Source organism: Phocoena phocoena, chromosome 6 (genome assembly GCF_963924675.1).
Source record: "Phocoena phocoena chromosome 6, mPhoPho1.1, whole genome shotgun sequence".
NCBI classification, from domain to species: Eukaryota; Metazoa; Chordata; class Mammalia; order Artiodactyla; family Phocoenidae; genus Phocoena; species Phocoena phocoena.
The window spans coordinates 47,194,636-47,338,814 of NC_089224.1; the positions used below are offsets into that span (position 1 = coordinate 47,194,636).

The 144,179-nt window shown below is 37.2% G+C and overlaps 2 protein-coding genes and 1 pseudogene across 12 annotated transcripts in view; 2 read left to right on the forward strand and 1 right to left on the reverse strand.

Annotated features, from left to right (window-relative positions):
• The window catches only part of RPS6 (ribosomal protein S6), a 4,549-nt gene extending 3,301 nt beyond the window's left edge, over positions 1-1,248 (forward strand). The window contains exons 5-6 of the mRNA XM_065878710.1: positions 840-997; positions 1,107-1,248. Coding sequence (XP_065734782.1) covers positions 840-997; positions 1,107-1,202 — 254 coding nt within the window. The 3' untranslated portion in view covers positions 1,203-1,248. The remainder of the gene's footprint in view (positions 1-839; positions 998-1,106) is intronic.
• Positions 1,249-4,893: 3,645 nt separating this feature from the next.
• On the reverse strand, positions 4,894-98,778 carry DENND4C (DENN domain containing 4C). 11 transcript variants are annotated; one of them, XM_065879202.1, is made up of 32 exons: positions 98,474-98,778; positions 88,585-88,837; positions 87,587-87,656; positions 85,508-85,677; positions 82,469-82,707; positions 80,856-80,922; positions 79,756-79,814; positions 78,727-78,871; positions 75,431-75,606; positions 63,316-63,416; positions 62,071-62,289; positions 55,397-55,542; positions 53,515-53,550; positions 53,303-53,433; positions 51,269-51,401; positions 48,909-49,115; positions 44,023-44,151; positions 43,687-43,831; positions 43,264-43,392; positions 38,383-38,505; positions 37,386-37,532; positions 33,630-34,789; positions 27,138-27,315; positions 26,308-26,417; positions 25,827-26,002; positions 18,411-18,593; positions 17,384-17,579; positions 14,746-14,991; positions 13,524-13,641; positions 7,286-7,436; positions 5,487-5,551; positions 4,894-5,030 (listed from the first exon to the last, which is right to left on the reverse strand). In XM_065879202.1, the coding sequence occupies exons 1-32, from the start codon at positions 98,776-98,778 to the stop codon at positions 4,894-4,896; spliced, it is 5,850 nt and encodes a 1,949-aa protein (XP_065735274.1). The 11 variants fall into 11 exon arrangements, with proteins under 11 accessions (XP_065735274.1, XP_065735275.1, XP_065735273.1 ...); XM_065879203.1 differs by having other exon boundaries at positions 33,669-34,789; positions 43,264-43,410; XM_065879201.1 differs by having other exon boundaries at positions 43,264-43,410.
• Positions 98,779-105,486: 6,708 nt separating this feature from the next.
• Positions 105,487-105,746, forward strand: LOC136124854 (cytochrome c oxidase subunit 6B1 pseudogene; annotated as a pseudogene).
• The last annotated feature ends 38,433 nt before the right edge of the window (positions 105,747-144,179 follow it).

A 144,179-nucleotide genomic window follows, 5' to 3' on the forward strand; every position in this document is an offset into this window, starting at 1 on the left:
TGTACTAAGTGCCACTTAACAGACATTTAAGATGGTTCTTTTTTTCTTTATAATTCCAAAGGGTTTTTTATTTTAGCAGAAGCTGGACAACTGAGCATTTAGTCTTAGAATATTTATCTGAAGTGTTTATTGCTCCCAGAAGGTGTCCACAAACTAAAACCACTGCATCTGAAAAGACTCCTGTTTTGAAGCAGATTTATAATCCAGAGGATTTTGGATTATAAATCAGACAGGCTAAATGAAGATATTCTCAGGAATTTCCTGGTGGCCCAGTGGTTAAGACTCTGCTTTCACTGTGATGGCCCAGGTTCAGTCCTGGTTGGGGAACTAAGATCCTGCAAGCCGGGCAGCACCACCAAACAAACAAACAAATTCATTCATTCGTTCATTCATTCATTCATTCTAATGTTAAGTTTCACTCCAGGAGTATGGTGGGATGCAGTTAATGCTTTACTTAGTTTTCATGACAAGTTAAATATGCGGTTAATACTGTTTTAAAATAATGCTCATGTGTCTTAACGGTACAGAGATATAATATCCTCCCAAGACAATGTAATTGTGGAAGGGAAATCAAAGTGAACAGAAAAAAGTATGGGGTATGACTTCCAACTGTTCAGCAAAGTAACCTATTACTATGCTGAATTTACGTATGATCTTGAACTTGACGTCCAAGCTATTGGTATAGGAAAACACTGGTCCCTAGTAAACTGTCTCATACAAATAAGTTTTCATAGGAACTACTGAGTTCGAATCTGTTTCTAATGCTTAAAAAATGTAAATGTGGGTCCTATTGAACAAGGGTATTATTGAGGTGATTGAGTCATTATCTAAATTTTTAGGTAAGAAACCTAGGACCAAAGCACCCAAGATTCAGCGTCTTGTTACTCCACGTGTTCTGCAACACAAACGTCGGCGAATTGCTCTGAAGAAACAGCGTACTAAGAAAAATAAGGAAGAGGCTGCAGAATATGCTAAACTTTTGGCCAAGAGAATGAAGGTAAGTCCTCAGTGTGTGTGTTGGGGGTTGGGGGGATAGGCCTGGCTTTGGATTTGCATTTTTAATCCAGATAAGCATTAACTGCTTTTTTTTTTTTGGTTTTGTTTAGGAGGCCAAAGAAAAACGCCAGGAACAGATTGCCAAGAGACGGAGGCTGTCCTCTCTGAGAGCTTCTACTTCTAAGTCTGAGTCCAGTCAAAAATGAGATGTTCTTAGAGTAACAAATAAATAAGATCAGACATCACATCTCCTTTATTGAGTTTTAATTGATGATAAAATAAACGAAGGTCGAGAAACTTATAGAAGAGGAGGTACTGTATAATCTAGTGGTAGATAAAGTCTGCAAGAGATACCTGAAAGTGATAATCCTTCAGATTCAGACACTGAGACTGAACTGTGATAGTGGAAGAGATGGCCAGGACAGAGTTTCTTTGGTGGGTGGCTCAGGAAAGGACTCTTAGCATGTTCATTGGCTTTTTAGCAAGGCATTGAACAATACAGGGGAAATAAATGACTAGGACTATTAATCTTTGATACACTTTATTTTGAGGAATACAGTTTTTCTTAAAGATCTATACACGATACATGAAAAGTGCCCTTGTGAAGATGGACGTTTGTCATATGTAAAAAGGATAACTTGTTAAAAACATAGTTAATGGATACCATTTTAAAATAGTTGACAAAGTTTTTAAAACCAGTGCAAATTTAATGCATTAACAGAAAACTTTTCAACTCTACTTGTTTTTATTATATTTCACTGCGAAGGAGTTGACTGTACCTCTTTTTAGAAACACTCTTGCATCAGTGAAGGATGCACAGAGAAAGTATACTTTTCTTTTGGCTGCAACATGCAGCTTGTGGGGTGTGGGATCTTAGTTCCCTGACCAAGGATTGAACCCAGGCCCTTGGCAGTGGGAGTGTGGAGTCCTAACCACTGGACTGCCAGGGAAGTCCCAAAAGTATGCTTTTTCCTAATGTACTATGTCTGGTTTCTATAGTACTTGCAGTTAGAACCTTCATTCAAACCATTATAGACTAGAAGGGTCTTAAAAGAAGGCACATTAGGCTTTAAAAGGTGCTCCTTTGCCAGAGTATATATTAACCACAGGTGAGTAAAATTTTCAAGCGGCTCCAACGTGGAGACTGAAGAAGTGCTTCAGTTAAGTGTGTGTAAGAATCACCTGGGGATCTGGCTAAAAAGTGGATTAGGATTCGGTAGTTTGGGGCCCCACAGTCATTAATAAGTTCCCAGGTTAGGCCAATAATGCCAGCCCTGAAGCAAGATTCATAGAGGAGCTCCCCATAGCTTTTTTTTTTTTTTTAATTGGAGTACAGTTGATTTACAATGTTATTACTCTGCTGAACAGCACCCATAGCTCTTAATGAAATATTAAAAAGTTACAAAAGTCTTAATTGGCAATTGACAAAGTTATAAGTTGGATTTACAGCATTTAAAAAAAGATACCAGTGCCAGAAGGACTGACACTACAGCTGAATCCTAGAGGGTAACATGCCAAAAGGCAGGTCTGCTGTAAGCCCAGAATTCTAGCTAGTAGCTGGTTGATTCTAATGCATAAAACATGAGAACCACCCTGCTTTCTTATTTTGAGGAGTAGTCACTGAGGTGGACAGATAGGTAAGGTGGGCCTAGACTATACTAGCTTATGAAATCTGGCAGATTTAAGAGTTTAGCATTGCAAAGACACTGAATCCCATATTACTAGTGTATACCAAAAATGAAAAGGGCAACAACTCAATATCCCAAAGGTATGTCAGACTTGTTTATGATTGTTAAATCATTAACTGTGCAGGTTGCTATAATCAATCTATGAAATGCAGTTAATACCAAATCTAAAAGCAGTGTAAGGTTATGCTAAACAATCTGCCATAATTTGAAAGATCGCTTTCAGAAGTTAATCAGGATTTAAGTCTCATACAGTCATTCTAGATATTTCTAAAATCTATAGATAATGATTTGAAATCTTTTTTTTTTGGTCTGTTTTTGCTACAAGTTTTTACTGCCCTTTCTGTGGTAGGTGCAAGAAAAGGCCTTTAAGCAATTTTAATACAAATCAGTCTCAATTTCTGAATGACAGCCACAGGCTAAGCTTTCCAATATATAATGGCTAAGTTATTTAGATTAATATTAAAAAGCTATTAGAAATTTTATAATTTGATACAATATAGCAAAATATTAAATGTGTAAGGAGATCTTTATCACAGGGTCGTTTTAGTGGGAAGTGCTTTAGTAATTCAAGTTATTGAGAACTACAGAGAAATGGGAAAACAGACAATACTGGAATTCTGAAGATCACAAAAGCTTGAATTGCTGTACACGCTTCAGGAGCCTTAAAAATGTCAGACAAGCACAGCAAACTTGAGAAGTTTTCCTTTTATTCAACCTTGATTTTTTTATATGCAAAGTAATTCCAAACTTTCTGTTGGGGCAATAAGTGTTAAGTATTAAAACTAGTACCAAGTCTTAAGTTGCAAAAATATATTCTCTGAGACAGTGCAAAAGATCCATTTTTAAGGCAATGAGAATTGTACACAGTTTCTGACAAGTTCTTTCACTTATCACTTTAACAAATCGAAAGTAGGATTCTGCATAGGTCTTACTAACCCTGAAATGTTGGAAGATTGGTATAGTAACAATTTTTAAAAGATTATAGCAGGTAGGAAGGAGATGTGTGCTGTTAACTGTACCATTTGCAAATAATTACCAACCGATTTAGTCATCTGCATAATTACTGTAAAAGCGAGCACACACAATCATTGGCTTTTCAAACCATGCATGCAGAGAGGTCAGGCAAATTTACTGTCCCTAAGGGATGTGTTAATGAAAGGCATGATAAATGTCAGTGAGGCATGTGAGGTCATGATTTTCTTAAACCTACTGGCAACAAGTTTAATAAGCTTTAACGTTTTAAGACAATTGATTCAGCCTAAAAAACAGTATTTACAAATGCACAAATAGTAAGTGTACAAATCTAAATTTTATACAAGAATAAAATTCTGTGTGCAGTGCAAGTTATCCCACAGGTTTTTAAAAGTGACCAATAGCAACAATTTATGTGCCTGAACAATTTCAGGCCCAAAGACACACAAGAATTTTAATTTTGTAAATTATGAAGCTGATTAATTTCATTTAAACTATCTGGCTCATTTATTACAATTTTAAAGCTGTTGCAAATTAACATGATACTGGGAAGAGGATGAAAGGAAGTAACTGGATATTCAAGATACAATCCATTAAGGGAGCTAATACATAACATGAAGGGTAAAAATATATATTAATTTTAAAGTCAAAGGCAAGGCAGTTATCAGACTTTAAGGTAATTTTGAGATTAATGACTACATACGAGTTTAGTAGTAGTCATTTATTTAATAGTTGGAGACCCCCTTTCAGAAAACTTTATTGCAACATGCAATCTAAGAATTTTAATAAATATAATATGGCTGAGTAGATACACAGCCACACATATATACACAATACACAAATAGTTGCTCTTATAATTGAGATTTCGTTTGTTTTGGGGTTAGGCAAGTTTACATTAATTTGCCATTCCCCAAACTCAATAGCTTCAGATATAGACAAAACGCCAAGAATGAATATGGTTTCTCATCGAACTGCTACAAACACTGAGAAATGCAAAACCAATTTTCAGCAGATAAAAACAGTTCAGAAATTGTAAATCTTCATCAGTAAACCCTAGGGCATTTTAGTGGCATTTTTACCTTCTGAGATGATTCAGTATGAATTACATTTCATTATCTATTGTCCCAAGAATAACTTCATTTCAGTTTTCACCAATTCGTAATTTGAAACAAACCTTGAATGTCTCCACATTGAATCTATTCCCCCAGTTCTGTGTCCAAAATCTAGTGAATCTTATTTAAATGAGAGGTGCTCCAAAACACTTCCTGCACCACTCCACACTGATACTTGGTGGAGCATCAATTTTCTGCAACTTTTCAAGGATCTCTGTAGATAAACTATTGTATGCAAGTCCATACTCATTGTCAAAAGCCTCTGAAAGATATTTTCAAAAATAACAGTTGGTATTTCTTAATAATAAATAATAAAATAAAAGCTATGCATTTAAAAATGGGAGTCAAATCTTTTTTTTTTTTTTTTGCGGTAACGCGGGCCTCTCACTGTTGTGGCCTCTCCCGTTGTGGAGCACAGGCTCCAGACGCGCAGGCGCAGCGGCCATGGCTCACGGGCCCAGCCGCAACGCGGCAAGTGGGATCTTCCCGGACCGGGGCACGAACCCGTGTTCCCTGCATCGGCAGGTGGACTCTCAACCACTGCGCCACCAGGGAAGCCCCAAATCATTTTTATATGCATATTTAAACTGCATATTTAAAGGCAAAAATCTTTTTAAAGGCAAATGGAGTATCTGCCCATACCAATTAGAATTTTAAAAGTTTCTTTAAGAAATAAGACTTAAACCCCCTTTAAGGAATCCCCAGTTGACGAACTTACCAATATCAATATTCTCTCTTCCAAGAGATACTAATGATAAGAAGAGGATTTCTCTGTATAAACTCCTATAAAACAAATATTTTTTAAAATTAATGGTCAAAGAGCATAAAAATACCCTATGAAGGTTTTTTAAAATGGTGATAGAACACAACACTGTAAATCAACTATACTTGAAAAAAAAAGATTTGGTTCTGTAGTTAACAGTAATGTATCCATCCATGTCAGTGTTCTGGTTTTGACATTACACTACACTTATGTCACCTTTGGGAGAAGCTGGGTAAAGGGTCAGTGGAACTCTTTGTACTATCTTTGCAATTTCCTGCAAACTTATGTTTCAAATTAAAAAGTTAAAAGTTAATGGGCATAAAGCTTCACATTCGAAATAACTAAAAATGGCTTATTTTAACTTGATTGTAATTATTTAGCAATATAATAGGTAACTTTTAATTCTACTTTCTAATTCAGATTTACAAAAGCAGACTTTTGCCACATGACAAAGATGAATTTCTAAGTAAGTTAGGGGTCTAAAACCCTTGGACACAAACAGTATGAAAGATGGTGTGGTCTCTACTACTTAACCCAACAGTAAAGGATAAATCACCTTTATTTGATTTGCGAACATAAAAATGTTACAAATGAAACCCTAAAAATGAGATTCGTGACTCATTTGTTAAAAAAAGGGGAAACTTATGAACTGATTTGAGTATTTACAGAAAAAAAAATTAGAGAGTAATGCTGATTCTGCTCCATGCAGCTTTCTTTAGAAGCTTCAGAAGCCACAGTATGTCATTTCTAATATTCCTTCCCTGTCCTTCAACTACAGATACTTGAAAGTGGCTGCTCTTTAGGCTGTGAAGGAGATAATCTCTACCTCAACTGTTGAGATTATAGAAGGATCTATCCATTTTCATTATGAATTCTTGTCCTATCATTTCTGAGACTATCTTCAAAGATGCCATGACTAGAAACTTGAAGAGCACCTGGAAACACTGTTTATGTTTGATAGAAGGTATTATGTCTCTCTTTCTGAAGCTTCCACCACAAAATTCATTTATGCTGAGACTGGGATGAGTACTGATCCAAGCGTGTTAGCAGACAATAAATAGTAAGAGGATCAGGACAGCTCCATACCGTTTGTTATTCATTGCTTCCATCATCTTCCTAAATTGTTTCTACTCCTAAACCCATATATATATATATATATTTTTTTTTTTACATCTCACAAGATACGTGACAGGACCTGAACGAGCAGTACATATGTATAACATCAATGTTAACACATTTATAGGTTTCCAGTGAATAGTAGTAATGTTTTCACAAAGACTCAGTACGTTTTAGACATAAATGAATTACCTCCTAAAATTTAATCTATTTCCCAGATATTTTTATTATGTTTGTGATCAAGTATAAATGCATTTGGGTAGCACTTTTTTTTTGTTTGTTTTTTGTTTTTTTTTTTGTTTTTGTTTTGGTACGCGGGCCTCTCACTACTGTGGTCTCTCGTTGCGGAGCACAGGCTCTGGACATGCAGGCTCAGCGGCCATGGCTCACGGGCCCAGCCGCTCCGCGGCATGTGGGATCCTCCCGTACCAGGGCACGAACCCGTGTCCCCTGCATCGGCAGGCGGACTCTCAACCACTGCGCCACCAGGGAAGCCCTGGGTAGCACTTTTTAAGACAATCAGATATTCTACAATGAGTATGTGTTTCTTTTACAACTAGAGAGAGTTTTAAAAATCATTTTTAAAATACCATGAAATTATTTCGAATGGTATCAAGTACCAAATACTGGATTATTACCTTTGTCTTTTCATGTCTCCCTTCATTTGTTGTGAAAGCAGGTTGATGGGTTTAAGAACATCATTATGTTGAATACTCTGCCTGATGGTTTCTACTAAAGCGCTTGTTGCTTGTTGTTCCTCTGACAGGAGAGACAATTTCTTTTCAGAATCTAATGATAAGAACACAGTAAAAGAATACATTTAGTCACTCTAATTATTAAAGAAGTTTTTTTTCAGATTTGTATCATTTTTTATTCAACACCACCTCCCCATCACAAGTAAAATTATGTAGTAATGTGACCAGCTAAAAAATATTTTTCTTGCTTTCTTCAGATAGGAGAGGCCTGTCCCTTTGCCCTTTTCCTGAACTTAGGGCTTCCTGCTTGAGGCTGCAATGTGATATCTTGTATGCCAGCAGCCATCCTGTGACCATGAATCTTTCCTGATGGAAAAGCAGACAAAGCATAAGGAGCCTGGGTCCCCGATGACAGAGGAGTTGCCTACCAGTCCTGGAGTATCTAATTCATAAATTCTTCATGTGAGAGAATAATCTTTAGCTGTTTAAAATTCTGTTGTTTTCTATTAAATACAGTAGCGTATAATCCTAATTGATACAAGGGTAATTCTAGAATTATTAAGAACAAGTATTTATACGGATTTCATATATTACAAAAGTGCTTCAGTGGTATACTTGAATCACAGTACCATTAAAAATCAACAATGTGAGCTTGGCCCAGAAAAAGGGAGAACTTTAATACTGTAGGTAATCCCAGCAGCCATACAATTTTATTACACCCACATTAGTTGAGATGGAACTATGTATCCAAAAGTTCCCCAGTCAGCCTCATTTTAAGTGTCTGTCATAAAGCAAGTTACTGTAATTTTCATACAATCCAGCCCCTTAATAAAGGCAACTAGGAATATTTCATTTGTGTTCAAACCATAGAAATAGCAAAGTTCTCTGCAATACAAGAGGAAATACTGGCTGCTATGGGTTTTGATCCTAGTTTTTCTACATGCTAAATAGATTTGATTTTCATGTTATGTTGTGATTTTAGAGCATAACTCAAATATAATATGCAACTTCACTATTGCTCCTTAATTCACAGAGTTGGGCAACCATCACCAATTTTAGAACATTTTTATCTCCTCCAAAAGAAATCCACCTATTAGCAGTCACTCTATCTTCCCAACCCCTCAGCCCTAGGTGACCACTAATCTAATTTTGTCTTTACAGTTTTGCCTATTCTGATTGTTTGATATAAATGGAATCATACTTTCTGTTCTCTTTTGTGGCTGCTTCTTCTATAATATTTTAAAATTCATTCATTTTGTAGTATGTATCAGTATTCACTACTTTTTATTGCCAAATAATATTCCATTATACGGATATACCATACTTTATCCATTTATCAGTGAAAATGAACATTTAGGTTGTTTTCATTATTTGGATATTAAGAAAAATGCTGCTACGAACAGTGTACAAGTTTTTATGTGGATGTGTATCTTCATTTCTCTTGGGTGTATACCTAAGAGTGCAACTGCTGTGTCATATGGTAACTGTTTACCATTTTGAGGAACGGTGAAACTATTTACACCAAAGCAGCTGCACTATTTTTATTCCAATTAGCAGTGAACCAGGAAGAGATCCAACTTTATTTTTTCTGCATGTTGTTCCAGTTGTCCAGCACTACTTGTTGAAGACTATTCTTTACCCACTGAATGGTCCTTGGCACTCTTGTTGAAAGGCATTTAACTGTACATGTGAGGGTTTATTTCTGGAAACTCAACTTTACTCCATTGACCTATGTCTATCCTATGCCAGTTTTCTACTTTCTTGATTACTGTAGCTTTGTAGTAAGTTTTCAAATTCAGAAGTATGAGTCCTACAACTTTGTTCTTCTTTTCCAAGACTGTTCTGGCTATTCTAGGTGCCTTGAAAATCCATATGAATTTTAGGATAAGCTTGTCAATTTCTATAAAAAAGCCACCTGGAATTTTGATATAGATTGTACTGACTCTATAGATCGATTTGGGAGTACTGCCATCTTAACAATATTAACTTTTCTGGCCCATGAACATGGGATTTCTTTCCATTTACTTAGGTGGTCTTTACTTTCTTTCAACAATAATTTTAGTTTTCAGAGTATAATAAGTTTTGTACTTATTTTATCAAATTTATTCCTAAGAATTTTATTCTTTTTAATGCTATTATAAATGGAATTATTTTCTTAATTTTTGTATAGTAATTGTATAGTATAATTTTTATACTTTCAATTATTCATTGGAAGTATATAGAAATACAGTTCATTTCTATGTATTGATCTTATATCCTGCAACTCTGCTGAGCTTATTTAGTAAGTTCCATAAGTTGTGTGTGTGTGTGTGTGTGTGTGTGTGTGTGTATTCCTTAGGATTTTCTAATTTAGGATTTTCTATATGTAAGATGACATAATCTGCAAGTAGAGATAGTTTTACTTTTTCCTTTCCATCTTGGATGCCTTTTATTTTCCTGTCTAATTGTTCTAGCAAGAACCTCCAGTACGATGTTGAAAAGAAATAATGCAAACAGACATCTTTGTCTTATTCCTGTACTTGGGGGAAAGTATTCAGTCTTTTACCATTAAATGATATCAACTGTGGGTTTTCAGAGGCTCATAATTAGGTTGAGGAGGTTCCTTTCTATTCCTAGCTTGGCTTTTTTTTTTTTTTTTGGTTGCTTTGGGTCTTAGTTGCAGCACTCAGGATCTTCCCTGTGGCATGCAGGATCTTTCGTTGTAGAGCACGGGCTCCACTGCTGCAGTGCATGGGCTCTCTAGTGGCGCGTGGGCTGTAGAGCGCACCAGCTCAGTAGTTGTGGCGCGCAGACCTAGTTGCTCCGCAGCATGTGGGATCTTAGTTCCCCAACCAAGGATCGAACCCGTGTCCCCTGCATTGGAAGGCGGATTCTTAACCACTGGACCACCAGGGAAGTCCCTTGTTGAGTGTTTTTAACAAAGGGCAATAGATTTTGTCCAGTGCTTTTAGCTGTGCCTATTCAGACGATCATATGGATTTTGTCCTTTATTTTATTGATATATATATTAATTGATTTTCAAACCAACATGGCATGCCTGGCGTAAACAGCACTCGGTCATGGTGTACAATCGCTTTTCTAATTGCTGGATTTGGTTGGCTAGTATTTTGTTGAGGATCCTTATGTCTATATTCATAAGTGATACAGATTTTTAGTTTTGTTTTCTTATGATGTCTTTGGTTTTTGTATCAGGGTAATGCTGGCCTTCTCACCCAAATCTCCACTCTTTCCAAGAGTGCTTTCAGGCTTGAACTTCTCCACAGTCTGTCCCAAATAAAGTCATTTCCTTTGGGGAGAATTTCAGAGCTCTCTCTTCTTATGGCCTGTCTCTCAGCCACTGCACTGGAGCTGGGGCTGGGAACAGTGGCCCTTCTCTTGGAATGATTCCCCTGCTTTGTGAATGGGGTACTGGAGGGATGCAGTTGCCTCTGATGTTTTAGCTTGCCTCTCCTGGCATAAAACCTCTCCCTTATGAGCAAGACGGTGTGAGAACAATCAGAGACCCAGTATTCGAGGGTTGCTGAAGCTGGCAGTGCATGGGGGCTGAGTGGAGGAAGTGAGCCTCCCTGTCTCCTGGAACTGAATAGGGCTGGGAGGATGAGAACTGCTGGCAACCTGTCTTTCCCAGGGAGATGCTGTAGCCCTGGACTGGGGGCTGGTGGGGAGCAGCAAGTTGTAGCTCAAATGCCACAGAAACTCACCGTTTTTACTGAAATTTAATATATTTTCTTTTTTAAAAAATTTATTTTTGGCTGAGTCGGGTCTTTGTTGCTGCATGTGGGCTTTCTCTAGTTGCAGCGAGCAGGGGCTACTCTTTGTTGTGGTGGACGGGCTTCTCATTGCGGTGGCTTCTCTTGTAGAGCATGGGCTCTAGGCGTGCGGGCTTCAGTATTTGTGGCACACAGGCTCTAGAGCGTAGGCTCCGTAGTTGTGGCGAACAGGCTTAGTTGCTCTGTGGCATGTGGGATCTTCCCGGCAGGGATCGAACCCATGTCCCCTGCATTGGCAGGCGGATTCTCAACCACTGTGCCACCAGGGAAGACCAATATATTTTCTTGAATAAATATTTCTTCATTTGCTCGACAGCTGTAGACATTTTTTTAAATAACTTTCACCAATTATGGTTGTTTCACTGGGAAATGGGACTTCACAGCTCCCCATACTGCTTTTCCAAAAGTCATCACTCAATTCTATTAACGTTATTTATATACCAATTCTTTGTTTAAAGTAGCCAATCAAGTAAAGAAACAAGGCTATTCTTGAGAGTTCTAAATTTTATTCTCACCACAAATTATAGGACATTTAAAAACACTTATCTATTTCAAGATATGCAGGAAAACAACTAAAGAAATGGCAGTTATAATTCTATTATTTTCCAGCATAAATTTCAAAGTTACTCTGCTTCTGCTTAAAAAGCATTCAAATATCAGAACTGGGAAAACAACAACAAAAAGACAAAAATAGCTTATAATATATTTAGCCATAATTTTGTGATTGGCATATTTCAAGGGAAAATGTCAGATTCTTTTATTCTAGCTTAAGTAAAAAAACTGCTAAGTAGTGAAAGATTGTAGTAAAAATACAAAATAAAGAGTGGGGGCTTCCCTGGTGGCGCAGTGGTTACGAATCCGCCTGCCAATGCAGGGGACACGGGTTTGAGCCCTGGCCCAGGAAGATCCTATATGCTGCAGAGCAACTAAGCCCGTGTGCCACAACTACTGAGCCTGCGCTCCAGAGCCCATGAGCCACAACTACTGAGCCTGCATGCTGCAACTACTGAAGCCCACACGCGTAGAGCCTGTGCTCTGCAACAAGAGAAGCCACTGCAATGAGAAGCCCGCGCACCACAACGAAGAGTAGCCAATGCAGCCAAAAAAAACAAAAAAACAAAAAAAAAACCAGAGTGAACGTTTCCCTTCTTCTTCTGAGAAGGTACTGTTAACAGCTTGGGACATACACGGTTTTAGACCTTTTTCTATTCATACATTAAAAACACAAATATTTTTGTTTTCATTTTTCTACAAAAAAGAGAAAAGATCACATACTGTTCTGCAACTTGCCTTTTTTTTCACTTAATATATAATGAAAATCCATCCTTTCGGGAACCTATATACAAATGACTCATTCTTTTTCTTGGTTGCCAACATCTCATAGTGTGGATTTATCACAATTCTCTTGTTAGGTATTTGCGTAAGTTTTTCATTATTATAAATAATCTTACAGTATGCATCACTGTACCAACAGCTTTGTACACTGTATACCTCTAGAACAGAGCATTTTAATGTTTCTTCCATGAACTGCCTATTGATACCATTTACTCACTTACCTACTGGGTTGTCTGTGGTTTCTTACAGACTCATAAGGCTTCTGAATACTGGATAACCCTTTAAACCCCTTATAAAAATACGTTCTAAATACAAAAACTAAAAGTAAGGCAAGAGGATTCCCTGGTGGCACAGTGGTTGGGAGTCTGCCTGCCAACACAGGGGACACGGGGTCGAGCCCTGGTTTGGGAGGATCCCACAGGCCGCAGAGTGACTGGGCCCATGCACCACAACTACTGAGCCTGCGCACCACAGCTGCTAAGGCCCGCGTGCCTGGAGCCTGTGCTCCACAACGGGGGAGGCCGTCATAGTGAGAGGCCCGTGTGCCACGGTGAGGAGTGGCCGCCGCTTGCCATAACTAGGGAGAAGCCCGTGTGCAGCGGTGAAGACTCAATGCAGCCAAAAATAAATAAATAAATAAAATTTATAAAAAATAAAAATAAAGCCAGAATCTTTGAGACTAGTACCCATATAATTGAAATTATGATCTATACCAACACATCCACTATAGAGAATTTACTCTCCAAGTACCTAACCAAATTAGTATTTGACAGATAAACTACAAGAATCACAAAAAAACCCCTGATAAATGGGTGAGTACAACAGCAAAAAAAATTTGAACTAAAATGGAAAAAATCTTGAGGAGATACTAAAAATGAATGAAAGATTTAAAAATAAGGCAAAATTATTTCTGTCATCTCCTTAATTCTATTTTTTCCCCCCAGTAGTCCATTTTTCTTTATTGCTACAGTATTCTACTGTGTGGATGGACTGTACCATAATTTGCTTATGCATTCACCTGTGGATGGATATTTGGGTTGTTTCCAGTTTTATGTCTTTAATTCTATTTTACTTACTAAAATTCCTCCATGAGACATACAGAGGTTCTCCTGGTTCCTGATGAAGGTTGATATTATCCCATAACAGCTGAATATACACGAGTTTGCTATCCTGGGACAGAGATGACAGGGGAAGCTAAAAAAGATCAGTAGAAAGTATTAGTACCCCAAGCATAATAATAATTACCAGTGGCCCTAGCAAAGCTTGATTGTATAAAACAGATGAGTTCTTTCAAAATTCTGGACCTAAAATTCCAAGAAGATTTTAAAAATTTTATTTATATCTGATTACAAATGTTCTTATTATTTTCTGAGGTGCATGTTCCTCATTCTGACTTTCAAGGACTGAATGACAACTTGGTAACTGGCACAGCAGCCACAAGGAAGATTAACCTCCATCAAAACAAATTTTAAGGTAAGAGAAAGTGCAATGGTTTCTACTATCTTGTTGTACTGACTACTACTTAAAATAAATGAGTCAAAATAGAATTTATACTACTCTAAAAGTTTGTTGTGCCCCTGATGTATGTTTGGGGTTGGGGGTATCTCTCAATATTCAGTATCATAAAATGAAGGAGTTCTAGGAGCTCACTGTCTCCCGGGGAGTCAGGGATGCCAGCTCAAGCAAAGCAGGAGTTTCAGAGTCAGAGAGCCAGACTGTGGTCTTGGCCCCCCTCCACTTACGAGGTATGTGACCTAGCAAAAATAACTTCCATAATTTTTAGTTGTATCATCTGAAAAATGTGGCTAATATGAGTCCTTTAAAATAAAGTTGTGAGAATTTCTGCTGGGAATATTATATTTCAGAGTAAAAACTACCTTTTCTAGCTAGCCTTGCAACTAGAAACGACCATGTAACTAAGTTTAGGACAAACAGACACATATGAAAAGATTATGTGCAGCTCTAGAAACTGTCCCTAGAGAAAGAAGACATACTCTTCTCCATCCATTTTTCTTCTAACTGCTGGCTGGAATGTGGATGTGACAGCTTGTAAGTAGAGTCAGCTATCCTAGACCAGGTATAAAACTTGGAAATGGAGATCACACTGCTGAGCAAAAAGATAGAAGGCTCTCAAGTCTCTAACACTATACCATCCCTGGACCACCTATCTAAAATTTTAAGTGAGAGAGAAATAACCTATGACTTAAGCCACTATTGTGGTATACTTCCTGCTACCTGAAGTTAAGCCTCATCCTAACCAACACCAATGTAGTGTAAGTATTGAAGTTGGTTCCCTACCTGTACACCTCCGTTACAATGTTCAGATGTGAGGATAAGTCCTGGTAAGTTACTAGGAAGGTCCAAACGTCTGAAATACCAAACGAGGTTCCAGAAAATGATTGGATGTTGATTGATGAAAGAGGACGTGTGAATCACCTGATCGCCTTCATTTTCTAGCAAAGATTCAAGTTCTTTACGAAGCACTAGAGGACTCAAGTAGGGCACAGAAACAGGGGGAGGATTGGGTCTTTTTCCTAAAGGATCCTTAAAAACACAGAAATACAAAAAGAAGTGAATATGATCTATTTTATTATGTTTCAGAGTATGTCTCAATGAGATTATACTTCTCTGTCCTTTCAAAGTCAATTATTTCAGGGCCATTACTACATGTAGTAGAACACCCTAAAGAAAACATAAAAGAAGAACACCCTAAAGAAAACATAAAGATTAAGAAGTACTTAATCATAAATACCGTTAAGTTAAATGATTACAAACGAAAATTATTAATCAATATAATAGACCCTATTTTAAACATGAGATTTTCTCTATCACATTAACAGCAACGGCCTAGGTAGGTTTGACTTTTTCCTTTTCAATTTTTTATAAGAAATACTTGCATTTCTGATGTTTTACAATGATGATACCAAAAAATATGTGACTATCTTCCACTTAAAACTCTAAACAGATGATGCAATTTTTTGTGTTAATACTTTTTAAAAATAATGAATGAATGAATGAATTAATTAATTTTGGCTGTGTTGGGTCTTCGTTGCTGCACATGAACTTTCTCTAGTTCCGGCACGTGGGGGCTACTCTTCATTGTGGTGTGTGGGCTTCTCATTGCGGTGGCTTCTCTTGTTGTGGAGAATGGGCTCCAGGCACGCAGGCTTCAGTAGTTGTGGCACGTGGGCTCTAGAGCGCAGGCTCAGTAGTTGCGGCGCACGGGCTTAGTTGCTCCGTGACATGTGGGATCTTCTGGGACCAGGGATTGAACCCATGTCCCCTCCACTGGCAGGCAGATTCTTAATCACTGCGCCACCAGGGAAGTCCCTGTGTTAATCTTGACTCTTTTTAAAACTATATCTAACTTGTTTTTACATTTGATTGCAACAAAAACTAAAGAGCAACTTTATAAATCAAATGAAATAATGAATTAAAAAACCCCAACCTAGACTTTGTAAGTTGTGCATATCATAGTCAGAATAAAATGTTTATGACCAGTATTAATAAGTACCTATAGTGCCTAGATTGAGGTCTCCAAATACTGTTTTCCTGTAAAAAGAACCAGGTTTCTTAAAGAAATGGCTGATTCTAGGTCTGGAGAAGGAAATATATAACATGAGCAGGAAACATCGTGCAATATAAGAAAGCAAGGAAGCTTTAAAAAAAATTATAGAAAGGCTACCAGAGTTGTGTCAAAAGGATTAAGGCACCAACTTGTAGAGGCTTCTAGCTGACCAAAGAAGGAATAATATAAGCATCAATAAGGATAACAACAGCAATGGATATGAACATAAATGTTTAAACCAATGAGCTCATAATAATACCCTATCGCCCCAGATAATGGATCACCTTGGAGAATGCTAGGAACCCAACTTGTTACTTTGAAAATTGATAAATAAAAGGAAAAAAAAGTTAAATATTTATTTTGCCTTTCCATCATAAATTGCATCTTTGGAAAACCAGACAAAAGCCATGGGGTTAGTTTCTCTTTACAGATATATTTCATATAATAAAGAAGATGACAGAATTAGACTATCATCATTTTATAGCTCCAAATGGACAACTTGATCTAGGCATTGAGGCATTAACAGCTGCTAACATCACAAAGATAGTTCATGTCTCCTATTGGAGGGACATACCACTACTGATGAAGCACTCTTATAAAAATAAACAAATGAAAAAAAGAACAAAAAAACCCTGAATCTGATCAAGCTTCTAGCTGTAATTACAAATTTACAGGGTTGTAATCAACAAATAAATTGCAAGGGAATAAATTACAAGGGGAAAAAAAAGAGTCTACAGATTTAAAAAGACTAATAAAACCAGATTAACCAATTATGAAGCATGGACCTTATTTGATCCTGATTCCTCAAACTACAAAACACACAACTTGACATTTTTGAGACCACTAGAAATTTGAACAAACCTGCTGTATAGCACAGGGAACTCTACTTCACTTTGCTGTACAGTAGAAACTAACACAACATTGTAAAGCAACTATACTTCAATTAAAAAAAAAAATTGAACAAAGATTGAATAACTTGATATTATTTGTTATTTTTCGGGTCTGATAAGGACATTGTATTTCTAAGAGTCCTTATCTTTTAGAGATAAATACTGAAATATTTATAAATGGAATATATGATGTTTGAAATCTGCTTCAAATGGATCTACGGAAGAACTGAATAAGGATATACATGAAAGAAAAATGGTCATAAGCTGAAAATTACTGAAGCTGGATGATGTGTCAAAGGGACTCATTACACTCTTGTTTATTTGTGTACATATTTGAAATTCTAAAGTTCTTAGTCTGCTTATGAAAAATTCTTATCACTTTTCATGTGATTAAAATAAACCTACTACAGAAGAATTACATGCTGTTTTAATAAATACTTACATGAACACACAGTATAATTATAATGCTGTTACATACCACAATTTCCTGCAGACTGTTTGGAAGACTAACTGTTGAAATGCCATGAAACGGTCTCTGGGAAAAGTCCATATTTTGCAAGGGACCTCCAACACTGTGACTTCTAGTCAAAGATACATTTCGTTTTGATAAACTATTAGGCACAGATGAAATTTTCATAGTTTGGACATCTCCACTGGCTTTCATTATTTCATCACTTAAAAAAATGAAGAAGAAATGCTGTGGTTAGATTGTGTGAAACAATCTAAATCTGTAGAGCTTGACTATTTTCTACAATGAATTTTGAATGTGCTGAATATATCTGAGAAGACTCAGTACTGCCTTATAAGAATTAAATTTTCTTCAGGTATTTTTGTAAAACTGGTCAGAAAAACAGGATGGAGTGGATGATCTGATGAAGGGTAGGAAGAGGATATATGGTATATAACAGGTATTATGGTATTATTTTAAAAAGATTAAGTGCCCATTCAGTTGCCTTGTTCAAAAATTATTTCATCTTTATTAAACAAAATCACTTATACATCACCTTACATGTATAATGCATGTAAGTACGTAAGTAATGTAGATTCATTGCCAAGTATTTAACCTCTACCAGGCCATGATCCACCTAAGGACAGAGGTCAGATTTTATTTACTTTTTAATTTTTAGTGTTTAGCATAATGCTTAGCATACAATAGGCTCTCAAAAAATGTTTGACTCAATATTTAAGAGTAAAAGGTATACTTCACTGTAAAGAGAGTATGTGTCTGGAAACTGACAATGACTACACTGAAGGGGAAAATACTTTTTACTGTTGAAAAATTCATTTTTGTAAAAGACCACTGTAAAACATTAAACACAGTATTAAAAATGATTTATCATCAGATCCATTCATTAGATATTTAAACAATATATGGTAGTAAACATTTAAGGTTAAATTCTTAAAATGCCAGAGCTTATGCCTATGTAAGCCAGGTTGTATTTAAAGATGGAATTTTTACTAGGGTACCCAGTTTTTAATGAAGATTTCTCTGAACCCCATGGTACCTTGATTCAACTGCAGAGCTTGTTTCTTCAGTTATGGTCTGGTTATGTTTTGGGAAATCCATAAAATTGATCAGGTCAGGTTCTGCTGAACTGGATATGGGTTTGTGCTCCAAAGGTTCACTTGCCAGTGTAATGCTTCCACTTTGTAAACTGTCACCAGAGGTACTTGGTTTCAGGAAAAAGCTAAATGTGGATCAGTCCAAAAAAAAACAAAAAAGTCTTTAAAAATCCCAGAATCCTCTAAATTTCATCATATTTAGAATCACTTTATGGTAAAATAGTTATTAATGAGTTATACAAATCCATAGAAATACTGCCTATTTCAAACACACACACACACACACACACACACACACACACAAAACTCACACTCCTGCTCTCATTCTCTCTTCCTCTCTTGTCCCAAACTTTTCAAATGAAAAGGTCTAGAGCAGGTCATTATAGTTCAATATTAGATGCCTTCAGTTTTTGAGAGACTCTAAAGAAAGCTATGAAGGAAGATGGAAAGCAAAATATTTCCTTAATTTTCTTAGTTAAAAAAAAGGAACAGCATTTTAACATGTATTAACATATGACTGTTTATAATACCCTTTCCCCCTTATGAATCTCCATTTTTGTCTCTAGTCATTTCCTCTCCACTCTTTTCATTCAGAATTTTATTTTCATCTTTCTCTCTCTTTCTCCTTCTGGGTGGGGATGGGGTGAGGGTTTCACCTTACAAGGGACATTAAGAGAGCTTTCTAAAGTGAAAGTAATGTTCTGTATCTTGGTAAGGGTTTGTTTTGCACAAATCAAATTTACCTTAAATGAAAAAAACTGTGAATAAATACTGAACTCTAGTTAATTATATGAACGCTCAAGTCTTTGTGGGAAAAGTGATTTAAAGTCTTCATCTTCTTCTTATTCTTTTTTTTTTTTTTTGGCCGCACCGCAGGGCATGTGGGATTTTAGTTTCCCGGCCAGGGATTGAACCTGTACCCCCTGCAGTGGAAGCGTGGAGCTCTAATCACTGGACAGCCGGGAATTCCCCATCTACATCATATTTTAAATGAATAAAAATGTAAGATGGATTGGTGGATGGATGGAGGGATACATAAAGCAAGTAAAGTAAAACATTAATTGTAGAATGTAGGGGTATATATTTGGGTATTACTGTAAAAAAGATCTTTAAACTTGGCTGTCAGTTGGAAATCTTCCATAATGACATCCTAGGGGGGAAAATCAATAATGCTCCTTTATATTCAATTAGAATATAAAATAAGGTACTTACCACAAAAGCTTAAGAAACACAATTAACAAAAAAAGTACAAAACTTATGGAGAGGGCTTCCCTGGTGGCACAGTGGTTAAGAATCCGCCTGCCAATGCAGGGGACATGGATTTGAGCCCTGGTCTGGGAAGATCCCACATGCCGTGGAGCAACTAAGCCCATGCGCCACAACTACTGAGCCTGCACTCTAGAGCCCATGTGCCACAACTACTGAAGCCTGTGTGCCTAGAGCCCCTGCTCCACAACAAGAGAAGCCACTGCAATGAGAAGCCCATACACCGCAACGAAGAGTAGCCCCCGCTCGCCACAACTAGAGAAAGCCCGCGTGCAGCAACGACGACCCAATGCAGCCAAAAATAAATAAAACGAATAAATTTTTAAAAAAAATTTACAAAAAATACATATGGAGAATAATTTAAAACTCTATTAAAAGAATATCTAAAAAATGGAGATATATACCATGCTCATAGATAGCAGAATAATACTGAAGATGTCCATTTCCCCCAAATAAATCTATAAATCTAATTCAATCCCATGAAAACTTCAGCTGGATTTTTTTTCTTAAGGAACTCAAAGTTACTCTAAAATTTTATATGCAAAAATAAGTAACTATAAGAAAAAAATTTCCATGGGAGAACTTACCCTACCACCCAGACATCATAAATACAGAGTAATAAAAATAATACAGGGGCTTCCCTGGTGGCACAGTGGTTGAGAGTCCGCCTGCCGATGCAGGGGACACGGGTTCGTGCCCCGGTCCGGGAGGATCCCTACATGCCGCGGAGCGGCTGGGCCCGTGAGCCATGGCCGCTGAGCCTGCGCGTCCGGAGCCTGTTGCTCCGCAACGGGAGAGGCCACAACAGTGAGAGGCCCGCGTTACCGCAAAAAAAAAAAAAAAATACAGTACTGACAGAAAGAACAGAGAACCAGAATGAGGTATACATAGGAACTTGATATATGATAAAGGTGACGCTGTATATCAATGAAGGAAGGATGTAAAACTGGCTCATTATATGGAGAAAAATAAAGCTGGATCTCTACAATAATACACAAAGGTGGACTTTAGATAGATTTAAAACCTAAATATCACAAGTAAAATATAAAGCTAACAGAAGAACGTTCAGGAAAAAAATTTCATGTACTACAGGTGGGAAATAACTTTTAAAACAAGACTCCCAATGCACAAATCATAAGGTGGAAAATTAATGGATAACATCAGAATTAATAATTTCTCTTCGGAGAATTAATATAAAGAATATTCAAGACGGGAATTCCCTGCTGGCCCAGTGGTTAGGACTCTTGCACTCTCACTGCCGAGGGCCCAATCCCTGTTTGGGGAACTAAGATCCCACAAGCTGTGATGCATGGCCAAAAAGAAAATAAGAAAGACAAGAATGAACAAAGCTCCAAGTCAATAGAAGGAAAGAAATAATAAAGATCAGAGTGGGAATAAATGAAATAGAGACTAAAAAGACAAAAGATCAGTGAAAGTAAGAGCTGGTTCTTTGAAAAGATAAACAAAATTGACAAATCTTTAGCTAGACTCACTAAAAAAAAGAGAGAAGGCTCTGATAAATAAAATCAGCAACAAAAGAAAAAAAATAACAATGGGTGCTACAGGAATACAAAGGATTATAAGAATATGAAAACAGCTATATGCCAACAAATTGGACAACCTAGAAGAAATGGACAAATTCTTGGAGTCATACGACTTTCCAAGACTGAATCATGAAGAGAAAATCCAAATTGATCGATCACTAGTACAGAGACTGAAGCAGTAATCGAAAAGCTTCTAAAAAACAAGACCAGGACCAGACAGCTTTATAGGTAAATTCTACCAAATATTTATAGATTTAATACCTGTCCTTTTCAAACTATACCAAAAAATACAAGACGAGGGAACACTTCCTAACTCATTTTATGGGACCAACATCACCCAGATACCAAAACCAGATAAAGACCACACGAAGTAAGAAACTATAGGCCAATATCTCCAATGTACATAGATGCAAAAATCCTCAACAAAATACTAACAAACCAAATCCAACAATACATTAAAAGCATCATATACTGTGATGAAGTGGGATTTGTCCCTGGGATGCAAGGATGGTTCAACATCTGCAAATCAAGCAATGTGATACATACGTTAAATGAAGGATAAAAATGATATGATCATCTCAGTAGGTGCAGAAAAAGCAGATGACAAGATTCAACACCCATTTATGATAAAAACTCTCCACAAAGTGGGTACAGAAGGAACATACCTCAACATAATAAAGGTCATATATGACAAGCCCACAGCTAACATCATACTCAAAGGTGAAGCTGAAACATTGTATATAAGTCCCAGCCACAGAAATTAGCCAAGAGAAATAAAAGGCAACCAAATTGGAGAGGAAGAAGTAAAACTCACTGTTTGCTGATGACATGATTTTATATAGAGAAAAGCCTAAAGAATCTACCAAAAAACTATTAGGAGTAATAAATGAATATAGTGAAGTTGCACAGTACAAACCCAACAAAAACCTGTTGCATTTCTATATACTAACAATGAGCTAGGAGAAAGGGGAATTAAGAAAACAATCCCATTTACAATCACCACAAAAAGAATAAAATAAATGGAATAAATTTAAGCAAGGAGTTGAAAGACCTCTATACTGAAAACTATAAGACATTGTTGAAAGACACTGTAGACACAAATAAATGGAAAGATATTCTGTGCTCATGGATTGGAGGAATTAACATTGTTAAAATGTTTATATTTTTTAATTACCTAATTTTTAAAATATTACATAAAGCAATCTACAGATTCAGGGCAATACCTATCAAAATCCCAAGAACATTTTTCACATAAATGGAACAAAAAATTATTATATTTATTTGGAACCACAAAAGACCTTGAAGAGCCAAAGCAATCTTGAGAAAAAAGAACAACGCTAGAGATATCACACTCTCTGACTTCAAACTATATTACAAAGCCATAGTAATCAAAACAAGCTGGTTTGGCAGAAAAACAGATATAAAAATCAATGTAACAGGGACTTCCCTGGTGGCACAGTGGTTAAGAATCTGCCTGTCAATGCAGGGGACAAGGGTTTGAGCTCTGGTCTGGGAAGATCCCACATGCCACAGAACAACTAAGCCTGTGCGCCACAACTACTGAGCCTGTGCTCTAGACCCTGCAAGCCACAACTGCCATAACTATGGAGCCCCAGTGCTGCAACTACTGAAGCCCGCGCGGTTAGAACCTGTGCTCCACAACAAAAGAAGCCACTGCAATAAGAAGCCCTTGCACTGCATCAAAGAGTAGCCCCCGCTCACAGCAATTAGAGAAAGCCTGCGTGCAGCAATGAAGACCAAACACAGCCAAAAAAAAAAATCAATGGAACAGAACTGATAGCCCAGAAATGAACCCCGGCATACATGGACAATTAATTTACAACAAAGGAGCAAAGAACATTCAGTGGAGAAAGAATAGTGTCTTTAATAAATGGTGTTGGGAAAACTGGACAGCCACATGCAAAAATATGAAACTAGACCACTATCTCACACCACACACAAAAATCAACTCAAAATGGATTAAAGACTTCAAGACCACAAAAATCCTAAAAGAAAACATAAACAGTATAATCTTTAACATGAGTCTTAGCAATGTCTTTTTAAATATGTCTCCTCAGGCAAAGGCAACAAAGCAAAAATAAACAAATGGGACTGCATCAAACTAAAAAGCTTCTGCACAGCAAAGGAAACCATCAGCAAAACAAACCAACAACCTACTGAATGGGAGAAAATATTTGCAAATGATATATCTGATAAGGAGGTAATACTCAAATTATATAAAGACAATTCAATATCAAAAAAAACAAACAACCCAATTAAAAAATGGGCAGAGGAGCTGAACAGACATTTTTCCAAAGAAGACATCCAGATGGCTAACAGGCACATGAAAGATGCTGAACAAAAAACCACATTAACATCATCATCAAGAAATGCAAATCAAAACCAAAGTATGATATCACTTCATTTCTGTTAGAATGGGTGTTATCAAAAAGTCAAGAAATAACAAGTGTTGGTGAGGATGTGGAGAAAGGGGACCCTCATACACTGCTGGTGGGAAATGTAAACTGGTGCAGCTGCTATGGAAAACACTATGGAGATTCCTTGAAAAAATTAGGAATGAAACTACCACATGGTCCAGCCCAGTTCTGGGTATTTATCCTAAGAGTATGAAAACATTAATTCAAAAAGGTACATGCACGCCTATGTTCATTGCAGCATTATTTACAACAGCCAAGACATGGAAACAACCTAGATGCCCATCAACAGATGAATGGATAAAAAAGCTGTGGTATATATACACAATGGAATACTACTTAGCCATAAAAAAGATGAAAATTTGCCATTTGCAACAACATGGATGGACCTTGAGGGTATCATGCTAAGTGAAATACTTCAGATGAAGAAAGACAAATACCATGATTTCATTCATAGCTGGAATATAAAAAACAAAAACCCAAAATAAATGAACCCAACCAAAGAAAAACAAATATGAGAACAGAGTAGTACTTATCAGAGGGTGAAGGAGGGGTAGGGAGGACGGAATGGGTAAAGAGCATCAACTATATGGTGACAGATGGAAACTAAATTATTGATGTTGAGCACGCTGTAGTGTATATAGAAGTAGAAATAAAACGTACACATGAAACTTATAAAACATTATAAACCAATGTTACCTCATTAAAAAAATAAATCTTTAAAAAATTGACAATGGATATAAACAAGCAATTCATAGAAAATGCTGGGATAACTAATAAGCATATGAAGAGATATCCAAACTCACTAATATTCAAAGACATTCAAACAAAAATGAGATACTACTTTATATCATTAGAGCACAAAATCAGAAAAGTGATCATACCAAATGCTGGTAAGGATGTACAGAAATGAGAGTTTTGGGGCACTACAAGTAGGAGTGTAGCCATCTGGGAAGCAATCTTCCGGTGTTTATTGAAATCATGTATGGAAAAAACCCAACCATCTCACTCCTAAGACTATTATTCTGAAAGAAATTACTTCATAAGTCCAGAAGGGGACATATATTTTGCAGTGTACTGCAACAGTACAGTGATGTTTACAGTAACAGAGAACTGGAAGCAACTGAAATATCCAACACTATGACAGTGGATAAGTAAAATGAGGTATTAACTTCCTATAGGAGAAAAGGAATAAATTAGATATACATATAGCAACTCAGATTTTAAACTGAGTAATAAAAAGAAATAGAGATTTTCAGCATCATTCTAATCATGTACGTTAAAAATACATAATCATGCAAAACAACATTATTTATAAGGTTATATATTCAAGGATTTATCACACACAGCAGAGTCAATGTTTTTGTTGGGTAAAATAATAAGAGTGGGAATGGTGAGGGGAGGAAGATAGTCAAAGAAGGCCCTTGCACAAACCAATGATGACAGTGCATCAGGAATTAGAGTATGCTTTCACTCAGCTCCACACTGAAGCTAACAGGAAACACAGAGAGGAGACACCTCTGTGTTTGGAAATTTTTAAAAAGCGGATAAAGGTAGTTTGTTCCATAAAGCAAATAGAATATTAAGTATAAGTACTTTAAGTCAGCGTACAGTTACCAAACTCTCAATTACTTAATGACCGATCATAGATCAGCCTCTCCTTTCCAATGCGTAGAATTCGGTCATTTCACAGTACAGAGCACCAACATAAAGGGGCAACAAGTTAAGAGAAGAGTTAAAGCCCCTTCCACCTTTTTTTGGGGGGTGGGGCAGGGGCAGCTCCAGAACACATAATCAAGGTCATCGAGGCAGAAATATTAAAATAATGACTAACGTTAGAGTTTGGAATTATCTATAATAATTATATAATCTATGTAATAATTATATAATTTATAAAGTTTAGCTCCGAGAATTAACTACTACTGATAATCATTTGTTAAATAAAATGGAAAAGCAGTCTCCTACATTATTAGTATTTTCTACTCAAATACTGAAAGGCAGGAGGGCGAGGAAAGGAACACCTGGAGCATACCATGACTATTTCACTTTTCCCCCAGGAGTCATGCCTCTTGGGGGACGCTTACCTCTTTAAGGGAGCTTTTATAATACTAACCTTGCAGAGCCTCTCAAGTCTTTAAATTCTATGTTGAGAAGAGGCAAGAAGTTGCTTTTACAGAAGGGACAGGTTGTATTCAAGTTTGAATCATCTGCCGTCCATCCAGCCATAATTTCTTCATCATAAACTAAAGCTCCACAAGCTCTGCACTGTGAACAACTTGACATCAAAACCTAAGAGCAGAAAAGTACACATACTTGAGAACGTCCACAGTGAAAATCAGTCTTAATAGGCCATCCTCTTGAGGCAAACACAGAATTGTATTTATTTTGTTGATCACACTTGGAATAACAGTTCAATTACTTTAGAGGTAAAACTACCAGTTTATTGCCTTGTTTACATAAGACATCAAGCAAATTCAACAAAATGACTTATTTTATTATTTTGTCCAAAAAGGTACAGAATTCTGTTAAATGCCATTCTGAAATAAAAATATGTTTACAGCCACTTTATCATGGACAGAATATAGAACGTTTACCTCCATTGCACAATTCTGATAGATGCTGGACATGCTGGTGTTTTGAGAAGAACCATGATCTGACTTTTCAAAGTCCTGCCCTTTTATGCCTCTTGGAAATGGAAGTTCACCTAGAGAGAAGTAAACATCATAACACATTATGTATGAAAATGTCCTTATTCTTTGGAAATGCATACTTAGGGGGAAATAACATGAAGTCTGCAATTTATCTTCAAACGGTTTAGTATCAAAATGTACTTATGTATATACACAGAGGAAAGGTTAACAACAGTTAACTAAATCTAGGTAGAGAACATATGATTGTTCACTATATGATTCTTTCAACTTTTTAGGATATTTGATATTTTTCATAATAGAAAGTTGGAGAAAATTAATAAAATTACAATTTTAAAAAATAACACAGAACTAGGAAATTTCAGTGATATAGCACAGAAATTCTCCAACTCTAGTAAATATCTGATTCACCTGGAGAGCTGTCAAAAATATACATTCTTAAGGTCCCATCCCACAGATTAAGTCTCAAAAGTTTTAACCTAGGGCTTGGATACTTGTATATACTTTTAAACAAATTCCCCAAGTGATTCTGAGACACCCTAAAGTTTGAGAACTAATGATAGAATCCATAAATGTACATAACTAAAAATAAACTCAGTGGGTGACTACAGTACTTGTAGATCATATAAAATAACAGTGATAATATGGTGTGACTATATCAGATCCTCTCAACAAGTGGGGCTTACTGTGTGTGTGGTGCACGGAGGAAGAAGTATGGGCATAAATTAAAAATTAATTTACTATAAATTAGAAGAAAGGACGATCCTTCCCCTTACCTGGTGAGTAATGCAGTTTACCTACATCTCCACTGCTGCTGCTACTGCCAAGGCTTGTGTTGCTCTGGGTAAGTTCACTAGGGACCAGCCCTGAGATACTCGTGTTAGGCGATATATTCTCTCCTAAAATGTGGTCTTCGAGGCCAGCTGGGAAGCTGTAATCTCTCTTTGTTTCCTCCTTTAATTGAAAAGAATAAAATCCCACATACATAAGTAATACCTTCCCCATTGAGAATATATTCACTCTACCCTTTTCAGAATTAAACTCATCTATAATTCTTAAATAAATCATCATCATCATATGTTTCAAAACCATGAACTCTTTCTGTTATTTGGAATTTCTCTTCCATACTCTAAGACATTCAAGCAATGACCTACGCTTTAAGATTATGCTGTGCTCCTAGTGTATATTAGGAGTGTGGGGTTTATTGCAATATTCAAAATTATAAAATGAAGGAACTCTAGACGCTCACTATGCCCAGTGTAATCAGAGACCCCAGTCCAAGTAGAGTAGGGGCTTCCAAGAGTCAGCCAGATTGTGGTCTTGGCCCCCCGTCACATATTAGGTATGTGACCTTGCAGAAATTACTTAACTTCCATAACTTTTAATTATATTATCTGAAAAATGTGGATAATATAAGTACATTAAAATAAGGTTGTGGTGAGAATTTTGGCTGGCAATATGACTATTCTGAATAACAACCATCATTATTAGAGGAATAAAACATGAACAGTTCTGAACACTGTAGTTCTTAACCACTGTAAGTGATTGTTGATGCTTTAGATAGAAAACATTTCAATAAGCAGTTTCCTTTTTAATTTTTGCTTTAAAGGAGAAAGACTTGTGTCTTCCTTGTTATAAAACCATATTAAATGATTTTTAAAAATTAAACAGATATGCAAAACAGGAAATAAAACACTTATAATATCAACATCCACAGAGTGCAGTAAAAATCTTGATGTATATCCTTCTAGTCAAAAATATGCATCCATAATACGTTTTTACAAAATAGGATATTTTTAACCCATTCTTCTCATGTAGTTTATCATTAAATCTTCTACATTATTTAAATCCCTGCAACCTAATCTGATTTACTGATGTATTATTAAGATATTAGTAAATCCTCTACTGCTTAAACATTCAGAATCCTGTAAATTTTATGAGTTACACTGCTGAATTCACTTGAGCTATTTTTACACATATCCCTAAATATTTTCTTAAATTCTGGATAAAAGTTATGAATATTTTACAGACTTTTTATTCATTCCTTCACTTGAAAATATTTATTAGGTATATCCTATTTGCCTTTGCAGTCAATGGTACTAGGGCGATAGTAATGAAAAGAAAGATTAAGATCTGCAACCACCTGGAATTTACAGTCATATATTCCAAGTCCAAATTACTTTGTAAAAAGCTTTATATTTAACACTGCTAGATAAAATTTCAAAAGTGAAATGGCTCACACTGTTTTTTTTGTTTGTTTGTTTTAAATATAATTCCAGGTTAAGATGCTTTTGAAGTTAGCTGATTTTGTCTTTCCTTAACTGACCTTCTAAGTTCTTTAAATACAAAATTTGCCCACTCCTATTTTCACAAAAAGATATTATGATTAATTCTCTTTATGATGATTTTTAAAAGGATTAGCAGTTTTTCAAAGGCTATATAACAAAAGACAAGAAGGGCATTATATAATGATAAAGGGATCAATACAAAAAGAGGATCTTGAAGTCATTAACATATATGCACCCAATTCAGGAGCACCTAAATAAATAAAGCAAAGACACAAAGGGAGAAATTGACACTAATACAATAACAGTAAGAGACTTTAACACCCCACTGACATCAATGGACAGATCATCCAGACAGAAAATCAATAAGGCAACAGAGGTCCTAAAGGACACAATAGACGAGTTGGACTTAACTGATCTCTAAAGGACATTACATCCAAAACCAGCAGAATACACATTCTATTCTGTAGAATGCACATTTTTCAAGTGCACGGGGAACATTCACCAGGAAAGACCACATACTAAGTCACAAACAAGCCTCAAAAAATCTAAGAGGATAGAAATTACACCATGCATCTTTTCTGACCACAACAGTATGAAACTAGAAATCAACTAGAGAAAGAAAAATGGGAAAAGAACAAACACATGGAGACTAAACAACATGCTACTAAAAAACCAGTGGGCCAATGCTAAAATCAAAGAAATCAGAAAACACCTTGGGACAAATGAAAAGTAAAACATATCTTTATAAAACCTATGGGATCCTGCAAAAGCAGTTCTAAGAGGGAAATTCACAGTAAGACAGGCCTTCTTTCAAGAAACAAGGAAAATCTCAAACAACTTAGCCTACCACCTAAAAGAATTAGAAAAAGAAGAACAAAGCCCAAAGTCAGCAGAAGGAAGGAAATAATAAAGATCAGAGAGGAAATAAAATAGAGATTAAAAAAATAATAGAAAAGATCAATGAAACTAAGAGCCAGTATTTTGAAAAGATAAACAAAATGGACAAACCTCTAGCCAGGCTCACCAAGAAGAAGAGAGGACCCAAATAAACAAAATAAGAAATGAAAAGAGTAGAGTAGAAATAACAAATAATACAGAAATACAAAAACTTGTAAGAGAATACTAAGAACATTTATATCCTAACACACTGGGAAACATAGAAGAAATAGACAAATTTCTAGAAACATACAGCCAGCCAAGACCGAGTCAAGAAGAAATAGACAATTTGAAGAGACCAATTACTAGAAGTGAAATAGAATTGCCAATAACAAAACTACCTGCAAACAAAAGTCTAGGACCAGACAGCTTCACTGGGGAATTCTACCAAACATGTAAAGAAGAGCTAAAACCTATCCTTCTAATACTATTCCAAATTATTAAAGAGGATGAAACACTCCCAAACTCATTCTACGAGGCCACTATTACCCTGGTACCAAAACCAGACAAAGATACTACAAAAAGTGAAAGTTACAGACCAATATTCTTGATGAATATAGATGCAAAAATCCTCATCAAAATATTAGCAAACCAAATCAAACAACATATAAAAAGGATCATACTCCATGATCAAGCTGGACTTATTCTGGGGACACAAGGATGGTTCAACATATGCAAATCCATTAATGTGGCACACGGCACTAACAAAAAGAAAGACAAAAACCACATGATCATTTCAATAGATGCTGAAAAAGTATTTGACAAAATTCAACATCCATTCATCATAAGAACTCTCATCAAAGTGGGTACAGAAGGAACATATCTCAACATAATAAAGGCCATTTATGACAAACCCACAGCCAACATAATAATGGTGAAAAGATGAAAGCTTTCCTGTTAAATTAAGGAACAACACAAGGATGCCTATTCACACCCCTTCCTTCTATTTAACATAGTATTGGAAGTACTAGCCAAAGTTATCAAACAAGGGAAAAAAGGGTATCCAAATTGAAAGGGACTGCAGATGACATGACACTCCATACAGAGAACCCTAAAGTCCCCCCCAAAAACTTTTAGAATAAATGAATTCAGAAAGGCTGAAGGATACAAGATTAATATACAGCAATCTGCTGCATTTCTATACACTAATAATGAAATATCAGAAAGTTAAAATCCCACTTAAAAAAAATCCCATTTAAAACTGCATCAAAAGAAGAAAAAAACCTAGGAATAAACTTAATCAAGGAGGTTAAAGACCTACACACTGAAAACTATAAAACATTGATAAAAAAAAGTGAAAATGATTAAAAGAAATGGAAAGATATTCCCATGCTCTTGGAAGAATCAGTATTATTTAAATGGCCACACAGGGGCTTCCCTGGTGGTGCAGTGGTTGAGAGTCCGCCTGCCGATGCAGGGGACATGGGTTCGTGCCCCGGTCCAGGAATATCCCACATGCCACAGAGCGGCTGGGCCCATGAGCCATGGCCGCTGCGCCTGCGCGTCTGGAGCCTGTGCTCCACAATGGGAGAGACCACAACAGTGAGAGGCCCGCGTACCGCAAAAAAAAAAAAAAGCCACACTACCCAAAGAAATCTACAGATTGCATCCCCTATCATTTTTCACAGAAATAGAATAATCCTAAAATTTATATGGAACCACAGAAGGCCCCAAATTACCAGAGCAATCCTGAGAAAAAAAGAACAAAGCAGGAGGTATAAACGTCCCAGACCTCAGACTATACTGCAAAGCTACAGTAATCAAAACAGTGTGGTACTGGCACAAAAAAACAGATACATGGATCAATGGAACGGAACAGAGAGCCCAGAAATAAACCCACACACCTACAATCAATTAATTTATGACAAAGGAGGCAAGACTATACAATGGAGAAAAGACAGTTCTATCAACAAGTGGTGCTAGGAAAACTGGATAGCTACAGGCAAAACAATGGGATTAGAAAATTCCCTCATACCATATACAAAAATAAACTCAAAATGGATTAAAGGGGCTTCCCTGGTGGCGCAGTGGTTGAGAGTCCGCCTGCCGATGCAGGGGACACAGGTTCATGCCCCGGTCTGGGAAGATCCCACATGCTGTGGAGCGGCTGGGCCTGTGAGCCATGGCCGCTGAGCCTGTGCATCTGGAGCCTGTGCTCCGCAACGGGAGAGGCCACAACAGTGAGGCCCACATACCGCAAAAAAAAAAAAAAAAAATGGATTAAAGACCTAAATATACAACCTGAAACCATAAAACTCCTAGAAGAGAACATAGGCAGGACACTCTTTGACATAAATCATAGCAGTATTTTTTGGATCTGTCCCCTAAAATTAACAAATGGGACCTAATTAAATTTAAAAGCTTTTGCACAGCAAAAGAAGCCATCAACAAATCAAAAAGACAACCTATGGAATAAGAGAAAATATCTGCAAATGATGCCACTTACTCAAAATATACAAACAGCTGATACAGCTTAATATAAAAAAAAAAAACAAGCAATCCAATCAAAACACGGGCAGAAGACTTGAATAGATATTTTCCCAAAGACATACAGATGGCTAACAGGCACACGAAAAGATGCTCATCATGACTAATTATTCAAGAATTGCAAATCAAAACCCCAAAGAGGTATCACCTCACACCTGTCAAAATGTCTATATCAAAATGTCTACAAATAACAAATGTTGGAGAGGATGTGGAGAAAAGGGAGTCCTCATACATTTTTTATGGAAATGTAAATTGGTGCAGCCACTATGGAAGACAGTATGGAGGTTCCTTAAAAAACTAAAAATAGAATTACCATAAGATACATCAATTGCACTCCTGAGTATATATCCAGAAAAAAAGGAAACACTAATTCAAAAAGAGACATGTACCACAATGTTCATAGCAGCACTATGTACAACAGCCAAGACATGGAAGCAACCCAAGTGCCCATCAACAGACGACTGGATCATAAAGATGTGATACACACATACACACACACTGGAATATTACTCAGCCGTTAAAAAGAATGAACTATTGCCATCTGTAGCAACATGGAGAGACCTGGAGAATATTAATGCTTAGTGAAGTAAGTCAGACAGAGAAAGATAAATACTGTATGATATCATTCATATGTGGAATCTAAAAAGTCATACAAATGAATGTATGTACAAAACAGAAACAGACTCAAAGAAATAGAAAACAAACTTATGGTTACCAAAGAGGAAGGGGAGAGGGACAAATTAGGGGTACGGGTTTAACAGATACAAACTACTATACATAAAATAGATAAGCAACAAGAATCTACTTTCTAGCACAGGGGATTATACCCAATATCTTGTAGTAACCTAAAACGGAATATAATGCGCAAAAACTGAATTACTATGCTGTACACCTGAAACTAATACAGTATTGTAGATCAACTGAACTTCAATAAAAAGTTAGCAGTTTGGGGGACTTCCCTGGTGGTCCAGTGGGTAAGACTCTGTGCTCCCAATGCAGGGGGCCCAGGTTCGATCCCTGGTTGGGGAACTAGATTCCACATGCATGCTGCAACTCAGAAGTCTGCATGCTGCAACTAAAGATCCCGCATACTGCAACTAAACATGCCGCAACAAAGATCCCACGTGCTGCAACTAAGACCCCGTGCAGCCAAAATAAATAAATAAATAGTTAGCAGTTTTTGTTGTGCAGTATTGAAATCCACTGATTAAGTTGTAGAGTGACTTCACATATCTTAAAGAGATAACACAGGTGAAAGCTATTTAAAAAGTGAAGTGCTATGCAAATATAACATTAAATCAAACATTAATCATTAGTTCTTTCAAATCAATAGATTTAATGTGTTAGTTTAGACTGGGCTGTGGAATTATAAACTTAAAGTATAAACTTCATTATTAATTTCCTTACATGTATGTTGAAGTCATTTCAAGAAAGAAGTAGGATATGCATGTTTTAAAATATTAAAGTTACCAGAAATATCTAAATAATAATATATATATTTAAAAATACTCCAAACATTCCAACATCAGACAGATGACACACATAAAACACTCTTACCTCATCATCTGAATAGCTGTAGGCAGATGATACAGCTACCCACACCTTACTGGCTACTGTAGCTGCTTGTTTCATACCAGATTTTAGCACATCCATCTTGGGTCCTGAGAGTATATTGTCCAGCTTTAGCCCTGACAAAGAATTTACCACAGAACCCAATGAGCCATGTGGTGAAGAACGGACCAGTGCTGATAAAGAAGCTGAACGTTCTTTATGACCTCGAGAGGGAGTTTGTTGCCGGAAACGCCCAGTAAAAGTTTTAGATCTGGACACTGCAGGGGAGCTCTTTTCACTTTCAGGACTGTCCTGTGCTGCAGGACCATGATCTAAAGGTAGGCTTGATCTCCTCTCTAAAGGGTGAATAAATGCACTGGTAGTGCCAGGCTCTCTGTTTCCCTCTCCATGTAGTTCCATACTAGAAGACTTGCTACCCAAGGGACTCTTTAGATTCATATAGCTTTCAATTTCATCAGCCAGATTACGTGCAATAACTGGAGAAAACAACTTATCTTCTGAATCAGTTTTTTCTCCTATACATTCAGTGGCTAAAAGTGACAAAGGATCTAGTCCAGTTTCAACATCTTCCCTCTCAATAGCTTTAGCAACACCACATAAACTACTTCTCTTATTTACTAGATCTTTGGATCCTGCTTTCAAGTCTCTGGACTGATTACTGTCATTTTGTAGGCTGTCACATGTATCCTTTGTCACAGGAGTTTTAGCTACATTTTCATCAACCACAGGTTCTATGAACTCTTGGCTTTCCTCAAGCATCTCTAACACCGATGAAGATCTGTGCTCAGAATCCCAAGTGCTTTCAGACACACGAGTCCTAGTGTCAGCTGGATGACAGCTAATACTCTCAAAGCTATGGGTTCTTGCAATATGAAGTGGAGAAGTCTTAGGACTCGTCAGTGCTGCTGTGAGAATCCTGGCATCTGCTCCCATCATGATAGCCACTTCACTTGAAATTAAATCCAAACTGCTCTTCTTAAGCAACATTCCTGCTCGACTTTCAGAACTAAAACTACAGCTTCTCTCCGGAAAATGCTTTTGCCTTTTTTCTCCTCTATCACCATTCTTCTTGAGATTAGTAACTTCACCAAGGACTGCATCTTCAACTGGATCTTGAGTAGAAAACAGTGTATTTGGTGTACTACCTAAAAAGAGAAAGTGCAGTATTAAAAATAAATCTCTATTTTCTGATGTAACTTTTATAAAATTGTTTTTTTCTAATTTTTGAAAGTGACACATACTCAAAGTAAAAGATTCAGAAAGGTAAGACGGTATACAGAAAAAGGCCAAAAATTACTCCATTCAACCCTGCCTCTCAGAGATAACATTTTAATGTATAATCTGCCTTTCATCCTCTATGCATATACACACATTTTTAAAAAGGATCGTGCAATATATACTGTATATACCTGTACTGTTCACTAAAGATATCACATTTATCAATAAATATACATCTATAAACATGTTTTATATTTTAAGAGTTTTATATTCAGTTTAAGAAATATATTCCACATTAAATAGCAGACCTAAAAAGAAATAAGCTCTTCTATCTTGGGTTTCATATATCTAATTCAACAAGTATTTGCCAGGAATCTACCCTGCAGAAAGCAAATTCATAATCATAGAGAAATTATATATTTGCTATAGCCAAAGCCTTACTTCTCCAAAGTAAAAGGATCTAGAATGGAGCACTTAGAATCAGCAGATTCCAAGAAGCCTGCTAAAATCTGAATAGCCAAAATTTGTTCAGATATGTTTATTCCTTCAACAAATATCTGAATTCCTACTAGCACCCACTATGTGAGGTGCTAAGAATACAATGGAGAATAAAACTGACATAATCCCAGCCCTCATAGAGGTCAATCTTGTTTGAGCAAGTGAAACAAAATTATGCCAGTGTCTGCAGGAACCTCCCCCACCTTTGGGGGATGCAGGCAGTCATTAACTCTTTGCTACCATGCAATTTTTTCCACACCAAGACCAAAAGCTATTTCTAGTTGCATCATTAGCAGAACTTAAGTCTACCCATTCATATTTAGGATTCTCATTTTTTTTGTTTTTTGTTTGTTTTGTTTTTGTGGTACGCGGGCCTCTCACTGCCGTGGCCCCTCCCATTGCGGAGCACAGGCTCCGGACGTGCAGGGTCCGCGGCACGTGGGATCTTCCCAGACCGGTGCATGAACCTGCGTCCCCTGAATCGGCAGGCGGACTCTCAACCACTGTGCCACCAGGGAAGCCCTCTCATTTGTTTTTTAAAAAGTATAATGACCTGGGAGTTTGGAAGGGAAAGTTGTCATTATGATAAGATCTTTTTTTTAATCTTCCAAATTGATTTCAAGGTTCTTTTTAATATTCCAAATTGGTATCTATTAATAATCATAATCTTTCCAATTAAACAGAATAATAAGCATTTAGAGATATTTTAAAGCATTTAAGGGAATTAAATTAGCCTATTTTATAACTCCGAAGTTTGTACCTGCTTTGAAAACTTTTAACAATATTTGAGAAAAGATCTTTGCAAATTTACTGGTTCTCATACCATTTCTAGGAAATTTAGTGTCACATTTTGTTCAATTTTAAAATAAAATTGACTGTTAGATATATTGGAAAAAGCCTCATTACCACCTCCTCTTTTCTTAATAGAACAAATCTTCCTACATCAAAATGTAACATGGAAATGAGATCAATAAAAAGAGAAGAAAATGCACCAGTCCCCAGACCATGTCCATTTCAATATTCTGAGAAGATTCTAAACCTCTGATAAAGAAAACTGCCCTCCTTTTTTTTTTTTTAACCTGCTATCAATAGGTTGGGAAAATGGGATAAAGAATATATATATCAATTATTTTTTTCAAAACATCTGTAGCTCCACCTCATTAGCAAAACACTATCCCCTCACTCCCTGTAAAATAACCGAACTTGGTATCACAATTAAAAAAAAAAAAAAAAAACTTTAGGAATAAGGAGTATTTCCACATTGACTTAAAAAGCTGAGCGAATTAATTTCTATAAAGTCATACAATAGATACACTTACAGATAGACTGCTGACTTTAGGGACGTGAACTGTAGCTACTACTAACAAAAGGCAAATGACACAGGCCAATTTCATTGTCTTTTAAAATCATACACTTAAGACGTATGCCTTAAGGGTACTTAGGAGGACTACACATAATTGAAGGCAGTAAACACAAATTCATGGGAGTCACACACAACAGAGTTATTCATTACAAATACTTAACTATAAATAGAAAGTGGCTCAGGGTACCTAGAATAATTGGGCAAAAATTAAAGACCCGCTGGTATTTTTGTGCAGAACGTTAAGTGATGTGAATCTTTTTCTTCCATTTCCCTTCAGGCTTAGGAATTACCCTGCCACACACAAGCCCTTTGGAATTTGACCACATAACTGCCTCTCTGTTAGGATGAGTATAGCAGGCCCATCCTACAGTCCTCTCTCATTATCAACCATAGGAAAGGAGGACGGAACTCAGAACAAGCACTATAAGAAAAGGTATTCCAAATAACAACTAAACACACTTAATACCCTTCCTTTTAAAAACGAATTATCTTTAAATAACTATTTTAATTTCTTCTTTAGCACATTTATAGGATTCAGCTTACTTCTGGCTCTTTAGCATGTTCATTACAATTAAGTTAGCAATTTATAATGTCATTAAAGACACACATGTACCTATAGAAGTGTATTTTAAATATGTGATAACCAATATGTAAAGACTCACCAGTGCTACTTTTCCTGCCATTGACATCAAATATACCAGATGGAACTTTCACAATACTGCCGCCCCATGCAGGAGGCTCAGGAGGACTCGGGGGCTCTGCACTAGGTTGTGAATGTTTGGCCACAACAGCAGAGACATCGCATACCTCTGGGAAAAAATATCTGGATGTTATCATTTCTATTTTTGCCAGTATTGAACAGAAAAAAGTATTTTTTAAATATATTTTATGTATTTTTTCTCTAAGTGGGGGTGAATACTTTTTCTCTATTTTATTACTGATTTATTTTATGCCATAAATGTTGCCAGTACTGACTGAAATAAATGCTTTATTTTAACATTCATAATCCTAACTTGAGCATTCCTGAGTGAATAAATTAAGGCTTTGGCCTTCTGTCACACTCCTCATCACTTGTCAAGTAGGAGAGGGGCTTGCTTCTGCATAATTCTAGAGCATAAAGTGACATCATTAAAGAAACTGTACTTTTTTGTAAGAAGATAGGAAGACCATCGTATTATCAAAAAGCCAAAATATTTCTCCATATTTCCTTAAAATGACTACTACAAATCATTTCTCATTTCTATCTCAATGAGTCCCCTAAAAAAGGGAAAACTACACAGACTATATTGGAACCTATAAATGAAAATTATCGACTTAGATATTTGAAGGACTTCTAGTGAAAGAGCATTTTAAAATAAAAGTTTGATGACTCAGAGTTTAGTCCTGGTTCTGTCACAAAGTAGTTATTTAACACTGGCAAATGAATACCTTGATGGGCTGCAGTTTCCTACAAACTTGAGGGCTGACCTACAGAGTCTCTAAAGATCTCTTAAATTCTAAAATTCAGAGACTACCAAAAATCTATCATATATAAGAGTACATAGTATCTTATAAGCCCAGACTTTACATTTCTGGAAATTATCACCAAAATTATCAAATAAGACTTTTAATTAATATAGGTATTTTTCTAAGTAAAGCTAGTAAACATCAGTACTTAACCTTCTGTTTGCACTTTTGTTTTGGTTATCAAGTCTCCTGATACTTGTTCTTCAGGCACATGAATTTCTGCACCATCCTTTATAAGTTCATCCTTAGACCCATAGCCTTGGTCAGACTGACCACCTGTTAAAAAGAATGTAGGCTGACATATAAATGTTTTCATATATTTATAGTCCAGCTATAAAATGTCAAAAGGAAATTCCACCAACTTACACAATTAAACTTGTAAAAAAAAGAAGAGAAGAAAGCTCATGAAGAACACAAAACATTTTACAACAATGGTAAGAATCAAAGAACAGTAGAAACAGGAACATCAAAGACTAAAAACCATTACACACTTGGAAGCAGTGAATCTTAATTTAATTTCCTTACCTATAAATTAGTAGATTTGGATAAGATGTTTCGAAAGTTTCTTTTAGAGTGCATCTACAGAATGCTACCTTTTGCGTAAGAAAGAAGTGGAAATAAAACAAACATATATCTGCTTACTTTTGCAAAAAGAAATGCAGGAATAATAAACCAGAAAACAAAACTGGTTACCTACAAGGGATGGGGGAAAATAGGATGGAAGGGATTGAGAGAGAGGAAACTTCTCTAAATATGGTTATCATATTGTTTTTATTTTTGGAAATGTATTAACTTCTACAAGTTCAAAAACTTAAATCAGCAAAACTGAGGGCCAGGGTGTAACTAAAACTGAATGCACACGGAAACAAACAAAACCAATTGTTTATGAATAGCATGATCACACTGAAAGGATGGGGGAGGACTAATGTAATGTGTAACTTTTAACTTTTAACTGTGTAACTTTTAACACATTATTCTGAGTATATACCCTAGTCATGGGGGGTAACAGTCAAATCCTAAACTCCTTAGGTTTATTTCTCACAGGGGAATGGATATAGCAATTCTGAAATTATATTATGTGCACTGTAGGACTGAGCAAATGAGTAAATGTGATGATGTTGGGAGCCAAGATTCTTACGGTGGAAGAAGAGAGATCTTTAAAAAGTGAAATGAAGGAAGGCAAAGAAAAACCTGTGGGGCTGATTTGGAATTAGAAGTATTTCTAAAATACATACACATTTTTCTACCTCTGCTGAAAAAGTCTAGAACGACAACACCCTGGAGGGAGTAAGCATTTCTACAGCCCAGACATTCGTTTCTAAAATCTATTGCCCATTAAAAGGAACCTGGGATCCTTGAAGAAAAGGCCGATTCCAGAGCTCAGTCAGGGAAGGTACAAGAATGAGCCAGGAACGTTTTGTTATGCAAGAAAGCAAGTGCTCAAAAACATGAGAGGACATTTCTAAAGAACATTCAAAAGAATATTATCTTATAAATGTGAGGGGACAATAGAGTTGGCAAAACCACCACCTTACAGCCATCACAGTAAAACGATTGGTTCAGGCAGGAATCATCAATGGATGATAAATTTAAAAAAGAAAGTGTGATGAAAAAGAAGATATTGTTGCATAGTCTCAGTGTCTCTTCACAAATAGCTTATTATCTGCAAGGGGGATAATGGTAACTAATAGAAACCAAACACTGACATCAAGTGATAAAATTTAACGTTACCAATGAGGGGCAGACAGACATTGTGTGCCTCTGGGTTCTGATTATCTCAGAAGGATTTAACATAATTTTTGTAGAAGAGCCATGGATGCATAACCTAATCAAATTTGGCAGCATTCCACAAAATAACTGGACGTATTCTTCAAAAAGGTCAAGGTTATGAAAGACAAAGAAAAGGTGGGGAACTGTGCCTGGTTAAAGGAGACTAAAGAGGAGTTAAAGTACCACAAAGGACATTATAGCTGACAACACTGGAATACAGACTATACATTAAAGAAGTAAAACAATGTTTTCCTGAATTTGGAAACTATACTGTGGTTATGTAAGAGCAAATACCACTGAAGTATTAAGAGGTAAAAGGGCAAGATGTATGCAATCTGCTCTCACATAATTTAGGGGAAAAAAGTACATGTGTACAGAAAGAAACTGATAAAGCAAATGTGTCAAACTAAAAGTGAATGAAACTAAATAAAAGTTATTCAAGAGTTCTTCGTACTATTCTTGAAACATTTAATAAGTTTAAAATTAAAACTGAAATAAAGGCAAGTTACCAGTGGATCATTATAAAGGATGTCAATGAAAAACACATAAAACAAAAAATATAGTGCCTTCCACTGTCTACCACTTTTTTTTTTTTTTTTTTTGCGGTAGGAGGGCCTCTCACTGTTGTGGCCTCTCCCACTGCGGAGCACAGGCTCCGGACGCGCAGGCTCAGCGGCCATGGCTCACGGGCCCAGCCGCTCCACAGCATGTGGGATCCTCCCGGACCGGGGCACGAACCCGCGTCCCCTGCATCGGCAGGCGGACTCCCAACCACTGCGCCACCAGGGAAGCCCACTTTTTATTTTTATTTTTTTTTGTGTGGTATGCGGGGCTCTCACTGCTGCGGCCTCTCCTGCTGCGGAGCACAGGCTCCGGACGCGCAGGCCCAGCGGCCATGGCTCACGGGCCCAGCCACTCCGTGGCATGTGGGATCCTCCCGGACCGCGGCACGAACCCATGTCCCCTGCATCGGCAGGCGGACTCCCAACCACTGCACCACCAGGGAAGCCCCACTTTTTATTTTTTCACTTTCTACCACTTTTTAAACTGCCTTTCAAACTTTGGGTTCACCATATAACAAAAGAATTAAGCTTTAAAAAAACCTGCTATTTAGATAACCAACAGGGACCTGCTATATAGCACAGGGAACTATATACTCAATATGTTGTAATAACCTATAAGGGAAAAGAATCTGAAAAAGAATATATATGTGTGTATGTGTGTATGTGTATATAACTGAATCACTGTACACCTGAAATTAACACAATACTGTAACTCTGTACTTCGATTAAAAAATTTTTTAATTAAAAAAAATACTGCTATTTAGAATGACTGACTTCTTTCAGTCTTTTTTTTTTTTTATTGCCCCCCCCCCCAGAAAGTCTGGTAAAGCATTACGGTGCCATGAAATGGACACTAGACTGGGAACTGAGTAAACTGATTAAACCCAGACATGCCCTCAACAAGCTAAGTGACTCAGTATCAGGTACTAAGTGGAAAGATTCTGTGAGATAATCCTTAATGAAAAGAGTAACTTAAGCATCTGGGCTGGAAGTCTCCAAAAATATCAGATGATATCACCAGAAACTCTACAGAGACACATAATCACTGTAAATTCAGTATCAGAGCTTCAGTCATTTGAAATGTAGCTTAAAAGAAATATATGAAAAAGGGATCTGAAGTTTCTTCCCCAACTGGGGAATATGGAATCTTTATGCAGTTTCCCAGAATTACTAGTAAATCGTTTTTTTTGCCTTTAAAGGAGACAAGTTTAAAAATCCAGAGAGATAAGGAGAGTGTTTATCTATTATTATTATTAGTGAAATGGTTTCATACCACAAATTATTTTCTTGATTTTCCATAAATGAAATCCATTTATTCTATAAGCACTAGGGAAAAAATACAGGAGGAAATAAAATAAGGTGGTTTTCAAATGAAAGTCTCATGAAAATTCCCACATGTTGAAAGAAATTTAATTTATAAACAGGATTGCAACTTACAGCTTTATGTTGACTTTCACCAATTTATACATGCTTCTGTAATTATGGGGATAGTTTTTAGCACAAGAATCAGCAGTTCAGTTTTAGCAAGCAAAAACCACCTTAACAGCTGGAATACTGAAATCTTTAACGCTCATAAAACTATTTGACTCAATGATGCTACAAACCACCCTCAAAATAAGAATTGTAGCAAGGCATAGCATATTTTCAATTAAGATAAATATGCTTTGCAAATTGATCATAAAGCGTTAGTTGGGTATTTTCAGTAGTATGTATATGATTACACGTATCTGAAGGAGAAAAAGCCAAGAAAACTAAAATTGCTTTCCACTTGCAACAGTACTTAAAATATAACAAAAGGCCTCTCCCCCACCCTTGCATGTCAGCAAAATTTAACCTAATAAATGGGAAATTACCTGAAGTGGTTAACATTCAAGGGTAGAATTAATGCACACGTGTATCCATAGCTTCACGTCACACAAGTCTGTCTGCACCCCACACCATGACAGCCAAGGACAAATGCAGCACCAAGAAACAGCACAGAGCAAAAAGCAGAGCAACAAAGAGCAGAGAAAAGGAAACTTCAGTCATTGAGACAAGTTCATCAGATGAAGCACAGGAATTAGACTCAGAATTCTCTTTAAAGAAAAGCTTGAGATATTAACAATAACAAAAAAGAAAAACACGAGAAGGATGTGCAACACACATATATCTGCTCAACGTGCTACTTTAATTAAGCTTATTTCTAACTTCAGAGGACAGAGATTATGCCCATAGCTTTGTATGTAAAAGCAGCTTCAGTAGTTTCTCAGATTTTAAAAAGTGTCATTTAAAGTAATGACTATGCAAAGAATACGTTTTTCTCGTGGTGTGTGACTTATTTTCTTCCCTCTTTAATATTCATAATCTCTAATCTTTAATAAATATTATCCACTTAATGAAAAGAAGATTTGCAATTGTGTCACTAACAGTCAAGTTCCTCAGCTCACAATTCCTAACAATGATATCATATACTTTCACAAATTAATGATGAACGAACACAAAGAAGTACCATGTAAGAGCCTTTTGCACAGCACTCCCAAGTTTATTTTATACTATAGGAAATAAGAGAAGTGATCTGCAATCAGAGGTGTACTTTCTCCCCTTGTATTTTTTAGGTATTCATATTGCACAAACTTGAGAGAGGAAGGTAAAAGTTTTTTTAAAAAATGGAAGACTTAACATGAGAGTAAGTGAAGGGTTAGTAAAATCCAGATTTTAGTACCTGTGCTAGAGTGATTATCAGTGGAATCAAGACTGATTAAATCTCTGACGAAGACTGTGTGCTCCCCACTGTTAGCATCATTAGAACTATCCACACTACCGTGGCTCACCGTGTCCCCATCACTTCCACCTGTGGCATTTTGAGGAGCTAAAGATAAGGACAACAGCAGTTCAATAACTCATGCACTGGTAATCTCTGAAACTAAACATGAGTGACTCACAGTTCATTTAAAGTTGCAGAATACTTTCTAAATTTGTGAGAGAAGAAAATAATTTTGGACTAGGCAACCTCTATCTTTAGTAGTATATGAAAATATCAAAACTAGAATTTCATTTACGTTTACTGCCTCATGTAAGTAAAAATTCATATGTCTATAAAGCTTATGGTTCAGCAAGAAAGTATCTTTCCAACCACATTTATTACCTGATATTGAGGAGACCTGTGACTTTTGCACGGTATTTTTAAGTGGCTGCCTAAATTGTGCCAAGCCACGTACCACATTCCGTACCTTCATCCATAAGAAGATACCACTGCGGGTACTGCTAGGCCACGGGCTCTCCAAAACTACCTAAAGGTAAAATAAAGGTTAAAATAATCTTTATTAGGAATATTTGAATTTTTAAAAAATACATACACATATAATATATACAAAAAGAATTCTACCCCAAAACGTCTAAAAAAAGTTTCTGAAATAAAAGGCATAATAAATTTATCAATCTTAATAAGCAGCATATATTGCCTAATGTCAATCCTACTTACCTTATTATAATAGCCGTAAGTAATAGCATTTGGCTTTATTTTAGCAGTTTTCATTTCAAATAAAACTCTCACTGCTAAGACAGGATGACCCCAAAGTCCACAAAGCTGCATTACTACTCGATAGCACACCTAACAAAAAATAACATCAAAGCATTAATAGTTAGCATATTAGTCTGTGACTTGTAGAGATTTTTAAATGACTTTACTCAATTCTTCTTTTCAAAGTTATTAAGCAATAGTTATTACTATTTTCTCCTTTGTTCTGGTTTGAGAGTCTTGGTAAACTATTTTTTAAAACTATTCATCAATGGAAGTACCAGCATTATTAACTTTTCCACATAAGACCTATGGGCACGTGTGCCGTTTGTTTCAGTAACTAAGTTTACACAAAGAAAACAACTATTATTTTCCATAATATGAGAAGGAATTCGTTTTTAAAATCAAGCATGATTAAAATAGCTCTCTCCCAAATCATGTTCTATATTTTATGCCAAAGGAATTAAAAGCAGCATCTCCAGAATGCCTACATAACAAAAAGAATTCTATGAACCCGTGTCTTAAAAAAGTATGAGAAGAAAGTTAAAAACACTATAATATTATTAGCAAAGGCTTTTCTGAGAATATGTGTTTACTGAAGAGGGCTAAATTTGATCAGAAGACGACGACTCAATGGGGAACTCCTAAAAGTTAGAATATCACATTTGGAAGACAACAGTAGAAACCATGAAGAATGAAACAGGAATCTCATGGATCCCTGGCAAAGAGGTGAGCCAGTTTACAAAAGCAGTGAACAAGGCAGCCAAGACTACTAGAGCTTAATCTGAGAATAAGAAAAGATACATAAAAAAGATACTCTTCTTGGGACTTGTAAAATGTCCTCTGTTTATAACAGAGCTGTTTAACAACTGTGAGTACCATAAAGCCAAGTTGCACTCTCTACTAAAGGGGAAAGTAATTTGAGAAAGGATATTTTATTCAAGAGATGAAGTAGGGAAAGAGATGTGAAGAGGCAGAGGATCATAAAGATGAGTACTCTAAAGCTAGAAATGGAAAGTTTAATTTAGGAGCAGAGGAGTTCAGAAACTGTTAGAGTAACTTCATAAATGACTAGGTTAAAGAAGTGTTAGGAAACTACATAAATTAGGAACAAATGGGAGAACTAGGTAAGATGTATGACGTGATTAAGAAGAATGTGTCACAAGAGTTCTTCAAATATCTGAAGAGTTGTCACTTGAAAGAAGCAGTAAACAGCTTCTGCAGTCCCAAAAAAGCCACAGGGAGGTGGAACTGAACTCAGCATAAAACACAAACTTTCTAACAAAGCCAACTCAAGCATAGGCAAGGTCCCATATATTACAGACTTCCAACATCTCAGGTTTAGGTTGAAGTTTTACTAAAATATCTTAAGGTCCTATTCAACTCTAAGATTCTATGAGCCATGAAGAAGTAAATCACTTTCTATGTCAAACTGGGATTAATCTGAAATTTTCCAAAACCATTCTCGACAATTAATTTATTCTGAAGTCTACAAACTATTCCTCCAAACTTCCAGGCTTACCGGTATAAGAGCCAGGCATCAAACTAAAGAAACAGTAATAATGCCAAGGATATAATTTTTTAATTGCAGTATTTTGTTGCCTACAACATGATACCTTTTGGATATCTATGTTAGATAAAAGATGGCCACAGACTCTTTGCTACTCCTCCCATGAGAAGTCTATGTCCCTTCCCCTTAATTGAGGGGGAAAGCCTCTGAGATTACATGACCAATAGAATTTGCCTGAAGTGACAACTGTACCAGTTTCCTGGCTTAAGCCTTAAGAAAGGTCACTTTCCACTTCCTCTTGAAACAAATGCTCTTGGAGTGCTAAGCTATCATGAGAAAAGCCCAAGTACCACATGGAGAGGTCTGAGACTACATGGAGGAAGAGGGGTCCACCTGAGCCCAGCCTTCCAGATAACCTTGCCAAGGTACCTGGCTGCATGTGAGTTAAGCTGTCTTGGACCTTCCAGACCAGACCAGCTAGCAACTGATTACAACCAAGTGATTCTAAGTAATACAATGTGGAGCAGAAAAATTACCGCAAATTCTTCCTGGATTTTCAGCAAATAAAATAATAAGATTTAATAGAATGGTTATTTTAAGCCACTAAGTTCTGGGGTGGTTTGTTACTCAGCAATGTACAACAATATCTATATGAATAGACTGATGAGACAAGGTAAGATAAGCTTGACACAAACATTTCATTTCCATTAAAAATTTAATAAATAGTATTAAAAGCAAAACACACTATGCATTTTAACTTTAATTTAGCCTACATGGCATATGCTATTTCTGGGTCTCTACTAGTTGTATTTAAAAATCTACGTTATTACAACTTCTGCCAACATAACATGTAGAACACAAAGCTGTCAAAACATTAAGCATATGAATGAGACAGTGGGTTCTAATGGAGTATGAACCTAAAAATCAAAACCACTTCCTTGCTAGGTGGCCTTATGTGTGTGTCATTTCATCTAAGTTTCAAATTTCTTTCTTTGTAAAATATAGCTAATATATAACTGCCTCATAGAGTTGCTGGGAATACCAAAGGAAATAATGTACATAAAAATACTGTGAAAATTTTAATGTGCTATTCTGTGTGTAATCAATAAACAAATAAAATGCATCAAATATGCCAAGCAAATATGCATCCGTAAGTTTTAAAATAAAGAAACATTTCTTTCTTCCAGTTGTAGAGATGTAATTACTTCAGGTGACTACAAATCTGTCAATATAACTTGTTAGAAGTAGGAATACAACAAATTAACCTCCAAATTTTTAAGCCTCCTATCAGAGTGTTTATTGGGAAAAAAGTCTAAAAAACTTTTTTAGCTTACTAGTCATAATTGCTCATGTTAGAAAACAGGAGAATGTAATTACTTGTAACAAAGACTACCTTAGAATCTTAATATCTATAGAGGAGATTACTTTTCAGGCAATTTGTCTTATGAACTTATCAAAGAAACTTAATCAAGTATTGTGCTTTGAGTTTAGAGTGCAGTAACAAAATTAATACTAGCTCTCTCATAGAGCGTATTTTAAAGCACATTAAAAATATTCTGTGCTTGCACAAAGTTAAAGCATATCTTAAAATATATCTTAGATATATTATCTTAGATATATCTCTATCAGAATAAGTTTTTTAAAACATTAAAATGTATGAGGTACAAAACACTAATTCTGATCAAGCACTTTTAATTTCCAAATAGTTTTTTTTGCGGTACGCAGGCCTCTCACTGCTGCGGTCTCTCCCGTTGCGGAGCACAGGCTCCAGACGCGCAGGCTCAGCGGCCATGGCTCACGGGCCCACCCGCTCTGTGGCATGTGGATCTTCCCGGACCGGGGCACGAACCCATGTCCCCTGCATCGGCAGGCGGACTCCCAAACACTGCGCCACCAGGGAAGCCCTCCAAATAGTTTTATTAACATCAGATGAGAGAAAATGTAATCAAATGTGAGAATGGATATTTTACTTGTTTTATAACTTTATCTTTTCATTTGAAAAGTTTTTTAAAACAGATAATACTTAGAGAAAAATGAGTTTTAGTGTGCTCACAAGCATTATCAAATCTTAATAACGTACATGCTTTCTCAGTTTCAGATCTTTTTTATTTTATAAGAGGAGAAAATTACAGTTATTGCTGAAGCCTATAATGTGCCCCTCCTCAATCGCATTTCTCTTCTAACCTGGTGCTCTCTCCTTCTCCCCAAACACCCATTACTCTGAATTTTTATTCCAACTTCATTTTAAATTCTAATCCGGTTCTAAATAATCATTTTAGTTATTTTAACACCAAAAGTAACTTTTAAAGGGAAAAACAGCAACGAGAAGAGCTAAATAAGTAACTCAGTTTCTTCAACCGTTAGTTGGATAATACCACTACTTATCTCTGAGGATGGTTCTCAGGCTTAAGAGATGTAGCACACTGTTCACTGAGCGCTTACCATCAGCCAGGTACTCGTCTAGGCACACTATGTACATTAACTGATTTAACTGTCAAATTAACCATTTGAGGATAGGAACTAAATATCATATACCTCAGTGGGGCAATTTTATCCCCCTGGTGACATCTGGCAACGTCTGCAGACATTTTTGATTGCACGGAGCTACTGGCACCTAGTGCACAGAGGCCAGGGATGCTGCTAAACATCCTACCACGTACAGGACGGGACCCCACAGTAAAAAATGATGTGGGCCAAAATGTCAACAGTGCCAAGGTTGAGAAACTCAGACCTCCATTTTCAGACACATAATCTGAAACACAGATTGGTTATGTAACTCACCTAGGACACAGGTCCTAAGTGGAGAGCCACTTACTAAAGGCCTATTTGCTTCCTAATAAAGTTATCTTGAGAATAAAATTAAGTCAATATTTTTTTCTATTTATCAAGGGCAAACAGTCTGGTCTAAGGAAGTCAGTCTCTGCTGCATTTTTTATTTTTTTTTTTGCGGTATGCGGGCCTCTCACTGTTGTGGCCTCTCCCGTTGCGGAGCACAGGCTCCGGACGCGCAGGCTCAGCGGCCATGGCTCACGGGCCCAGCCGCTCCGCGGCATGTGGGATCCTCCCGGACCGGGGCATGAATCCGTGTCCCCTGCATCAGCAGGCGGACTGTCAACCACTGTGCCACCAGGGAAGCCCTCTGCTGCATTTTAAAGCAATAATTTTAAAATAAATGTATTTTAAAATAATAAGTATTAGCTCTATGAAACAGGATAACAATTTTACCTTTCCTACTTAATGAAAATATTCGAGGATACTGGAAAGCAACTGAGACCTAAATTTTCTTAAAAATACAAATAAAATTTATCTTAGTAACAGTAACTCAATTTGTTATACTTGCCTCATCTAGAGGATCCACATCTGTTTTCCTCATCTTAATAAGTACATCATATGCCTGCTGAAGTGCTCTGACCTTAGGATGAGAAACTCTAACATAGGCTGGGAGACAAATAAACCATAAACTGTAACAGTGACTGAAGAGACACTTGGCCCATTGTGGTGGATTTGTGTAACATCTCTTCGCCAACTTTTGAGCTGTTTTTATCTCCTAGAAAGAGAATAAATAAAACATCATGACATTCACTAAAATTCATTAGTATGACAGGAAAAGTGAGAAGTAAAAGGAAGAGAGGAATTTAATGTAAAATTTGACTCTAAAATCAAGCATTTCATAGTTTTGCTTTTGTGAATGGCTTCCTACTTAGTGCCCCATGGTTCTTTCTATAGAAGCACTTTATACTGTATTTTAACTATTTGGCAAGCAGGTGTCTCCTAATAGACTAGAAACTCCGTAAAAGCAGAGATCATTCATATTATTATAATACAATGGGTAACTAAGTGCCCCTCACACAGAAGGCACTCATATGTTTGATGAATGAAAGGGATTTCATTTATAGCTTATAGTTCTATAGAATCATTCTTGAAAAGTCAGAGTCTTCTCACTCTTCCCCCTGATAAAAAGTTTAAGATGCCCTAGGCTATTCCCCACCAAGATTTCCACTCTATCTTCTGTGTTAATTCCATCACTGACTGATTCGTTAAAAAGACCTATTCCTTTGCAGGCAACATAGTCTGAGAAAGATCACAGACCTTCCTACCTAACAGTTTTATGGCATGTTTTCTAGTTCTGATTTTCATTCTGATTTAGGTGGAAGAGAGAAAAAGGTATCAAAGTCACCTGCTGAGCATTATCAAACTCTACCTATTCCCAGAAACTATAGAGCCCTCCACACATGTCAGACTGCCACTGTCTGCTTTGCACTAAAGATCTCTCTGCTGGATGTGTCCTAAATAAACATACTATTATGAGCTCTATTTCCAAGAGACTTGCCTGGAAAAAAAATTCTGGTGAAAATGAGATTTAAAGATGTAGTAGCAAAATTGTCACATTAAAAAAACTTGCCTTTATTAAGCTGATAATGGTTAAAAAAAAAAAAATTCCCCTCAGACAACACTGAGAGAATTGTGTACTATATGGGATTAAGGATCACCTCAGGTTACCCCTAGGATTTGAGGGAATGTGCATGAATTGGTAAAACCTGAACTAAGAATTTCATTCTGAAATTTTCCATGTTTTGTAGACCCCCAAAATATCAGTATATGTATAAAGGATGTTCAATTTTAACTCACACCTAACCATAGTTTAACTCTTTATACCTAAATCAGATATAGTATTAAAACAAGATGTCTAGGTTGTCCTAAGTTAACTCCCCTTAGAATGTAATATTCAGTAGAAAATATATTTACATTAACCATGAGGAAAAATCAAAATCACAATGAGATACCACTTCATATACGTTAGGATGGCTATAATCAAAAAGACAGAAGATAACAAGAATTAACAAGGATGTGGTAAAATTCCGACTGCTGGTGGGAATTTTAAATGGTGTACCCACTTTGGAAAACAGTCTGATAAGTTCTCAGAAGGTTAAACACAGAGTTACTATATGACACAGCAATTCTACTTTAGGCATATAACCCAAAGAAATGAAAACACATAACCACACAAACACTTGTACACAAATGTCTACAGCAGTACTATGCATAACAGCCGAAAAGTAGGAACCACCCACATGTACATAAATGGATAAATAAAATATTCTACACAATGGAATATCATTCAGCAATAAAAATACATGAAATACTGATACATTCTACAACACAGATGAACCTTAAAAACATTAGGCTAAGTGAAAGAAGCCAGTCACAAAATGCCACATGTGTACAATTCCATTTTTATGAAATGCGCAGAACAGGCAAAACTATAGATACAGAAAATAGATTAGTGATTGCCTGGGGCTGTGGAAGATGGAGGAACTGGGGGGTTAAGAGCTAAAGGGTACGGGCTTTCTTTTTAGGGTTATGAAAATGTTCTATAATTGATTGTGATGGTGGCTGCACAACCCTGTGAAGATCCTAAAAGCCAGTGAGTATACTTAAACAAGTGAATTGTATGGTATATGAATGTTTCAATAAAGTTTTTTTAAGTGTATTTAGTTCCCAAGGTTCTCTTAGAACATAAACATAAGCATTCAAAAACTTCAGCCTCAATATTATAAGTAGGGTTGCAAGAAATCGATTTTAATTCATTAACAACCATAGTGGGTCTTCAAATGACTGCTGTGGGTGACAAGTCTAAACTATGAGCTGCATATCACATATACATAGTTTACATTTTAAATTAGATAAAGAATATCTGACCTGTTTAGTTCTCTTAGCCATGAGAGCTGGACTGTTTGTAATGCTACTCCCAGTAGGGTGTCTACTAAAACAAAGTTTCAACTCCTGTGGTCTGTCAAAAAGCTTAAGGTCCAGTCTTGGAAAGTATTTGTAACTAAAATAAAAAGCAAAAATAGAACTGCTGATTTAAAGTACATTAAATCTTAATATTATGCCAGAATTTAGGTGAATATTACTAAACCTCAAAAGTACCCAATATTATTTTCCAAAATTCCTGTATAGAAATTTTTTTTTTCAAAAATATAAGATGATGCAATTATAAGATACATAGACTATCTACATGGAGACTTTGGCTCCTCTGCATCCTATTATTTTCAATCAATCCCTAGAACACAGAAAACCCTGATATCTTGACAGAAGAATTAGTAACCCTTTCAACAGGACCCATGTGTTCAATGATAATTTATATTAAAAGATAACTTTTAGTATACTTTGTAATTTTGTTTTTCTTTATAAAAGTACTTGCATTCACATTTACAAGGAAAAAATCCCGAATATTTTCATGTTAGGGATGTGCCAAAATTTAACCAATTCTTTACTGTTGGACATTTTTAGGTTATTTCTCAATTTCTGCAATTAAGTATCTTTGTATATTTATCTATGTGAATACTTTTACTTAATTTCTTAGAATAATGCCCAATAACAGAGTTTTCTATGGTAAATATTTATCAATAAAAATTATTATAATCACCATCAAATTACTTCCAGAGAGGTTATACTTACATACACTCTAACTAGAAGGATAGCCTATTCTCAGGCTGATAGATTAAAAATGCTTCTACTACTCATTTGGTTTGCATTTCTTTAAATACTAGAAAAGCTTAACATACTTTCATATTATCAACTATTGGGATTTCTTCTCAGAAATTGCCTAGTTATTTCCTTTGGCCAATCTTCTTCTGAAATATATTGCCTTTCCTATTTGATTTACTTATTTGTCAATATCTGCATTCCAATGTATAATGATCAAAGCCAAATTTAAAAAGAGTTCTATAATTAACATGCAATCAAAATAGTACTTAATTAAACCACTCAATCTCAGGTATACATTTTTCATTCTTACGGAGTCCTGGTGAGATTATATATTAATTCTATATTTTTGGAAAACACTTATTTTATATTCCCTTTGCCCCAGAAATTCTTTTATGAATACAGCCAAAGAAAATAACTGTGTATACACACAAAGGTAGAGATAGCAAAGAACTATAAATAAATCCACAGGAGACTAGTTTAACAAATCACAATAAATGCATGCAATGTGGTTATTTAAAATGAATGGCACAAAAATATGTATTGGCATGGAAAAATGTTCAGACCATTAAAGGCAAACACATGTCACAAAGAATATGCGCAAGATGAACTAATACTTGTTTTAAGTATAGTAAATGCAAATTTATGTACAAAAAGACAAAAAAGATATACATATAATTGTTAACAGACATTAAGTATTGGTGCTAAAACGATGTGCTAGTTTTTTTGTTTGATTTTCTAAACCTATTAAATGGTATTCAAATGATCATAATAATAAACAATCAAACATTTTAATTTCTTAAAAGACTCCCATTCAAATCCTATAAGTTTATTTTAATAAAGAATGATTCCTGGCCCTCTACTTTTAAGTTTTCTCTGATATATTACTAATGCATAAGAATTTCACAGTCCTTATATTGACAACAAAATCCCCCAAAGGGAGGGGGGAACCTCACAAAAGTAAATTTTTTCTTCTTCAGAAATGAAATTTTTAAAGATTAAAATATGGTAAATGTTTAGGTTAACAGTGATAAACATCTGGTTTCCCTTCCAACGGGGCTGTCCAATTCTTAAATTACAATACCTGGTGATATCTCCATAAAATGTTCATCCCCATTAGTTCACTAAATACATTTTGAAAATGACCTTCACAAATGATTACTAGACAACATATCTACTAATAATCACAAAAGATCAAATTATTAAAGCTGTGCCCAAACAAATGTTTAAAAAAATTCCTGTTACCTGTACTTTGGTGACAGATCCTTCCCATCATCAGGCGGTGGCTCGGGTGGCATTATGAACACAGTATGCTCACTTTTCTGTGAGTCATCTAGCTCTATCAATTTGGTGTCTTCTGCTGAATCAAAATCAACCTAAAAATAATTATTTTCTCCAATTAATTTGCATATAAGCAAGACGTGATTCTCAAAAGTTAAAACTTTAAGAAAAAATACCTTATCTGTTTTCTCTGTGCCTTTATCAGGAAACAACTAGAAAAAAAGAAAAAAATTCTTAGTGAAAATGTCTCCTCTGAATTTAATAGAGATTATCTTAAATTATTATTTAAAAAACTATCCTTTTACTAGGCTACTAGGCTCCATAGTACTAGGCTAAAATATAAAAATATAATATTTCTCTTACGGCTATTAAGAGAGAAGCAATTTATTTTGACTGGTTTCTTCATAAATCCCTCTTTAGAAGCAAAAGATGGGGAGGGGGTGGGATGAATCGGGAGATTGGGATTGACATATATATATATACTAATATGTGTAAAACAGATAACTAATAAGAACCGGCTGTATAAAAAATTAATTAATTTTTTAAAAAAAGAAGCAGCAACAGATGGGCAATCACAAGGAGAACCTGGCTTCTCAAATCAAAAATTTCATTATTACTAAACCCTTGCATTACTGATTGATATTATCTAAGCTTCTCTCTAACTGAATGATAATGGACTATCAATATTTAAGTAAACAAAAACGTTGAAAAGTTTTAATCATATCCCTGGAGTTTTAGATCACATGGATATAATGGGAGAAAATTATTCAAGTCTTCTAAGATACAGGAATCATTAGGAGCCTATAAAAATTACATCATAATATTCTACCTTTTTTGGATAAAATCTCCAACTTTATATAATATAGAGTTTGCATAAACAATCAGCCCCAAGACCCACTTAGCAAAAATAAGAGCTCTATTAAAAAATGAGAAAAAATATGTGAGTTTTAACTGTCAAAAATCAACTTAAACTTCCTTACGATGGGTGAGTAAAGCTTTAAAATTTAACATATTTCCGGGGCTTCTCTGGTGGCGCAGTGGTTAAGAGTCCGCCTGCTGATGCAGGGGACACGGGTTCACGCCCCGGTCTGGGAAGATCCCACATGCTGTGGAGCGGCTAGGCCCGTGAGCCATGGCCGCTGGGCCTGCGCGTCCGGAGCCTGTGCTCTGCAGCAGGAGAGGCCGCAGCAGTGAGAGGCCTGCATACCACACAAAAAAAAATAAAAATAAAAAGTGGGCTTCCCTGGTGGTGCAGTGGTTGAGAGTCCGCCTGCCGATGCAGGGGACGCGGGTTCGTGCCCCGGTCTGGGAGGATCCCACATGCTGCGGAGCAGCTGGGCCCGTGAGCCATGGCCACTGAGCCTGCACGTCCAGAGCCTGTGCTCCGCAGTGGGAGAGGCCACAACAGTGAGAAGCCCGCGAACCAGGAAAAAAAAAAAATTTTAACGTATTTCCAAATAGCTTCCATTAGGACAAAAGAAATATATTAGCAAAAGTATTTGGAAAAACATTAAAACAAAAGAACACAGGACTTAACACAGGACTTCCATTACCCATAGAGCTAAACTTTCTTTTTGTTTTGTTCGTTTTTTGTTTTTGATTTTTTTTTTGGCTACACTGCACGGCTTGTGGAATCATAGTTCCCTGAACAGGGATTGAACCCAGGCCTTCAGCAGTGAAGGCATGGAGTCTTAACCACTGGACTGCCAGGGAATTCCTAAAACTAAACTTTTTTAATGAACTACTAAATCTTATCTTATTCACGTAAAAAAAAAAAATTTAGGAGCTTCAATGAAATGTTCTTAGTACTTAATACAAAACCAAAGTGAGATTCAAAGAGAAAAATTAGCTATGTATGGCAGTACTAGATGCCACAAAGGAAAATAATTCTTACATTAAGCCCAGAATCGGACACTCGCATGTGTACACACACACACACACACACACCACCTATAATGCCTTCCTCAGGTCATTTGGGCTAATAATAACAATGATGATTATAAAGGTAAACAAACTTAAATTTTTTCCTTAATACTGACATATAGGACAAACTTTTACCTTTTCTATGCAGTCATCAAAAAAAGCCAATCCAGTATCCTTATCACTTACAAAACTACATTCTTCAATGAAACGAATAAAAATCTGTGTTTTGGTTAAAAGGGTGTAGAATTTTGTATAGGCACGATCTCGACTTTTTAAAAATCCTGAAGAAAATAAAATTAGAATTAAATTCAGATTTTAAAGTGGAACTAGATGTTATATTAATTATTTTAAACTTGTATATATCCATATTATTTTCTCTTTATATTATATATATATATACACAAAGGGAAAGAGAAAGAAATATATATATTACAGGAAATAGATATCTTCTATAATATATATATTAAGGGACCACAGTCCCTTCTGCCTGATTCAACCTCAAAAATCCTTAACTTATACCATTAACCTTTTCACTGAAATCTGCATCTCCTATAAGGAGCCTCTAGCCCTATAGCTCTCAAGTAGAAACTTCTGATACTCTGCATACTCACAAGCAGGACGGGTCAAGTCCTTCCTCTGCAATGCCACCACACAATTATTTCTGTATCATCTTGTAAAAATCTCTGCTCATCTGGCTATTATTCCACCCATTCCCCTACTAACTGTAGGCACCTAGTGACTACAGGGACACCCTCTCCTTCATTCACTGAAGATCAGGGCACCTAATTCAAAGTCTTCTCTCCAACTCCTACCATCATCATTCTTCAACACCCATAAAGACCAACCATCCAACATTTTAATGAGTTTTTAATTCCTTAACTTTCAATGACCTGTGGTCTATTCCACCTCAATCACCAACTTCTACACATAGTTACACACTCCCTGGACTTTTATTGGTAGACGTGTAAACAGCTCTGCCTCCCAAATCTCTAATTTACATATTACTCCCTGACTATTACCTCTGTCTAGGTGGTATGCTTAAGTTCTTCCTACCAAGCCTTTTGTGTGGGGGATGGGGTAAGGAAGAAGATCGTTCTATGTACACCCTCCTATCTTCACGTCTCTCTCTCTCAAATATTGATTCCATGTCTGTGTACATCATTTCAATTACTTTCTTGTCAACACTCTCAATTTTTACGCCTTTTTGTCAAACTCATCTAGTATGACCTAGCCCTGGAGCAATGTACTTGCCTGCTTTCTCTGAATCTGCGCCAGTGTGGCTGAGCACAAGCTGTGGTTGGGAGGAGGCGCCGTTACATAACCAGGTGGATCAGAACCGCTTATACCTTCATCCCTGACCAGCAACCCCACTACATTTCTGGAGTCTGAATTGCCCTTTACCCGTGTTTTCACAGTTATTTCCAATGTTTAAATACTCTCCCTCTATGTTCTCTCCCTCATCCCTGAATAATAATACTTTATATTGCAGAGAAAATGAAAATAATTAAATGAGAACTACCTTCATTATCTCACTATAAAATCTATGACTCTTTCTGCAGCTATCATTTATTCCTTACTTTGTTTTACAATGAGTGTGACCCTCCTCCTATCTAAGGCCAAGCCCACCACATAAGCCTGGGATTCCAGGCCTTTCAGTGTTCTCTGGACAATACTCCCTCTCTATTAGCTAGTAACCAGTATACTCAAGTCTCTCTCATTTTAAAAAACCTTTCCTTAGACAATTTTCCAAAGAGGACATTCAGAGGGCCAACAGGCACATGAAAAGATGTGCAACATCATTAATCATCAGAGAAATACAAATCAAAACCACAATGAGACATAACCTCACACCTGTCAAAATGGCTATCATCGAAAAGAACACAAATAACAAATGTTGGTGAGGGTGTGGAGAAAAGGGAACCCTCGTGCACTGTTGGTGGAAATGTAAATTGTTGCTGCCACTATGGAAAACAGTATGGAGGATTCTCAAAAAACTATGAGAAACCACATGATCCAGCAATTCCACTCCAGGGTATGTATATGGAAAAAACAAGAACACTAATTCAAAAAGATATATGCACCTCAATGTTCATAGCAGCACTATTTACAATAGCCAAGACCTAACTGGTCGACAGATGAATGGATAAATAAGTTGTGCTATATATATATATACACAATGGAATATTATTCATCCATAAAGAAGAATGAAATTCTGCCATTTGCAACAACATGGATGAGTATAATGCTTAGTGAAGTAAGTCAGACACAGAAAAATACTCTATGTTATCACTTTTATATGAAATCTAGAAGGTGAACCAAATTAGTAAATATAATAAAAAAGAAACAGACTCACAGATATAGAAAATAAACTAGTGGTTACAAGTGGGGAGAGGGAAGGGGGGAAGGGTTAGATAGGGGTAGGGGATTAAGAGGTACAAACTATTATGCATAAAATAAGTAAGCTACGAGGACATACAACACAGGGAACATAGCCAATATTTTATAATAACTATAAATGGAGTATAACCTTTAAAAATTGTGAATCACTATGCTGTACACCTGTAACATATAAATACTGCACATCAGTTACACTTTAACAAATAAATAAAATAAAAAATCTTTTCCTTAACAAATAATTAGATCCTTCCCTTTTCCGCTGTTTCCCTTCTCAATAAAGGGCACAAGCATCCACTCTGTGGTTAAAGACAAGAATCTCAAAGTTGTTCTCGACATCTCCCTCTATCTTACATCCCATATTCAATTGCCAAGTTCTATTCAGTCTACCTCCTAAAAATCACTCTTCTATTCATACTACCAACTAATCCAGGTCACTTCCACTGATCACTTGGACCAATGCACTAACCAACTAATAAGTAGATCCATACTTTGGATGCCCCCAATTCAATCTGCAGAGAAGCCAAAGAGATTTTTTTTTTAACATTAAACATGATCTTTTAAAAATGCAAACCTGATCCTATTACCTACTTAAATATCCCTCACTAACTTGCAATTACTCTTGGAATAAAGACGGAAACCCTTCATTAGTCCTAAAAGATCCAACATGATCTGGCTCACACCCACCATTTCAAGCATTGTTTTTGAGCCACTTTCCCCTCCAGCCTTTCTTTCTATGATGCTTCAGGACATTCCACATGCTGTGGTCCTTACTACATCCCCTTGAGGTATTAATTAGTTGAGAAAGACTTCAATAAAATAGAAATAAATTATTCTTGACAAGTGGTAAGAAAAAGTCTTTTCTTCTTCTTCTAATGGATCTAGGCAATGATCAGCAAAGGCTGCTAATACAATTAATGAAAGGCTGGTGGGGAAACTATCAATATAATGAATGGATGAGCCTGACAAAACTTGAACCCATGGATCAATCTTGGGAGCACTAAAAATGGGACACAGCCAGACTTGCAGTAAGTAGTGAGCATCATGTGTTTTAGCACCACTTGCCAAGAAAACTGAACCTGAATATAATCAAGCTCTAGCTCAGTACTGCTTAATTCACTAACCACTACACACATGTGGCGATTCAGCAATTAAAATGTGGCTGGTCTTTAATGAACCACATACCCAAAGCCACATCACTATTAAGCTGTGGAGCTGGAATTTGAACAATCTGACTTCTGAGTCCATGCCATTATTAATGATTTATACCCAGAGGTGAAGGTTCAGGAAAAAAAAATGTGGCTGGTCCAAACTGAGATGTGCTATAAGTATAAAACACACACCAATTTCAAAGTCTTAGTATGGAAAAAGAATGTAAAATATTTCATTAAAATTTTTACAGTTTGATTACATGTTGAAGTGATACATTTTGGATGTATTAAGTTAGAGAAAACGTATTATTAAAATTAACTTCCGGGGCTTCCCTGGTGGCGCAGTGGTTGGGGGTCTGCCTGCCGGTGCGGGGGACGCGGGTTCGTGCCCTGGTCCGGGGGGATCCCGCATGCCGCGGAGCGGCTGGGCCCGTGAGCCATGGCCGCTGAGCCTGTGCGTCCGGGGCCTGTGCTTGCAGCGGGAGAGGCCGCGGCAGTGAGAGGCCCACGTACGGCAAAAAAAAAAAAAAAAAAAAAAAAAAAATTAACTTCCCCTACTGCTTTTTAAAAAACTGTGTCTACTAGAAAATCTTAAATTATATATGTGGCTCCCATTATATTTCTTTTGAACAATGTGGCTCTTATTCCAACCAGTTTACAGGAAATATAGATGAAAAAAATGTTAAATAACACCATGGGGATACAATCAGATAAAAACACATGTAACTTCAGGAAATTCTAAACACAGTTTATGGGTGAAATGATGTCCTACTTGGAATTTAGAAAGAAAGGGAGGGGTGGAGGAGGAGAGGAGAAAAGGACAAAGGAAGAGTAAAATAAACATAGATGAAACTAAAACAACAGAATGTAGATTGCTACTACTGCTGAAGTTGGAAGGTAGCTACGTTATTCTCCCTACTTTTATACATGTTTGTTAAAGTATCCCTAAAAAAAAGTTAACCCAAAACCCACAGCTAAATCCTATTCTTTTTTCAGGCCCAAGCTTAACTGTTACTTCTTCAGGGAACCTTTCCCCTGACCTAGCTCTCTTACTGTAACCAATACTTTCCTTTACAACCCACTCAGTAAAATGTGTTATTTTATTGTCAAATGTATATATCCCTTGTTAGATCAAATGCTACCCTGTTAACAAAAACCTTAGGCCTCAGACACTAGTTAAATATCTTTCTAAATTCCATTAGTAATGCCTCTCTTCTACTTAGAATGACAGAGAATGAATTAGTGACCCACTACTGTCCATTAGAAAAACTCCATATTCTTAGTCTGGCATTTAAGACTACTCATAATCCGAGCTCTAATCTTATTTTCTGCTTTATCTTCCACAACACCTCTAAAGCTCCTCACTTGGTCAAACTGTACCATTAAAACTTTTTTCCCGAACATGCCATTATGGGCTGAACTGTGTCACCCCAAAATTCTTATGTTGAAGTCCTAACTCCCGGGATTTCAAAGTGTGACTGTATTTGCAGATATGGCCTTTAAAGAAGTAATTAAGTCAAACTTAAGTAAATAAACTAGGGTGGGCTCTAATCTAATATGGGTGGTGTCCTTAAGAGACAAGAACATTTAGATACAGATTCACACAGAAGGAAGTCTATGTGAAGATACAGGGAGAAGACAGCCATCTACGAGTCAAGGAGAGAGGCCTCAGAGGAATCCAATCCTAGCTACACACTGATCTCAGATCTCTAGCCTCCAGAATCTTGAAAAACAAAAACAAAAACAATTTTCTGTTGTTTAAGCCAGGGGTCCCCAATCCCCGGGACATGGACCAGTATCGGTCCACAGCCTGTTAGGAATGGGGCCACACGGCAGGAGGTGAGCGGCAAGCGAGTGACCGAAGCTTCATCTGCCGCTCCCCATCACTCCCCAACGTTGGCATTACCACCTGAACCATCCCCCCCACCCCACCCCGTCCATGGAAAAACTGTCTTCCACGAAACTGGTCTCTGGTGCCAAAAAGGTGGGGGAGCGCAGGTTTAAGCCGGCCAATCAATGGCATTTTGTTATGGCAGCCCTGGCAAACTAATACACATGCCTTGTGCTTTTGCTCTTGAGCTTCCTTCCACTTCATTATTACCACTAGCAATAATACTGTTATCATGAGTATTGTAAAGTACTTTTTCTAGTTGCTTCACATACATTTTCTCATCTAATCTTCACCATTGTGCATGAATTAGGTATCATCCTCATTTTATTAATGACAAAACAGAACCCCAGGAAGGCTTCATAAATAGCAAAGTGGAAATTCTAATTCAGATGTGACTTTTAATGTCTAGTGTTTTTTAGAAAGTCTTTCTTGCTCATCTCCATTTATAAATTCTACCCATTCTTTAAAGTCATGCTCTTCTTCCATGAAGTCTTCCAAAACACTCATCTGGAAGAATGTTCCCTTTTTCTGAATTTTTATGTCCTCTCACTGAATGATTATGTAAAATCTGTTTTCTTGAGTACTTGCTCTATTTTTAAAAACACGTTAGATCATTTTCCACTGGGTATCCCATGGAGCTGGATGTTATACTTCTTTATATCCCTACATAATAACTAATGGGGTTTGGTAAATGGTGACTAAATATTTGAGAGATAAGTTGTCCCAAAGCAGAAATGAGAAAAGACAAAAGGACTATTAGGAAAATACAGATTAAAAATAATAACTGCAGGGTCAAATTACAGCTATGTAAAATAATTATCATATGAATACTGATGTATCCGTAAGGTTGCCACTACATATATAAGAGCTGCTGAATAACAACAAAAATTTTCATAATTCCTGAAAATAACAAATACTAAAACAAATGAGTATGGTGTTTTCCCCTGGAACAAGGCTGTATTTTTCAAAAATTTAAAAAAACTGGTGGCTTTATTCCAAAAACTCTTTATTAGAGAATACTGTAAAGCCCAGAGTGTATAAAGTCAAGAATCATGCAAAGTGGAGAAAACACCTAAAAACAAACCACCAGCTTTATTCTACTAAGATAACTGATTACAGTACTATAAATGTCAGCAACATCTTTGACATTTCATAATTAAACACCTCCAGTTTCAGATTTCTCAGGAAAAAAATGGGGTATAAAAATTAAAATAAATTCTATTTATAGAGCTAGATTACAAATACACAGAAGACCATCATATTTTAATATGAATTTCTAAGAATTTATATAGTAGCACTATATTTGGTAGCACTACCAAACAGAAATTTTTTTCATTTCAATAAAAAGTATTTATATTTTCAATGCCACTCACCCTGTCGGTCAAACAATGAATCAGCAGCTGTGGCTTTATTTGAAGGAGCCTCTGTGATTGGTCTGAGATATGTTCTGTATCCTTTTAAAATGGATGCCATAAAGCGCAAAAATGCCTCCTGAATTTCCATCTCAAGTTGTGTCATCTTCTTTTGCCAGGAGAAATCTGCTTCAATTGGAGTCATCTCAATCGCTGAACCTTCCTGAGTTTTTCGGTGAACTGACAAATGAAGAGGAGAAAATGGCATTAATACATAATGTTATATATATAATAATTCGACAGGGGAATTGTCAAAATAAAGCCCATGACTTCCTGAAATTCCTCTTTATTAATGTAAAGGGATCACTGGCAGGGGCTAACAGGGAGGGCACAGAAAACATGTTCAAAAAACCATAAACCATGGGACTTCCCTGGTGGCACAGTGGTTAAGAATCCACCTGCCAATGCAGGGGACACAGGTTCGAGCCCTGGTCTGGGAAGATGCCCCACACCGTGGAGCAACTAAGCCCGTGTTCCACAACTACTGAGCCTGTGCCCTATAGCCTGCATGCCACAACTACTGAAGCCCACGCGCCTAGAGCCCGTGCTCTGCAACAAGAAAAGCCACCGCGATGAGAAGCCCGCACACCACAATGAAGAGTAGCCCCTGCTCGCTGCAACTAGAAAGCCCACGCACAGCAGTGAAGACCCAACACAGCCAAAAATAAAAACAAAACAAAACAAAACAAAATAGGGGTTTCCCTGGTGGTGCAGTGGTTGAGAGTACAGCTGCCAATGCAGGGGACATGGGTTCGTGCCCTGGTCTGCGAGGATCCCGCATGCCGCGGAGCGGCTGGGCCCGTGAGCCATGGCCGCTGAGCCTGCGCGTCCGGAGCCTGGGCTCCGCAACGGGAGAGGCCACAACAGTGAGAGGCCCGCGTACCGCAAAAAAACAAAACAAAACAAAACAAAAAAACATGAACCACAACAGTAGTATCTTACTATTGGAGTTCTGTTTTGTAAAGAGACTCCCTTTAAGCAGAGCAAAATTATGTCTAAATCTAAGAATTTTCTTATATACATTCTTTCATTAGAAATATCCCTTCCTGGGAATTCCCTGGCAGTGCAGGGGTTAGGACTCTGCACTCTCACTGCAGAGGGCCTGGGTTCAACCCCTGGTTGGGGAACTAAGATCCCACAAGACACGCAGCATGGCAAAAAACAAACAAACAAACAAAAAATCCCTTCCTTTTTCCTCACATTTACCCGAAGATAGCTGGGGATACAATTTCTTCAAGGTGCTAATCAGATTTTTGCATGGCTTTTTGGGAAGCTGCTTCCAGTTCATGTTCTTCTTTTCATCTGATCTATTAAATAACAACATGATTAATAAAGTCCGTTATAATCTGTTTTTACTTAAACAAAATTCTTATGTCAAACTAAAAAAGAAAATGCAAAGGGTATTTTTACTGAAGTTACAATTTGAGAATCTGAACAAGTGGTTTTCAAGAAGTTCTCTCTTCATTTTAACCAACCTCAGTCAAATTTGGTCATCTCATTCTAACCCTCCAACATAGATTTTCATTAACTGGAGTTATGAATACAACACAAGTCTTGTTTCAAAGTTACATTTTAGAATTATAATATTTTAAGTGTCAAACTTAATTGACTTGAGACTTCAAACTACCTATTAGAAGCAAATCTCGACAAATATCAGAGTCAGTAGCATACAGAGCATGTTCTCACCACAATTCAAACGAGTCACCATTTAAGAAAAAGAAATTACTTTGGAAGTTCAAAAGAACACTTTTAAATAATGCATGAGTCAAATAAAATATTTTTACAGAATTAGAAACGTTTAAAACGCTACAAAGATGAAAGCACTATGTACCAACCATGGGCTGGAGCTAATGTCAGGCCAATATCACTTATGAACATCAATGCTAGCATCTTAAATTCTTAGAGAATTTAATCCACTAGCACATTAAAAAAAAAAAGAGAGAAAGATGTTTACTTTAGGAATGCAGGGTTGTTTACTACTAACTGATTTTATAATGTAATTTACCACACTAAGATTAAAGGAGAAAAACTTAATACTCATCTAAATAGTTGTACAAAAGCATTATAAAGTTCACCACCTATTTATGATTTAAAAAAAGAAATTACTTTTAATCTAGAAGTGGAAGGAAGGTTCCTTAATTTATTATTAAGCAATCAAAACCCTAAAGTGGGGCTAGCAAACCTTTTCTATAAAGAATCAGATAGTAAGTATTTTTTGCTTTCAGGACCACAGGACCTCTGTTACAACTACTCAAATATGCCACTGTAGCATGAAAGCAGCCTCAGACCACATGTAATTGAATGAGCATGGCTATGATACAATAAAATTTTATTTACAAAAACAGGCCTTGGGCCAGATGTCAATTCTTGCTTTAAAGCATAAAGATACTTAATGATGAACTGCTCAAACCATTCCCTTTGAAATTAGGAACAAGACAAGATACCAGTTATGAATATTTCTATTCAATATTACACTAGGATCCTAGCCAGAGAATTAAGACAAGAAATTCTTAAATATATAAGTTGTAGAGGATATGATTGTTTATAGCCAGAAAATTGAAGAGAATCTACAAGCAAATGAAAATAAGAGAATTCAAGTAAGCTGCTGGACAGCAGACCACTACATAAAAAATCAATAGCATAGTTATACTCCAGCAACTAACAAATAAAAAATGTAATTAAAATACCATTTACAGTAGCAATAAAAACCATAAGGTACTTAGGAATAAGTAAGTTTAACAAAAGGTGTGCCCGATCTTTACAGAGAAAACTGAAACAGTTATTGAAAAACCTTTAAAAACACCTATGAAGTAAAATACAACATTCACGGGTACTGAGACTTTATGTCAAAATGATCTTATTTGCCCCCAAATTAATCTATGAATTCAATAGAATTCTAACAGAAAATCACAACAAAATTTTGCATGGAATTTAAAAAACTAATTAAAATTTATATGAAAAAGCAAAAGACCAAATACAGTCAAAACAATTTTAAAGAATAAGCAGTAAAGAGACTTGCTATTTCACATCATTTTTTTTAAACAATGTTATTGAGATATAACTCACATACCATACAATTTATTCATCTGAAGTGTGCAATCTGATGGTTTTCAGTATATTCAGAGTTGTTTTAACAACCACCACAATTAATTTTAGAGTATTTTCATCACCTCAAAAAGAAACCCCACACCCTCTTAGTCACTAACCCACAATTCCCCCATCCTCCCATCCCAAAGTAACCACTAATCTATTTTCTGTGTCTACAGGTTTGCCTTGGGCATTTCAAATAAATGGGATCATATAAGGTCTTTTAGCATGAGGTTTTCAAGGTTCATCCATGTTGTAGACAACTTAATTTTCAAGTCATTAAGATAATCTGATGCTGGCAAGAGACTAAAACAAACCAAAGGAACAGAAAATAAGCCTGGATACATACCCACACAAATATAAAATCTGATATGTGATGGTATTGACTCTGAAGACAGGTGGGAAAGAGATGAACTGACCATTCAATAAACAGTGCTATGTGACAACTGTTTACTCATGTTAAAAAAAAAATAAAATGGTATCTCTATGTCTCATCATACACTAATAATACCAAGTTTAGCTAAATTAAAGGTCTAAATGAGAAAGTCAAAACCTCACAACTTTAAGAATATCCAGGATAATATTTCATGACCTCAAGGCAGAGGATTTCACGTACAAGAACCAAAAATGGCAATCCATAAAGAGAAACTGAGAGCTGTGATCAATTAATATAAGTTTCTGTTCATCAAAAGACACAACAGAATGAAAATACAAATCACAGTGTGGCACAAGCTATTTGCAATGCATATAACAGACTAAGAATTACTTCCAGATTATATAAAGGCCTTATACAAATCAAAAGAAAAAGACAAACAACCCAACAGGAAAATGTACCCAAAAAGGAGGGAAAAACCAAAGGGCAAAAAGAAATTAAAACACCTCATTTGCTACTAATTAGGGAAATGTGAATTAAAGCCACAGTGACATCCCATTACCATCAAGTTGGCAAAAATTTGAAAGTTTGATCATAACAAGTACTGACAATGATATGGAACAAAGAGAACTTTCGTTTGCTGATGAAGAGGGGAAAGAGTAATATGGCATTAGCTATGCCTACCAACCAACATTAGCTCTTCTAGGTATATGTTTCAGAGGAATTTTAACCATGTACTCAAAGAAATATGCATAGTAATGATCAGAGCAGTTTTGTTCATAATTGCAAAATCTAACTACAATCTAAATACCCATCAACACTGATAAACACTGAAGACAAAGTAGAGCTACGTGTATCAACATGGATGAACCGCATAGAGAATGATGAGTAAAAAAGCAATTCACAGAAAACTATACAAACATAAATTTTTAAAGCATGAAAAACAAAATGTCATTTATACTAACACATATATAATATGTATTAGTGGGTGGAATCTGGAATCTGGGAGGAAGATTCATGCAAGTTATTTACATTATTCTCTATAATTCTTCGGTATCTAGAACATTTCATAATTCTGTAAGTACAATTAAGCAGAGTTCAAAATTATTTTACAAAACAGTGTTTTGAACAATAGAAATTATATAGAACTTATTTAAACCTGGGCAAAATTAAGAATCTCTATAATAGAGCTTCCCTGGTGGCGCAGTGGTTGAGAGTCCGCCTGCCGATGCAGGGGACACGGGTTCGTGTCCCGGTCCGGGAAGATCCCACATGCCACAGAGCGGCTGGGCCCGTGAACCATGGCCGCTGAGCCTGCGCATCCGGAGCCTGGGCTCCGCAACGGGAGAGGCCACAACAATGAGAGACCCGCGTACAGAAAAAAAAAAAAAAAAAAGAATCTCTATAATATTCTTTTATTCAGAACAGTAAATAAAATGAGGTAAATATTTGAGTTAAAACTTCAAAATCATTTCCACAGGCACCACACTATATACAACCTTGAAATAACTTTTTCAGGGATAGTTACTGAAAAACAATGAAATGTGTATGACAAGAAATATTTAGTGCTTCCAAGCAGTTCATTATTTCCAGGCTATAAGTAAATCTAAATACACATAGTAGAGATCAATCAAGATGGTAGACCAAGAGGACATGGAGCTCACTTCCCCCCATGAACACATCAAAAAATACATCTACATGTGTAACAATTCTCATGAAAAACTAACTGAAAACTGGCAGATGGACTCCTGTACCACCAAGGCTGTAAGAAAGATACACATGGAAGGGAAGAAAAGTGATTGGGTTGGGACCTGTGCCCAGGGGAGGGGACTCAGAGGAAATGGGAGATTACACAGGTGGACACCCTCTCAGGGGAGTGAGTGGTGAGAGCCATAGATAGGGTACCCCAGTCCTGGAGTCCTACACAGGGTAGACAAGCCCCCTTGGCTGGCTGGAGGACCACTGGGACTAACAAGAGGCAAAAAGAAAAACATAAAAAAAGAAAAACAAATTTAAAAAAATGGAAACAGTTTAAGAGATCTACAGAATAACATTAAACATACCAACATTCACATTATAGGGATACCAAAAGACAGAAAAGGGGATCAAAAATGTATCTGAGAAAATTATGGCTGAAAACTAACCAAACCTGAGGAAGGAAACAGATATCCAGGTAAAGGAAGCACAGAGGGTCAAAACAAGATGAACCCAAACAGGCCCACACCAAGACATATCACAATTAAAATGACAAAAGTTAAAAGTAAACAGTGAGTTCTGAAGGCAGCAAGAGAAAAGCAAAGTGTCATATACAAGGGAACCCCCATAAGGCTATCAGCTGATTTCTCTGCAGAAATTTTGTAGGCCAGAAGGGAGTGGCATGATATATTCAAAGTGCAGAACAGGAAAAGTCTGCAACCCAGGATACTCTACCCAGCAAGATTATCACTTAGACTACAGGGAGAGATAAAGATCTTCTCAGACAAGCAAAAACTAAAAGAGTTCATCAATACTAAATCTACCCTAAAAGAACTGTGAAAGGGTCTTCTCTAAATGGACAAAAAAGTAAGAATCTATAGGAAAGGGAAAATCCCACTAGGAAAAGCAAATGTATAGTAAGGACTGAAGATCAACCACTTAAGCCAATATGAAGATTAAAAGACAAAAAACTGTAAAAGCAACTATAACTACAATAAACAGTTAAGAGACAAACATGAAGATACAAAATATGACATCAAAAACACAAAATGTGGGGAGAGGGAGTAAAAAAAAAATGTAGATATTTTAGAATGTGTTTGTACTAAATTACTAACAGTTTAAAACAAAAAGTAGACATAGTTATAGGTCAACAATATATAAACCCGACAGTAAACACAAAGCAAAAACCTACGATAGTTACACAGAAACTAAAAAGGAACAGAAGCATAGTACTAAAGAAAATCATCAAACCACAAGGGAAGAAACAAAAAGAAATAACAGAGAAAAACCTCAAAACAACTGGAAAACAAGTAATAAAATGACAATAATTACATACCTGTCAATAATTACTTTAAATGTCAATGATCTAAATGCTCCAATCAAAAGACATACGGTGGGACCTCCCTGGTGGTCCAGTGGTTAAGAATCCACCTCCCAGAAAATATTTGCAAACAAAGCAACTGACAAAGGATTAATCTCCAAAATATACAAGCAGCTCAAGCACCTCAATATCAAAATAACAAACAACCCAATCCAAAAATGGGCAGGAGACCTAAATAGACATTTCTTCAAAGAAGATATACAGATTGCCAACAAACACATGAAAGGATGCTCAACATCACTAATCATTAGAGAAATGCAAATCAAGACTACAATGAGTTATCACCTCACACCAGTCAGAATGGCCATCAACACAAAATCTACAAAAAATAAATGCTGGAGAGGGTGTGGAAAAAAAGGAACCCCCTTGCACTGTTGGTGGGAATGTAAACTGATAGAGCCACTATGGAGAACAGTATGGAGGTTCCTTAAAAACCTAAAAACAGAACTACCATATGATCCAGCAATCCCACTACTGGGCATATACCCTGAAAAAACCATAATTCAAAAAGAGACATGTACCGCAATGTTCACTGCAGCACTATTTACAATAGGCAGGACATGGAAGCAACCTAGGTATCCACTGACAGATGAATGGATAAAGAAGATGTAGCACATACATACAATGGAATATTACTCAGCCATAAAAGGAAATGAAATTGAGTTATATGCAGTGAGGTGGATGGACCTAGAGTCTGTCATACAGAGTGAAGTAAGTCAGAAAGAGAAAACCAAATACCATATGCTAACACATGTATATAGAATCTAAAAAAAAAAAAAAAAAGGTTGTGATGAACCTAGGGACAGGGCAGGAATAAAGATGCAGAACAGAGAATGGACTTGAGGACACAGTGGGGGGAAGGGTAAGGTGGGACGAAGTGAGAGTGGCACTGACATATACACACTACCAAATGTAAAATAGATAGCTAGTGGGAAGCAGCTACATAGCACAGGGAGATCAGCTCAGTGCTTTGTGACCACCTAGAGGGGTGGGATAGGGAGGGTGAGAGGGAGATGCAAGAGGGAGGGGATATGAGGATATATGTATACATATAGCTGATTCACTTTGTTATACAGCAGAAACTAACACAACATTGTAAAGCAATTATACTCCAATAAAGATGTTAAAAAAATAAAATAAAATCATGGTAAAATATACATAACATAAAATTTACCATTAAAAAAAAAAAGAATTCCATGCCAATGCAGGGGACGTGGGTTCGACCCCTGGTCAGGGAACTAAGATCCTGCATGCCATGGGGCAACTAAGCCCATGCACTGCAACTGTTGAGCATGTGGGCCAAAACTAGAGAGCCTGCATGCCGCAACTACAGAGCCCATGCGCTCTGAAGCTCACACACCCAAACTACAGAGCCTGCATGCCACAACTACTGAGCCCATGCGCCACAACTAGAGAGAAGCCCGCACACCTCAATGAGGAGCCTGCATGCTGCAGTGGAGGATCCCTCATGCCGCAACGAAGACCCCGCATACTGCAACCAAGACCCAGCGCAGCCAAAAATAAAATAAATAAATATTTTTAAAAAAAAGACATATGGTGGCTGATTGGACAAAAAACCAAGACCCTTCTTTCCACAAGAGACTCACTCCAGAGCTGAAGACACAAAAAGACTGATAGTGGGGGGATGGGAAAAGATACTTTATGCAAACAGAAATGACAAGAGAGTGGGGGTAGCAATGCTCATATCAGAAAATAAACTTTAAACAAAGGCTATAACAAAAGACAAAGAAAGGCATTATAAAATGATAAAGAGATCAATACAAGAAAATGATATTACACTCAACATACGTGCACCCAGGAGCACCTAAACATATAAAGCAAATACTAACAGACACAAAGGTAGAAATTGACACTAATACAGTAATAGTAGGGTACTTTAAAACCCCACTTACATCAATGGACAGTCAATAATGCAAGAGCAGTCTAAAATGACACAACAGACCAGCTGGACTTAATAGATATCTACAGGACATTTACATTCAAAACCAGCATCATTAACATTCTTTTCGAGTGCACATGGAACATGCTCCAGGACAGATCACATGCTAGGCCACAAAACAAGTCTTAACAAATTTAAGAGGATAGAAATTATTTTATCAACTATTTTTTCTAACCACAATGGTATGAAACTAGAAATTAACTACAGAAAGAAAACAAGAAAAGAACAAATGTGCAGAGACTAAAAACATGGTACTAAAAAAACCAACAGGTCAATAAAGGAATCAAAGAGGAAATCAGAAAATACCTCAAGACAAATGAAAACACTACACTCCAAAATCTATGGGATGCAGAAAAAGCAGTTCTAAGAGCGAAGTTTATAGCAATACAGACCTTCCCCAAGAAACAAAAAAAATCTCAAACAACATAACCTACCACCTAAAAGAATTAGAAAAAGAAGAACAAACAAAGGCCAAAGTCAGCAGAAGGAAGGAAATAATAAAGCTCAGGGAGAAAATAAATAAGAAAGAGATTTAAAAAAATAGAAAAGATCAATGAAACCAAGAGCTGGTTTTTTGAAAAAAGAAAAAAAAAATTGATAAGCCTTCAGTCAGGCTCACCAAGAAGAAAAAAGACAACCCAAATTAAAAAAAAATAAGAAATGAAAAAAGGAAAAATAACAACCAACACCATGGAAGTATAAAAAAAAAAAAGTAAAAGAATACTAAGAAAACTTATATGCCAACAAATTGGGCAACCTAGAATAAATGGATAAACTTCTAGACACAAAACTTGCCAAGAATGAATCAAGAAGAAACAGACACTTTGAACAAACCAATCACTAGCAGTAAAATTGAATTTGTAATTAAAAAAAAACTCCCAGCCAACAAAGTCCAGAACCAGACTGCTTCACAGGGGAATTCTACCAAACATATAACGAAGAGTTAATACCTACCCTTCTAAAACTATTCCAAAGTATTAAAGAAACTATTCCAAATTATTAAATTCATTCTACAAGGCCACCTTTACCCTGGTACTAAAACCAAAAACACTACAAAAAAAGACAATTACAGGCCAGTATCTTTGATGAATATAGATGCAAAAATCCTCATCAAAATATAACAAACCAAATCCAACAATATATAAAAAGGATCATACACATGATCAAGTTGGACTTATTCCAGGGACACAAGGATGGTTCAAAATATGTAAAATCAATGTGATACACCACATTAACAAAAGGAAAGACAAAAAACACATGATCATCTCAACAGACGTTCAAAAAGCAATTGACAAAATTCAACATACATTCATCATAAAAATTCTCATCAAAGTGGGTACAGAGAGAACATATCTCAACATAATAAAGACCATATGTGACAAATGCAGAGCTAACATCATACTCAATGGTGAAAAGCTGAAAGCCTTCCCGTTAAATTAAGCATCCAAATTGGAAGGGAAGAAGTCAAACTGTTACTATTTAGAGATGACATGATACTTTACATAGAAAACTCTAGAATCTAAAACATGACACAAACAAACTTATCTACAAAACAGAAACACACTCCTAGACACAGAGAACAGATTTCTGGTTGCCAAGAGGGAAGGTAGAGGAAGGACTGGGAGTTTGGGGTTGGCAGACACAAACTATTACATTTAGAATGGATAAACAACAGGTCCTATTGTACAGCATAGTGAACTATATTCAACATCCTGTGATAAACAACAGTGGAAAAGAACACAAAAAAAGAATGTATGTGTATAACGGATCACTTGGCTATAGAGCTGTAAATCAACTATACTTCAATTTTTAAAAAAATGAAGAAAACCCTAAAGTCAGCACACAAAAACTATTAGAACTAATAAACGAATTCAGCAAAGTTGCAGGATACAAGATTAATATACAGAAATCTGTTGCTTTTCTCTACAATAATAATGAACTATCAGAAAGGGAAAGTAAAAAAAAAAAAATCCCATTTGAAATTGTATCAAAAAGAATAAAATACCCAGGAATAAACTTAACTAAGGTGAAAGACCTACACTCTGAAAACTCAGATGAAGGAAAGTAAAGATGATACAAAGAAATGTAAAGATGCCCCTTGCTCTTCTGGAATTTTAAGAATTAATATTGTTAAAATGACCAATACCTCCCCAAGCAATCATGCAATCCCTATCAAAATACTCATGACATTTTTCAAAGAAATAGAACAAATAATCCTAAAATTCATGAAGAACCACAAAAGACCACAAATTACAAAAGCAATCCTGAGGAAAAAGAACAAAGCTGGAGGTATCACCATCCCAGACTTCAGACTATACTACAAAGTTACAGTAATCAAAACAGCAACAGCATGTTTTGTGTCTGGCAAAACACAGACACATAGATCAACTGAACTAAACAGAGAGCCCAGAAATAAACCCACGCACCTACAATCAATTAATCTATGACAAAGGAAGCAAGAATATACAATGGAGAAAAGACAGTTTTTTCAATAAGTGGTGCTGGGAAAACTGGACAGCTACAGGTAAAACAATGAGATTAGAACATTCCCTCACACCATATACAAAAATAAACTCAAAATGGATTAAAGACCTAAATAGACGATCTGAAACCATAAAACTCCTAGAAGAGAACACAGGCAAGACACTCTGACATAAATCATAGCAGTATTTTTTGGATCTGTCCCCTAAGGCAAAATAAATAAAAGCAAAAATTAACATATGGGACCTAATTAAATTTAAAAGCTTTTGCACAGCAAAGGAAGCCATCAACAAATCAAAAAGACAACCTATGGAATCGGAGAAAATATTTGCAAATGATGCGACCAACAAGGGGTTAATATCCAAAACATACAAACAGCTCATATAGCTCATTATCAAAAAAGCAAACAATACAATCAAAAAATGGGCAGAAAACCTGAAAACACATTTTTCCAAAGAAGGCATACAGATGGCTAACAGGCACATGAAAAGATGCTCAACATCACTAATTACTACAGAAATGCAAATCAAAACAACGGTGAAATATCACCTCACACCTGTCAAAATGGCTCTCGGCAAAAAGACAACATAAACTAAATGTTGGCGAGGATATGGAGAAAAGGGAACCCTAATACACTGTTGGTGGAAATGTAAACTGGTGCAGCCACTATGGAAAACAGTACGGAGGTTCCTCAAAAAACTAAAAGTAGAACTACCATATGATCCAGCAATTCCACTCCTGGGTATATATCCAGAAAAAATGAAAGCACTAATTCGAAAAGATACATGCACCTGATTGTTCATAGCAGCACTATTTACAATTGCCAAGACATGGAAGCAACCCAAGTGTCCATCAACAGATGAATGAATAAAGATTATATATATATATATATATATATATATACACACACACACACACACACACACACACACACACACACACACACAATAGTACTCGACCATAAAAAAGAATGAAATTCTGCCATTTGCAGCATCATGGATGGACCTAGAGAATATTATGCTTAGTGAAATTAGGGAGAGAAAGATAAATACTGTGTGATATCACTTATATGTAGAATCTAAAATATTAAAAAAAATGAGTACAGCAAAACAGAAACAGACTCACAGATATAGAAAACAAACTAATGGTTACCAGTGAAGAGAGGAAAGCGGGGAGGAGCAAGATAGGATTATAGGATTAAGAGATACAAACTACTATGTATAAAATAAATAAGCAACAAGGATATACTGCATAGCACAGGGAATTATTGCCATTACCTTTTAATAACTTTTATTGGAATATAATCTGTAAAAATACTGAATCACTATGCTGTGCACCTGAAAATAGTACAATATTATAAATCAACTATACTTCAATTTTTTTAAAGTACTGAAAGCCCAAATAAATAGACAAACATAGTAAAGAGCTACCACAATTACACAGTTTTCAAAATACAATGGTAGATCCATTTCAAAATTATTTTTTAAGGTACATTAAATGTTTTCTTCCTTCCTTAAGTTATTCTTCTGGTTCACTCAAGGCTATTTTCCCAACCAATTCTACTGCTGTAACCATTGAAGTCTCATCCCAAATTCTCACTCTATTCATTTTCTGCCAGTATCAAACAGTAAAGAATAAAAGCACTCCAGGACCTGGAATTTGGCACTAATACTAGGGAAGTTTCAATACTTACTGCCCTTTACCCATGTTGTTTGTTGTTTTTGTGAGGGCGGGGTTGCAGAGGGCGCTCCTAAACAACCATCTAGAACTGGATGGATGAATCTTCTTTTATTAGTGTGGTACTCTACTCTCTGAACCCTCAGTTACACCACTGCTATACATATTTATCACCTCCAGTAAACACAAACTCTGATTTTTAATATCAATTTCTCTGTAATCCCTATAAAATTCAAATCTTGACAACTAAGAAAACAGCATATTACCCTATATTGTGACTAAACTCAAACAGGTAAACCCATTTTTTAAGAGCTTACACACGGATTTTGAATTAAACCTAGATAGCATATCATCTCTTGAGCTCTGAAAGCAGTGTTTTTAACCTTTTTTTTTAATAATCCATATTCTCTTCTGATAAACATAAATATCTCCTGCCTACTGTTAACATTATTATCCAATATAAACTATTACAATATTGAACACAGTCTTTTTCAAATCGCACAACATTCCAGGATTCTGATACCTGTCCTGATTGAGAATCATTGTATTGAATCTGAAGACTTATTACCAACTTTTAAAAGTAGCATATTTTTATATGCTTTCAATGAGCTATAACTACATGTGGGGAAAAATATAAATGGAGATAATATAAAAAGAATCAACTTACATATATAACATGTTTGTATCCAAGTCAATGCAAACAACATCTTGTGGTGGGTCATGAAGATCAAAATACCTTGAGTCAACTCCAACTATAAATGGTAAAGGTGCACTAAGCACGGCTGCCAGTGAAAGAGGACAAAGGGGAATATATGGGCATTGCCACTGAAATGGAAAGATCATCTGGGAAAAGAAGTTTTAAAAAATTAACCAAGTTTTAAATTTGCAATGAGAATTAGTAATTAACTAATACTACTGAAAGGGACCATTACAGAGCATTTAAGTCTAGTTTCATTCCAAAAACTAAATGACTATATTAAACTTCATTCCAAAAACTAAATGACTATAAAACACTGATAGGCAATACTATGAACCAATGTGATTAAAATCTTCAAGAATCACAGTGATCATAAGCACAATTAAAATGCTAACAGCTCTTTGCATGTTAATTCTTCTAATGCCTATAGAAAATCCACATTCCCATTTTATGGAGAAAGTGAAAGAGGAGAAAAAATAGCCCAAAATTTTATAAAACAAACTCATGATCTTTAACTCTGATGCATTTCATTCATCTGTTAATTTTCAAGATAACCTTTGACTAAAATCCAACTAAGAACACCAAGAACTAAAAAAATTTAAATGATTCTCTTGGGAATAGTAATAGTCAACTAAAAATTTCAACCAAAAAAATTTTGTAACTGCCCAAATAAATATAATATTATCCAACTTCAGTGAATCTTGGCATCTTAAAAATATTAGTCAATATAAAACATACCTCAACAATCTTTACCAGCTTTCCTTTATAAAGCTCTACCTTAATTGTATCAATGTGTTCTTTTTAAAAGGGAAAAAAGACAAATTTTGATAAGTAAAAAAAAAAAATTTAAATTTTAATAATCAATATTATAATTTTAATCATTGATGACAAAATCTTTCCTCTACTACAAAAATCCTTGCTATATTTCAAGATCTAGTTCAATTCTTACCTTACCCATCAGTACTCACCCCAAATAATTACCTATAGCATTTACTACCTCTGCCAGTTATTCCAGATGGTTATACAGAATTGGAATTCTGTCTTCAATCATTTATTTACTTTCTAGTAACTGAGCACTTAATATGTACCAAGAACTGTTCTAGATGATGGGGCTGTAACAGTGAATGAAACAAAGATCCTGCCCTCATGAAATGTACAGTGTGGCATAAGAGCCAGCAAACTTTTTCTGTAAAAGATAAGAATATTTTATGCCTTGCAAGCCATATTGTCTCTGTCACAAATACTTAACTCTGTCTTCATGTATGAAAGCAGTCATAGGCATTATGTAAATAAATGGCCTATGTTCCAGTAAAATTTTATTTACAAAAACAAGTGGCGGCCAGGATTTGACTCACAGGCCACAGTTTGCCAACACCTAGTCTAGCAGGAAGAGAGAAAACAAAAAGAAGATAATAAATAAAATATATACCATGTGAGAGAGTGCTAAGTGCTACGAAAAAAAGAAAAAGTATAGCCAAGTAAAGGCGATTAGAGTTTAGAACATGAGAGAGGAGAGGGGGAAAGCAGGCTGTATTATTAAATAGGCCAAACAGGGTAGGCTTCAATAAGAAAGTGACACTGAGCTGAAACTTGAAGGAGGTGAGGGTTTTAGTCAAGGGGATATCTAGGAGAAGAGCGCTTTGAAGAAAAGGAACAGCTAGAGCAAAGGCCTTAAGGTGTGGGGACTGCCTAGTATGTGCCAGGGGTAGCAAAGAGGCCAGCATGGCTAGAGCAGAGTGAGCAAGAGGGAGAGAAGTAGACAATGGTATCAGAGAGCAGAGGGATAGAACCACTCGCAAAGGACCTTGCAAGGACTTCAGATTTCCTCCAGGGAAAACTGACTATCTACCATTCAACAAAAGGTACGTTACATCTCTAACTACATAAGAAATTTCAGAATAAAACTACTGGACAACAAAATATGACACCCTTGTCTTCACCTTCGACTTTTGCACGCAATCATAAACAATGTCAATTTTACAAGAATACCCATTGGTTCCAGCAATTTTTGCTATGGGGCTCCATTAACTCTTCAATATTCTTTGATATTCAAATCACTCTCCTTTTGAGGAATTTAAACTGTCAGGATTCTTTTCAATTTTCTCCTCTTTAAATGGTAATTTGCCTTACTATCAAATCCTCATTTATCAATAGTTTTGCAAGCAATTCAGGCTGTTCTCCAACATCGGTTACATAAATTTCATGCAATCTTGCATTTTAATAAGATTTCCGATTTCACATTGCAAGAGACTGGGCCACAGAGATTCAGACAGAGGGGCATGGATAATCCCTAAAGTTTTATAGGAAGAAATATTTGAGCGGGAACTTTCTAAAACTGGTCAGTTCATTAACAAATATTTTCATGTTATAACAACTTTAGCTTTTACATGTAACTGTGGAGGCTTGGAAAATTAGTACATAATTAGGATCTTTGCCCTCCATAAACCATCTCAAATGGTTATTACTGTTTTCAGTCCTAGCAGCATTTCTCTGACCAGATTAATATCTTGGAGACATACCCCATTTGTTGATTTAACAAGTATTTATTGAGTGTTTACTCCATGCTATTTAACTGTGATAAATGCTGAGGACACAGGAGTAAAAAAGAGACCTAAAAAAGATCCTTACTTCCATGAGAGTAAAATGGGGAAGGGAAGAGAGGAGAGTCAGCTATTTTAAATTAAACAAATAATGGAAAATAGAGTTAGAGAAATAGAACATCCAAAATTCTATATTATGACCTATAAAGCCCTACATGATCAGACCTCCTTCTAATTGCAATGGGAAGCCATCAAGAGGTTTTAAAACAGGACTTGATTTAACTTTTATTTATGCTTTTCACAATAGCTAAACATCTGTACATTATCCAATTTCACAATCACCTAGATATTCCTATACATTACTGGCTCACAATGATTAAAAGTTAAAATTGGGAGAAATTAGTCATGTAATTCATGTCCACAATTTTAGGGCAGCTGAAATTGACCAGAGCTTCTCATTTAATACAGTAAGCTTCATTCACAAGTTCTATTATTATGTAATCATATAGATTCTCTGAAGAACTCTAAAATATGAAAAATTAGAAATTGAAATTCTCTCAATAGAAATCACTTTTTTTTCTTTATATTTAGTATTTCTCTTTGCCATCCTACTACATTTATGTTAAACACTTAGTGGTAATTTCAAAGCTTTGGTTGAAGGAAATTTCCCTTTAGAGTAAAAATTCTGTCAAGAATTCTGCACTAAAAAGAAAATTCTATACTTACAGCTACAACAGCTTCAGCTACTCCAGTCAACACAGCTGGCCTAAGAGAATGCAGCAAAATCTTGCTCTCAAGTAAAACAAAGAGCAGCAGTGTTGCACAATTCTCAGGACCCAGATTCATTAACAAGGTGCTAAAGTTGGCTCCACTAGAAAAGGAGAGAAAAAGAGGTGATTATGAACTATTTCACCAAAAGGTGCTAAGATTTGCTTATTAAATTATTTCCTAAATATTAATAAATTGAAAATCTAATATTAATTTCAAGTCCTGATTTAGTTATCACTGAAAAGTAGCAAATTTAATAAGATGGTATAGGAGAATGATTCAAACTCATCCTTTGGCAACAAGGGCGTTTATCAGGAAAGATTTTCCTGAAGAACAGCCATTTGAGCTACGCTCTAAAGAAAGAAGGTAGGGGTTGGTGGGAAGACAACATTTGCAAAGGTCCTGAAGCAAGGAAAAGCAATTGTCATGTTCAAGAAATTGAAATAAACCTACTGTGACTAAAGCGTATTAAAGGAAGGGATGAAAACAACAAGAGATTATGCCCAAAATAAAAATATTTGCATTCTCCAACAATTTTATATTTGCATTCTCAGAAGGAAACATTGGCTGCAGTGTGGATAAAAAACTGAAAGACAAGAGCAGAAGAGTGCCAATTAAGAGGCTCATAATGAAGTAGTCCAGGTAAAAGGTCATGCTAGCCTGGACTAGTGACACAGATGAAGAGAAGCCAATAGATTCAAGACATTTTAGGAGGTAAAATCAGTTCACCTTGAACATTTAGTAAGGAACTGGATATGCGGAAGGGAGATGAGAGGAAAAGGGAGGTATTCCCCACATTCAATCTTGCAACTTTCTTTAAGTGTTCCATTTTTAAAATGCTGAATGGCCCCAGCTATCAAAGTTAGAAACATTAAGGCTATTCTTAGTTTGTAAAGATGACACAACTCTATTATACTAACCCTTAAAATATTTTAAAGCATTCTGCTCCAAGTGAACAAATGTATTATTTTATATACCATTAATTACCTTAGTGGTAAAGGTGTAGAAACTGGTTGTGAAAATATTAACGCATCATGGACTGATAGCTTAAAAAAAGAAAAAAAATGATAAATTAACCAAGCCAATTTTGAAACCTAAATATTTAGATCAAGGGTAAAATGGAAAATAGTTTAATAGGCAGACTGATACAGTTTTGGAAACATGTACTAAAACATAAAACAATAGCTGTTATTTACTTAGAAGTATATAGTTCTTTAAAATTAAATGGTTAATTCAACTGAATTTTGATTCAGTTAACTGATTAAAATACAGCTGTTTAAAAATTATGGAATAACTGCTTTTTAAAAGCCTCCAATTTATTTACTCTCTATTGGCAATTGCTTAATATATATTAATACTTGCTGAACTGAAATACATTCAAGATTAACAATATTTGACTAACACATATAATGTTAATAACCATCTTAGAAAAAAATGTTTAAATAGCTTGCCTCTATAGATTAGTCTGCAAACTGTTATTGGTACAGGAAGAACAGTATATAAACAGAGAGAAAGCGATTTAGAAACTTTCATGGCACTCTGACACTGCTCTCATATCCAAGTACATTATCAGTGAACTCATGTCTTTGGACAGGGAATAGACCTGTTCACGTCTATACTGATCTCATATGGTAAGCTGCTTACGTCACAAGCTATATACTTATATAGGTCTGCCACTGACTGGAAATAAAAAGAAACTGGTCCTTTAACAACACTATTATAGACTGCTTCACTTCCGCCTTCCAACCATAACCAATTTCACATTTGATATTTATTAGTCACTCGAATATTAAAAACATGCCCTCAACATAATTTTGGGTTTTACATTATTAAAGTAGGCTACATAAAGGCCACACATGAACCAATGATGTTATGAACCAAGTATTGTAATTATTCCAATTCTGTATACCCAAAATTCAAAAAAACAGTACAAAAGAATATGAGCTAAAGATATAAAATACAGAAAATTCAAGGATTTCATGGATGCATCTTGCTCCGCCTCAAACCAAAAGGGCCATAGCATCCACATTGCAATGACTGGAATGAACATATGCAGCACTCCCTTCAAACATACTGTTTTTTATTACCTGTACCAGGATTCTTGGTCTTTGTGGTGAAGGAAAAGGGATGTTTTGCATAAAATGTGAAATGTGCCTAGAAAAAATTTTTGAAATAAAGATAATTACTTTTCTAAAATGCTTCATGGATTTTAACAGATCTTAAATACCATTATTCATCATCCTGGACCTGACAAAGCCACTTACCTAAAACTTAAGCTAAATAAATAAATAAATTTACTTAGTGTAAATAAATGTACTCATTCCACTATGAGTGGAATGCAACTTCTAAAACGCAAAATGTATTTCCTGATTAAAAGTCCAGATTAATATACCCTATTATCACCAGGAAAATAAGAATAACATGAATATAGTTTTCATGAAAGAAGCTAACATTTATTGCCCTGGTTATCAGTATCAGTATGGGGAGCAACTAACTGTGATATAATGAATCAAAACTAATACAGAATTCAATCTAATAATATTAATTAAATTAATATAGTTCTTACACTATAACTTCCGGCAAATCACTTGTCCTATTTCTCCACCTATACATAATAACTCAAGTCTTTCCAAAGTTTTGAGCTCTTAGGAGCCACTAAATGCAAAGTATTACTTCAACTGAAAAAAAAGAATTGATGATATACACTGATTTTTTTTTCCACAAATTTCATAGAACCTTAATTTTTCAAAAGGCTGCTAACTTATTATTAACATTAAATTTACTCCAATCAATTTTAAGTTAATCTGACAGCTGAAAGTTAAATCTAGAATTATGAACCATTAGGCTGTCATTCCAGTAATAAAACAAGAAAGCTGAAACCATATTGCTACACCAAATTTTGATGTGTTTCTTCATAGTACTTTTACTATTTTATAAAGTTGATTTTTGAGCAGCATTACTTTAAAACCTACAGGTAACTGGCCCCCTCTTATCCACTAAACTAGTATGCTTCACTGATAATCTTTTTGCTATATTGTGAAATTTTGAGAAGTTTAAGAAAAATCTGTTTACACACACATTTCCACCAAAGATCTTGACTTGCTTTGTTAGCAGGATACATGAGTTATTTACTATAATAAACAAGTCAACATGCCACTAGAAGTCAGAAAAGATGTGGTTTTAAAAAGACAGTGGTTCCACATCTATTTTTCTTGCTTACAAAACATTTCCATGATGAAGAGAATTACAAATCAAAGGGAAAGCATGTAGAGTTCTATCAATGCTAAAACCAAAACCTTACTTTTAACATCAATTAATCAATTAACACCATTAATTTCTACATCAGTTTAGAGATGTTTAACTTGCAATGGTCATTTGGATAGTTGGGGTGTGTGTGCAACAACAGCTATTTTTCTCTTGGTTATTTAAGAATGAGTAGGAAGAACACATACAATATAATGTATATATATAAGTTTCTTCCTCAGCTGAATTCTCAGAAGATTTTTATCTGGTCATCCTCACCACCACTCCTCAATTTTAAATTCAGAGTCAATGACTCAGGTGAAGAAGGGATCAAGTAAAAAGTAGAATGTGACTCTCCTTCCCTTTCAACTCTGATGCTTGAAGTCAGGTAAACAATGAAATGTACATATATACATCCAATTTTTTCACCAGACATCCTTCAAATCATTATACATACTTTTCAATGGGAAGAGGATGTGGTCCAGACACAGAAAGTTTGTAGATAAACATGAGAAATTTTCTAAAAGCTTCAAAAAAAGGCCAGTGTGAGAGTAAACAAATGCATTTGTTTGAATTGATGGATTTGGAGACCATTTTTCTCTCCACAGGTGTCAACAGGCCCAGCTGCATAAGCTGTTTTTCTGTTAGAAGTTCTCGAGAGTAAGGTTCATAAAACTGGATGGCAGCTCCATATACCTACAGAGTAAAAAAAAATTCCATTGTAAAATTTGAGTGTTTTTAAAAATTAATTTCTCTTTTTCTCTTTTTCCAAAAGAAGTATTTGCTTAGAGTGCATATGACAGGTAAATGAAAAAGAAAATCTCAAACATTGTTGATAGGAATGTAAAATGGTGCAGCTATGGGGGAAAACAGTTTGGCAGCTCCTCCAAAAGTTAAACAATTACCCTATGATCCAGCAATTTCACTCCTAGGTATATACCCAAAAGGATTGAAAGCAGGGACTCAAACAAATACTTGTACACCAGTGTTCATAACAGCATTATTCACAATAACCAAAAGAGAAACAACCCAAATGTCCATCAACAGATGAACAGATAAACAAAATGTGGTATAGTCATCCCTCAGTATTCGAGGGGGGTTGATTCCAGGACCCCCAGCGGATACCAAGATCCACGAATGCTCAAGTCCCTTATATAAAATGATGTAGTACAGTCGGCCCTCTGGATCCACAGGTTGGGCATCCCTGGATACGGTGGGCTGACTATATATACACTCAAGAGAATATTATTCATCCTTAACAAGGAATCAAATTCTGATAAATACTGCAACATGGATGAACCTTGATAACATTACGCTAAGTGAAATAAGCCAGACACAAAAAGACAAGTATTATATGATTCCATTTATATGTGCTACCTAGAATAGACAAATTGGTAGAGACAGATAGTAGAAAAGAGAGACATAGGATAGGAGTAGAAGAAACTTCTGTTTAGAGTGATGAAAACGCTCTGGAAATGGCTAAGTGATACTTTTATAAATCTTTTAACTGTTTAGTCACTATATACATATGTGTATGTATATATGTCATATATGTGTGTGTCTGTTATATCACATTAACCCTTGTCTTTATAGATACAAATAACACTCTCAGATACAATTATTTCAAAGTCATTTCTGGGGTTCTTAACAAGCAATATGTCAAAAGCATCACAATGAGGATTTGTTGTTCTCTACTGGTCAAAGTAACTTTGGTAATGCTTAAGTGTTTGAAGATATTAAAATATTCATTTATATTTATTGCTTTCAATGGAAGAAACTATAAATGATTATTAAGCTAAACAGTTAGCTTACTTGTAAGCAATCCAGTCAATATAGTACTGGCCTTCCATTTAGTGAGTATTTTACTATGTTCCAGACACTCTGCTGGACACTTAACCTTAATTATCATCTTCAGTACAGTGGCTGTAAACCTGAAGACTGGAGAATGAGGACACAGATTTATTTTTGTTTGTTCCATAAGAGCCAGCCTTGGTTACTTACACATTTCAATAAAATTGGCTATTCTATCAAACTTCCTAAGAAAGTTCAATTTTTAAATTTCTACTAGATCTGTAGTTTTATTTACTTTTTACTTCCTAATATTGCTTTTTTGCCATCTCTTTTTTATTTTAAATTATCATTCTATGTTATTATTACTGTTTATACATGTTTTGAATTTTTGGCTATTACCAATAAAGTATATAAATATACATGTGTTTTGGAGAATATATATAGTCATTTCTCTTGGGATATGCTCAGGTGTATACCTGTTGGGCCACAGAGTTATTTCTTATCCTTGCTGACAATATAGAAGTTCTTTAAATATTCTGAATACAAGACCCTTATGGAATACCTACAGTATCACATTACTTTCTCCCAGCCTGGGGCCTGCTTTTCCACCTTCTTAATGGTACCTTTGAATGAACAGATGTCCTTAACTCCAGTGAGGTCCTATTATTCATCTTTTCTTTTATGGCTAGTGCTTTCTGCATACTGTTTAAACTATCTTCACTTACTCCCTCAATTTTAATGTATTATTTGTCTCATGACCCTCACTGTTGTTGTTGAGAAATTAGCCATCAATTAATAGTTATACCTTTATAAGTAAGTATGTCTTTTCTTTCTGGTTGTTTTTTGTCTTTGGTATTCTATCATTTTACTATAATATGAAAACAGGTGGTTTTATACTTTTATTTTTTTTCTGCTGAAGATTCAGAGTGTATCTTTAACCTGAAAAACTCAGTTTTTCATCAACGTTGGAAAACTCTCAATCAACCACTAGCTCTTAAAATGCTGTCTCTCCCTTTTCTAGTCTCTCCTTCTGGGGTTCATTAAATATCTGTTGGTCCATCTGATTCTATCCTCTGCATTTTTAAACTCCTTTTATGTTTTATGTATTCCTGTGCCACTTCCAAGATAACCTATTTCCCACTTCATTAATTCTTCCTTCATGTATGACTTATCTGCTATTTAAACCATTCATTACATTTTTAATTTTATGGATATTTTCATTTCTAGACATTTGATTCTTTTTCCAACCTGTCTACTGATTTTTCAAAATATCCTGTTCTTTCCTTGATGTTCTGAGCCCCTCTATTAGGTCTTGAATCATTTCAATTATATATTCAATTTATAATATCTTTGATATTGTTATTCTATCATTTCAATATCTTAAGGGTGTAATCCAGCTCTGTGTCTTGTTGATTCTTCCTATGGTACCTATGGCTTCTAACTTTCACTAGCATCTCATCTTGAGGCCTGGGTTTTGAGGGTATCTCTCCAGAGACTTTATATGTGCTCCTATAGACACTCCAGGGGTATCAGCATCCTGATCCCAATTTTCATGTAGACTTCTCACTTTGGGCATTGAAGTGCAAATGTAAACAGAAATGTATTGTGTTCAAATAATCCTAACATTCACATTAAACCTATATTAATCATTTTATGGATTAAAAACATGGACAAAATAGGTTTAATAAAAGAGGAAAAAACATACCTTTTCAGCAGAAGAGCCTGTGAGGACAAAAGTTGAAAAAACTGGAAGCGGGTATTTGCTTTGGGGATCCCAACATTCAATTGTAGCTCCCATCGGAAGGCAGAAGAGAGGGACAGATTCCGAGAGCGGAAATGACTCATAGTCCTCTTCTGGATACCTAAAAATTAAACCTATTGGAGAAAGGACATAATGATATTTATTTATCTATTTATTATTTTTTTATTTTTTATTCTTTGGCTGTGCTACACGGCTTACAGGATCTTAGTTCCCTGACCAGGGATTGAACCCGGGCCCACAGCAGTGAAAGCGCCAAGTCCTAACCACTGGACTGCCAGGGAACTCCCGATAATTTTTTTCAAATAGTTACTAATTACATATTAATAGGATACATATTAATAGGATATTTTACATATTACATATTAATAGGATATTTTAATAGCACATTCTACAGAAATATTTGTGTGAAATTTCAAGATCAGTTTTTCTCTTGCCATATCAGTAATTAAAATAAATAACAAATTTACCATTTATTTTTACCCATGGACTTAAAGTTCACTGTAACATTAAAAGGTATTAAATATACTAGTTAAAACTCTATTCAACAGGATCATCAATCTTAATGTATTTTCCCTACATACTGCCAACATCTTAGAGAATGCAAGAAACATACAGGGAAATTTATCAACTATTTCAGTTAGTCTTCTGTGGGGAGAAAAAAAAATTCAGGGAAGGGACAAGTGTTATGAAATAATGCCAAGGCAGCAGAAATTATCACAGCCCCTAAACTTTTCTTGAGAGAGCAGCAGTGTAAAATGAATGTAACATGAAAAGTAAATGAGACAGAAACTCTTGTTTCTGTACAGAGTTTGCGAGATCAAGGAAGCAGGAGCAGGGGGCACTGTGAGAAGCATAACAAAGACCAGAATAAAGTAGCTACATGGCATCAATTCATTAGCCTCTAATATCTCTAATACACAGACCACCCCTAGGTTAAGCACTTGAAAGTCAGTAGCAGAATTCTGAGTCCAAATTCAGTCTACAAAATTCTTTATTCTAAAATATGTGTCTTATATCAAATACCTGAACACCTTCACAAAACTTGTTTCTATACGTTTTCTTTAAGTGACACTTTCTCACCACCAAAAAGAAAAAAGAACTTCTAAGGAAATCATATATAATCAACACATTACAGCAATATTAACAGTATTACATTTTAAAGTGATACTGAAATTTATAACTGTTAATTGTTGCCTTTATTTTTATATTAAATGATTTGATACATTAGTATGAATGTCTTTATGAGGACAATTAAGATTTCTCATATATGGATTTGCCTGACTTCCCTGAAGTAAAACTTTATTCCAAAAATTGTGCACAATAAAAAGTAACTGCCACTGCTTCTTTTCACAAAGAAGTATTCCAGTCTCTCTTCTATTTACAACTGGAGCATACCTGTATTTTCAGTTTTTATCCCACCATACCAGTGGGATGAAGAGGTCACACTTAAATCTTTACAGCCCTTGACACTTTACTGTGCAGTTAAGAATGTGGCGATAGATTTCTCAAACACTTCATGGCAGAAAAGGTTCTCCTCTCTTCCATATAGCTGATTCTTTGCAACAAGGGAGAAAGGAAGCAACTCCACCTTTCATGGCAAGTAACATGTGCTTTCAAATCAGACACACAGAGATAAGAGAAGGAAATATATAAGAAGTAAAGATGCAGTTTGACACCTTTCTGACTGCCAAAATATAAAAGGTCAGAGAGTAAATATTTTCCACTCAACTATTAAATCTATTAGTGTAGACTAAAATTGAATGTTTATTCCACAAATGCTTGTTTGGAATAAAATTTTCCATTTAATTAACAGTATATTTTTATTGGTGGGGAGTAATACTAATGTATCTTGTAGTATGTAATGTATTTAGGAAAACTTATGCCTTTACATGCTAAAGTTACAGATAATTCAATTTATGAATAGATCAATTCCACAGACTGTATAAGGGAGCATCCACTGTCTCTTCTAACCAAATGTTAGTGTGCAACAATCCAGAGACCTTTTATTTTTCATTTACTTACCAGCTTTATATGCTATTGCATTGGACGCAGGCACAGACTTCTTATAACACAGAAACACACTGGAACCCCACTGTAAAATATAAATTAGGTTTAAAAAAAACACAAAAGAGTGATAATAAATTGATTTTGTTGAATGTCTTCTAAAGATTTTGATTATTTCCTCAAGGAAGTCTATTTAAAACATGTTTATCAAACAGACTATATATAGTATACAATATAGCAAAACATGAAACTGAAAACACTAGAAGAAAAGGAATAAAAAAACATTGCCACGAAAATTAAACTGATGCAAAGGTTGTTTCAAAAATTTTACAATTCTGTAATCATGCAGAGGCTGCCTCTATTTGAAAGAAACAGCACAAAACGTGGGTGCTGAGCCCAAACTACGGAAGACTGGGGTCACTAGATGCTATGAAGTCATTATCTCCAGAGGCAAACCTGTCTTGACTAATAGTCTTGGGTGCATGGGTCATCTCTGCCTATACCTCATTTAAGCTAATATTAGTTTCCTTTAAGTTGTTTTTCAAAATAAACATAACCCAACAGTAAACTTTAGTGTCATAAAACTATAAATCCAAAGTATATGTTGCATTTTCTTCTTCAGTAGAGCCCTTTTAAAATAAATATGAAAACTACAATATTTAAAATAAACAAATATAAAGGGTGTCTTGACCCAATCTCCCTGTAATTGTCCTTGAAGACACCACTAAAACCCAAAAGCTAACAAAACCTGTACATTAGTGTAATGTATTAACACATATCAAAAAAAAAAAAATCCCTGACTTTAAGCATCTATTTTCTGGATGAAATTATTCTAAAACATCAGGTAGCTGAGGATTTTTTAAGTTATTATGAACCATAAAAATTAGAGAGCTAAAAGTAATTTAAAAAATCATGACAATATAAACTGAGAGTAAATAATAAGCCCAATAATAGAGGTCCGAAAAACTTTTTTAAAATTTTCGTATGAAATTTTGGAAATGAAACTTTATTCTTACCATTCCGCAATTTAAGTTTTTGTCAACTTTGCAGAAGGTATGAGGAGGGGTTTCTCCCTTACTGGTTACGATAACACAGATATCAGTTACAGCCAACGAATTCTGGGGTCGAATTAGAGGAGCCCTTCGATAAGTGATAAAGATTCTTTGTGAAGTAGTTGAACTATTGTTGACATTGGCACAGCGACCATAGGGTGTGGCTTGGATCACTTCACATCCTGGAATTAGTCTTTCTTTCCCATCATATAAAACTCTGCATGGCAGGGAGGGAAGAAATAAATAGATAAGTTAACATATGTCAGGTTAAGGCTAGTTTTCTCCTTGAGAACAAAATAAATTTTTTTGGTCTCCCCTTTTGTTTCCCAAATGTTAACTGCAAACCAAAACTAAAATAATTACTTTGGGAATTATAAATCTCCTACTGTTTTTCAACAGCTAGAATACAATTTTAGAAGTGTAAATAGGATCAAACAACTTGATTTTATTGCTTATTACAAGAAACATATGAAACAAAAAAGGGGCAATACCACAATCATCCTCAGGTCAATTCTCAGAAGTTTTATCTAGTATTCAGGTGTTTTCACAAAATTTACCTTCATAATTCCTGTCAAAATTTCACCTTTAAAAATCCCGACTGGGCTTCCTTGGTGGCGCAGTGGTTGAGAGTCCACCTGCCGAGGCAGGGGACAAGGGTTTGGGCCCCAGTCCGGGAGGATCCCACATGCCGCGAAGCGGCTGGGCCCGTGAGCCATGGCCGCTGAGCCTGCGCCTCCAGAGCCTGTGCTCCGCAATGGGAGGGGCCACAGCAGTGAGAGGCCCTCGTACCGCAAAAAAAAAAAAAAAAAAAAAAAAAAATCCCGACTGAAACTATAAAACACCGTTTAAAGAGATGAGCTAATAAATAAAAAGTCATCTTATGGTCATAGATAAGAAGACTTAATATTGGTTAGATGTCAAATTACTATCTAAATCCTAGCTGCCTTCTTTTTTAGAAATAGGCAACAAAATCCTAAAGTTCATATGGAAATGCAAGGGACCCAGTATAGGCCAAAGCAATCTGGAAAAACAACAACAGACTTGGAGGATTCATACTCCCCCATTTCAAAACTTACTACCAATCTAGTCATCAGTACAGTGCAGTACTAGAATAAGGATAAACATATAGATCAATGGAATAACGTGGACAGTCTGAAATTAAACCCATACACTTACAGTCAATTGATTTTGACAAGAGTTGCAAGATAAATCAATGGGAGAAGAATAATCTTTTCAACAAATGGTGCTGGGACAACTGGATATCCAAATGCAAAAGAACAAAGTTGGACCCCTTCCTTACACTACACACCAGAAAACCAAAAATGGATCAAACACTTAAATGTAAGAGTTAAAACTATAAAATTCCTAGAAAAAAACACAGAAATAAATCTTTGTGGCCTTGTGTTAGACTAAGCCTTTTTATATATGACACCAAAAGCACAAATGACAAAAGAAAAACAGATAAACTGGACTTCATTAAAATTAATAACTTCCGTGCTACAAATGATATCATCAAGAAAGTGAAATGATAACCACAGATTGTGAGAAAATATTTGCAAATCATATATTTAACTAGGAAATTCTTTCTAGAATATGTAAAAAAAAAAATCTTACAAATCAATATAAAAAATTACACCATTTAAAAATGGGCACAGGACTGGCAAAGGATATATAGGAATTCTCTGTACTATCTTTACAATTCTTCTGTAAAAGTAAAATTATTTTAAAATAAAACATCTTGGGCTTTCCTGGTGGCGCAGTGGTTGAGAGTCTGCCTGCCGATGCAGGGGACACGGGTTCGTGCCCCGGTCCGGGAAGATCCCACATGCTGCGGAGCGGCTGGGCCCGTGAGCCATGGCCGCTGAGCCTGCACGTCCGGAGCCTGTTCTCCACAACAGGAGAGGCCACAACAGTGAGAGGCCCGCGTACCGCAAAAAATAAATAATAAAATAAAATAAAACACCTTCTTTGTTTTTAATGGGCAAAGAATCTAAATAGACATTTGGTCAAAGAGGATATACAAATGTCCGAAAGCACATAAAAAGATCTTGAACATACTATTAGCCATTAGGGAACTACAAATCAAACCACGATGAGATACCACTTCACATTCATGGGAATGGCTAGAATAAAAAAGACAGATAATAACAAGTGTCAGAAAAATTGGAATCCTCATACAATGCTGGTGGAAATCAACAGCTCTGGAAAACAGTCTGACAGTTCCTCAATGGGTTAAACATAGATTTTCCACATGACCCAAGAGGAAAAATAAACATAGATTCTTCTCAGTATATACACAAGAGAAAAGAAAACACATCTATGCAAACACTGGTACACAAATGCTTATAACATCATTATCCACAACAGCCAAAAAGTGGAAACAATCAAATGTCCATCAACTAATGAATGGATATGTAGATTGTAGTATAGCCATGTAACAATATCATGGATCAATAAAAACAAAGAAGTACTGATACATGGTACAACATGGACGAACCTTGTAAACATATTAAGTGAAAAAAGCCAGACAAAAAAGACCATATATAGTATGATTGCATTTACATGAGATGTCCAGAACAGGTATTTCTAGAGACAGAAAGTAATTTAGTAGTTGCCTAGGACTAGAGAGTAGGAAAGAGTATTGGAGAGTGACTGCTAAGGGTATAAGGTTTCTTTTCAGAGTGATGAAAATGTTCTAAAATGGACTGTGGCTACACAACTCTGTGAATATACTAAAGACCATTTAATTGTACACTTTAGATGGCTGAATTGTACGATATGTGAATTATAGCTCAATGAAGTTGTTAAAGCCCAAGTAAATATAACACTATAAAGCCTCCATATTTAAATCAAAATAGTATTGGCAAATGAGTAAATAGAAAGAACAATGAACAGAAATCTAGTATATGATAAAGGTGACACTTCAATACACTGAGGGAAAGATGGACTTTTTAATTTAATAAGCAGTGCTTGAATAAGCAAATTGCCATTGGGAAAAATAAACAAACAAAATTCTATCTGTAGTTCATACTATACACAATAAGGGCTCCCAGTGGATCACATATGTAATGTAAAGAATGAAAACATACTAAAAGAAAACCTAGCAGTAGGAAAAATGTAACTATGACTCAAAATCTAGAGGCAATAAAAGAAAAGAGTAAGAAAAAAAACTTCATAAAATAAACTTTACATGACAAAAAAACGCTGTAAATCAAGTCAAAAGACAAATTATAAGGGGAGAGGAATGGAGAAGGGGTAAAATAGGTAAAAGGAATTAAGAGATACAAACTACTTGTAATAAGTTACAAGGCTGTAATGTACAGCACAGGGAATATAATGAATATTTTATAACTTTATATGGAGTATAATCTATAAATATTCAACCACTACACTGTATACCTTATAAATTAACATAACAGTGTAAGTCAACTATACTTCAATTTAAAAAAAAGACAAATTAATAAACTTGGAGAAAACATCCAGTGACTCTTTTACAAAAAGTTCATCTTCCTAACACATAAATATCTCATTTAAAAAAAACAAGAAAAAGACCCAAAACCTGTTTTTATTTTTTTACTTAAGCATATTGCTCAGTTTATTGGCATAAAGTGTACAAACCTGTATAACCAGCTCCAGACCAAAAAACAGACAATCACCAATGGTTCTCATTATTCTCCCTTCCAATCACTACATCATTAAGGAAAACCACTATCCTGAATTTTAAAAGAATAAATTAATCAAAAACCTGTTTTTAAAAAAGACATTAACAAACAGTTAATGCCAAAGGACATTAACAGTTCACAAAAGAAAAAACGGTCCTTAAACACTGAAGAAATACTTAACCTCATTAAAATTATTCTGACATACCATTTCTCTACTGTGAGACTAACGAAAATTCAAAAATCTTATCACATACTTTGTTGATGGCATTGTGGGGAAAGAAGCACTCACATACAGTGATGATGGTAGGATAAAATAGCACAATCACAATGGAGGGAAATTTGGTAACATTTAACAAAATTATGCATGTATGTATCTTTTAACCCAGCAATTCCTTTCTAGGATCTACCTGAAAATATAACTCCACAAATATGTAACAACATATGCACAACATTAATCACCAAAGCATTCTTTAAGGGCACAAGATAGGAAAGAACCCAAATGTCCATCAATAGAGGCTGGCTGAATAAAGTATGATACATCCACACAAATAAGTGTTACAAAGCTATAAAAAAAAAAAAAAAAAAGAGTGAGAAAGATCTCCATTTTCAGAAATGGAGTGGTTCCCAGGAGATGGTGTTAGGTGAAAAAACAGAGTATAAAACAGTGTACATAGTATCTGCATTTAGTTTAAGAGGAAGAAATAAAACTATACACACATATGTGTTTATTTCTGTAAAAACACACACTGAAAGGATAAATCAGAAACTAAACAACAGGGGAGGGGAGGGCAGAAAGTATAGAGAAAGGAGTAGAGGAAACAGAAACTGAAGCAATACTTCTCTAAATATATCTTTTTATGTGTTTTGAACCGCAACAATATTTTCCATATTAAAAGAATTTTAAAACAAATGAAACACAAAAAGGAACAAATGAACCTAACTGCATAGCAAATTGGTAATATAACCACATAGAAAAACTATTTCATATAATTTTTTAACACAGTACTCTGTAAATGCTTAATGGGTTTTATTCTAGGGACAAGGAACTCAGTAACAGAATTACTATTGGTAGTAAAACTGATACTATAACTTGAGATTACCTTATGTAAATAAGATAAATAAGTAACATATTTATGATTTAGAAACCAAGATTTTCAGCATAAGAGAAACAAGATACAATCCAAAATGAGTTCAGTAAGATTTTAATGTTAAAATTTGAAGTTGAAATATGAGTATGAACTCATGATTTATATATTTATTTATATAAAAAATAGACACCTCAGTAACAATGAATCCAAATAGCTCCAAATTTTGATTGACATAGCAGTCAGCTGGAAAGGGCTCCCACTGGCCAAACTTGGGACAATTTGGGCAAAAAGAATAAGGATTGCAATTGATTTTTATCAAATGGAATAAATTAAAATTCACAGTTCCTCAATTATACTCAAAGAAAATTTAAAAATCTGTCTCATTAAAAAAAATGACGGGCTTCCCTGGTGGCGCAGTGGTTGAGAGTCCACCTGCCGATGCAGGGGACACGGGTTTGCGCTCCGGTCCGGGAAGATCCCACATGCTGTGGAGCGGCTAGGCCCGTGAGCCATGGCCGCTGAGCCTGCGCGTCCGGAGCCTGTGCTCCGCAACGGGAGAGGCCACAACAGTGAGAGGCCCGCGTACCACATAAAAAAAAAAAAGAAAGAAATGAGGCCAAGAGAATAGGAAAGCTCTTCATTATAATAAAATGCCAATTAAAAATGTATTTTTTAAATGACAGTGTTAGAAAAGTCTCATTTTACATCCCCCCATACAAGATCTAATTCAGGCAATGACCAATGGAAACAGTAAGTGAAAAGGTTTTAGGGGACAAGATATTTAAACAATGCCCACAACTCCACAAATTACTTAAATAACAGAAAAAATAAAAATGCCTTTACAATAGATAGCAAGCAATTAACCATTTTAACCAAGTGACTGAACTTAGCATCACTAATTATGGGACAATCTGTCACTACATGCTTTCCTGATGCTAGCGCTACGTGTGAGTATTCTTGCCAAAAATATTTAATGTACATTTAATCCAGACTTTAAACCTAACATCCAGTTTACAGGAAATACTGACAATAAAGGAACAAGTTAAATGACTTGATGAGGAAACAATTAGATAAATCTAGAATGTAGGGCATTCTATAAAACAAGTGGCCCAGACTCTGCAAAATGTCTATATATCACAGAAAAATGTTGTGCAATGTTCTAAAACAGACTAAAGAGGTAAAATAACCAAACACAACAGGTAAGCCACGACAGGATCCTGGATTTTTTTTTAAGCTATAAATAAACATTCTTGAGACGACTGCAAATATTTGGCTAGGGAGTGGATACTGAAAAATATGATGGAATTATTAATTTTCTATATACCATGGTCATTAGGAACATGTCTTAAGGGATGCATGGTGAAGTATTCATAGGAGAATTGTTATGATAGCTTCAGCCTCGTTTCAAATAGTTTAACAAAAATATTGGAAAATGTTAATTTGTTATATCTAGATGGATAGCATATTGTTCATTATACTACAGTTTACCATTTAGGAGAAAAGGATACTGGTGTTTATTACAATATTCTGTTAACTTTTCCGTATGTTTGAAATTTTTCAAAAACCAAAAGTGCTGGAAAAAAAAATTCATATGAAAGTCAATCAATCTGATAAGTGAAGGAAGATAAAAACTTTGTATAGTCTGTGATTCCTTATCTCAAAAAACACATCTGACATATACAATAATATAGTGACCTGATTAAATTACACTTTATGGATTATTTGAAATTATGAGGGAATATCAGATCTTACATATTGTAACTTAACATCTTTTCCAGGAAAAAAAACCTGTTATTTTTATAAATATCTCATCTTGTTTATAAAACAGTCCAAAAGGTCAAAAGTTTGACAACTCTGTTTCATATTTAGTTGAATGAGATGGGTACCTGTCTTTATACTGGCTAACAGGTTTTTCCAAACCTCACTAGTATGCTTAATTGAGGGGAAAGAGGGGAGAAAAGACCAAATCACCAGATATTAACAATTATTTGATCTGGAGAGAAACTTTACCACCATGATCAGCTAAAAGACGACCGCACACTCAAGCAAACCTGGATCAGTTAACAGAAATTAGAAGCCTTAGGGAACTGCAAGATATATATGAAAGAGCCGCTTGCAACCTGAAAGCATCGAAGTATAATTATCTAAGTCATCATTTTTAAGTTATGCCCCTGAATCACAAGGAACAACAATCTTTCAGAGACTTATACCCTTTTAATTACAACTACATGGTGGGAGGTCTGGGGATGAGGATGTGAACAGATAACCTTTAAAGGATGGCCACTGAGAGAACAGTGAGGCTGGAACACAAGTAAGTCCCTGGGGCTGGTTTCCCTTCAACTGACATGAATATTATCAAACTTTTATCCTATACCCATCCTATTATGGATATTACCTATCTTCTTAAGAAAACCACAGAGAAAATAAAAGAACTGACAGTAAAACCTCTCAGTCCTATATTTTCAACCCTTCCTTCTCCATTGGTTTCTTCCCTTCAGTATAAAGATGTTCAAGGTTCTCTCCTGGGAGAAATGTTAAAAAATAGCCCTGGACTCTGTTTCCCCTCACCTTCCAGGTATCCTAAACCATTGCTGCTGGGGATTTCGTTAAAATACAGATTCAGTAGATCTAGGGCAGTGCCTGAGATTCTGACTCTCTAACACACTCACAGGCCCTATGGACAATACTGGACCATGACAAAATAGCAAGGCCCATAACTATCTTCTCTTTCCCTTAAAGTCACGCTTTCAAAAAGAAGCCTCTATAACTCCAATTCCCAATCATGCTCCGTCCTTTCTAAACTGGCTCTTATGTCCACTAATCTTATAAAGTTGTATGACCCCCACTGCAACTGTACTGACTTGAAGGAAAATTGTAGACGCTAAATAGGGTGATATGTACTATATACTAAAGGAGTTAAAGTAAAGTAAGATAAGGACAAAACATCCTTTGGCTTTGGAAATTTGAACATACTGAGGACCTTGGGACAATTTCACCAGAGCTCTGTTGGAACAGTAAAGAAATGATGAGCAAAACAAGTGGTGGTCAAATGTAGCAGCTCACTACCGTTCTTAATATCAGAACAACTATGAACAGAACCACCAGCAACCAACTCTTTAAAAAAAAAACATTTCGTTGGGCAATCAGGGTAATTTGGATATATGATGATATTCAAGAATTAATCATTTTTTAGGTGTGGTATTATGGTTACATTAAAAGAGGGACTCAATGTTAAGAAACGCAATCGATATAATACGTCACATTAATAAAATGAAGGAAAAATCCACATGATCGTTATCAATTAAAAAAGAAGAGGCAATTGACAAAACCCAACACATTTTTATGGTAAAAGCCCTCATAAAAGCAGCAATAGAAGGGACCTTCCTTAACATGATAAATAGCATTTATGAAAAACCCATGGCTAACATCATACTCAATGGTGAAAGACTGAAAGCCTTCCACCTATGATCAGGAATGAGAAAAGGATGCCTGCTTTCACCACTGCTATTCAATACTATACTGTTAAGTTCTAGCCAGAGCAATAAGACAAGGGGGGTGTGTTTGTGGGGGATAAATCAAAGTGCAAAGGAAGGAATAAAACTATCTCTATTTGCAAATGACATGATCCTATACAATAAAAAATCCCCCCAAAATCCACAAGAAAGCTATTAGAGCTAACAAATTCAGCAAAATTGCAGGGTATAAGATTAACACATGAAGTTGATAAAACCCACCTGTGTTGCCACAATCCGAAAAAGAACAATCCGAACAAGAAATTAAGAAAATAATCCCGTTTATAACAGAATCCAAAAGAATGAAATATTTAATAAAATTAATTAAGGAGGGACTCCTCTGGTGGTGCCGTGGTTAAGACTCCGTGCTCCCAATGCAGGGGGCCTAGGTTTGATCCCTGGTCAGGGAACTAGATTCCACATGCATGCTGCAACTAAGAGTCTGCATGCCACAACTAAGGAGCCGGGCAAGCCACAACTAAGGAGGCCACCTGCCACAACTAAGACCCAGCACAACCAAATAAATTAAATATTTTTTAAAATTAATTAAGGAGGTGAAAGACTTGTACACTAAAACCCATAGAACAGTGCTAAAACAAATAAGACCTGAATAAATGTAAAGAAAACTCATATAGTTTGGAAGACTTAATATGGTAAAGATGGCAATACTCCCCCCAAATTGATATGCAGATTAAATGCAATACCCATCAAAATTCCAACTGCGTGTTTTGCATAAATGAACAAATTGATCCTGAATATTTCCCAAGATGCTCTCAAATACATATGTTTGTACTAACTGATGGTAATTATAATGAGCAGAAGAGCTTAATACATGACATGTATATATGGTGAAGTATTACAGGTATTCTAAAAGCACATCTTATATAAAGAAGAGTCAACATAGACATTTTTGGAGAAAAAGATTTTACACAGAAGAATGATCTTCATTGGCTGTGGACTAGACACTAAATACCTCATAACAACTATACTCCTTCTAAACCGTAAATGCTTTGCTCCTGGCATTAAAAACCACACAGTGCAATTGTATTTTTCATCTTTCGTGTGTGTGTGTGGCCATGCCTCATGGCATGCAGGATCTTAGTTCCCCAACCAGGGATCAAACCCGTGCCCCCTGCAGTGGAAGCAGGGAGTCTTAACCACTGGACTGCCAGGGAAGTCCCAACTGTATTTTTTAAAACAGGAATGTTCCTTTGTTAAATGAGTTCAGAGCTTCACAAAAGCTCATTGCATAACCCAACTAGCTCCTTAAAAATATACTATCTTTTATTATAGCTTTTTGCTCTTTTATGTTTAATTAATAAGCTTATCTGATATGTACAAACAGAAATGAAATCACATTTCAGGCTCTAACGCCTTCATTTCAATATACTTTTGAAAGGAAATAATCTAATGACTCAATCCTATACAGAGAAATTCAGTAAGGATGGACAAAGATACATATATCTTACTATACTTGATTTTGAAGTAACAAATAATAATAGAACTATCAAGGATTTTGAATTTCTATTGCCATGAACCTTAAATAAATTTTATTCTCTTCACTATAGCAAAAGAAAATAAGTCACCGTACCCAATGTCAGTAAGGGGTGGTTTATCTCTCCCTCTTTTATAACAGAGGAACAGTTCTGGGCTTTTCAGACTTCCATAGTTCAAGTTTGCCTGCAGAGCTGACGGAGTGGCTTCAACACAGGTGTAACCCTCAGGTACTGTTTCCCCAGCTGATTTGTTAATAACTGCAATATCTGTAATTGGAGCTTTAGGTCCAGTAGACTTAGTATCTAAACGATTTATTTCTTGATCCAAAAGAGTAGATGTATCAATGAGACCTGCCACAACAAAGTAGTCAGTCACTCTTGGACCTTTGTCTTCTATCATGGCTGCTTCTATATATCCTAGAAGAGAGGAAGAAATAAAAAACATCAATTAAATAAAATGCTTTATCCTAACTCACTAAGTTAAAATACTCCTGAGTTAACAAGTGATTAACAGGCACATTTCCCACTTGGATTTATAATCAAATTGTTATTCTGTAGAAGAAGACTGTTTTTTTTAAAAAAAATTTGTTTTTTAAAAAAAATAATAAATTTATTTATTTATGGCCGCGTTGGGTCTTCATTGCTGTGCATGGGCTTTCTCTAGTTGTGGCGAGCCGGGGCTACTCTTCGTTGCAGTGCACAGGCTTCTCATTGAGGTGGGCTTCAGTAGTTGTGGCACGTGGGTTCAGCACTTGTGGCTCACAGGCTCTACAGCACAGGCTCACTAGTTGTGGCACACAGGCTTAGTTGCTCCGCGGCACATGGGATCTTTCCAGACCAAGGCTTGAACCCGTGTCCCCTGCATTGGCAGGTGGATTCTTAACCACTGCACCACCAGGGAAACCCAAGAAGCTTGTTTTGATATCATCTTGTCAGCTTTTACCTAGTATGAAGTACAAGTTTATGGCATCGATTCATTTGTAATGCAACTATGATCCTATGATGTGCCTAAGGCCCTGTTAAGGATAATCAAACTATCAGAAGTGGGCTACGGTGCTTTCCTTTCAGCAAAATGCACATAATGAACAAAATTCATACTATTTTTTAAATGTCATTCTCTTTTGAGTTACAGAATTCCTAGAGCGAACTTCACATTTAAACAAACGAAATGAGTTCATCATGAATTATTCAAAGTCTAACAGAAAAGATAAAGGTACTAGTAATAAGCATAATTAAACCAGTCTCTTAATCCAATCAGGAGTCTGTCCCTATAGTTAAAAAACGTTATGTAGGGCTTCCCTGGTGGCGCAGTGGTTGAGAGTCTGCCTACCAATGCAGGGGACACGGGTTCAAGCCCTGGTCTGGGAAGATCCCACGTGCCACGGAGCAGCTGGGCCCGTAAGCTACAAATACTGAGCTCTGCGCGTCTGGAGCCTGTGCTCCGCAGCAAGAGAGGCCGCGACAGTGAGAGGCCCGCGCACCGCGATGAAGAGTGGCCCCCGCTTGCCACAACTAGAGAAAGCCCTCGCACAGAAACGAAGACCCAACACAGCCAAAAATAAATAAATGAATAAATAAATTAAAAAAAAAAAAACGTTATGTAAATACTGTGTAAACTAAGTAAGTTTAGGGGTCATTAACTATTTCATATATAGATACCAGACAGAGCATAAAAAACCATAACCAAAGAAGACAAAGTTATACAAAATACATATTAACAGGGCCTCCCTGGTGGCGCAGTGATTGAGAATCTACCAGCCAATGCAGGGGACACGGGTTCGAGCCCTGGCCTGGGAAGATCCCACATGCTGCGGAGCAGGTGGGCCCGTGAGCCACAACTACTGAGCCTGCGCGTCTGGAGCCCGTGCCCCGCAACAGGAGAGGCCGCAACAGCGAAAGGCCCGTGCATCGCGATGAAGAGTGGCCCCCACTTGCCACAACTAGAGAAAGCCCTTGCACAGAAACGAAGACCCAACACAGCCATAAATAAATAAATAAATAAATAAATAAATAAATAAATAAATAGATTAATAAAAAGCAGTTTCTTTTTTAAAAAATACATATTAAGAGACTTAGGTAATACATGGTAGAAACCTAGAGAATATGAACACTGAGTCAAGATTTCTATTATCTTTAAACTCAATACCTCTAAAAATAAAATTAAGCTTTTGAAATTTTATTTTCTTTAAATATTTATTTATTTATTTAGTAATTTAGGCTGCACCGGGTCTTAGTTGCGGCATGCGGGCGCTTAGTGGCGGCATGCACGCAGGATCTAGTTCCCTGACCAGAGATCGAACCCGGGCCCCCTGCATTGGGAACACAGCGTCTTACCCACTGGACCACTAGGAAAGTCCCTGGAATTTTAAATATTTCTATGGATTTTACGTGCCTTTTAAATAACTTTACTGAGGTATAACTTACATACAATAAAATGCACATATTTTAAAGTGTACAGTTTGGTACGTTTTCACAAATGCATAGTGAAACCATATCACAATCACGATGGTGAACACATCCATCAACATCCAAAATATTCTTGTACCCCTTCATCATCCCTCCCTCCCCAGGCAAGGAGTGACCTGCTTTCTGTCACTGTAGATTAGTTTCTAGAATTGATATAAACGACATCATACAGTATATTCTTTTTTGTCTGGCTCCTTTCACTCATTGTAATTATTCTGAGATTCATCCATGTTACTGTTTATATCAAGTTCATTCATTTTTATTGCTGAGTAATATTCCACTGTTGAATATACTACAAAATGTTTATCCATTCACCCATATTAATAAACATATCGGTTATTTTCAGTTTGGGGCTATTATAAAGCTATCATGAATACCCATGTACAAGCCGTGTGCACGTATGCTTTCATTTACCTTAGGTAAATTCTAAGATGGAATGGCTAGGTCACCTGGTAGGCCTATGCAATTCTAAAAAAGTGCCAAATAGTTTTCTAGAGTGAGTATACCGTTTTACATTCCTATCATCAGTATATGAGAGTGCCGCTGTTCCACATCCTCTCCAACACTCTATAAGGTCAGTCGTTTTAATTTAAACTAGATTCTACTATGTCTACAGTGATACTTAGCTATAGTTTTAATTTGTATCTTTCTAATAACTAGTAATGTTGACCACCTTTTCATGTGCTTATTTTCCGTGCATATATTATCCTTTTCATACATCCTTGGATTCTGTTCACTAAAATTTTGTTTGAAATTTTATATATGTTAATGAGGGATACTGGTCTATAGTTTTGTTTTGTTTTTTTTTTCCTCTTGTAATGTCTTTTATCTGGTTTTTACATCAAGGTAATGTCAGTCTCACAGAATGAGTCGGGAAGACTTTCCCCCTTTCAATTTTCACGAAGAGTTTGTATAGAATTGTTATTATGTCTTCCTTAAATGTTTGATAGAATTCACCTGTGAAATTATCTGGGTCTAGAGTTTTCTTTGAAGGTAGGTTTTTGTTGCTGTTGTTGTTGTTTTTGCGGTACGCAGGCCTCTCACTGCTGTGGCCTCTCCCATTGCGGAGCTCAGGCTCCGGACGCGCAAGCTCAGTGGCCATGGCTCACGGGCCCAGCCGCTTCGCAGCGTGTGGGATCTTCCCGGACCGGGGCACGAACCCGTGTCCCCTGCATCGGCAGGCGGACTCTCAACCACTGCGCCACCAGGGAATTCCCCAAAGGGCTATTTAAAGTATGTTTTTCAGTTTCCAAATTTTGTACTTGGAAATTTTCCAAGAATCTTTCGGTTACTGACTTCTAACTTAATTACACTGTGCTCAGAGGATATACTGTGTATGACTTGAAGTCTTTTATGTTTATTGAGATTAGTTTTATGGCTAAGAATATAGTCTATTTGATAATTATACAATGTGCATTTTAGCAGAATGTGTGTTTTGTTGTTGGACAGAGGTCAAGAAGGTTACTAGTGTTGTTCAAATCTATATATCCTTGCAGATTTTGTCCGCTTGTTCAATCAATTATTAACAGAGTGGTATTGAAACTATAGTTCTGACTGTAATTATAGATCTGTTGATTTCTCTTTTCAGTTCTATCAGTTTTTGCTTCACATACTTTGAAGCTCTGTTATTAAGGGCATAACTATTTAGAATTACTACGTCCTTTCGATGAACTGACCTTTTTATCATTACAAAACGACCTTCTTTATCTCTGGTAAAAATGAGTCTGTATTAACAAAACCTTTTTAAAAATATTAAAATATTTATTAAAAACTTAGATATATAGTTAAATATCATTAGACTTCATTTTCCAACTATAGCCAAGATAACCTTTCAGAATCAATTTCATTTCACCTGTTTAGAATGGCATACATTTTAATAAATACTGTTAATATCAACAAAATACTATTAACTTCAATTTACAAGGCTAAATGTAGTTTACAAAATTCCTCTCATTGTAGCACAAAGAGTTTTTTAAAGGTTCAAAACTATGTGTTCCTTGGTGTTCCAAGCCATACAGAATGAAAAATGAACACTGTTTAAACCACAAAGAAACTAGAGTATTATCAAAGTTATTTGCTACATTAAAGCAATTTAAAATAGCACCTTAGTGATTCCATTTAGAAAGCATTATCAACATCAGTTATGCTGGCTGGATCATGGAGCTACAAAATTGAAAAAGCAAGTCAGTTCACATAAAATCAGTTTCTTTTTAAGAACACAAAGCAGTGTAATTTTCTACTGTTGCACCTGCAACTGAAAGTTTTGTAAAGAAGGAGGGCTGTAAAGAAAGGCTGAAAACACAGATGCTTTAAAGGGGTCATACAGGATGTAAGAGTTGTGGGAACTAGAGACCACAGGCAGCCACTACTGGTCAGATCCATCCAACTGTTGCCAAACAGACTGGGCAAAACCAGAATTTCCTTTTTGTCTTTTCAAGGGAAGCCAAAATAATCCGGACTTTTTTCCCCAACATTCCAGGGTAGAACTCTTGTGACCTAAACATGTGTCATCTACCTCTCGTGCCAAGTGTGACTGCCAGGGCCTTAGAGAGCCCAGTTAGTTCCTTTCCAACTTTACCCTGACTGTACAGACTTGAGCATTGGAATAATCCAGATTTTTAATGTAAATCTCCAAGTTTTAAAATATCAGCAACTAATTCAAAATCCTAGAACACTAGTAAGTTCAAACAAAACACATAAGCAGGCTAAATTCACTCTAAAGATTAAATATCGAGAAAAGAACAATTTCTAAATTTCATTTTAAAAATATTGACCTGGTTAGGGACTTCCCTGGTGGCACAGTGGTTAAGAGGGGACATGGGTTCGAGCCCCGGTCCAGGAAGATCCCACATGCTGCGGAGCAACAAAGCCCGTGTAACACAACTACTGAGCCTGCGCTCTAGAGCCTGTGAGCCACAACTACTGAGCCCACGTGCCACAACTACTGAAGCCCACACACCTAGAGCGTGTGCTCCGCAACAAGAGAAGCCACCACAATGAGAAGCCCGCACACAGCAACAAAGACCCAACACAGCCAAAAATAAATAAGTAAAATAAAATAGATTTTTAAAATAATAATAATAATAATATGCATAAAGAGAAAGTGCAATGTGGTAAATAGTACTTCATGGTCCTATAAATCTCAGTGAAGGGTATAATGGAGCGCATTACGATAGTCCAAATCTTGCTCAAAGTAAAAAGTTTTTATTAAAGCAGTTCCTACCCTTTGAGGTTTCAACAAAAGTATAGGGGGAAATGGAGGAAAGTGGAAAAAGTATGAAAATAAGAGTGAAATAACACTGCTTTCAACTCAAGAAGTATACAGAAAAGCATCATTGCTAATCTGAATATTCCCAATTTTAGCTACACTCTCTACAATGTTGGAAAACTAGAATATAAAATGTGCTAAATTATTTTGTATATATATGTACATATATTTGTATATACATATATGTATATATATGTATATGTACACAGAGAGAGAGAGAGAAATACAAAGACCTGATCAATTCTCCCCCAGGGAGTTTTTTCCTTTGTTTTCTTTAAAAGCTAAATCAAACCTAAACTTTATTCACTTTGAGCACAAAGTAACAGAGTAAAATAACACTTCACAAGTTTCTGAAACTCAGCTATCTGGCAACCTCACCAATTCATATACAGCCAAGAACCAGCCGTTAAGAACTGCCATAGATATCACCAAGCAGCAAAACATACATACTTAATGCACTTCAGTCTCTCATTCAGAGTCCGTTTAATGACAGTTTATTTTAAAAATTCTGTTAAGTTTATTTGACTACTAAATACACAGTGGGAGTAATAACAAATTAAAAGGAAGAGAGGTAAACACATTATCAGATCAAAAAATGAATCCATGAAGAAGCGAGGGAGGGCTTCCCTGGTGGCGCAGCGGTTAAGAATCTGCCTGCCAGTGCAGAGGACACAGGTTCAAGCCCTGGTCCGGGAAGGTCCCACATGCCGCGGAGTAACTAAGCCCGTGAGCCACAACTACTGAGCCTGCACTCTGGAGCACGTGCTCCGCAACAAGAGAAGCCACCGCAGTGAAGAGGAGCCCCACTCTCTGCAACTAGAGAAAGCCCGCCTGCAGCAACAAAGACCCAACACAGCCAAAAATAAAATAAATGAATTTGTTAAAAAAATAGAAAATGTCTTTAAAAAAAAAAAAAAGAAGCGAGGGAAATATTTTATGAAACAGAAGATGACCTAAAGGCATACGTTAACTAGATCCTTAACTGCAAGAGCCCTACACACCTCAAATAAACCTAATGGGTATCACTGCTTTACAAATGCTCTATAGCATGTATAATCATATCATCTACTTATAATGGAACGCTTAACTTACTAATGAATTCTTTTCTCACCTTTATCTACATACTAAATACTAAAAATCATATATACTAAAATCCTATATAATCCTAAAAAAAACTAAACTCTATTTTGTTTCATTAGCCAATTTCCAAGCTAGTACACCCACAGCTAATTATAACAGTTCTGTATGTTTTTTGATGTGGTAGATAAACTCCCTCTTCACCCTTTTAAAAACTTTCCAGGCTTGACTGGCCTCTTTGATGAGGGTCACATTGAGCTTCCAGCAGCTTCAGGGGTGTCTTTAGGAGTCAGCACTATGGCAGAAGACATCAACTCCAAAATCAAGAACTATCAGCCTGCTCCTTTTGACAGCCACTTCCCCAACCAAAGCCAGACCAGGACTGCTGGCGGAACCACCTAGGCTTCCACCGCTGTGAGACGGCAATGTCTGCTAAAGGAGGTAATGTCCCCATGTGTGAATGATACTGGTGTGTGTACAAGTCTTTCTGCCCTATAGCCTGGGTGTCAACCTGGGATGACCGCTGGGCAGAAAGCATGTTTCCAGGGAAGATCTGAACTGGCTCCACCTCTCCTCTTCTGTCCTCCATCCTTCTGCTCAGGGTGGTGAAGGGGGACCTGGGTACATGGTGATCCCCACCCTGGGATCCTGAATCATGGCTTAACTAATAATAAATACTCATTGGAAGAGTGGGAAAAAAAACCCAACTTTCCAGGCTTACTCATCCAAGCTTATCAAGTTTCAGGAGGAAAAAAGTTGAGATCTCTGTTAGGAACAACTCTAAAACCCAGATTATTTAAGAAGAACAGCCAACTTTACAATATTAAGTTCTCCAGTCACGTGCATACGGTATGGCTCTCCATTTTATTTAGATCATTTTTTTTTTTTTAAGCCTTTAAGTAAAGTCTCATGATTTTCTTCACCCAGATCTTCTACATTGTTTGTTAGGATTATTCATAAGTATTTTACAGTTTTGTGGCTAATGGGAAGGGGCTCTTATGTTTGCCAAACAATCATTACTGGTACATTAATAACCTATGACTGAGTCTCAGACCTTGTTCTAAATGCGAGGAATTAAAGCAATGAAAATACCAAATGTCATGTCTTTATGGAGCTTACATTATAGTTGGGAAATAATCAGTAAATAACTATAGACTTATAAATAAATAATTTCAGAAAGCATACATGCTATGAATAAAAATAAAGCAAGATATAGGGAAAGAAAGTGATAATGGAAGTGCTTATTTTTACACTGCAGTCAAAGAAGATCTCTTTGAAGAAGTAAGAAGGTAAAATCTGAGCAGGGGTTGAAGTGAAAGGAAAGAGTAAGTCGTATGACAACAGAAAACATTCCAAGCAGGAAGAAAATTTTTTAAAAAGCCTAAGGGCAAGTAAATACCTTGATCTTTGAGGAACAACAAGAAAGCCATGGTTCTGGAGCTTAGGGGACTATTGAAAGATGAGGTCAGTGAAGGTGGAAATCATACAGGACCTTTCAGGCTAGGTAAGGTCTCTAGATTTTATTCTAAACATGCTGGGAAGCAACTAGCAGCCTCCAGATGACAGTGCTGTGTCTTTAAAAAAAAAAAAAAAAATCACAGTAGTTGCTGTACACAGAGTAGAGGGAGAAAAGAGCAGAAGCAGGGAGTGCAGTTAGAAGGTAACTGTAGCAGTCCAAAAGAGAGATAATAATGGCTTATATTAAGGCAAAGGAGTGGGAGTGACAAGAAATGGCAAGATTTGAGATACAGTTTAAGGGTAAAAAAGCTACTGATGGATTGGAGGTATGAGGGAAAAGAGAAACTAAGAATGACTTCCAGTTTGTGGCCTAACCAAGTGGGTGGATAGTGGTGCCACATATTGAGATGGTAAAGTCTGAGGAAAGAGTAAGTTTGAGTAAATACACCCAACATTCTGTATCGGACAAGTTAAGTCTGAGATGCCTACTAAAACATTTAAGCGGAGAAGGCACTCCAATACAGCGTGGAGTTTGATAAAGATATCAAGGCTGGAGTCAATAGTGAATTAATGATACTTATAACCACGAAATTAAATAAGATACCCTAAAAAGTGACAAATACTGACACAGAAAAGGCCTAAGCCGAGGGCACTCCAACTTTTTTTTTTTTTTTTTTTTTTTTTTTGCGGTACGCGGGCCTCTCACTGTTGTGGCCTCTCCCGTTGCGGAGCACAGGCTCAGCGGCCGTGGCTCACGGGCCCAGCCGCTCCGCGGCATGTGGGATCTTCCCGGACCGGGGCACGAACCTGCGTCCCCTGCATCGGCAGGCGGACTCTCAACAACTGCGCCACCAGGGAAGCCCCACTCCAACTTTTGAGGCAAGGGAAGAGAAGCTAGAAAACAAGACTGAGAAGGAACTGTCATAAATCAGATAAGATTCAGGATGACATGGCATCCAGAAAACCAAGTGAGGTTTTCCCAAAACGAGGGACCAATCAATCGTGTCAAATGCTGATGAGAGGTAGAGAACTTTAAGACTGAGAACACTGACTAGAATGGGTTTAGTTGGTGAAGGTGGAGAAGAGCCAGCCTGGAGCGAGTTGGAGAGAAAACGCAAAGTAAGAAAATAGAGACAGTAAGTATGAGCAAGTCTTTGCAACAAATTTTTCTCTACATGAGAAAGAAAGGTGTGTGTGTGTGTGTGTGTGTGTGTGTGTGTGTGTGTGTGAGACAGAGAGACAGACAGACAAAGACAGATTTTGAGATGTTACAGCATGTTCTTATGCTTGCAAATATGATTCATCAGGAAAGAAAGATGATGCAGGGCACAGAAAGGATAACATCAGAGGCAAAATCCTTAAATAGACAAGAGAACGCAGCACAGATGGAGGACCTGGCATATACAGAGAGAGAAAGAGAGAGAGAAAAGAGTAGGGAAAGAAAAGAGATTAAGTAGTCTTCTTAGTAATGAAAGTGGAAGAGCAAAATGACTAGGTAATACTGAGGGCACAAGGGATATTTGTGGCCATAAATTTAAAGTGAGACCAGTCAGCACTGTTGTTTGTTTTCTCCAATCACACTCAGCTGCTCAGGTTCAAGGGAACACAGAGTTTGTAACGAATTGTGTTTTATCAGGGCTGAAGTTTTGCCCTAATTACAGTGAAGGAAGAAACAAGAGAGATGATAAACTGACCCCACAAAATAGTACAGAACATTAGCAGGCATTACCATTTTTATTCAATGAATCAATGTAATTGGGTAAGGAAAGAAGTTACTGTATGAGGCGCATGATGGACAGTGAAAGAGTTGTGTGACTAATGGCCTGGTGGTCTAGATAGAATCCAAGAAGTGTCAAAATGTGGTATCAAAGTATGCGAGCTGGCAGAAAAAGAAATGGAAGTCAGAATTAGATGCTTAAAATACTTTAAGTTATAGATCTTGATGATAAAGTCTAGGGTAATGGCTCTCTATTCTAACTACACATTAGAATCTAATAGAATATTTTTATTAAAATCAGACCAAGAAAATAAGAATCTCTGAGGGTGGCACACTCCCATCAAAAATTTTTAAGCTGCCCAGTTAATTGTAATATACAGTCAGAATTGAGAACCAATAGTCTTGGGTGTAGTTGAGGCAAGTTAAAGAGAAACCTGCAATCTGCAGATTCAAGAACATCTAATGAAGTCTTCTTCTATAATTCCCAATATAAATAAAAGCATGAGCTATGTTCTAAATATTTTACATGCATTAACTCATTTCATACTCCTAACAACCCAACAAGGTATAACTAGTATTATCCCCTTTTTTAATGATGAAGAAGAATGGAAGAGAATGAAAGTATACAAAATTAAAACTCCTAGGTAGTTATATGAAGTACTATAACACTATTTGTAGGTAAACGGTTGAAAGTTAAAGATGCATATAATAAACCCTAAGGCAAGTACTTAATAAAAAAATGTATAGTTAATAAACCAATGTGGAGATAAATGGAATAGTAAAATACACTCAATCCAAAAAGGAACAAAAGGCAGGACATTACAAACAGAGAGAGGGGGCTTCCCTGGTGGCGCAGTGGTTGAGAGTCCACCTTCCAATGCAGGGGACATGGGTTCATGCCCTGGTCTGGGAAGATCCCACATGCTGCGGAGCGGCTGGGCCCGTGAGCCATGGCCACTGAGCCTGCGCATCCGGAGCCTGTGCTCTGCAACGGGAGAGGCCACAAGAGTGAGAGGACCGCGTACCACAAAAAAAAAACAGAGAGAGAAACCTTAAGAAAACAGGAGCTGAACCAAGATGGTGGAGTAGAAGGACGCGCTTTCACTCCTTCTTGTGAGAACACCAGAATCACAACTAGCTGTTGGACAATCATCGACAGGAAGACACTGGAACTCACCAAAAAAGATACCCCACATCCAAAGACAAAGGAGAAGCCACAATGAGACGGTAGGAGGGGCGCAATCACAGCAAAATCAAATCCCATAACTGCTCAGTGGGTGACTCACAGACTGGAAAACACATACCACAGAAGTCCACCCACTGGAGTGAAGGTTCTGAGCCCTACGTCAGGCTTCCTAACCTGGGGGTTCGGCAACGGGAGGAGGAATTCCTAGAGAATCAGACTTCGAAGGCTAGTGGGATTTGATTGCAGGACTTTGACAGGACTGGGGAAAACAGAGACTCCACTCTTTTTTTTTTTTTTTTTTTTTAATTATTTATTTATTTATTTAGACTCTGTTGGGTCTTCGTTTCTGTGCGTGGGCTTTCTCTAGTTGCGTCAAGCGGGGGTCCACTCCTCATCGTAGTGCGCGGGCCTCTCACTGTCGCGGCCTTTCTTGTTGTGGAGCACAAGCTCCAGACGCGCAGTCTCAGTAGTTGTGGCTCACGGGCCCAGTTGCTCGGCGGCATGTGGGATCTTCCCAGACCAGGGCTCGAACCCGTGTCCCCTGCATTGGCAGGCAGATTCTCAACCACTGCGCCACCAGGGAAGCCCGAGACTCCACTCTTGGAGGGCACACACAAAGTAGTGTGTGCATCGGGACCCAGGGGAAGGAGCAGTGAACCCAGGGGAGACTGAACCAGACCTACCTGCTAGTGTTACAGGGTCTCCTGCAGAGGTGGAGGGTGGCTGTGGCTCACCATGGGGATAAGGACACAGGCAGCAAAAGTTCTGAGAAGTACTCCTTGGCATGAGCCCTCCCAGAGTCCACCATTAGCCCCACCAAAGAGCCCAGGTAAGCTCCAATGTTGGGTTGCCTCAGGCCAAACAACCAACAGGGAGGGAACCCAGCCCCACCCATCAGCAGTCAAGCGGATTAAAGTTTTACTGAGCTCTGCCCACCAGAGCAACAGTCAGCTCTACCCAAACCAGTCCCTCCCATCAGGAAACTTGAACAAGCCTCTTAGATAGCCTCATCCACCAGAGAACAGACAGCAGAAGCAAGAAGAACTACAATCCTGGAGCCTGTGGAACAAAAACCACATTCACAGAAAGACAGACAAGATGAAAAGGCAGAGGGCTATGTACCAGATGAAGGAACAAGATAAAACCCCAGAAAAACAACTAAATGAAGTGGAGATAGGCAACCTTCCCGAAAAAGAAATCAGGTTGATGATAGTGAAGATGATCCAAGCCCTCGGAAAAACAATGCAGGTAAAGATCGAGAAGATACAAGAAATGTTTATCAAAGACCTAGAAGAATTAAAGAACAAACAAACAGCAATGAACAATACAATAACTGAAATGAGAACTTCACTAGAAGGAATCAATAGCAGAATAACTCAGGCAGAAGAATGGATAAGGGACCTGGAAGACAGAATGGTGGCATACACTGCCGTGGAACAGAACAAAGAAAAAAGAATGAAAAGAAATGAAGACAGCCTAAGAGACCTCTGGGACAACATTAAATGCAACAACATTTGCATTATAGGGGTCCCAGAAGGAGAAGAGAGAGAGAAAGGACCAGAGAAAATATCTGAAGAGATTATAGTCAAAAACTTCCCTAACATGGGAAAGGAAATAGCCACCCAAGTCCAGGAAGCCCAGCGAGCCCCATACAGGATAAACCCAAGGAGAAACATGAAGAGACACATAGTAATCAAATTGGCAAAAATTAAAGACAAAGAAAAATTACTGAAAGCACCAAGGGAAAAATGACAAATAACATACAAGGGAACTCCCATAAGGTTAACAGCTGATTTCTCAGCAGAAACTCTACAAGCCAGAAGGGAGTGGCATGATATACTTAAAGTGATGAAAGGGAAGAACCTACAACCAAGATTACTCCACCTGGCAAGGATCTCATTCAGATCCGATGGAGAAATCAAAAGCTTTACAGACAAGCAAAAGCTGAGAGAATTCAGCACCACCAAATCTACAACAAATGCTAAAGGAAATTCTCTAAGTGGGAAACAAGAGAAGAAAAGGACCTACAAAAACAAACCCAAAACAATTAAGAAAATGGTCATAGGAACCAACATACCGATAATTACCTTAAACGTGAATGGATTAAATGCTCCAACCAAAAGACACAGGCTTGCTGAATGGATACAAAAACAAAACCCATATATATGCTGTCTACAAGAGACCCACTTCAGACCTAGGGACACATCCAGACTGAAAGTGAGGGGATGGAAAAAAATATTCCATGCAAATGGAAATCAAAAGAAAGCTGGAGTAGCAATAATCATATCAGATAAAATAGACTTTAAAATAAAAAATGTTACAAGAGACAAGCAAGGACACTACATAATGATCAAGCGATCAATCCAAGAAGAAGATATAACAATTATTAATATATATGCACCCAACATAGGAGCACCTCAATAAATAAGGCAACTGCTAACAGCTGTAAAAAAGGAAATGGACAGTAACACAATAATAGTGGGGGACTTTAACACCTCACTTACACCAATGGACAGATCATCCAAAATGAAAATAAATGAGGAAACAGAAGCTTTAAATGACACAATAGACCAGATAGATTTAATTGATATTTATAGGACATTCCATCCAAAAACAGCAGATTACACTTTCTTCTCAAGTGTGCACGAACATTCTCCAGGACAGATCACATCTTGGGTCACAAATCAAGCCTCAGGAAATTTAAGAAAATTGAAATCATATCAAGCATCTTTTCAGATCACAACGCTGTGAGATTAGAAATTAATTACAGGGGAAAAAACGTAAAAAAGACAAACACATGGAGGCTAAACACTACGTTACTAAATAACCAAGAGATCACTGAGGAAACCAAAAAATACCTAGAGACAAATGACAATGATAACACAACAATCCAAAACCTATGAGATGCAGCAAAAGCAGTTCGAAGAGGTAAGTTTATAGCTACACAAGCCTACCTCAAGAAACAAGAAAAATCTCAAATAAATAATCTAACCTTACACCTAAAGGAACTAGAGAAAGAAGAACAAACAAAACCCAAAGTTAGCAGAAGGAAAGAAATCATAAAGATCAGATCAGAAATAAATGAAACAGAAACAAAGAAAATAGCAAAGATCAATAAAACTAAAAGCTGGTTCTTTGAGAAGATAAACAGAATTGATAAACCATTAGCCAGACTCAGCAAGAAAAAGAGGGAGAGGACTCAAATCAATAAAATTTGAAATGAAAAAGAAGTTACAACAGACACCACAGAAATACAAAGCATCCTAAGAGACTACTACAAGCACCTTCTATGCCAATAAAATGGAAAACCTGGAAAAAATGGACAAATTCTTAGAAAGGTATACCTTCCAAGACTGAACCAGGAAGAAATACGAAATATGAACAGACCAATCACATGTCATGCAATTGAAACTGTGATTAAAAATCTTCCAACAAACAAAAGTCCAGGACCAGATGGCTTCACAGGTGAATTCTATCAAACATTTAGAGAAGAGTTAACACCCATCCTTCTCAAACTCTTCCAAAAAATTGCGGAGGAAAGAACACTCCCAAACTCATTGTATGAGGCCACCATCACCCTGATACCAAAACCAGACAAAGATACTACAAAAAAAGAAAATTACAGACCAATATCACTGATGAATATAGATGAAAAAATCCTCAACCAAATACTAGCAAACTGAATCCAACAACACATTAAAAGGATCATACACCATTACCAAGTGGGATTTATCCCAGGGATGCAAGGATTCTTCAATATACGCAAATCAATCACTGTGACACACCATATTAACAAATGGAAGAATAAAAACCATATGATCATCTCAATAGATGCAGAAAAAGCTTTTGACAAAATTCAACACCCATTTATGATAAAAACTCTCCAGAAAGTGGGCATAGAGGGAACCTACATCAACATAATAAAGGCCATATATGACAAACCCACAGCAAACATCATTCTCAATGGTGAAAAACTTAAAGTATTTCCTCTAAGATCAGGAACAAGACAAGGATGTCCACTCTCACCACTATTATTCAACATAGTTTTGGAAGTCCTAGCCTCAGCAATCAGAGAAAAAAAAGAAATAAAAGGAATACAAATTGGAAAAGAAAAAGTAAAACTGTCACTGTCTGCAGATGACATGATACTACACATAGAGAATCCTAAAGATACCACCAGAAAACTACTAGAGCTAATCAATAAATCTGGTGAAGTTGCAGGATACAAAATTAATGCACAGAAATCTCTTCCATTCCTATACACTAATGATGAAATATCTGAAAAAGAAATTAAGGAAACACTCCCATTTACCGTTGCAACAAAAAGAATAAAATACCTAGGAATAAACCTACCTAGGGAGATAAAAGCCCCGTATGCAGAAAACTATAAGACACTGATGAAAGAAATTAAAGATGATACCAACAGATGGAGAGATATACCATGTTCTTGTATTGGAAGAATCAATATTGTGAAAATGACTATACCACCCAAAGCAATCTACAGATTCAATGCAATCCCTATCAAATTACCAATGGCATTTTTTACGGAACTAGATCAAAAAATCTTAAAATTTGTATGGAGACACAAAAGACCCCAAATAGCCAAAGCAGTCTTGAGGGAAAAAAAAGGAGCTGGAGGAATTAGACTCCCTGACTTCAGACTATACTGCAATAATCAAGTAATCAAGTAATAATCAAGTAATAATCAGTAATCAAGACAATATGATAGTGGCAGAAAAACAGAAACATAGATCAATGGAACAAGATAGAAAGCCCAGAGGTAAACCCACACACCTATGGTCAACTACTTCATGACACAGGAGGCAAGGTTATACAATGGAGAAAAGACAGTTTCTTCAGTAAGTGGTGCTGGGAAAACTGGACAGCTACATGTAAAAGAATGAAATTAGAACACTCCCTAACACCATACACAAAAGTAAACTCAAAATGGATTAGAGACTAAATGTAAGACCAGACACTATAAAACTTTTAGAGGAAAACATAGGAAGAACACTCTTTGACATAAATAACAGCAAGATCTCTTCTGATCCACCTCCTAGAGTAATGGAAATAAAAACAAAAGTAAACAAATGGGACCTAATGAAACTTCAAAGCTTTTGCACAGAAATGGAAACCATAAACAAGAAAAAAAGACAACCCTCAGAATGGGAGAAAACATTTGCAAATGAATCAACGGACAAAGGATTAATCTCCAAAATATATAAACAGCTTATGCAGCTCGATATTAAAAAAACAAATAACCCAATCCAAAAATGGGCAGAAGACCTAAACAGACATTTCTCCAAAGAAGATATACAGATGGCCAAGAAGCACATGAAAAGCTGCTCAACATCACTAATTATTAGAGAAATGCAAATCAAAACTACAATGAGGTATCACCTCACACCAGTGAGAATGGGCTTCATCAGAAAATCTACAAACAACAAATGCTGGAGAGGGTGTGGAGAAAAGGGAACCTTCTTGCTCTGTTGGTGGGAATGTGAACTGATACAGCCACTATGGAGGATGGTATGGAGGTTCCTTAAGAAACTAAAAATAGTATTACCATATGATCCAGCAATCCCACTACTGGGCACATACCCAGAGAAAACCACAATTCAAAAAGACACATGCACCCCAATGTTCATTGCAGTACTATTTACAATGACCAGGTCATGGAAGCAACCTAAATGCCCATCGACAGACGAATGCATAAAGAAGATGTGGTACATATATACAAGGGAATATTACTCAGCCATAAAAAGGAACGAAATTGGGTCATTTGTTGAGACATGGACCGATCTAGAGACTGTCATACAGAATGAAGTAAGTCAGAAAGAGAAACAAATAGCGTATATTAACGCATGTATGTGGAACGTAGAAAAATGGTACAGATGAACGGGTTTTCACAGCAGAAATTGAGACACAGATATAGAGAAAAAACATATGGACACCAAGGGGGAAAAGCGGCGGGGGCGGTGGGGGGTGTGTGATGAACTGGGCGATTAGGATTGACATGTATACACTGATGTGTATAAAACTTGGGCTTCCCTGGTGGCGCGGTGGTTGAGAATACGCCTGCCGATGCAGGGGACACGGGTTCGTGCCCCGGTCCGGGAGGATCCCACATGCCGCGGAGCGGCTGGGCCCGTGAGCCACAGCCGCTGAGCCTGTGCGTCCGGAGCCTGTGTTCCGCAATGGGAGAGGCCACAACAGTGAGAGGCCCGCATACCGCAAAAAAAACCCCAAAAAAACAAAAAAAAACCCTTATAACTAATAAGAACCTGCTGTATAAAAATAAAAAACCTTAAGAAAACATAGTTGTCTCAAACAGTGATACCTATCCTGCTCCCATTAGCAGAACAAAGTTCATGATGGAGTCGTACTGAACTCTCTCTTTGGTAAATATAAGTGGTCAAGTGCCCTTTTCTTAGCTCAAATAAAGTGACTTTTCTTCAATGATAAAAAAAAGATAGAAAAATAATACACGCAAACCCAACCATACCAATAACTTCACTAAATTTAAGTAGTCTACCAAGACAAATGAAAATATATGTCCATGGTACTTGAAAAGATGCTCAACATTGCTCACCTCAGGGAAATGCAAATCAAAACCACAATGAGATATCACCTTACACTGGTCAGAATGGCTATTATCAAAAAGATAACAAATAACAAATGTTGGCGAGGGTGTGGAAAAAAGGCAACCCTCACGCACTGTTGGTAGGAATGTAAATTGGTGCCACCACTGTGGAAAACACTATGGAGGTTCCTCAAAAAACTAAAATACAACTACCATATGACCCAGCAATTCCACTGCTGGGCATATATTTGAAAAAAAAAAAAAAGAAAACACAAGTTCAAAAAGATACATGCACCCCAATGCTCAGAGCAGCATTATTTACGATAGCCAAAATATGGAAGCGACTTAAGTGCCCATCAACAGATGAACAGATAAAGGAGACGTATGGTGTGTGTGGCGGGGGCGGGGAGCACACACACAGTGGAATACTACGCGGCCATAAAAAAGAATGAGGGCTTCCCTGGTGGCGCAGTGGTTGAGAGTCCGCCTGCTGATGCAGGGGACACGGGTTCGTGTCCCGGTCCGGGAAGATCCCACATGCCGCGAAGCGGCTGGGCCCGTGAGCCGTGGCCGCTGAGCCTGCACATCCGGAGCCTGTGCTCTGCAACAGGAGAGGCCAGAACAGTGAGAGGCCCGCGTACCACAAAAAAAAAAAAAAGAAAGAAAAGAAAAATACAAATAAACCTGAAAAAAAACCTGTCCATATAAAAACTTGGATACAATATTCATAGCAACACTACTCAAAATAGCCAAAATGTAGAAACAACCCAAATGTCCATCAACTCATGATGTGGAATTTCCATGCAATGGAGTATTATTCAGCCATAACAAGGAATGAAGTACTACTGATACATGCTGTGACGTGGATGAATCTAGAAACCATTATGCTAAGTGAAAGAAGCCAGACACAAAAGTCAAACATTATACTATTCCATTTACAGTAAATATCCAGAATAGGCAAATCTACAGAGAAAGCAAGCAAACTAGTGGTTGTCAGGAGGGGTAAGGAGGGGGGAAGGGGAATGGGGAATGACTGATTAAGGGGAAAAAGATTTCCTTTTGGGTGATAAAAACAGTCTGGAACTAGATAGTGATGACAGTTGCGTAACATTGAGAATGTACTAAATGCCACTGAACTGTAGATTTTCACGTTGTTAACATGGTGAATTTTATATTATGTGAGTTTTGCCACAATTTTTTTAAAAAGGAATGAAGTACTGATACATATAACATGAGTGAACCTTGAAAACATTATCCTAAATGAATGAAGCCAGTCACAAAAGATCACATACTATATGATTTCATTTAAATGAAATGTCCAGAATAGGCAAATCTATAGAAACAAAAACTAGATTAGTGGTTACCTAGGGCTGGGGTGTGAGAGAGGGGGATTGGATAGTGACTATGAATGGACATAAGATTTCCCTCTGGCATGATGAAAATGCTCTAAATTAGATTATGCCAATGGCTGTAAAACTCTGTAAATATTCTAAGAACCACTGAATTGAACCCTTTAAATGGGTGAATTTTATGGTGTATAAATTATATCTCAATTAAGCTGATTTTCAAAAGCAAATTGTCAAGTGGTCTAACCACTCCTAAATAAAGACAGAAACTATTAGACTGGGTTATAAAAAAGAAAGACTCAATTCTAAGCCATCTACAGGAAACAAATTTTAAATATAAAGACACAAATGCATTAAAAGTAAAAGAATGACTAACTTTTGACAAAGGAGCAAAGACAATTCAATGGAGAAAAGATAGCCTCAACAAGTAGTAGTGGGAAAATTAGATGCCCATATGCAAAAAAGAGACTGAGACCTTACACTTTCTACAAAAAATAATTCAAAATGAATCATATACCTAAATATAAAATACAATACTATAAAACTTCTAGAAGAAAACACAGGAGAAAAATCTATATGTGATCTTGGGTTTGGCGATGAATTTTTAGATACAACACCAAAAGCGCAATCCACGAAAAAAAACCTGACAAGGTAGACTTAACTAAAAACTTCTGCTCTGTTAAAGACACTGTTAAGAGAATGAAAAGACAAGCCAGAGAATGTGATAAAATATTTGCAAAAAACATAACTGATAAAGAGCTGGTATCCAAAATACACCAAAAACACACAGAACTAAACAGTAAGAAAACAGACAACCCAATTAAGAAATGGGCAAAAGATCTGAACATATACTTCACCAAAGAATATATACATATGGCTAACATGTATATGAAAAAATGCACAACATCATTAGTCACTAGAGAAATACAAACTGAAATAATGAGATGGCAATACAGACTTATTAGAATGGCTAAAAACTTTCTTAAACTGACAATACCAAATGCTGATGAAGATGTGGAACAGGACCTTTCATTCACTGCTGTTGGGAATGCAAAATGGAACAGCCACTCTGAAAGACAGTTTGACAGTTTCTTACAAAGCTAAATGTAAGCTTACTGTATGATTCAGCAATCACACGCCTAGGTATTTACCCAACTGATTTGAAAATTTATGTCCATACAAAACCTACATACAATGTTTACAGCAGCTTTATTCATAATCACCAAAAACTGGAAGCAAAGAAAATGTCCTTCAATAGGTGAACAGATAAAACAAAAACAAAAACCTGATACGTTCAGTGATAAATGAGCTATCAAGCCACAAAAAGACTTGGAGGAACCTTAAATGCATATTGCAAAGTGAAAGAAGGCAGTCTGAAAGGCTAATATGATTCCTTTTACATGACATTCTAGAAAAGGCAAAAACTACAGAAACAGTAAAAAGAGATCAGTGGTTTCCAGGGTTTTGGGGTTTGGCAGAGAGGGCTGAAGAATTGAAGTGTGGAAACGTCTACAGATATAAAACTATTCAATATGATACTGTAATGGTAGATACATGACATTACACATTTGTCAAAATTCACAACACAGAGCGCGAGCTTTAATGTATGCAAAATTATCAAAACCATTGAGGAGGTCATGGGATCCACTGAAGGAATGTGGAGTAGGTCAAGAGAATATAACTACTACAAATGTGTGAAAACAACCTCACTGAAGGGGTTGGGGTGGAGGGGTGGCGAGATGCTGGCCAAAGTAACTTTAGAAATGAGTAGAGTCTTTAAAGCTAAAAGCAACAGGAACTGCAAATAGGCACTCTAGCTGATAAAACTGTTTCACACAGGGGTATGAGTTAACAGTTCTGATACTGCTATACATGTATACTGGAACTGAACAATTACATAAATGGATGACAGATGGTGGGAGCCAGGTTTCTCATTGTTGGAGCAGGTATTTACAGATAAGCAAGGGGAGGAGTATCCATGTAGTAATGGATTAAAGTTGGAGCTCACTACAAATTCATATTTAGTTTAATATAAATACAGATGGTGATATATAGAAAGAGTTATAGATATAGGTATACAACGGGTTACTATACACAAGTATATTTCCTTGCTCAATCAACTAAGAAGACATAGAAGCAACGATATCCAGGAGCAATCAGCACAGCAAGCACGTAGATCTTGCTTTCTAACACCATCCTCCAACAAGAGGAACCAAGGCTTCTTGAAGAAATGACTGATTATAGGACTGGGACAGGAAATACAGGTATCCTTTGCTTTTCAAAAGTTCACTATATGCCACTTCACTTTTACAAAAGACCTACATAAGCACCTATTTTTGCTAATCCAAAACAAATCTGAAAAAAAATTACACTTTTATGGAAAGAGGTGAAAAGCAAAAATAACATTCAGCATTTGTTTTATTTTTTATTTATTTATTTATTTTTTGCTGTACGCGGGCCTCTCACTGCTGTGGCCTCTCCCATTGCGGAGCACAGGCTCTGGACGCGCAGGCTCAGTGGCCATGGCTCACGGACCCAGCCGCTCCGCGGCATGTGGGATCCTCCCAGACCGGGGCACAAACCCGCATCCCCTGCATCGGCAGGTGGACTCCCAACCACTGCGCCACCAGGGAAGCCCTATTTTTTAAACATCTTTATTGGAGTATAATTGCTTTACAATGGTGTGTTAGTTTCTGCTTTATAACAAAGTGAAGCAGCTATACATACACATATATCCCCATACATACAATGGAATATTAGTCAGCATTTGTTTCGCAGCAAGCAGTTATAAAGGCAGTGTGCACCCCAAGTAGAGAGAGAAGAATGGCACCACCAAGCTCCTTCCCCAGGAACTACACTCCACATCTCAGCATCAAGCTGACATAGCTTTGAACTGTGTAAGCATCTGTGCTTCATCTTGATTTATTGTGTGCATCCGTTAACAAGATGTGTCCTAAAGTAACTGTTTCTTCACTTTACACCATTCTGGCTTAGGAAAGGTTTCATAGGAACACTCTAGTACTTTCATATAGCAGGGGAAACCTTTATACAAAATGAGCCTGCACAGACACAGAAAACAAACTTATGGTTTCCAAAGGGGAAAGGCGGGGTAGGGACAAATTAGGAGTTTGGGATTAACATATACACACTACTATATATAAAATTGATAACCAACAAGGACCTACCGTATAGCACAGGGAACTACACTTAATATTTTTAATAACCTATAAGGGAAAAGAATCTGAAATATATATATACACACACACACACAGACACACACAGACACAATCACTGAATCACTTTGCTGTACACCAGAAACTAACACAACATTGTAAATCAACTATAATTCAATTTTTAAAACTCGAGAAAAAAATTTAAAAAACAAAGTGAAAAAAACAATAAAAACAAAAAAACCCAAAATGAGCCTGGAGCATTTTTTCAGTGCCAGAATTAACAAACATGCAAACAAACAAGAACAACAACAAACCCACACTTATGGGTGTATGTCAAAGGAGCATAGGAGCCAACTAAAAGAGCTCCCAATAGCCAAGGCTAGAACAATTTGAACAAATAAAGTAGTACTGGATTATAACCCAAAGCATAAAATAAATATCTGTAAGTCCATACTGATATAAATTAATGATATGAATAAATTAATAAATGAAGGAAAAGAGACAACTGTCCCATGCAAAGGAATTCTAAATAACTTAAGCAGATACTCTGTCCTCAAGGAGTGTGTAATCCCCTACTCCTTAAGTGTGGGATAAGCTTACTGACTTCTTCCCAAAGAGTACAGAATGGAAAGGGGGAGGAGAGTAACTTTACGGTGAAGAACATGATAAACACGACCTCAGCCAGATAATCATAACCAACATCAAAACCACAAGTCACATTGACAGTATGTACCCCTGAGATGATGTAACGAAAATGGCACTTTATCTCTGCAATCTTCCTCACAATCTAACCTTAAAAAAAAAAAAAAAACTGGAAGAATTCCAATAAAGGGAAATCCTGCAAAATGCCTGACCAGTTCTCCTCAGAAGTGTCATGGTGATCAAGAACAAGGATAATCTAAGAAACTGTTACACCCAAAAGTAGTCTATAGAGACACAACAACTAAATGTAACAAAGTGGTATCTGGATGGGATCCTGGAACAGAAAAAGAACATTAGCTAAAAACTATGGAAATCTGAATAAACTATAGACTTTAGTTAATAATAACATATCAATATTGGTTCATTAATTGTAACAAACATACCATACTAAAATAAGATGTTAAGAACCTGGGTCTGGGGTATAGAGAACTCTCTGTACTATATTCTCAATTTTTCTGTAAACCTAAAATTGTTCTAAAAAGTAAAGTATTTTTGAAAAGGTACAAGGATGCAAAAATATATGTTATGTACATTTTAATCATAAGAAAGCTAGAGTGGCCATATTAATAACAGGTAGACTTCGGAGCAGGGATAACGAGAAACATTTCATAATAACAATAAAAGTTAAATCATCAAGACATAATCCTAAACATGTACAGATCTAACAAGAGAGCATTATATAAGCAAAAACTGACAAGTTAAAGGAGAAATAAACAGATCCATAATTAAAGAGAATTCAACACTCCTCATTCAGTAATTCATAAAACAGGTATGCAGAAAATCAGTAAGGATACATAAAGTTTGAAGAACGCTATCAATTAACTTGACATAATTAGTATTTATAGAACACTCCATCCAACAACAGCAAAAATCCACAATCTCTTCAACTACACACAGAACATTCACCAAGATAAACCATATGCTGGCCCATAAAACAAGCCTGGATAAATTTACAGTAAGTCCCCTATACATACAAACATTCAGGTTTCGAACTTTCAAAGACACGAACGTGTATTTACATGTCCAATCACGTAAATTATTTCAAGTATCTGGCGTACATTGTCATGTGCCTGCATCCTCTACAAGTGGTTGTGCTTTAGTGTACTTTCCTGTACAGTACTGTTGCTGTGCAACATGAGGAGCTTACTAATGAACACCTGATGGAACTGGAGGCCCAGAGAAAGGACGAAGAGAGACAAGAGGAAGAAAAAGTAACTGAAGAACTGAAGAGATTGATGACGCAGGAAATGGGAAGGGGATTTTCTTTATTTGAGGAGGCACTGTTAGTTTTTGAGGCATAGGACTCAAACACAGAACGGTACACGAAGGTTGCAGCAGCTGTTCAGAATGCAATCCAGTGCTACCGTGTCATCTATGACAGAAAAAAAGAGCTACTACCCAGACATCACTGGAACGTTTTCTCAAGAGGGTAGATAGAACTGAATCCAGCAAGGAACCAGAACCTGTGCCATCAACGTCAGGCATGAATGAAATTGCAGCCTGCCCTCCATCCCCTATTGCTGACGATCCTTCAGCTCTACCATCTCCCACCTCCTCTCGCTCCTCCAGTCAGTAACTCTTCTTGCCTGTTCACTTGGTGCCAGCCCCTGTAAGCCAGCTGTTGTACTGTACTACTGTACTTTTCAAGGTACTGTACTGTAAGATTAAAAATGTTTCCTTTATTTATTGTGTTTGTTTTTTATGTATTATTTGTGTGAAAAGTATTATAAGCCTATTATAGTACAGTACTATATAGCTGATTGTGTTAGTTGGGTACCTAGGCTAACTTTGACTTACAAACAAACTGGACTTGTGAATGTGCTCTCGGAACAGAACTCATTTGTATGCAGGGGACTTACTATATAAGACTATAAAACATACAGAATATGGAATGAAATTTGGAATAACAGAAAGATATCTTATAAAATTTCCCCGATATTTCAAAACTAAACAACACTCTTCTAAATAATCCATTAATCAAAAAAGAAACTGTAGGGCTTCCCTGCTGGTGCAGTGGTTGAAACTCCGCCTGCTGATGCAGGGGACACAGGTTCGTGCCCCAGTCTGGGAAGATCCCACATGCCGCAGAGCGGCTGGGCCCGTGAGCCATGGCCGCTGAGCCTGTGAGTCCGGAGCCTGTGCTCCACAATAGGAGAGGCCACAACAGTAAGAGGCCCGCGTACCGCAAAAAATTAAAAAAAAAAAAAACTGTAAGAGAAATTAGAAAATATTTTGAACTAAATGAAAATAACAGAAATCAATTTGTGAGATGCAGCTAAAGCAATGTTCAGAAGGGAATTCTTCTAAATTTACTATTTTATTACTTATATTAGAAAAGAGGAAAGCTTTTCAATCAGTAATCTAAGTGTCCATCTTGAGATATTAGAAAAAGAAAAGCAAATTAAACCAAGAGTAAGTAGAGGAAAAAATTAAAAGAAGAGAAATCAGTAAAATTGAAAATGGACAAGCAATAGAAATCCATGCGTCTAAATCAAGAAAAAAAAACAGGAGGCAGAAATTACCAATGAGTAATGAAAGAAAGTACATCATTACAAATCCTTTAGACATTTAAAAAATAACAAGGAAATATTATAAACACTTTCATTCCATTTTCAATGTAGATGAAATGGACATTTTTTTAAGACACAACTTTCCAAAACTGACATAAGAAGAAACAGAAAATCCAAACAGTCCTATATATATGAATTGCCAATAACCACCAAAACTAGGAAGAGGCAATGAAGGACTCTTTCCTGAGCCTTCAGAGTGGGCACCTTGATTTTAAACTTACAGTTTCCAGAACTGTGAGAGAATAAATTTGTTAATTAAACCACATGGTTTGTGGCTATTTGTTATGGCTACCCTAGAGAAACTACAACACATATTAATATTTTGGACGTAGTAGAATAAAAAATGTATTAAAGGTATGAAATTTAATTTTTGTTACTTCTTAGTGTGGAGCTACTAGAAAACTTAAAATTACACATGTGGCTTACATTATTTCTAGTGAAGAGCACTAATCTAGCTAGTGCAATAAGGCAAGAAAAAACTAAAGGAATACTGATTGGAAATGAAGAAGCAAAATTTGGCTTTTTCTGTAGACATGATGATTATGTATTAAGAAAATCCTAAAGAATCCACATAAAAACTACCAGAACTGAAAAGTGAATGCAGTAAGATAGAATACAAGGTCAAATTCATATTGCACTTTTATATACTATCAAGAAACAATTTTTTTTTTTTTTTTTTTTTTTTATGCGTTACGCGGGCCTCTCACTGTTGTGGCCTCTCCCGTTGCGGAGGACAGGCTCCGGACGCGCAGGCTCAGCGGCCATGGCTCACGGGCCCAGCCGCTCCGCGGCATGTGGGATCTTCCCAGACCGGGGCACGAACCCGTGTCCCCTGCATCGGCAGGCGGACTCTCAACCACTGCGCCACCAGGGAAGCCCAAGAAACAATTTTGAAAAAGAAAATTTAAAATACAGTATCACTGGGCTTCCCTGGTGGCGCAGTGGTTGAGAGTCCACCTGCCGATGCAGGGGACGCGGGTTCGTGCCCCAGTCCGGGAAGATCCCACATGCCGTGGAGTGGCTGGGCCCGTGAGCCATGGCCGCTGAGCCTGCACGTCCAGAGCCTGTGCTCCGCAACAGGAGAGGCCACAACAGTTAGAAGCCCGCGTACCGCAAAAAAAAAAAAGTATCATTGACAATAGTTAGCATCAAAAAACATGAAATACTTCGGGAATCAATTGAACAAAATGTGAGCAATACCTATAAAATGAAAATTACAAAACACTCCAAAAAAACCCTAAAGATATTTAAATAAAGAAGAGATATGCCGGGCTTCCCTGGTGGTGCAGTGGTTGAGAGTCCGCCTGCCGAGGCGAGGGACACGGGTTCGTGCCCTGGTCTGGGAAGATCCCACATGCCGCGGAGCGGCTGGGCCCGTGAGCCATGGCCGCTAAGCCTGCGTGTCCAGAGCCTGTGCTCCACAGCGGGAGAGGCCACAACAGTGAGAGGCCCGCATACCGCAAAAAAAAAGAGATATGCCATGTTAAAGTATGAGAAGACTCACTATTATTAAAATGTCAATTCTCCCTTTCAGGCTTATTGTAGAAACTGACACTCTTATTCTACAATTTATAAGAAAATTCTAAGGATATAAAATAACCAAAACAATTTTGATAAAAACACAATGGTAAAGGAAAAACACTACCTGATTGCAAGGCTTGCTGTAAAGAAACAGTAATGAAGACAATACAGTATTGGTATAAAGACAGACATTTAGACCAACAGAACAGAGAGAGACCAGAAACCAACCCACGGTTAATAAATAAATAAATTAATTAATTAAAAGGAATCAGATCTCACATAACCTCCAAACCAGTAAGGGGGACTAATATGAAGAAAGGAAGAGACAGAGGGAGGGAAGGAAGGGAGGGAAGAAAAATTAAACTCTACAGAATAAAATAACAAGATGCTATGATAACACCTGATCTCGCTAACTAGACAGTGTGATCAGGAAAGACCTCTCAGAAAAGTAACAGGTAAATGGAAGAGTACATGTAAAGGCTCTAAGGGAAGGAATCTAAAAGTACGCCCGTGTGACAGGTGCACAGTAGGCAAGGAGAAAATAAGACTACAGAGATAGGGCTTTTCAACCAGAGGAAAATGTCTGTATAGTTCTCTATTGTATCAACTTTTTTCCATCCCTACCACTGCTGTTCTCAATTCTCATCTAGATGCCTACAAGCCCTCCTAGCTGATGAACCTGCAGCCTCACTCAAGCTGGTCTCCCAAATCCATCCTTCACAACTGAGCCAAAGATATTTAACAGCTTAAAATTATTAAATGGCTCCCTGTTCCCTACAATGTATAGTCTTAATTTCCTTTCTGACTTTTAAGATCCCTCATGACACAGCCCCTACTTACCGCTCCAGCTTATGCCCCACTTCCCTCCAAAACTACCTGTGGCCCCACACTAAGTTATTTGCATCTTAATAAAACCCACCACATGCTTTCATTACTTTGTGCCTTTTCACATCTTTGAGTTTTATATCAACTGTCTCCTCTGTAAACCACCTCTAATACACACCAAACACACTTAGGTATTTCTCTCTGCTCCTATAGCATCATTTGCTCTATTCTAGATTTGTCATGATGTGGTAGTTATGATGCTTACCTACAAGACTATGATGTTTATCCTACTAGACTTTAATATACAGACTGTATGTTATTCATCTTTTTATCCCTAGCAGATAGCACAGTACCTATTTAACAAAGACTTTTTTGCATAATTAAAAAATAGAGACTCCTAACATTTATGCTTTTAGAATCTAAGCATCCCTAAAGTAAGCATACACAATGACAAACTAGATTCAAGGACTTCTTTAAAATATTTCAAAGATTTAAAAAATCCTATAAAATGACTCTTCCATAAGTCAAATAATTAAAAATCTAGATTTTTAAATATTAAATTTGGTTGAAATGCGGTCCTCTTAGAAATATTTATGCCCCACAATATTACCATAAGAATTAAAAATTTTAGGGACTTCCCTGGTGGTCCAGTGGTTAAGACTCTGTGCTTCCAATGCAGGGGCTGCGGGTTCAATCCCTGGTCAGGGAACTAAGATAGGTCGTGGCCAAAAAAACTAAATAAATAAATTTTATATATATATATGAATATTACTTATTATATTGAAAAATAAAATTAATAGAATTATTACAGAAACTTGTAGCAAGTAACAGAAAATTACAAATTTATATTTTAATCCCTATTCAATGAATTCAAGTCACAAATGCACATCTACAGTTTTCACCTTGCTTTCAGTTCTCAATCAAATACCATATTGTAGGAGCCCTCATGATCCACTGCAAAGGAAGTAGTTCAAAGAATGTTTACATTTTCAAAAGTTTAATTTGGCTTGGATCATCATACTAGCAAAAAGATTTCATTATAGCATTATTTTAAGATTGAAAAAGTGGAATTACTAAAATATTAAAAGACAGAATAGAGAACAAACGTATGGACACCAAGAGGGGAAAGTGTGTGGGGGGGTGTGGGATGAATTGGGAGATTGGGATTGACATGTATACACTAATATGTATAAAATAGATAACTAATAAGAACCTGCTGTATAAAAAATAAATAAAATTCAAAAAAATAAAAGAATAATGGTTAAATAAACTGTGACAGTACAACTTTGGACTACTACAAAACGATAAAATATAGCAATATGTATTACAATATTATGTTTAAAAAGACAATTATATGAACATTAGCAACAGAATTATACGCAAGTATAGACACGATTAGTATAGTATTATACTAATATACTATAGAGGACTTCCCTGGTGGCACAGTGGTTAAGAATCTGCCTGCCAATGCAGGGGATACGGGTTCGAGCCCTGGTCCGGGAAGATCCCACGTGCCGCCAAGCAACTAAGCCCGTGCGCCACAACTACTGAGCCTGCGCTTCAGAGCCCGCGAATCCCAACTACTGAGCCCATGTGCCACAACTACTGAAGCCCACGCGCCGAGAGCCCGTGCTCCACAACAAGAGAAGCCACCGCAAGGAGAAGCCTGCACACCACAACGAAGAGCAGCCCCCGCTCGCTGCAACTAGAGACAGCCCACGCGCAGCAACGAAAACCCAACGCAGCCAAAAAAATAATAAAAATAACAAAGAAAACCTTACTTTAAAAATATATATATATATTATAGAAGTATAACAGAACTAGACTACAGAAAATTGTAAATGTAAGCAGGGAGAATTCATTTCTTTCTTTTGAATTTCTCTTAATCATGTTATATTCTTTTCCACTAAAAAGTTAGTTTTCAAATAGCACATGAAGAGAATTGTATTACATTTACTTACTTATATGTAAGTATTATGTACTGACATAAATTTAAACAAAAATTTTAAGTTTAAAAACTACCTAATTTTTTCCCACAAAATACTAAGTTTTAAATTTCAAATAATAAAGTTATCTGATTTTGGAATTTCCTACAATCTGATGCTAAAGACCTACCTTTTTACACCAGCTATACTATGTAAACTCATTCCCCACGTTTTAACACTTTTAGAGTAATCTCCAATTCCCACAAGGCATCCAATCACCGCAAGTCTGTCAAACTGACAATCTTAAAAAGGAGGTACAACTTGTGGTACCAGCACAGAGAAGATAAAATTTTAATTCATGTACTATGAAAGCTTATTTGCGCTAAGTTTCAGCAGATACATTATACTGGAAATACAAATTAAAACAAATTCCATTTGCAAATCAAAAAGACCAAATGAAACAACCTGCCTCTGACTCAGCAGCTTTTTTACTTTACAACCTGTACTTAAGTTGCAAGGATAAGACTGAAACCTAACTTTCAAACTGAGAAGTAAAACCAGTGCAAAATCAATATTTGTCTTGGCAGGAAACTCCAATGAAAATATGAGATGTTTTGGTCTCAACTTGAGATATAGAAAAGCAAAGGTGCCTCCTTGGGTTATTATTTATCATGCAAAATCCCTTGTCTATAGCTACAAATTAGCTTTTATTGCAGATACTTAACATGTTTCTTTATAGGCAGCGCCTCAGCCAAATAACCTTCCAAATCTGGCACCATGAATTGTTACAGCTTACACACCACTGCAGTTCCTTGTAATTTAAAACATTTGCGTTTTAAGAACAGTCTCCACACACCAACTCTACTGCCAATTTCTCCAGCTGAAAGCTCGAGTTTATACTACAAAATACTATATTTACTCTCAACAACAGAATGCGCTCATTTACAAATTACACAAGAGTAAATGACTCCAGTACACAACTTAAAAATTTCTAACATCATACCTTTTCCATTATCCAAATTAACAAGTCTAAACAGCAGTACACTAAGTGAGGTACTATGACCAAAGTCAACTGCCATATCATCAGTTCAGTAAAATCATTAATACACAAGACAGACCCCTAATCCCAATCAACTATTTAGCAAAATGGCCACAGGAGATACCAATGAGGGGAAAGTGTGGATTGAGTTTGCCATTACTAGAAAAACGAGTCAAAGCAAGTCTGTACGAGAGGCAGATTAACGTCATGAATACAAATCTAAGTTCATTTCTGAGTTCCAGTCTCACACCAAGAAGGCAGTTTATCAAATTTTTAACAGTAATACAAAGAACAGGGCAAAAAATAAAATAGAGAACTTTTTTTTTTCATGGTAACGTTGATAAAGAACAGGTATCCTTCAATGCTCAGAGATGAAGTTTTCCTTTTACAACCAGTTTTTCTCTTATCACGTGTACACAGAAAATCCTACAGTTCTCTGCATTTCAGATAGCTTAATACACACGATCACCTCAAATCAAATATTTATTGAAAACTTACCTCCTTAGCACAAACATTCTCTCCTTACTATATCCTTCGCCTTCTAAACTGAGACCGGAAGGGAAAACCTACTCCTACGGTAAATTAGAGTCTAGGGAGAACATCTTAACACGAGTTTGCACACAATTAAGCAGGTTCAGTAAATCAATTACCCAGACTACAATGCTTGACAATTTCTCTGAAGCAAAAACACACAGACAGCTTAGGGTTCATTACTGGAGATGACTCTTTCCCTCGTATTTACACAAGTAACTTCGGTAACTGCCCTAAATTTTCCCGTGTGAAACAAACAGTTAATAGGAAGGGGGGGGGTACTATTTAAAAACTGGGTCATTTCCTATGTATTCTGATGAAGTACGATCTTCGAGAAGGAAAAGGTCTATGAAGCAGAAAAAGAAAAGGAGGGGGGAATAGATGACAGCATCCTCAATGCAGAAAAGTTACAGCTCTTTACTGGAGTCAGCAATAGGGGCTCATTAGTTGGTTTTTTGGTTTAGTCACTCGGAGTTGAATGAAACCTGCCTTCCTATAAAAGTCATCGCCAACAAAGAAGCCCTGAGGATCCGCCACGGCAAGGCGAAGGAGGAAATGTCCTCAATTCACCTGAGACACCTGCCCAGGTCCCCAGTTCTCTCCCCGCCCTGGTCCCCAACCCCCTCGGGTACCCCGGTCCACGCCCCTTGCCCCCCACCCAGGCGGCAGTCTCCTCGGCGGTCGCGAAGGCCCAGACCCCTCGCGCTTCCTTCCACCGCAGTGGCTCTCCGCAGCCGGGGCGGCGGCACGGGGAGGCCCTTCCCGAGCGGCCTCTCCCCCATCACACCCCGCAGGCTCCGGGGACTCCCCGCCCCCGGAAACCGCAGAGAAACTAGGCCGAGAATGCCAGCCCAGGCCACTCTACGCCTTCTCGGCGACCCCTGCACGCCGGCCCTCGGAACTCAGCCCTCCGAGCTGCTACCTGCCCAGCGCCCACCCGGCCCGGGAGCGCGGGGCTAGATGACGGGCGGCGCAGGGTTCCTCCGCGAAAGGCCCTCCACCGCAGACTCACCTGCCGCCCGCTCCTCCTTCAGCGCCACCCAGGCACAGCCCCTTCCTGGGGCATGAAAGCGCCGGCTTCGGGCCTGGGCGCCCTCGACAGGGAAGGGCCGGGGATTTGCTCTGGCGGCCGCCGCCGCCACTGCCGCCACCACCGCCGCTCTGCGCCTGCGCCGCCTCCCGGGCTGGGTCTCGAGGGGCGCCGCTTGCAACGAGGGGTAACAGCCGGGAGCGCGAGCTCGCGCCGGCGCCTCGGCTCACCGAGGCCGGTAGTGCGGGCGGCGGGTTGCCTAGGAGCTGCGTGCTGCACTGCTGCCCCGACAGCTGACGGCCATGTTTCTGTTCCCTTTTTCTTTTTTTCCTCCCTCTCCTTCCGCCCCTTTCCACAGAACAGCACTTTCCTTCCCCCCTCCCGCTCCCTTTCCTACTGCGGGGGCGGTGGAAAAAGGCGTGGGGGAGGGGTGGGGAAGGGAGGACGCGGGGGCGGGGCAGCGCTCGAGCCCCGCCCCCGGGGAGGGCCGAGGCCGCACAGCCACTGCTCCCCTCCCCCACGCACCCCGCCGCGACACCCTCAGGGCGCGGGGGTGCCAGTGCCGACAGCCCGTGAGCCCCGCCTCCGCGTGCGCGCGGCGGGTCCCGAGCAGAAACAGAGCCAGGGAGAAAGGGCTCAAGGTACTGCTTTGCACCCCTTCCTGCGGCTCTCAGACTCGCCTGTGGTGCGGCTTTATTGCCTTGGCCTCAAGCAGGTGGCGGCTGATCCTTTCCGGTTTTTCAAAGGCGAGGAAAGGGACTCCGAGTCCCTCAAAGTCACTGAGGACAGTGCTGAGAGAGATGCAGGTCTCTGGATGAGAAGTTTCCTTCCCAGGATGGGAGTTGGAATTCCCACGTGTGACAGGGGGCCTCCCAAGCAGTAGAGAGACCCGCCGACTGGGGCTTCCCTAAGTCCTTCCTGGCTGCAGCGGCCCTTGAGAGTCCTTGACCGCGCTCGGTGTCGCTACCTCGGCAGAGATTTGGGGATGGGAACTCGGTACTTGGAAATCGCTCGTTTAAATAATCAGTCCTCTCAGGCCTCCTAAATAACTGTAGCCTCCTTATCCACACGGCTGCATGAATGGTCCGTTCCCTTAATGCAAACTTTATGAGATATTGTTAACTACGTTTTGAAATAATTATATATATGTAATTATATATACATGGAAAAATAACAACTAGTTATTCAGGAAGAAGCAAATGGTTTGAAACAAATTAGGAGAACTCTTTTACCTCCTGGCAAAAAAAACCTGGCGAGTGACTTCACAGATTCCATGGCAGGTCAGAATTAGAATTGGCAAGATTTGTGCACTAACGATGAGTATTCACATACATAATGATCATTTTCCTGAGAATTACTCTCTCCTTATTAAATCTGTATTTTTGCTGAAAAGTATGAGATTAAACCTCGGTCATGAGGGTTCTGTTGTCAATTTACTTCCAAAGTTTATTGCATATATGGATAGTTTAAATTTTGTAGCCAATAGCAGAAACTATTTCCCTGACCACGTTAGCAGTAAGAATTGATTCAGTAGAAAGAAACAGCAATAAAAAATGTCTTATTTAATAATAGTTTGGAGTCATTCTGAGCCTAGTGGAAACCAGTCTTTGACAGTGACCATCTGGACCGAAGTTTATAAAGGAACTAATACTTCAGAATTCAGCTTGTTGACTTCTTGTCCTTCCTTTCTCAAGGGCAAATTAATTAATAGTTTAAAATCATTTACAAGATTTTGTAATGGGTACATTTTATTAACAGTCATAGATTGAGGGGTTTTTCCCTCTTTTCACAGGTTTTTGCACCCACAGAAATGGAAGAAACCAGTATATCTCTTCCATTTGATTGAGAAATTTTTCTCAATTTGCAATGTAGGATTTAAGGATGTCTTTAATTTTTTTTCACTATTTTAATTGTCCTATAGATTTACCATACATTTCCATTGCCATAGTCTACCCAAAATTTCATAGAATGAATTTGTATGTTTGGGGTCTAATTTTTTGTCTAAGTCTGAAAGTCCTTGAGTCAGCAGCAGCCTTTTCAACTGCACTCTTATGGACCCAGGGCTAAAATAAGTTCCTCTTAATTTTTAACACATATTTACTGTCTAAAAAGTGGGAAGGGAGCTGGAGAGCCCAACATAGCATAACATATAGCATAATTGTTTTCGTGATGGTATCACAGTTTCCATTGAGTCTGTATAGATACAAGAATGCATAAAAGAGTCAGCCCACTGAAGAGGGGCATACAGACATCAGATTGGGCATGGTCAATTTCTGCAGACTTCTGCAGATCAGCAGTGTGAAGGAGTGGAATGGAAACGTTGAAATTTTTCTTAAAATAAGCAAGATGTTTTAGGCAGACATCTTCAGTGCTGCAGCAGCCACGTTATTTTCATCTTCCTAGTTGTTGTCTTCAAAAACTCCTAAACATTGCTTTTCATAGAAATATTCAAAGACTTTTATACTGCTATGCTTTTTTTGTTATGCTCACTAGTTTTATTTTTTAGGTTCCACGTATAAGTGATAACATATAGCATTTGTTATCATTATCTATTGTCAGATTTCTCTATCTGACTTAATTCACTAAGCATAATACCCTCTAAGTCCATCCACGTTCCTGCAAATGACAAAATTTCATTCTTTTTTATGGCTGAGTAGTATTCCACTGTGTGTGTGTGTGTGTGTGTGTGTGTGTGTGTGTGTGTGTATCACATCTTTATCCATTCATCTGTTGACGGCCACTTAGGTTGCTTCCATATCCTGGCAATTGTACATAGTGCTGCTTTGAACATTGGGGTGCATGTATCTTTTGAATTAGTGTTTTTGTTTTCTTCAGATATATAACCAGTAGTGGGATTGCTGGATCATATGGTAATCCCACTTTTAGTTTGTTGAGGAACCTCCATACTGTTTTCCACAGTGGCTGCACCAATTTACATTCTCATGAGCAGCCCTGTGATAGCTTATGTGTATTCACATGTCACATTCTCTTCCAAATCCCCAGTACCTAGCAGAGTATCAAGTACATGATAGGCTCTCAAAAAGTACTTGATGAATGACTGAAATAAATCAGACCATGGTTTCCTCACTTTCTTCTACTCTGTCCTTAGGCAGGTTGGTTAATTTTACTCATCTTTAAAGTGTGTGGAATGATATTCATAAATAAGCTCATTTATTAATTTATAATAAGCTATAATTATCAAAGAGACCAGTTCAGTAATCAATACTTAGCATATGTGATAGATGGCCTCTCATTCATTATAGCTTACCCTGGTAATGATCCCTGCCTCCTGGTTTATGCCCTTGCGTAATCCCCTTCCACTGACTGTGGGGTGGTCTTACTGACTGGCTTTAACACGCAGAATACATCAGAAGCAATGAGATGTCTCTAACAAGATAAGGTTATAAAAAAGACTGGGGCTTCAGTCTTGGATTCTCTCTCTCATCTTCTTGGGTTGCTCACTCTGGGGGAAGCCAGCTAGCATGTCATCAGGCAGCCTTGTAAGTGATTTCAGAAGTGGATCCTCCGCAAGATGAGCTTTGAAATGACTGCAGCCACAGCCAACACTGATTGCAGCCTCTTGACAGACCCTGAACCAAAATCCAGCTAAACTGCTCCTGGATTCTTTACTCACAGAAACTATGAGATAATAAATGTTTCTTGTTTCCAAAATATTGGTGTAATTTGTTGCACAGTAATAGATACATAAAACAGCACAGTAATACCTAGAAGATAGCAAGTGCTCATTAACGGTAGCCCTTCCTGGGAATTCTCTGGCGGTCCAGTGGTTAGGAACCCATGCTTTCATTGCTGAGGACCTGGGTTCAATCCCTATTCGGGGAACTAAGATCCCACAAGCCATGTGGCATGGCCAAATAAAAAAAGCTAGGTCCTCCTTTATTGATTATATCTGGGTTCAGCATGTGATACTTAGCATCCTATAATGCCAAGTTAATGACAGTGTTTACGGTTGCAGTAAGAGAAAGTATCCAGGAAAAGTGGAGAGACTAACTTGCCTGATATGTTATTTGTAAACTATCTTTGCTTCAAGAGAATCATTAAAATGTATTTCATATGATGTCTAGGACTTGCTTCAGAATAATACAGTGGGAGCAAGAAGGTGAGTAAGTAGGGGTTTAGGTAAAATAAAATTGGACATGTGTTGAAGCAGAATGTTTGGTACTTGAGGGTTCCTTATGTTGTTCTCTACTTTTTATGTCTTTTTGAAATTTTCCGTATTAAACAAGTTGTTTTAAGTATTCCATGAAATTGTAAGTTTAGAGTTGAGGGGAATCTTTAGAGATTATCTAGTCTAATTAATTCATTTAACAGACGGGGAAATTAAGGCCCAGCAAAGTTTATTGGCTTACCTAGAGTCTCCCAGTCTCAGCTTTGGTGATTTCATAATTGACTATTGAGTAGAAACTACAGTTGACCCTTGAACAACATGGGTTTGAACTGCGCAGGTCCACTTATACGTGCGTATTTTTCAATAAATGCATGCTACAGTACTACACCGTCTGTAGTTTGTTGAATCGTTGGATGTAGAATTGCAGATATGGAGGGCTGACTATAAAGTTATATGCAGATTTTTGACTGCATGAGGGGATTTGCACCCCTAACCCATGTGTTGTTCAGGGGTCAACTGTACTAAATCCATGGCTCTTTATTTTCCCAAACAGAATAACTTGCTCCAGATTTCCTATAATCCACACCTTGTAGACTAACAAGGTACTGGTTCCAGCCCCTCATAATCAGTTTTCAAAAACATAGCCTTTGAAGGCCTGGTGCTTCATACCTGTAGGCACTCTTAGTTATTCTTTTAGAAAGAGTTTTTAGTAAGAATGACGTCAACAAACACTAGATCTGCTTTATTCATACGATATCTAAATGACTCTGTGTGTTCTGCTCTCCACAGGGAGCCCTAGCACACTCTTCTCTTTGTGCTGCATTCCAGTATCTTATCTGGCTGGGGACTCTGTCTCAACTTTATCAGAACAGGCTCATCTAGAGTCTTTCAGAGTTACTCAGCACATTCTTTATCCAGCTCTCTCCAAACATGACTGGAGTAGGAGTCGGAAGGACTGACACAAGGCTCTTGGTCAGAGGAGAGTAAGTGTTCCCCGAGAACAATGTCCCAACAGATCATAAAGAAGAGTTTAGAGAAACTAAACTCGTAGCAGGGAGAGAGAAATAGAGAAAGATAATGGGCAGAGAGGCTGAACAGGAAGGTAGTCTATATGAATATCTGAGTCACAAAACCTGCTGCCCATGACTGGCTTTTGTGAGCTCCCGACAGTATTTCAAGTGGAGGAAATAGTCCTCCACCCTCACTCAGTCTTTCCCCACTGTTGGAAACCAGTGTCTGTGCTAACTTGAATACCACTTTAGCACCTACCAAGTCCAAATATGGCCATCTGCCCTAAATGGCACTGGTCCATATCCATCCATCCAGACATGTTCCTAGTTTCCCAAAGGCCACAGGACTGTCACTTATCCTGAGCTCAGCACTTATCTGTTTCCTCCAAACCCGTTTTTTTCTGGGCCTCAGTTATGGTATTCCTCACATCATAGCAAGTTGTCCTGAGCACCGATCAAAAAATATTTATATTCTTTATTTCAAAGATAATTTTAAAAAACATTTTATTATAGAAAATATAAACAAAAATAGCAGTATAATGAACTCTTCTGTATCCATCATCCAGGTTCAACTCATAGTTAATCTTGTTTCACGTGTGCCCTTCTGACTTCTTTCTTTGAGTATTTTGAAGCGAATACTCAACATCTCATTTCATCTGTAAGTATTTCAGCATGTATCTCTAAAAGATAAGGACATTTTAAAAACCATACCCACAAAGCCATTGTTGCCATTAAAAAACTTTTTTAATCAACATTTTAGTAAATTGTTAATTTTTTTTAGTGACAAATAACCTAGAAATATTGATATTGTGTCCTCTCTCACCCCTTCCCACTCCTTATGGATCTATTCCCTTGGATACAACTCCTGCCCAGAGGGTTTGAGTTTGCTGTACACCTCTTTGATTGGTGAACTAGTAACTAGAATGTTACTAGAATGTTACTGTCCCATTCCCAACTTTTTTCTAGTTTCCTCCATGCTTCAGAGAATATAGGGTAGGGATTCTTTCCTTTCATGTTTCCCTCCCTAAAGATGGTTCGTTAGTCAGTTCAAAAACTCCATAATACATAAGAATCAGAGACTGCCTAAAAATCTCAAAAGTGATACTCTATTTCCAATTTACAGTTAATCTGAGTGCAATAGGCAAAATAATGCTTGACCTGCCCTAACAAAAAAAGAATTGGGATCTGATGCTGATACCCTTTAATACCTATTCAAATTTCCCCCTAGTTTTATAGTTCCTTTCACACAGAAAAGGAGAAAATGAACTAAAGTCAATTCTAGAAGCTGTCTCTTAAAGGGATCAATAGAAAACCATTATTTCAACCCCTTTTTGTTCCAGGCTTAAGCTCTTCTTCATCCTTAAGTGATCTCATTCAACTCAATGACATAAATACTATCCGTGTGTTGTTCACTCCCAAATTTACTGCTCTAGCTCTAGTTTTCCCTAAGCTATAGATTCAACCGTCAGACTACCTCCAATGTCTAAATGGCATCTCACACTTTACAGGTCAAAACACAACTTAGTTCCCTCCCTGTCTTGCATCTCCCCCCACAGAAAAACTATTCCTTTTTAAGCTACCTCATTTCATTACTTGATACCATCATCTCCTCTCTGACCAAATGATGTCCTCCTCAATCACCAGATTCAAAGGTGGGTCAGCTGAACTGAAGACATCATTTGGCAAACTACAGGAGAAGTAGAGCAGGGGTCAGCACTGGGAGAACTGTCCAGCATGCTCAGAGCCAGCGCCAGGGAGCCACACAAGGACCAGCGTCTATAGAGCATTGATTGCCTTTCAGTGGTGCACAGCATGCAGTCATGTGAAGTTGTCGCCTTAGCTGTGTGTTTGGTGGTTGAGTGTTGTGGTCCTTCCGTTGACAGCAGCCTGCACATAGCTGTGGTTCTTGACTAAGAGAGTGTAAGCCTGTGTCCTGAGACTTGAACCCCTAACCACATTGTCCATGTAAACAACTACCCCTTTTTACATTTTTAGGATACAGGCCAGGGTGACTTGACACCCGCAGGAACAGTGGTAGTACAGAAGGAAAAGCCTTAGCACTAACACTTGGGAGGGACTGGGCAAAGATGAAACCACCACCTTACAGAGAAAACGTGTTAGATAAGCTGTGTTCCTGCATGAGTTACAATGCTGTTGACCATGAGTTCAATGTTAATGAATCGATGATATTAAATATGGTGTCTTTAAGCAAAAACACACATAAAACAAGGTGATGTGTTGATTGGTTGACACAAATGTTGTGAACAGAGGCTCTCAGAAACCTAACCGTTATTTCCACTAGGAACAATGGCTCAGTGTTTGCTAATTCAGTATTCTCTGCCTACCCTATTTAAAACAGCACTCACATTATATCATCTTGCCCTGTTTTCCCCATACTTGTCACTGACATTTATTGTCTGTTTATGTGTTTACTATCTCCCCTACCAGTATGTAAACTCCATAAGTATAGGAACTTTTATTTCATAAAACTTTAATTTTATTTTATTATCCTGGTACCTAGAACAATAGTAATACTCCGTAAATATTTGATGCTGAATCATTCGGATAATTAAGCAGCCCTTTTAGGAATCCGTTCTCTCCACCAATTTTCAACCTTTATGTTTCTGGTCGTTTTTATGTCCTTAGGATTGCTGAAGCCCTAGCACAGGTAAACCCCAATTGGTCCCGCACCTCCAATCCTGCAGATATGCCTGAGCATGTCTGAAATCTCTGGGACTCTTATTATCCATATTTCTTCTTTGTGCAATCTATGTAAGAAGGTTCTTTGAGTTGGATCCAGAGCTTTCAATATGATTGTAAACAATTCTATGATAGCAATAACCATTAACTGACTAATGCCTAAAAGAGAAGAGCAAGTTACCAAATTCTGTCTTAACTGACTTGAATGACATGTTAATTCTCAACTAAATGGTTTATTTACTGATGACTGCTGCCTTCAAGAATTATTAGAAGGAATTCCCTGGCGATCCAGTGGTTAGGGCTCTATGCTTCCACTGCTGTGGGCCCAGGTTTGGTCCCTGGTGGGGGAACTAAGATCCCGCAAGCTGTGCGGTGTGGCCAAAATAATAATAGCATTTTGAGCATGTCAAAAGGAAAATTATATTGTGTTTACTTTAGTTGTAAGGTTATTTGCTATTTTAATACTCTTTTGATGTGCTAATATCTCCTAATGAAGGTCATTAATTAAGAAAGTAAAAGGAGAAGGCAAGATTCTGCAGAAAATTTACATCTATTCCCACTACTCCCCTAAACTTCAGATCCATATTTCCTAGGACTTACTAATCATTTCACATAGATTTCTACAGTCAAATCAAACTCAGTCAAAACTGCATTCATTGGGAAAGAATAGAGCAGACAGTCTTTTGAATCCTAGTATTTTTTTTAAATTGAAGTATAGTTGATTTACAGTGTTTCAGGTGTACAGCAAAGTGATTCCGTTATATATATATATATATTCTTTTTCAGATTCTTTTACATTATGGGTTTTTTACAAGATATTGAATATAGCTCCCTGTGCTATACAATAGGTCCTTGTTGTTTATATACTTTATGTATAGTAATGTGTATCTGTTAATCCCAAATCCTTAATTTATCCCTCCCCCACCTCACCCCCATCCCCACCTTTGGTACCCTAAGTTTGTTTTCTATGTCTGTAAGTCTATTTCTTTCTTTCTTTCTTCTTTTTCTCAGGAAGAAAGAGTCTGTTTAATGACACGGCTGGGTCTGGTTACAAACATCAGAAACTGCAAAAGGAAGACAGGCAGTTACATGGACGGCTGCATGAAGATGGCACAGGAGGGACACAAGTACAGTAGCCACAGCAGCAAAACATCCTTGAGGAAGATACACATGACCACGAGGCACACATGGTGGGTCCCCAGCGACATCGATCTAGATGGGTGGACGGGACCGACTGCCAGCCAGCAGCCAGGAGGGGAAGGGGAGGGAAGGCGCTGGGCGCTCAGAGCTCCAGGATGAGATGTCATCACTGCCCCACTGACAGCACCCTGGATCCCCCTCCCACCGGGGCTATCTTAGCGGCAAAGGCAGAGCTGGCATTTGAAGTTCCTTGACCATGGCCGCTCCCCCAGTTCAGTCAGCCTGTCCAGGACTCCTGGCCCCCTCTCTCTGCACCTTGGCCATTTGGGGGCAAGTCAGGGAGGCACATCCTTTTTTGGGGGGTAGAGGTAGGGAGAGCCAAAGCCTTTTTGCCTGAAGTGGGAAGCAGGAACGTGGGGAGCTGGTCAGAGAGAATGAGCTGGGCTTTGCCGGCAAGATGGGTCACCCCAACCCTGCCCATGCAGGCCCAGGTCCTCTCTGTGCTGATGTGGGACCCTTGTCATCTCTGCCAGAACACTGTTCTCTGCCTGGAAGCTACCAGGACCCCTCAGTGGGCAGAACCGAGGCTTCACACATGCCTCTGGGCCCTCCGTGAGTCTATTCTGTTTTGTAAATAAGTTCCTAGTATTTTTACTTACTCCCTGGGCAAGTTATTTAATGTCTGTATTTCCTCATGCATAAAATATCCATCTTGCAGGGTCATTTAAGATTAATTATCATTTGCCACAACTATTTATCAAGCATCTACTATTGGTCAGTCACTATGCTAAGAACTTTCATTGTCTACTACTCCAGCCATACAGGTGAATTGTCATTGTGCTGTCTCATGAGATAATGTATGTAAAGCCTCTGTCATAGTGAGTGGCGTGTACTTGGACAGGGGTTGGCACACTGCAGCCCTTGGGCCAAATCCAGCCTGATGCCTATTTTTATAAGTTAAGTTTTGTTGGAACACAGCCATGCCCATTTGTTTCCTCTTTTCTATGGCTGCTTTTGCACTATAATGGCAGAACTGAAGAGTTGTGACAGAGACCATATGGCCTGCAAAGAGAAAAATATTTGTTATCTGATCCTTTACAGAAAAAATTCACCAACTCTTATAGTAGGAGACCAACAAAAGTTACTTGGATGTACCTTTTTTTGGCCATGCCTCGCAGCATGCGGAATCTTAGTTCCCTGACCAGGGATCAAACCCGGGCCCCCTGCAGTGGAAGCCTGGAGCCCTAACCACTGGACCACCAGGGAAGTCTCCAACTTTGATGTACTTTTTATCCAAATAGGAGGCCAGAAAAATAAAGCACACGAGCAGGGCTAGATAGTGGGTCACGAATGACTACTTTCAAGGGTGAAAAGATTTTTACCAAAAAATAAAAATACGGCTTCCCTGGTGGTGCAGTGGTTGAGAGTCCGCCTGCCGATGCAGGGCACACGGGTTCGTGCCCCGGTCCGGGAAGATCCTACATGCTGCGGAGCGGCTGGGCCCGTGAGCCATGGCCGCTGAGCCTGCGCATCCGGAGCCTGTGCTCCGCAACGGGAGGGGCCACAACAGTGAGAGGCCCGCGTACCACAAAAAAATAAATAACTAAAAATAAAACAAAGGAAGAATAACAGAAATGGATGTAAATAGAGATCCTAATTTGTGACCTCCAGCTACATTGCCTACTGCAGAGTGAGCAGCCTCTAATACAGAGTGGCAAGCAACACGCTCATAGAAGAATTAGAATTCTCTGGAGAGAGCCAGGTAGCAAGTACTCAGTGAATAGGTTAAGGATGTAGAGCAGAAATCTGTTTATCATGGAAAATCTCAGGAGGCAGAGTGGAAAGATTTGTAAAGGAAGAGCAAGAGCAGTGGTGGCTCTAGAACGTTTATAACAGAAGGAACTTAGGAGTGTCACTGGTTGAAAAAAATGTCACTTATCCATACCAAAGAATGGGTGTAACTGAAGGAGATCCTAGGAAATCTGAAGCTGTTCCCTAACATCCCATAGGCACTCTCAACCTCTCCACTATTGGGAGGTTGGGAGTGGGAAAGGGAAGCAAAAGTGTGGGCAGCACAAAAAACCATTACAGAAAGGACTTATATTTTGAAAAGTGACTGAAGATGATGACAGGAATGATAAACATGGTGGTATCATCTGGCTTCATGATTTTCAAAAGGATTCTTATTATACACTTGCTTTAGCTTGGGTGGCAGCTCAGGTTGTAGGAGAATCGGTAGCCTGTCGAAGATGATGGTCTGATCTGTAAACTTTGTAGGCCAGAAGTGAACAAGCCTTACAACATTAGTCCTTTAACTATAGGTAGTCAGCAGTGTTTACCAATCAAGTCGTTTTCATTCTTTAACCTGTTGGAATTACGGCAATCAGAACATCAGATTATAGAAAGGTAATTTGAAATATTTAAGTGGTTAAAAAGAAAAGAGAAAGTGAAACCATACTGTCAGAAGTTCTTAATCTTGCTTTTTGGTATGCTCTTGCTGTTTTTTCTTTTTTTTTTTTAAAATAGAACCATCTTTTAAAATGCTTTTTTTAATTTCAGAGAAGTCATGTAAAAGGATAGCTAATGATTTCTGGAAAGTGTAAAAAATAAACAAGGAACCACCTGCAGTGTTGTTTCAGGGGAGTTCTAACTCATTAATATGTACTCTCATCTGTACTAGGTTTCTTTTTATCATTCAGGGTTTACAAGCTTTTCTTTACTGTGCATTTTGCCAGTCATGGCATCTCCAGAATTTTTAGGCAGAGTTCAAACTTGTTTCATATTGATAGAGTCAATATCTTAGGGTAACGCTTCTGAAGATTCCATCCTATTTGGGGGCAAAACTCAGAAGCATTTTTAACTTTACCTATTTAGATTAAGTTCAATGACAGCTTATGTTCTTTTTCACTTTGATACTAATATTCTTCAGCTCTTTAATTTTTTAAACATATGAAAGTTATTTTAGAACTGGACTTATAGACTGGTTTGCTCAGAAGGCACCTAAATCACAGCACTATTAGTAATGTTGTTCTGGTGTGCTGAAAATAAGGTTTTTGAGCCGAAATGTTAGAAAAGGGGTTTACTTATAGAGAAAGGCCCACAATTATGTATATAATTCAGCCAGAAAACCTGTCTAAATTACCATTCATATTAAGTAAAGAAAAGGCAAAGGGCTAGTAATTTTTCACTCATTCAGTAAGTATTTATTGAATATCTACTGTATGCCTGCACTGTTCTGAGCACTGAGGATACAGCAAGACAAAACTCACAAAAATTCCTGCATATTCTAGTGGGGGAAGATAGACAATAAACAAGGTATATAGGAAAATAAATAATATGGTAGAGGGCGGTAAATGTTAGAAGAAAAATTATGCTGGAAAGGGGAAAGGGGGCTGTTGCGGATAGGGTATTTACAATTGTTAACAGGGATGCCAGTCAGCTTTGAACACTCTAATATAAAATGCTCTGGGGGGGGGTGTGGCTTCCCCGGTGGCACAGTGGTTAAGAATCCGCCTGCCAATGCAGGGGACACGGGTTCGAGCCCTGGTCCGGGAAGATCCCACGTGCCTCAGAGCAACTAAGCCTGTGCGCCACAACTACTGAGCCCGCATACCACAACTACTGAAGCCCACGCGCCTAGAGCCCATGCTCCGCAACAAGAGAAGCCACTGCAATGAGAAGCCTGCGTACCACAAAGGAGCATAACCCCTGCAACTGCAACTAGAGAAAGCCCGTGCACAGCAACGAAGACCCAACGCATCCATAAATAAATAATTTTTTTTAAAAAAAGTAAAATGCTTTGGGGCTTATAAGACACTTAGCTGGAAGCTTGAAGAGGGTTCCAAGAGGCAGGAATTGGAACTGGTGGTAACTTGCCCAATTTTTCTGATTACTTAAGACCTTATGCATAGGCAGAACATTATTTCATCCCCAGCCTCCCCTATCTTCTTCACCTCCACTACCACTTCTCCCTGCCACTTGCTTTTAATTTACCCAATTAAAGTGAAAAGGGGGGGGGAAGTGTTAGAACTATTTTGGCTTACATTTTGAGCCTGATGCATTTTTTAAAAAATATAAATTCTGATGAGTTCTAGAAATGGAAGCCATGTAAGAGCTAAATTCCCATAGCTTTTGCTATTGCAGGTAAACTGATCACTGAATCCACCCTAGAATTTCTTTCCATTTGAGATATAGCACAGAGTCCTAGAAGGAAATGAGTCAAGAGTTTTGAGTTTTGGGTACCAGGCATGCCACTACCTACCTAGGCAACCGGAATCAGGTCCTCAGCTGAGAAACTCTAAAGCACCGTGATTCTTCTTCTTTTTAATCAATTCAAGTCATTAATTACATAAACCTAGATGAAATATAGCTTCCCTTTTTGTTTCAGGAAGTAAATATTCATGGC

Bases quoted from the DNA above. Each gene is read 5' to 3' on its own strand.
- DENND4C (XM_065879201.1), bottom strand. From the start codon at position 98,778: ATGATAGAAGACAAAGGTCCAAGAGTGACTGACTACTTTGTTGTGGCA. The intron at 34,790-37,385 runs GTGAGTCTTTAC...TTCTCTTTTTAG, and splicing joins TGGCAGGAAAAGTAGCACTG to GTAGTACACCAAATACACTG. The intron at 5,031-5,486 runs GTAAGTTCGTCA...AATATCTTTCAG, and splicing joins AAGAGAGAATATTGATATTG to AGGCTTTTGACAATGAGTAT.